This window comes from Anabrus simplex, chromosome 1 (assembly GCF_040414725.1).
Source record: "Anabrus simplex isolate iqAnaSimp1 chromosome 1, ASM4041472v1, whole genome shotgun sequence".
NCBI lineage: Eukaryota > Metazoa > Arthropoda > Insecta > Orthoptera > Tettigoniidae > Anabrus > Anabrus simplex.
The window spans coordinates 914,313,306-914,457,484 of record NC_090265.1 but is presented as its reverse complement, the minus strand read 5'-3'; the positions used below and the strand labels follow the sequence as shown (position 1 = coordinate 914,457,484).

Here is a 144,179-nt window from a genome sequence, read left to right as displayed (position 1 = left end):
AGAAATTCCTTACAATTGTCATCATAGTTGAAGTACACAAGAAGTTCATTTTTATTGTATGTACTGAGCATCTGTTTCTGCCATCTCTCCATTTTATTGCCATTACTGAAAATACTCTTTGAGTACATGCATTCGATGGAGATTTAGTTAAGACAAACGTAAGTACCATCAAAATGTTCTTCAGTTTTTCTAGGCCAATTAAACCACTGATATATATAATGGAGGAGACTACATGCCCGCTAGTACCGCTAGAACACTGCCAGAAGCGCTGTTTTCAACTGTGATGGCTGATCATTGGTCAGGTCAGAATAGAGAATATTTTGACCATAACCGCGCACTTTTTTGATACTATACTATTGTCTAAACCATGATATTTTAAAAAACGGAACATTGGGCGTACGGTTTAAATAGTGCACCGTGCGTGGAACAAAATGAGAAAAAACCGTATTGTTCCGGGTAAAACCGTACATCTGGCAACCCTAACCGTACAGTAACATTTCGTAACAATGATTACAGAATTTGACTCTCTACATAAAAGGATACAGTGTTTAAGAGAGAAAAGCCTCACTTGTTGACTCTTGTACGGATTTTGCAATATGCGCGATAGCCTGTAACGGACCAGATGTAGGCCTATACAAAATATCTGTAAGACGTTGCGAAAGACGACTTTCTTCTTACAACTGGCTTTACGTCGCACCGACACAAATAGGTCTTAAGGAGACGATGGGACAGGAAAGGGCTATGAGCGGGAAGTAAGCGGCTGTGACCTTAATTAAGGTACAGCCCCAGCATTTGCCTGGTGTGAAAATGGGAAACCACGGAAAACCATCTTCAGGCTGCCGACAGTGGGGTTCGAACCCAATGTCTCCCGAATGCAAGCTCACAACTGCGCGCCCCTAACCACACGACCAACTCGCTCAGTAAAACATGACTAAGACATATTTAATTCCTAGCAGCATAGCATATGTTCGAGAAAAAATAGGCGCGGCTGTACCACCCGGTATATTAATTGGCACGACAATATATCATTATATGCACTGCGTTCCCTTTCATATGATATGTGGAGTCCAGTTTTGGCTGTCATTTTTTTTTTTTTTTTTTTTTTTTTTTTTTTTTTTTTTTTTGCTAGTTGCTTTACGTCGCACCGACACAGATAGGTCTTATGGCGACGATGGGACAGGGAAAGGCTGGGAGTGGGAAGGAAGCGGCCGTGGCCTTAATTAAGGTACAGCCCCGGCATTTGCCTGGTGTGAAAATGGGAAACCACGGAAACCATCTTCAGGGCTGCCGACAGCGGGGTTCGAACCTACTATCTCCCGAATACTGGATACTGGCCGCACTTAAGCGACTGCAGCTATCGAGCTCGGTGGCAGTCTTTTCATGGAGTTTTTCCAAGAGTGATAAATTCTTGCCTACTGTTGGAAAAATGCTAAGTCATCTGCGAAGACCAGACCCTACATTTCAATGATGTTTTTGAGTAATTTGCCAATGGTTATTCCTTTTACTATTTTTTCCCCAGGTGTTGATTACTTGTTCAAGTTCAGGACTGAAATGACAGTGGGAATAGTCCGTCTCCTTGTGGGACTCCTGTTTTGAAATAAAAAGGTTCAGAAATAATAATAATAATAATAATAATAATAATAATAATAATAATAATAATAATAATAATAATAATAATAATAATAATGTCCGCCTCTGCGGTGTAGTGGTTAGTGTGATAAGCTGCCATCCCCGGAGGCCCGGGTTCGATTCCAGGCTCTGCAACGAAATTTGAAAAGTGGTATGGGGGCTGGAACGGGGTCCACTCAGCCTCGGGAGGTCAACTGGGTAGAGGTGGCTTCGATTCCCACCTCAGCCACCCTGGAAGTGGTTTTCCGTGGTTTCCAACTTCTCCTCCAGGCAAATGCCGGGATGGTACCTACGTTAAAGGCTAAGGCAGCTTCCTTTCCTCTTCCTTGTCTCCCTTCCAATTTTCCCATCCCCTACCAAGGCCCCTGTTCAGCATAGCAGGTGAGGCCGCCTGGGCGAGGTACTGGTCATCCTCCCCAGTTGTATCCCTCGACACAGAGTCTGAAGCTCCAGGACACTGTCCTTGTGGCGGTAGAGGTGGGATCCCTCGCCGAGTCCGAGGTTAAAGTCAGATAAGCAGATTAAGAAAGAAAGAAAGAAAGAAAGAAAGAATAATAATAATAATATAATAATAATAATATGCTGGCATCCAGTGGTAATTAAAATATTCGTACTTCGTACAAGAAATACAGCAAGCATAGTTGTCAAATTATACTTGCACAAATAACTTTTCTGTCATGGACATGAGATTACGGCTCTAACGTTTTGTATGTTGCCAGTCATGATGATACGAACTTGTCTTTTTCATTAAAATTGGATTGTCACATATGGTCATGTAACATAGTGACTTATGTACAAGGTCATGTCAGAAACATTTAAAATATTACCCCAGGACTTTTATTTTTGAAAACTGAAAGGGATTAATCTTGCCACACTACCTCACTCAAATATAGGCACGGAAATATCTCTATCTTACGATCAATCAAGTTAAATTGGAACAAAATACTCCTGTAGTCGCAGTGACGAGCCTGAAGCAAAGAAATAAATACGAACAATAATATCTTATGCTTCGTTACAGTTTCCATTACATGATACACGATAGGTATACACATTAATATATTTTATACCTCGGCCCTGTTTCACACAAGATCTATACCGAATCAACCAAGATTGGTTTCGGAGCAAGCCCCTAAGAATTTTAGCTTTCTAAGCCAGCGAGGTCAAAGTGTCACCGTGAAGATATACCTCTAATGCAAGCTTGACCGCGGTGGTATTTAAAGCTGCTTAAATATGCCATCTTCGTGTTGGTAGATTTGCTGGTATATACAGGATGGGCAAAATAAAACAGGCCCAACAAATATTTACAATAGAACTGACGCGGGATTGACCCTTGTTAATGAACATCACAGAAGATGCTGGAAACGGCCATCATTGACGTCGATGCAGCGCTGTGCTCGATTTATCAAACTGTGAGACACGTGTAGCAGCTCTGCCTGAGGGACAGCAGCAATAGCGTTTTCAATGTCATGCTGTAGTTCTTCCAGTGTGTGAGGATTATTGGAGTACGCTGACCCATCATTTGCCCCACAAGTAAGAATCACAGGGATAAAGATCAGGCGATTGAGATGGCCAGTTGATTGCACTGCCTCCGCTGCTTATCATCTCCTCACCTCATGTACTCGTGACAAGGTTGCCAATATCCATACAGTCACCTTGTTTGAGTTGATCCCCATATGGATTAAACAGTGTTTGGACATGCCGGACAGAATTAACAGTTTGGTGAAATAAACATGTTACGATGCGCACACCAGACACTGCGCACCATACACCAATCTTGAGATTATGCAACAGCTTTTCGACGTACTGATGGTGAATTTCTGATGCATGATGACGCGTGTTCTGTGAGGTCACATACTTTGACGGGCTGAGTCAAGCCTCGTCTGAAGAAATGAAAAACTGACGATCCAAAAGTCCTGCTTGACTTTACTTCACTCAGAAACCACCAGCAGAACTCAACACGCTAAGATTCGTCTGGACGCTTTAACGCAAGCACAACAGTAAAGTTGTAAGGATACAGATTTAGATCCTTTTTTACAAAGTCGCGACACGACGATCTCTCAATTCCCACTTGCACAGATAAACGGCGCTGAGATTTTGTCGGACTTCGTTCCAGACTTTCCTTCACTCGAGCCATGTTTTCTGGTGTTCAAACTCTTTTCGCATAGCTACGGTTTTTATTCGCTACAGAGCCCTTTTCACGCCATTTTGCCACTCCAGACTTTGCTGGAAATTTTGCCAAAACACTTCCTGTCTTAAACTCTTGCGCAAACAGTTCCGCAAAGGTTGTCCACGAATCGCGCCTCGCATAACACTCGTCAATGAACACGCGGTACATTCTGAGTTGCATTCAACTGGTCACTAAACACGGCTGCACCTCTCACTCACACGTAATGACACTGCGACGTACTCGAGACAGAGCATGCGGGAGATGGGCACGGGCAGAGATTTAACAGCAACAGACTGGTGCATCAAAATCACGGTTTCCAACATTTCCTGTGGACAGTTCTCTTGTTCATTAACATGGGCCAATTCCGCGTCAGTCTTATAAATATTCTCCGGGACAGTTTTATTTTGCCCACGTGGTACAAGAACTCTTGTGGTACAAACTTTCTGGTCAAAATGCGCCTCAGAAAGCCGTAAAACCAGTCGGTGGGACGTGGAACTAAAAACAATTATCCCTAATGCAAAAAAAGGACATAAAACCCATATTACTCGTCGTTAAGTACAAAATGCCCGCCTGGTGGCCATGGTCGTTAAGGCATTGAAGTCTAAAGGGTCTGAACCGTGGTTAGCCGGTTCGAGTCCCGTCGCTCGAAAATATTTTCACCATCAGAATATTGGCTGGCGGGGTGGGGGAGGTGGTGGTACACAATTTCTAATCACTAGATTGCGTGCCAAAGCCTGGATTAAATTCCAAACCTCTCCGCAGTGCCCATATGGATTGAGGGCATATGACGCTATTGACGGGGATTCGTCAATCAGATGTGGACGTTAAGCCTTGAGCAGACCCGTTGGTGCTATTCGACAGCAGAACTATATGCCGGCACCGGGTTTCACCCTCTCCCTTCCTACTATCATATATCACGCCATTCATTTCATCTCTGATGAGGTTGACGTCAGGAAGGGCACCCGGTCACAAACACCCGCCACGACAGATTCATCTCACCTCATACACGACCTGTAGAGAAACAGGACAAGGATTGGACAGACAAACAAACAAACAAACTCGTAAGTACAAACCCTTTAATCGCAGCGACAAATCTGGAACAGAGAAGCAAATACGAACAATTACTGATGCTTCGTTACAAGTTTCGCTGACGTGATCGGTATATATGGATATCATTCACTCCTCAGCCTTGTTCCCGACAAAATCTACACCGAACTAAAGAAGGCAGTTTTAAGAATTTAGTTTTCTTTACAACATCAAAATAGCAGTATCCTCGTATAGTAAATTAACTAAATTTTTATACCATGAATCTTTTTACAGTATAGATCATTACATGTTAAATTCTAGGATCATAATCCTTTACAGGAGTATTAGTTTAATGTACCTGCCATTTTTAAAAGCCAAAGTTAAACCAAATTTAATCTCAAACGTCCGATTGAAAAATCATGAACCTTAGTTAATGCTGTTCATCTGACTAAGTAGTGTCATAATAATAATAATAATAATAATAATAATAATAATAATAATAATAATAATAATAATAATAATAATACCGAGCTCGATAGCTGCAGTCGCTAAATTGCGGCCAGTGTCCAGTATTCGGGAGATAGTAGGTTCGAACCCCACTATCGACAGCCCTGAAAATGGTTTTCCGTGGTTTCCCATTTTCACACCAGGCAAATGCTGGGGCTGTACCTTAATTAAGGCCACGGCCGATCCCTTCCCACTCCTAGCCATTTCCTGTCCCATCGTCGCCATAAGACCTATCTGAGTCGGTGCGACGTAAAGCAACTAGCAATAATAATAATAATAATAATAATAATAATAATAATAATAATAATAATAATAATAATTATTATTATTATTATTATTATTAGAGCGGAGTGGCCGAGCGTGTTAACGGGGGCTACGCCAATGAAACCAATCTCTGCATTCAGGAGGCGAGAGGATTCGAACCCCATCGTCGGCTGTCCTGAGAATAGTTTTTCGTGGTTTTCCATTTTCACTTTCAGGCAAATGCCGGGACAGTTCCTGTCCATAGGCCACAGCCAAATCTTTCCACCTTCTTATCCAATTTTATTCACCATCATTCATGTTATCTTCAATAGCTTTTCAACTGAGGTTGATGTCAGAAAGGGTATCCAGCCAAAAAATACCACATAACTTCATCTCACCTCACTTCCGACCTTGCATTAGGGAACGCGACCACCGAGTAAATATTTAATAATAATAATAATAATAATAATAATAATAATAATAATAATAATAATAATAATAACAATAATAATAATAACAATAATAATAATAATAATAATAATAATAATAATAATAATAATAATAATAATAATAATAATACTTTACGTCCCACAACTATTTTTATCGTTTTTAAGGTACCATGGTGCCAGAACGTTGTCCTGCACGGGTTATTTTACAAGCTAGTAAATCTAACGAAACGAGGCAGGCGTACATCACCATCTTCAAATTCCACCGGAATAAGCTGGGATCAAACCCGCCAACTTGACTTCAGAAGGCTAGTGCTCTACAGTCTGAGCTACTCAGACCTGCAAAATAGAACTAGATTCGCGTAACTCACTCATGAAAATATTACTCATATCCAGGACAAAAAATGAAAATAAAGCAGCGTAATGATCTATTTGATGGCATGGGACAGAACAACATTTCCTACACTGTTCTAGGTTTGCAAGTCAATTAAAATTGAGAGACAAAGTACTACAATTCATTAAAGATATGGACTGTCGTTTTACAGTAAATTTACTGGAAAGTTCCTTCGGAAAGATTCTAAATTCCTCTAGTAGAAACACTTTTTTTTTAACAATTCTGCAACATTTAAAAAACCTTATTCTACAAGTTCTGAAGCTAAAATGTTAAAATGGAAAGCTATTAAAGCCTTTAGTTATCATAAATCCTATTTTAAAAAATGCATATGCCTTGCAACTCGACTAATTTTACTAATAATGTTTTGATCAAATGAGTCTTTCTCTTTTATTTACCTTCTTTTATGTCGCACCGACACGTATACGTCTAATGGCGACGATGGGATAGGAAAGGGCTACGAGTGGGAAGGAAGTGGACGCGTTCTTGATTAAGGTACAGCCCCAGTATTTGCCTAGAGTGAAAATGGGAAAACATGGAAAATCACATTCAGGGCTGCCGACAGTAGGGTTCGAACCCACTATCTCCCGAATACAAGCTCACACATGCGCGACCCTAACCGGACGGCCACTTGCTCGGAATTGAATCTCTCCAAGCTGCTGTAAAGGACAGTATCAGTATTTTTTCGTTTCGTATTTATATTTAGCCATTAATTTGGAATACAATCATAGAATCGACAACTTCACGTAAGTCCAGTTCTTTTGTGAATTTTAGAATTGATCTTTCATTTCCTTCTTCTGGTGCCGTTTCTCCGCGTAAGATTGTCGACCACCATGGACAGATTTCCTGTATTTTGTGTTCACGCATCAGAGTTACCGAATAGTGGATGTCGAACCACTGTCGGAGGTTCCATTTCCAGGATAATCTCCTCTACCCACGTCTGCAGTGACTTTCTATCTTGTCTTCTGTGATCAGTTGTATCAGGCTGTACTAATCATTTCTGAAGATGTGACCAAATTAGGCTGTTTTCCAGCGTCTTGCAAGGGTTAAGACTCCACATGATTTCCCGGTACGACCGAGTACCTCCTCTTTGAATATGTGACCTACGCATGAATTTTTGAATATTCTGTGATACATTCACATTTCAGAGGCCTGCAGAGTCGGTTAACTGACGAAATCTTTAGTGTCCTCCTTTCGATAACGTAAAGCAGCACCGATAACATAAAACACTTCGCGATGAATCAACGAGTTTCGAATCGCAGGTCACGGCTGCAGACAAAATGTTTTAATTCAGAAGCACATTTTTTGCAATGCCGATTCTGGTTTTGACAGATTTTCTCTTTACAGGAAATAAAGCCCCATTCTTAGTAAAGTACGATACTTTCCAATTTCCTTGCAGTTCAATATCATCGAGGCCATCCAGAGGCCCAATAGAATTGATCACTGGGTCTTGCCTATCTGCAGCCCAGTCGCCCACACTGCTGTAACGTAGACATTTTATAATTTATGTAAAACTCTACGAAATTATACATTTATATATATGTATATAACATGCTCCCCGTCATACGTGAACACTTTGCAAGGTGGGGTTAATATGGACCGTAGTTGAGATACGATGGCTATTTTATTTTTTTCTTCATCAGATAACAGAACACCACCCTTACAGTGATGTGCTGACGTCAAGTATTATTAAATTTGGAAGATTCGGTATTTGATTTAGACATCTTAATACACCAAGAAGCGTTCTATATTCTATCAATCACATTTTCATTTTTATTATATTCCAGCACTGATAATAATTACATAATTATCATACCATGTACAACTTACCTCACAGTATGAAGGCTCTTGGGTAGGATGAAACTGCAGGAGTTATTTCCAGCTTGATATTTTCCATTGCACTGTTGCGGTGTTTGAAACATGAACAAAATCATCATAGAAATCCACGATGAAGTATCACCATATTACTAGAAGACGTATGATTCGCATTTAATTCTCGTTATATGTATAAAAATTGCTTTAGTGTTGGGGAAGACTGCACGTCGCCAGCAACTCCCTGCAAGCAATGACATCCACAATTTTAGATAATAATATACATTTCCGATGAGGCAAAATAAAATGTCGTCGTCACTAAATGCTCCATATATCAAAACATCAAACGCTGGTTTATAAAAAATACTTCTTCCCTATTTGCAGCCAATATCAGTACAAAGTGTAACGAAACTCTTAAGGAAAACTTCAGGAATATATCTCTCTCTATATATAGTGCTTAATTCTGTCATTCACAGCGATATTGGGAAAACGAGAAGGTTTCAACAGTTGAAATTGGTACCAGTTACAGATTTGTATGTATTTTTTTTACAAGAAAAATACAATGAACCTCTCACGACCACAACGTTTGTTCGTTTTTTTAAAAGAAAAATTGGTTTTTGTCAGTGAAGTTATTGTCTCATCGCCATGATGACGTAGGCACACAGCTATATCTTATTAGCATGAGTTGGAACTACGTAAAACCTGACTTCTGTTGCCTTCCAACTGGTACCAGATATGGGTGATAAGAATAATGCAATGTTGAACATCATACTGTTTAGTGAAAAATGCTATCATCCAGTAAAATAAATGAATAATTTTTTCCATTCTGGGGTATGAAAACACATTATCTCTATCGATAAGCACGAAAGCAAACAGTCTGGCCGTGACCATGGCTGTTAATGCGTTAAGTTTATGTTCTGACACCGCAGTTATCCGGTTCGAATCCCATTGGTTGAAAAAACTTTTACCATCAGAATGTTAGCTGGAAAGGTAAGGGAGGTGGTGGTGGTGGTATGCAATTTCTAATCAGTAGATTGCGTGCAAGAAGCCTGGATTAAATTCTAAACCTGTACGCAGTGCTCATATGGAGTGAAGGCATATGACGCTGTTGATGGTGATTCGTCCATCGGACGGAGACGTAACTCAGCAGACCCCTTGGTGCTATTCGACAGTAGGTTCTGTACCAGCACTGGGCTTCACCCTCTGTCTTACTAATATCAAACCGGGTGGTCCACCAGCACCTTGCGATCCAGTTTTATGCATCCCTTCACATTTACTACAATTCTGAAAGACATCGGTCCTTCTCTCCCTAAACCGGGGTACTATAACGAGATGTGTGTTTACGGGCTAGAAGACGGTAGGAATCGTGAGCGCCACTATTGATTCATTATGGGTATCTCGAATGAAGCCGTAAAACGAGTGCAGATACGCAGAACAGGTACTTTAAAACAGCAGGTGGACGCACAGACCGGGAGCACGGTACTGTATAGGCTGGGAAGTGTCCACCGTAGGTCAAGTGTCGCAGTAGCTCACATGGCTAGCGCGCAATAGGATGTGTGATAGTTGACAGTGCTCGAGGGTTAGAAGGTTCAAGCCTCATGGAAGTATATTTTAAGCCTGGGATGTGGCAAGGTTGTATACTTAATACCGGTATTTTTCACAGACTGATTTGTTTATTCGGTCCTGAAAAGGGCCGTTGGTATGGAGCTGGATTGATAGAGGCTCGAAAACATATAACAGGCAGTTATCCACGTCGTTTAACGCAGCACCTGCTCGAACTGACGACCTCCGTGGTCGATACAGAGCTGCGCGCGATATTGTAAGGACCGTCTGGCCCGCTGCAACATCTCTGACGAAATGGATCGGCATGCCTCGGTGATGAGCTGTCTAAGGTGACAAGGACTGGCCGGCTCCTGTGCATACACCAGTTGTTTTACATGGCACCACAAAAAATCCAGGGGCGTAAGATCGGGCGATCTGGCGGGCCAGGGAACAGGTCCTCCACTTCCTATCCATATATCGGGATACGTCGCATGGAGATGGTTGCGGACGACCGCCGCGTGCGGTGGAGCTCCGTCATGTTGAAACCATATCTTGCAGCGGTCAAGTAGTGGCACATGTTCCAAAAAACGGTGGAGTTCACCTTGGAGAAACCACAGATAGCGTTGGCTGGTTAGATGGCCCTCAAAGAAATAGGGACCAAAAAACGGTGGAGTTCATCTTGGAGAAACCACAGATAGCGTTGGCTGGTTAGATGGCCCTCAAAGAAATAGGGACCGATGAGGTGATCACTCATGATTCCACACGATACATTCACGCCCCACTGTACCTGAAAAGCTGTCTGTCACATCCAATGGGGATTATCCACACTCCAGTAATGTATATTATGGCAATTAACGGTTCCATTGTTGTGGAATCGTGCTTCGTCCGAAAATAAGAGTCGCTAGAAAAGCAGGATCAGTGTCCACAGGCTGTAGGATCCATTGACAGAACGCCACCCGGACATTGAAATCATAACCATGGAGCTCCTGGTGTAAGTGCAGATGGTACGGGTGACACCGGTGGGTATGCAATATCCGCATAACAGACGCTCGGCTGATGATCGTCTCCTGTGCAATGGCCCGTGCGCTAGTATGAAGGTTAGTTTTAAAGTAAGTGTTCTGCGTATCTGTACTCGTTTTATTGGTTCATTCGAGGTACACATAATGAATTAATAGTGGCGCTCACGATTCCTGCCGTTTTCTAGCCCGTAAACACATATCTCGTTACATTACTCCGGTTTAGGGAGAGGGACCGATGTCTCAGAATTGTAGTAATGTGAAGGGATGCATAAAACTGGATCGCAAGGGCTGGTGGACCACCCAGTATATGTATATTGAGTTGTGAGGTTGGCTGGTCCTCATCAGCTCCACCGTCACCTGCCATGAGCAGCTTAGGCGTTAGTGAAGAAGCTTACTAGGAAAACATAGGTAGTTTCCGGTTGCTTTCCTCAACAAGCTGAAAATTCTATTACGTATCAGTGTGCCAAGGCCCTGAAATGTACACACCAATTAATTCTATGAGCGACACCGTCACATCATTCATCACAGCGACTGGATGGATAAGAAATGACTCGCATTTGCTCGTTGGGGGCTCCGCCCCCCCCCCAAACCCCCACTTGCCTTTCATTGGTTCCACTGTTGATATTCTACATTTTTCACAAGTTTCTAAATACTTCTTCACATCTAATGCATGGTGAGCCATGCTAATATGACATGTTCATAAAAATGATGTTTCCCATATTGCAAAGAGCTTGTATCGGCCTCACCTCAAATGACTTAAAAGTTTCCATGATTGTACCAGAGAGGGCAGCTCCGTCGGTCATGAGCACGGAAGATCATTCTTTCGGCGAGAGAGTAGTTTTATCTCTTTGGAGCGATTCTTTGCATTGTTATGTGTGTGGAATAAAAACATGGACCCCACGCAGATTGGAGTGGCATTTTTATGTCATAAATGGGTTTTCAATAGATTAAACTTGACCCGTACTACCATCCTTCTTGTTACTTTGATTACTGATATTACAGGTATGGTAATCCTTGTATTAATATTATTTCTACGGCGCTGTTATGACATTCTTCGCTATCGTCCATAACTGGTTGATACGCATCCGTCTGCTCTGCTGCATGAATGAGCTGCGTGCTAGTTGTCTTTATTGTGATTGAGTTATGATGTTAGTTAGGTCTCTGATTGATTTTGTTAATGTGCACTACATTGTGGAGCTTTTCGCCATCAATGAATGTATGCCCTGCGTGTCGACGCGGAGATCCATTTGTGCCGTACGGAGTGCGTGAGCTGATGGGTTTATGTGTGACCACTGGGTCTCTATTATCCTACTGCTCATTGCCTGCGCCATGCACGCTATCTCTGACATATGTGAGACCTTTTGTGTGTGACCATGAGAGTTATACTATATGAGATTGTGTTCAACTTATTAACTGGAGCAACTGCTCAGATTGTTTGCCGATACCGGCAATGTCTGAATGTTTAGGTGTGTGCTGGCGAGTGAAAGGAGAGAAAAGATGACGTATTGGTCAGCTCATTTTATATTTTAATCTTGTTTCTGAGCCTCATGTTTGTTGCCGGCACGGTGATATTTATTTTGCCTTGGTTTCTATCGCGGCCTTTTGCTTGCCCACGAGGCCACCATGTTCTTTTCTTATTCAGGCTATGGGCATGCCAGTGGTTCTCTTTGGGTTTGAACTTTATTCCTTTGTTCCAGAGATGTTAATCTGTGCTATGTTGTGATCTCTCGCATCTTATTTTTACCTTCTCTGGACTCCTTTTTTCTCCAAGCCGCGTGGGAGCTTTGATCCGTGTGGTAATTGTTGAGACGATGTAGAAGTTAAATAGACGCGTATATAAAGTTTCTTATTAATCTCGCGGGAAGAATGACCGAGTTGATCCGTGTGGATTGTATTCACATTACCACATTATGTAACGAGATTGCAATTGAGACGGTGAGCCGTCTTATGAATAATTCAAGCTTGGTGGTTGAAAAAGCTGTGCTCACGCATTAGTGTCATGACCACAATTGGATGAGCTCTGCACATGTACGTATCCTTTATTTTTTTAATTGCTGGCTTCGTTTCTTGTTTCCTTTTTTGATTTTATTATATCAATAAACCCTCATTTAAATTTAGTTGGGATTTTATTGCTAGTAGCTTTGGTCTCATTCCTGTTCTACTTTTTGAAATGAGGACCGTTTCCAGTTCAGGGCTGTGTTTGGGCTTTCCTAGTCGCGGTCCACGCCTCGAATCTTCCAACCTGTGTGTTTTATGGTGAGGTAGGTTGTCGGTAAGGCAGGGGGTGCGGCTCAACGGCTACAATCTTAAAAATTGGGAGACCTATCGAAGATGGTGCTATGACATGTTATCGGATCTACTTTGATTATACAACAGTCCTGAAGTTTTAGACCTAGGGATAGACCACCTTTTGGATGTTTACTGTGGAGAAACGGTATATGGTATCGACAAACGGACTGCGCCACCAGACGGCCCTTTTAGTGCTGTGATGATTGGTCCTAAGATATTTTATCTCGGCTATTTCTACCATAAACAGAAGTAAATGTTTCGATCTAGGGCGAATTTAGTACGTTTTTGACAAGTTGAGAAATTATTTTGCCAACGTGGCAGAGGCAGCTACAACCTTGAGACTTAGCAGGCGTATCGAGGATGAAACGATCTACAATTCTGGTTCTTTGACGTTTCGTCGTATCTCCATCGGATGCACCTTAGATTGGTTTAGAAACTTAGATTAGACTGAAATTTGAGTACAGTTTCCACACATTCCTTTCGTTTTCCCATACATACATGTCAGCTAGAATCACACAATTTGGTTCACGTATGGCCAAGGAACGTGCAAGGAACCTGCCGAATGTTATGATTTTATCTGTCTTATAAGTGTGTCAAGCAATAAACTAATGTATGGATTATACAGTATGTCACTTTCCTATTCATACACAACCCATTTCGTTATAAGAAGTTCTATGTGCCTGTATATTCATGGAAATTATTGATTTATAGTTGTGTCGTGAATATAATAAGACGTAAATACTCAATGCACAAATTTTTTGTTAGTGCAAATAATTTGTGTTTACAAAAATAAAAACTGCACACACACCAAAACTTCAAGTCACTTTTGTTATTCATACATTAGTGTACTGTAGATGGCGTCATCCGACAACATTGAACGGGGCATACGTACTGTAAGTAGGTGTGGTGCGAGGAGACGTGTTGTTGGTTGTGTTCGTCTTAGACTTGTGAGAGTGCTGGTAGAAATGGGCAAGGGTAAAGAGCTTGGATATGTGCTGAAACAGACAATAAGGAACATGCATGATCCGGGGTTTTAATTAAAAATATGCTAATCTGATTCAAAATTGCATGCAGAATTCAAAAATGTGATCAGAATGTACAAATAATAACTCCAAACATGATAAAAATCTACGAAAATGTCACGTCACGCAAGTACGCGATCTCATTGGCCTGACGTCATCGTACAGGTTGACTGAATTAGCAGACGAAATAACATATAGTGTGCTGTGAGAAGCAGGATACACTTCGTGTATTTCTACTTTACGTTAGTGTCTAGTATGGTTAAATTCGAGGTCTATACATTGGATACTTATCTGAGTGGTATATTTTAGACTTAAAATGAATCCTGCGCAGACAGTGAGGCAGAAAACTTATAAATGGTGTAGAGTTCCGATGTGCAATAGCACATCGCATACCATACCAAACAAATTGTTTATAAACGTTCCAAAGACGCTAAAAGTAGGGAGAAATGGATTTTGGCGAGCTGGAGAAATGCTGGTGATATATCGGAAAAGTCTACAGTTTATTTTTTTGAAGATTTTAACGTAAGATGAATTTGTTTGAATTTTCAAATCACTTTTCCATGTCAGCTGTTCTAGTGGTAAAACTTTAAATTTTAATGTATGATGCTTTATTTAAATGCTTCAATTACATCTTGGAATATGAAAGTAATAAACAGTGCATTAAATAATGCTGATTGTTAAAGTATTCTCCAAACCTAACCTATGTTTTGGCTGATCCATGTCAAGATAATAAATCAAAGGGGTTATGAACCATTTTGACAGCTCTAATTCTACCAATATATCTTGGCATGGGGCAGTTATGGATGTCTTTATTGAAGAGCTTAATTGGTAAAGAAATTTAGGCTATATCTAAATACTCTATAATGTAACAAAGAATAGGCGTGTACATCATGAAAGGAAACAACGTGAATTTAACAAATGTATAACTCTACACAAAACCAATGCTTGTCTGTTAGGGTCTTATAAGTTAACAATGCTCAATTATAATAATTATCATAATATTAATGAAATAACATAATTGCACACAGGTGAAAATAGTGATGTAGGTGTTTAAAATAGTATCCAACTTAGCCTAAGTTTCAGGTTATGCAAGCCAAGTCAATAAACCGAAGGGTAAAAATACCGCGCGAGTTGGCCGTGCGGTTAGGAGCGCGCAGCTGTGAGCTCGCATCCGGGAGATAGTAGGTTTTGAACCCCACTGCCGGCAGCCCTGAAGATGGTTTTCCGTGGTTTCCCATTTTCACACCAGGCAAATGCTGAGGCTGTACCTAAGGCCACGGCCGCTTTGTTCCCATTCCTAGGCCTTTCCTGTCCCATCGTCGCCATAAGACCTATATGTGACGGTGTGACGTAAAGCAAACAGAAAAAAAAGTAAAAGTCACAGCACCCAAAGACATTCCTGTATTGAGCGACTAAAATGTCCCCAGGACACTTTTCTTTCCTGATATGCTCAGCTTGTTAAAAGCCAAATGTAATTAATGTTACTGGCTTCACGCCCCGCTAACTACTTCTACGATTTTCGGAGACGCTGATGTGCAGGAATTTAGTCCTGCAGGAGTTATTTTACGTGCCAGTAAATCTACCGACACGAGGCTGACGTATTTGAGCACCTTCAACTACCACCGGACTGAACCAGGATCGAACCTGCCAAGTTGGGGTCAGAAGGCCAGCACCTCAACAGTCTGAACCACTCAGCCCGACTTGTGAAAACTAGATGAAGTCATATTTATCTTTATCATGTTCAACTTTTTCCCTCCACAAAGATATTTAATTCTCTTTCATGGGTCCCGGAAGTGGGTAGGCCAGTTGTCCCAACCATAAATATATATATTTTTTGGGAATGATAGTACTATGATCTTTCTTTCTTTCTTTCTTAATCAGTTTATCCTTCAGGGTTGGTTTTCTCTCGGGCTCAGCGAGGGATTTCACCTCTACCACTTCAAGGGCAGTGTCCTGGAACGTGAGACTTTGAGTATGGTGATGAAACTGGTGAGGAGGGCCATTACCTCGCCCAGGCGGCCTCACCTGTTATGCTCAACAGGGGCCTTGTTGGAGGATGGGAGGATCGGAAGGGGTAGACAAGGAAGAGGGAAGGAAACGGCCGTGGCCTTAGGTGCCTGGAGGAGAAGTAGGAAAATACGAAAAACCACTTCGAGGATGGCTGAGGTGGGATTCGAAACCCTTCTACTCAGTTGACCTCCCGAGGCTGAGTAGACCCCGTTCCAGCCCTCGTACTATTTGTTTTCAACTTTCATGGCAGAGCCGGGAATCGAAACCGGGCCTCCGGGAGTGGCACACATTAACCACTACACCACAGAAGCGGACTAGTACTATAATGCTACCTATATGTTTATGTTAGTGCTGAAATCCGATTTCTTACTTTACTAATGCTGAAAGCCCGAAAATGTAATGTTATTCTTTAATAGGGGAATCAGTCTAGAAGGAAATGTTGAAAGTGATGTGATATCTATCCAGGTTCGTTGTTATCCTAATACTATGGGTTACAGTACATTGCACGTATATAAAAGACGCCACTTACAAACTTGCTTGCTATCCGCGAATTTCTGCGGCCACAAAAGTCACTATTTTTCAAGAATGATGACATTTACACATGATAGATTGTCTGATTGTGCTGTTTTGAACCTTTCTTCTGTCATTTTGAAGTTATTCGCGATCATGAATAATAAACAATCGGCTTTTAGCAACGGCTGATGCATAACGGCTGGTAGAGCTCCATGCGGTACTGGATCGTGACGTCACAGCGCGCCGCTTACGTCAGAGGCCGTTTCACTCGCCTTGCGGAAAGGCACTATTAAATATTTTTTTAATGGTAGAAAACAAGGCAACATGCCACAATGTAATACGTTTACGTACTATTTCATTGTTGTACTTTTCAAATAAAAAATATTTTTGAAAATGATGCATGTTCCCAATTGTCAAACTAGCACTTATAGGGTACACCATAAGTAAACCAGGAGTCATGGTCAAGAAAAGTCATGCCACTGTTCAATATGTAGTGAATAAGTTTAAGTACGAAGGGTCGGCGAAGAATGTACCAAGAAAACCTAAACAAAGGAAACTAAGTCTATAAGCACAAAGGCTTATTGTGAGGCAAGTGAAACCCAACCCTCTCATAAGTACTCCAAAGCTGCGGGCAGTGTTGGGAGCTGCTACTGGGAAGAAAATATGTACTCAGACGGTCCTACGAGTTTTACACCGACACGGTTATCATGGCCGTGTACCAAGGAAGAGGCCCTATGTTAGTAAGAAAAACCATGACCATGCTGCAAGACTGCTCTTTGCGAAAGAACACGTAAACAAGAGATATGAGTTTTGGAACTATGTCATCTGGTTCGATGAAACTAAAATGGACCTGTTTGGTTCCGATGGTGCCCGTAAGGTGTGGAGAAAGACCAATACGGACAACGATGTGGCCAATACAATTCCCACAGTGAAACACGGAGGTGGATAGCTTATGATGTGGGGGTGTACGTCGGCACAATGTTTAGAGGATAATCAATTTATTGAAGGCACGATGGTCAAAGTAGTGTACAATAATATTTTGAAGAATAATATTTTGAAGAACAATGTTAAACAAAATGCTGAAAAATTGAGAATGCTACCGACCTATATGTTTGAACTGGAAATCGACTCCAAACATACCACTGCTCTGAACAAGGAGTGGTTAATTTGGAACATTCCAAAATAATTAAAAACACCTCCCCAGTCTGCTGACTTAAAACCTATTGAACATATTTGGGTGTTTTTGGAGTTTAGGGTTCACAGTAGAAAAGTTTCATCCAAGGATGAATTAAAACGAGTGGTGACCCAAGAATGGTACAGTATCAGCCATGAAACGTGCGCGAGGCTAGTAAACTACATGCAGCGTAGGTGTCAAGCTGTCATTAAAGCCAAGGGTTACTCCACAAAGTACTAGGATTTGTTCTATGGTTCATTTCATTCATATGTTAAGTTGAAGAACTGGCATCTGTATGAATAACAATGTGATGTAAGAAAAGGTCATGTTTTGTTGTATTCTCCAATATTTTTTACTATATGTTGTTATAAATATTATTTCTGTATGGTATTGAAAAGAAGTCTACCAGAAATAAATTTCTTAAAAGACAATTACTGTAACATCCATTTGAATGTCCAAAATATACTGCTCTTAGCCTATCACAATATGAAACTGTATGAAAAAGTGACATACTGTATACAAACTTGACTAAAAACCGAAAAATGAAGCTCTATCTTATCGAGCTTAATAGTGCAGACCTTAATTTGAAAATTTATTGTTGCGAAACGGTACGTTGTATCCACGAACAGATTACGCCACCAGACGGCCCTGTTAGTTAAGTGTTTCGATCTTGGGTAAATTTTGTAAGTTTTTCACGAGTTGAAAATTGATTTTGCCAACCTAGCGGACAGGTACAGTCTTGAAACTTAGCGGGCGTATCGAGGATGAAACGATCTACAATTTTAGTTTTTGACGTTTTCTCGTATCTCCACTGGCTACAGCTCAGATTGGTTTGGAAACTTTTATTAGGTTAAAATTTGAGTACAGTTTCAACATATTCCTTTCGTTTATCCATACCTACATAGCAGCTAGAATCATGCAATTTGGTGAACGTATGGTCAATGGACGTGCTAATGAGACTCCCGAATTTCATGATTCAAACCGTCTTATAAGTGTGTCAAGCAGTAAAATATGTGAAAAATATACGAAACTGACCAAAAATCGAACCATGAAGCTCTATCTAAGGCAGAAGGGATCGAGATACCACTAAAAGTCACAGGACCAAAGCTGTACATCTCTTCACGATAGGTGCCGAATGTGTTGTCTGTTTCAAGATACGACTTACCGTTTAGCCAGAAAATACCTCGAATCGATGGTCTGCATAGTCTTGAAAATTGCCTCCACAATTTCGATATTTCTCGTAGGTAAAAAGTTAAACATTGGAACTTTTTGGAATGTCTTTGTCGGTTGCAGGCCAAGAGCTATAATTTTGCCAACTTTCAATTGTCAAGTGCATATGGAAGTTGCGTCAGCCATTTTTGGGGGAGGGAACCCGCGTAGCACGCACTGCAAAATTATTTACCTGATAGAAGGGAATTCGAAGCACACCACGCGGCCACGAAATGTAAGCCTTGAAGTGCATTATCGATAATCAGGCATCTTTGAACATCAGGAAAAAGGAGCATCGTAGAATGTTTCTTTTTGTTCTTCATGTGGTATTCTGGGTGTGTTGTGCCAACAGTCTGCCACGTATATTGCAATAGATCACGTAACGGAGCCATGACAAATAAAAGTATTATTAAGTTAGGTTATGTTTAGAAAACAAATATGTAACCTTGTGCGTTTCAGGGTTTCGCTTGACGCGTACGTTAGTGTGTTTAAAGGTGTCATTTTAACAGAAAGTGCGCTTCACGATACACTCCTCTTATATAAGACTTAACACCCAGTCCCGACCCAGAGGAATTAATAAGACGTGTTTAAAATACTAGGCCCACGCAGGAATCGAATCTGGGGCCCTATTTAAGACACAATAAGAGTATAGTTCCAGTGTATAGGAACCACACCAGGACTACTTGATACGAGAACTGGAAAAGATCGGAATGAAAGCACGATTTGCTCTTGGCGATTTCCGACAAAAGAGAAGTGTTACGAAAATGTTGCAAACTGGGCTGGGAAGACTTGGGAGTAAGGAGATGAGCTGTTCGACTAAACAATATGTCTCGAGCTGACAGTGGAGAGGGTGTGGAATGACATTATTAGACGAATAAGCTTGAGCGGAGCTTTTAAAAGTAGGAAAGATCATAATATGAAGATAAAGTTGGAATTCAAGAGGACAAATTGTGGGTATTCGTTTATAGGACGAGGAGTAAGGGATTTGAATAATTTAATCATGGGAAATGTTCGATGAACTTCCAAGTTCTTTGAAAACATTTAAGAAAAGACTAGGTAAACAACTGGTAAGGAATCTGCCACCTGGACGACAGTCATGGAGATCACTGATGACTGATTGATTGATCTGGACCGAAGGAACGATGAAGAAGAGCAGCTTGATGCTTAAATAATAATAATAATAATAATAATAATAATAATAATAATAATAATAATAATAATAATAATAATAATCGTATGGCCTCAGCTACAGTGTGCAGACATTTCAATTTGACGCCATCTGGCTGTCTGCTCGTCAATTTCGACGTTCCGTTTTACTCTAGGCCCACTAGATGGCAGACAGAGTAAACCGGATCTCTCTTGGGCGTCTATGGCTGAGATTTAATGAATTTTGTCGGGTAAATACCAAATGTATCACCAGAGATCTTCTACATGCCGACATCGTACGACATGGAGTGTCGAATGGACTTTTTTCCGCCCTTCAAAAATTCGACTACCTCTGCCGGGTTTGAACCCGCTATCTTGGGAACCGGAGGCCGACAGTCTACCACGTATCCACCGAGGCAGCTTGATGCTTGATACAAGGGGAAGCACAAGAGAAATAATATACTCACTTGTTAGCTGCGGCCACGAGATCTGCATAGGCCTACATAAATCGCACGGAAGTGTTCTTTGAAATACAGGCTAGCAACCCATCCCACTTTGAGGTAGGGAAATCACAATGCTTTTTTTAAATCATTACTGAAAGCGCTACGCAACGTCTAGTATGTATATGCAAACTTAGCTGCCAATGAAAATTTCTGTCCGCAGGAGAACGATGGAAAATGTACGTTTCGATGGCGTGAAAAGCATCTGCAGCCCCCAAAATGAACTGTAAAGAACGAGAACGATGTGAATGTTATGATCTCTGTGCTGTATGCCTAGATTAAAAACAAGATCCCAGCTTTTGTAACGAACGAACGAACGAACGAACGAACGAACGAACGAACGAACGAACGAATGAATGAATGAATAAAAACATGGTCGAAATCATGCTCAGAATACTTCTTTCGTGGTCTTTCGCTGATGCTGTTGTCCGTGGACGCAACACAACCACCTGAATCGCCACGGACAACAGTATACCTTCAATATGAAACTGATCAACGTTGTCAAGGAATGGTATTAAAAGTCAAGTTTCGATTTTACATCCCATTTACTTCCAACGATATTTTAGCTTTCGGAGACCCGAGTTGCTCGAATCTCGCCCCGCAGGAGTACTTTCACGTGCTAATAAAATCTATCAACACGAGTTTGGCGTATTTGAGCACCTTCAAATACCACCGAACTGAGCCATGATCGAACCTGTCAATTTGCGCTCAGAATGCTAGTGCTTAACCGTCGGAGCCACTCACTCAGGCGGACAAGCATTAAACAACTCAGCTTCGACTCCCAAGTCGTCTCATGGTAAACAAGTCACAATGACAGCCGAAAATGGTCTTGACTTGGACCGAACCAGCAACTTTCGGCATATCTAAGCCTCAAATTACGTAAGGTCGTAAATATACTGTAGACTACCATTATTTATCGTGCTAAATTTAAAGACAAGCAATTTAGAGGATACGTACCCCCTCGCACTAAATCCCGCATATTAGTTTTTTGTTTTGTTTTTGTTATTTGCTTTACGTCGCACCGACCTCGATCGGTCTTATGGCGACGATGGGGTAGGAATGTGAAGGAAGCGACCGTGGCCTTAATTAAGGTACAGCCCCAGCATTTGCCTGGCGTGAAAATGGGAAACCACGGAAAACCATCTTCAGGACTGCCGACAGTGGAGTTCGAACTCACTATATCCCGGATGCGAGCTCACAGCTGCACGCTCCTAACCGCACGGCCAATTCGCCCGGTCCAAATATTAGTCACAGCTAACTTTTGGATACTTATTTTTTTAAAGAGATCCTAGCAACGAAATTATAACATTTGCAACAAGTAAATATTCAACGATTTGTTAAAAATAGTTATTGCAAGGTTGGAAGAAAACATCAAACGTATTAGTATCTTGTAGGTTGCACGATACAACAGCCTTGAGGTAAACAACAAAATTAACTTTCTCCAGGTGTTTGAGAGACAATAGCACGTTGCGATTTATCTGCAGACAATGGCAAGGTGTTTGTCGAGTCATGCTTACACCAGTATCTGACAGTGCTATTTCACACGGCGACAATCAGTAATCTTGATTGACAAGTATCACCAGAACAAATCTGCTGATCAGCTTTCTTTCTTTCTTTCTTTCTTTCCTTCCTTAGAAGGAATTATAAGAAAACTACAATAACTAAGTTGGAATTACCCTAATAAACAGGATATTAAATGTTTGTCATCGTATAACAGATACAATCACGAAGTATTAAGCAAATGAATACAAATACTAGTTCATAAAAGTTATATGGAACATGGAAGATGACTGGAGGAGACATTAAAGGCCGATTCACACTATACGTGACGCGGTCGAGCCGATCTACTGTCGATCCCCCTTTTCTGTTCAGTCTATCCCAGTAGGTCCGCTAGTAAACAGTAGTGCCAAAAATTAAAATGCATTTTTCAATCGAATCATTAATTAAAACTGTCTTGATTTTGGACAAAGAAGAGGAGAACAGGCCCAGTCGGAGGTTTAGAGTGCATCAAATGCTGACAAAGCGAAAGAGAAGGAGAAATTTTCACCTTATTTCGAGAGTTAGTCGACGATGAATCAAAATTCTACCAGTACTTCCGTATGGCGCAATATGATTTCATGCGGTTGTTGGGGTTTATCGAAGCAGATATTCGACACATAATACTTCGTTCCGAGAATGCATCACGCCGGCTGAGGAACTTGTGTGCAATAAATCATACCGTTTCTGATACGCACGCACTCAACCTTTCGTCGTCCATGGTTATCGCAAAAGTGAGGAGCAGCATCCTGTTGATTCTTCGCCCTTGGCCCTTCACGCGTTACCACTAGACCAGGGCCTCTCAGGGTACATGCGCGTGGTGCATGCACTGTGCACGGTGCAAAAGACGACTTGGCTTGGTTGACCAGAGTGCAGACCCCCCACTCCTCGATTTGGAGCAATAGCGCTGTCTCTCTCTTTCCTCACGCCTGTCTCGCTCGCTCCGCCTGTCTCCCTCTCCCCCACTTGCGCCGTAGCGCTCCAAATCCGGGCTGAGTTGAGCCGAGTATAGCCGAGTAGAGCCGAGCATAGCCGAGTAGCCCAGAGACGAAGCGTTGATCCGAGCCATACCGAGCGGCACCGAAGCACAGTGCACGGAGCTCTTGCGCCTCGCTCTGCACGCGTGAGAGTTTGGGCGTTTGGGAGGCCCTGCACTAGACGGTCACTGATGATCCCAGCCGAACCGTTCCGGTCTCAGATCGGATGGAGACCGATGAGATGGTCAGTTGATCTTTCCTTGCACGGCTCGGAACATGAAGTGAGAACAATTCCATTTAATTTTATATAAGCGATTTTTGACCGGGTTTAATGCACCTAGGCGTAATTTTGAGAAAAGTTAGCGGACCTTATCCTCAAATTCAAGCTGGTCTTTCGTATGATTGTTGCGGCTACTTTATGGAATAAAACAATGCGATTATCAGCCTCATCGTAATAATAATAATGTTATTGGATTTTACGTCTTTTACTACTTTAACGATTTTCGAAAGCGCCAAGGTTCCGGAATTTTGTCATGCAGTTCTTTAACGTGCTAGTCAATCTACCGACATCGAGCATCTTCAGATACCACCGGCCTGAACCAGGATCAATGAGCGAGGTTTCGACACAGGAAAGAGAAATATCACGATATGCAGAACCATCGGGGATGTAAAAGAACATCAATTCGCCAAAGGAGGTCTGATGCGAAAAAGAAGAAAGAGAGCAGCATTGCAAAAGAAGAAAGAATGCAATAATCAGCTGGGAACTCATGGTCTCCAACCACATTCATATGAACGCTTGAGAAAACAGTCTAGGCCCATCCAATGTAATAAAACAGTCTAGCAAGCAATATTAGCGAGAATCACGTAAATAAATTGTCACAACTCGAAACTTGCTCTATTTAATAATTATGTGGAACAAATATTAGTTAACTGGCGTTACAGCGTACCACTTCGATATGAAAGCCACTGCAGAACTGTCTCTTAACATGAATAGCAGACTAAAACTCCCTAGAATGTAAGTGGTGATATCACAGCGAGCTAGACTGGCTTTCAGGCGAAAAGAAAAAGAAAAAAATCAACGCAAAAATGAAAACAAAAAACTTAAATTGTGATTTTTTTCACGCAGGCAGAATGAATCTCACAAAAATGGACGTGTGCGGTTCCTGGGCCATCTGTTCGATATGTTATGGGTCTGATTACCTATTACTGAGTGAGCGCGCTTACGTTTGTTGACATCTGTAGCACAGGAGTGGGAGTGGTTTGTAAAGCACGGGATTCAGTCCGTACAAACACTTCAAAACTTCAAAACGATAGTTTGCAAACTGAAAATGCAGAATAATTATCACATCACATACTGATGTTAATACTGCTGATCCTAATGTATTATAATGTATTTGAAGATACAACTTCAAGCATACATCCGGCGTCAATGTCTTCATCCGCCGTATCGGTTGACTCATCAGCCGTGTCTAGTGAACTACCGTCGACAGTCACACTCAAATGTTTAGTTTCCCCACTAATTTGATCCTTGCTTTCGAAACTAACACATGCCACAATCCTGTAGAGTTCCTGCTCAATTAACGCGTCAAAACACTGGTGGAAATTTCTTACCCTACTTCGTTCTACGCTCAACACTTTCATCAAAATCATCGACGTTTACCTGAAGTTAGGATTTGATCTCCGTACTTACATTTTTTCACAATGCCTAGCAATGTACGCGCGTTCTTTTCACTTTCAAATACAGCCTTAACAGTCTTTTCCGCAGCTCTGAATACCTTTCATCTTGCGAAAGAAAGAAAGAAAGAAAGAAAGAAAGAAAGAAAGAAAGAAAGAAAGAAATTCGGTGCACATAAAATTTGGCAATACCATTGCTACGACAACTCACTTGTGTTCCACGAAGACATGACTACAGCTCGCACTGAGGTAACATTATCACTCTGTTCATAGCCACTATTGTCCGCGCGGAACTGAATGGGATTGACGTTTAAAAGAGCGAAATGCTCGGTGTTGCCACGTCATATTATTCAACGAAGGCCTCTTCGCGGCAACGTCAATACCGTACGTTAAATATGTCTAGAATGTAAGCAGATACTCGAAGTAAAATATAAAGATAAGCGTATGTAATGAATAATTAAGATTGGTATTTGCGGCAGGAACAAACATTTATCAATGTAAATAAATATAATTCCCGTACGACAGATGCCAGTTTACAATAATCATACTTGTCTTTTCCTATTTTTGCTCACTCCCGCAGCTGCAGTTCTATCTAAAAATTTACAGAAAATAGAGGACCATTATTATCTTTCTCGTACGTAACAAATAACGTCCTGAGTTTGTCTATTTATAGTAATGTCTTTGCCAAAACGTTTCTTCCCTTAGCTTTTTTAAAAAAATAATTTGCTTTACATCGCACCGACACAGATAGAAGTTATGGCGCCTATGGAACAGGAAAGGGCTAGGGGTGGGAAGGAAGCGACCGTGGCCTTAATTAATGAACGGTCCCAGCACTTATTTGGTGTAAAAATGGGAAACTATGGAAAACCACCTTCAGGGCTGTCGACAGTGGAGTTCGAACCCACTATCTCCCGAATGCAAGCTGACAGCTACGTGACCCAAACCGTACAGCCACTTTCTCGGTCTCTTCCACATTCCTCCATTGGATTAAAATTAGAAGATGTTACGCATATAATGCACACACAAACACTATTAAAAAAAATTAACTTCACCGGGCGAGTTGGCCGTGCGCGTAGAGGCGCGTGGCTGTGAGCTTGCATCCGGGAGATAGTAGGTTCGAATCCCACTATCGGCAGCCCTGAAGATGGTTTTCCGTGGTTTCCCATTTTCACACCAGGCAATTAAGGCCACGGCCGCTTCCTTCCAACTCCTAGGCCTTTCCTATCCCATCGTCGCCATAAGACCTATCTGTGTCGGTGCGACGTAAAGCCCATAGCAAAAAAAAAAAAAAATTAACTTCACAATTATAACTACGCTATTATTGAAATGAAATGGTGTATGGCTTTTAGTGCCGGGAGTGTCCGAGGACATGTTCGGCTCGCCAGGTGCAGGTCTTTTCGTTTTGACACCCGTAGGCGACCTGCGCGTCATGATGATAATGAAATGATGAAGAAGACAACACACACACCCAGGCTCCTTGCCAGAGAAATTAACCAATGATGGTTAAAATTCCCGACCCTGCCGGGAATCGAACCCGGGACCCCTATGACCAAAGGCAGCACGCTAACCATTTAGCCACGGAGCCGGACACGCTATTATTACACACATGTCTATAGAGAAACTGTTTACAAATAACACACAAATACAAACAAAAAGCAACGTTCACTGTTAAGAAACTGATAGCACAGTGAACATTGATGAGGAAAGCGCTCTCTCGCCGGCTTCAGAGCCATGCTGAAGAATCAGCATGAAACACAAACACACCGTGGGTTTCAGCCGTGTCATCATACTGTACTTGCTATGGCGCAATGCTGTGAGCTCGGAGTTCCGTGTTCAAATCCCTCCCCTAGCGAAGGTTTTTCCTTCCATTTGTGCTCTCAAGTCGGTCGCCACGTGCAGATTTAGCAACGCGGGCTCGCAAAGCCCATTTGAATTCGTCCGCAAAGCGATCTGATTAGCTAACTTCAGCAGCTGATAAAGTGACAACGGCGAGAGGTAAGTTATCGAATTATTTTTGTTGAAACAAGACCAACTCCAATTCTCAGACCTTAATGTTACTCTCGATCGTTCCGAGAAACGAGTAGCCGAGCATGTTGGAAATGTGGGTTCATTGTTTTCATATGCAGTCCGTGTAGTTCCATTAAAATTGACAATATTTGTAGGAATATAAGTGTGCGAGTATAATCGTATGAGTCATTTGATAGGCCTACTTAGAATCTGTAATTATACGCAGTAATGTGAGAATGTGTTTGTGTTTGATCGTATTGTGAACCGGGTTAAATTCGAACTACCGCAATACCTCTCATACAACTATTCTAAGTTTGCTAAGGAATGAAACATTAAAGGATAAGTAGGGCCAAATTCATGGACAGCACTTTTACATAAGTGCTCCTTATAAGCCAGATTTCATTTCATATTATCTACTTAAGTGTCCCACTTATTGCTATAAGTGGACCTCCCACACGCACTTAAGTGACTCACTAATGTTGCAGCAAGATGGAGGATAATGATTTTGATGAATATGTTGCATTTCATTCACAGAATGCTTTCCGTGCACACAGTAGAGATGGAAAATCCTGTCGAAATGTTATGTGACCAACAATTTAAAAAAGGTTTCGTTTTAGTAAAGTGAGAGTTATGAATATTCTTGTTCCTTTGATTGAGAGAGTGAACATAACCTCTAGAGGACTCACTATCTCACCATTAATGAAGATATTGTTTTGAGATTTTATGCCACCTCTTAATTTCAGGTTATTATTATTATTATTATTATTATTATTATTATTATTATTATTATCATCATCACCAGTACTTCGCTTAATTGGAAACGTGTTACAAGGTGATAAGTTATCAATGTCTGTCTGTCTGTTAGGTCATCAGCCCAGAGGCTGGTTGGATCCTCAAATAGCACCACCAAAGGTTATGCGGTTATAAGGAAACCGCAAAAACCAATGGCAGCACCAAAATGAGGCGTACTAGACAAGACGAGGAGTGAGGTAGTTTGCCATTGCTTTCCTCACTGGGTCAGAAAAGTGCTATTGCAGCACGACTGACTATGAGCAACACCTTTCATAACACTCAGATGCACTAGTCGTGCTCTGAATGTCATTACTCAGCACCACCCATACCCCAGCAGCTTCCATATTGTCACTGCCATGGATGAGACTGGGACTTCGGTGGAAGCTACACTTTACTCTGACCTGTGCCAAGAGATGGATACAAAAGTACTGTATCCATCAAGAAATGGCAGCAGGCAAAAGTTATCAATATGGAATAGTAAAGAACTATACTGAGTTATAAGAAAAATGAACGTGTTGCACTACCACCGTTTATTTTACGGTTGATTTGTGCTAATTATATCAGGTTAATCAACCAATCATTTGCCGGATTATGTCAGAAGTTTCTGAAATTATGGCATCGCACGTCTTTATTGGGGAAGTAATTAGGCCTGTTACAACAAAACGGCTACGGATACATTCGTCAAATCATTAAAAGCGTTGTAAAGCTAAATATTCTACATTTGGATGAACATTTGTTTAGGTTCGAGCACCTGGATGACTATAAACATATTATATTAAGAAGAAAATTAGACTCTGGGTACTTTCGTAGTTTGCATTGTCCACAATAAGTTTTTCCCACGTCATTCGTATTCTGATGAGAAACTGCGTCGGTCTGCTTGTTCTATATTATGTGCATGTACTTCGACACAAGTTGTTGCAGGTGCCGTCTCAGCTCGCTGTTTTGTTATCCATTCTAATAACCAATAGACAATATTTTAACCTAAAAAATTTCGCGCGCGGTCCCGCGATGTCCTTCGATAAACAAAACGCAATAGATCATCCCACTAATCGGTAGCCAGTACTACATGATCCAGGAAGCATGGGCATAATATAATAAGAGAAAAGCGCACAACGTGCATAAATGGTCTACATATAGCAATTTAGTCGCTACAAAGTTGAGTTAGGGATATACGTCTCTGGTGACACCATAGCACATGATACCGATCGTTTATCGCACTGTTCACAATCATACACACGATACTTCGTCCGGAGTGTGGAAACCCTTTTTCTTGCATATGCGATGGTGGAACCCGTCCACTGCGAATAGCGTCAGCATGTGGCGCAGATCGTAGTCCGCATCTTTCCAGTCTGTAGACGTCATTGCTTCCTTCGAGTAGAATTCCAGCCGTATCTCTTTTTTCTTGTTCAGAAGTTCTTCTAAGAGTTCCTGACATGCCTTTGTGGATGGTAGGGGCATTTTCTGTTCTATGAAGAAAGGTTCTCCGACAAGCTCGTATGTTCCCACATCTCCAGTAAAACTTACTGTATCAATGAGTGTGCTCTTTAAGTGCTGTCTATGAAATGTAAACTCATAAGTGAATACTTATAAGTGATCCCCTATTACTTAAGGGTTCAACTTATGTATAAGTGCTAACTACGAATTCGGCCCGTAGATTAGAAATATACATGGCGACTATTTTGAAGTCCATGACAAAACAGTAGTGCGCATACATCACTTTGAGAATAAGTCTGATGTTAGGGAAGGCATTTTTCTAATTCTAAACGGTGAACCTATTCATATTCCCAGAAAAATAACATTCACTTACATGATGTTTGATATTATGTTTCGTCAGTGTCTATGTACTTCAAAGCGTCCAGTGATTTAGATATAAGTGTATTTTACAAGAATCTGTGCTTGCCTGCGGAGAAGTCTAACTAATTATCGTGATCCAGAAAGAATAACTTAACTGATAAATGTATACTGTTACATAGAAGAGTTGACTTGGAGGGATTAGCTGGTTTTGTGATGCAGAGTTTTTACAATAACAACATCCTCCGATTCCTGCTGCGGTTATCTCTTATCAATCAGACTACATAAAATTGAAACTCGTCCGTGTTGGTTAAAAACATCGATGGTTAGAGTCGATAGATATTTTACATTCATGTTCCTAAGTGGGTGAATACCTATTATATCTTTAGTGTCTGCACGTTTCATTACTAAGTTTACCATCATTATGTGAGGTTCTGCTATGCCATAGCTATGTCAACGTAAGTTTCTAGAGTTTTCTCGAAAGATAAGTTTAGCATCACCGAGGCCGTTAATCGGGCTAGCATCATTATTTCGGGTGTACTTTCCTTTCATTTGATTCTGGACATCAGAAATTGCCCACCACTTTGAAACTAAGGTAACAAGTTTCGTAGTTCTCATGAGAGTGAATAAATTGAGGAACTGTCCGGCTCCATGACTAAATGGTTAGCGTGCTGGCCTTTGGTCACAGAGGTCCCGGGTTCGATTCCCGGCAGGGTCGGGAATTTTAACCATCATTGGTTAATTTCACTGGCACTGGGGCTGGGTGTATGTGTCGTCTTCATCATCATTTCATCCTCATCACGACGCGCAGGTCACCTACGGGTGTCAAATCGAAAGACCTGCACCTGGCGAGCCGAACATGTCCTCGGACACTCCCGGCACTAAAAGCCATACGCCATTTCAATTGAGGAACTTCGCACCTTATTTTACGTTCAAAATGATATTATAAATATAATTTTAATAGTTTTGTAATGTATTTCATTCTATCCATTTAAGTGAAATCTAAGAGAAAACTTTGTTACTTGACTGAGATTAATTCCTAAACAATCAGCTTTTTGTTCTCTTTTACCGTAGGTCTGTCCACCCGTTCTAGTATAATGCATGTGATTCTAGTAGATTATATGCGATGGGTAGTTGTTGGCGAAGCGTTTTCATAAGCGCAACAGTGATTTTCCCTGAGATGTCATTTTTCATGTTACATTACTGCCATTGGTATAATACAGGGTATTTTTTATGGCTTGCTCCGGAACACGCACGGAAGGCGATAGCAGGGTGACTCATTCGCCGACAGATATATTGCTCTGAGTAGTGCTGCGGAGCCAGCTAAAAAAGACTCTGTATGTACGTGATATGTTGTGTTAGTGAATACCAACAGTTCGGCAATTTCGGCGACCATGTTTTTTTAATGTCACGATCTGGGTATTGGAATAGGTCTTAGTTGAAGTTATTAGTATGACCAACCCTGTAACGCTCATATACCTGACTCGCGTTGTTTCCGACCACCTTATATGTGCTTATGTTGGGTAGATCTAGAGAAGGCGTATTACAGAGTAGAATAGAATACTACCATTCCTTATTTCCGGATCATCTGAAACGAGAGAGAGAGAGAGAGAAAATCTTTTATTGTAATCCAAATTGTTCTTTGATACATGCATGCTATCTATATTTTGAGATTATGCGTTTAATCATACAAGTTCATTTTATGACTTATCAACTTATTCACCGGGGGCAGAGATATTATATAGTACCAAGAGAAAAGATGCTGGCCATCTTGATGTATTATGGAAACAAGAGTAGATTATTACAGGCAATGAAAGGCATTTATGTTGAAAATCAGGCCGCAGTGAGAACTGATGGTAGAATGAGTTGTAGGTTCAAACAAAGGCTGTCATCTTTAACCCTTATTGTTCATGGTTTACATAGATTATTTACTGTAAGGTATAACATTATATGGGTGGAGATGGGGGGATTCAGTTGGGTGGAAATGTAGTAAGCAGTTTGACCTATGCCCAACGACTTTAGTTTTAATGACAGACTGTGCAAGGGTACTTACAATCTAATGATGATGATGACGACGACGACGATACTTGTTTAAAGGGACCTAACATCTAGGTCATCGGCCCCTAATGGCACGAAATGAGACGAAATGTAATGACAGTTTAAAAGTCCAAAATCCTCCACAGAATTCAAAACGTTAGGACGAAGAATGAACGGATGGATAAGAATTTAAAGCAATCAGTGGATCCGACCCGCAATGCCCCACATTCCCAGAAACTAGCGTTAAACAATAGCAGAGTTGATCAAGGGACTGCTTCTAAAGCACAATACTGAATCGATAATGCTTGTAGTCTAAAGGGGTCCAAAATCCAGGTCATCGGCCCCTCATAATGGTACTTATCGCTAAGAAAGTAGACCCATGGCATTTGTCCTGTTTCGGTACTAATCAAAAGTAGCGTAGACTCGCGGTATTCTACACACTATGGTACCACTCACAGGTAATGCAATGCGCACATGTAAGACCTATGGTGTTTCTCACATTGCGGCGCCATTAACAGGCAACGCAAACCTATGGTGTTCCGTACATAAGTGTACTAACCACAGGGACTCGTGTATTATCCCGTGGTGTTCCTCACATAGTGGGTACTAATCATAGGCACGGCAGATCCATGGTGTCGCTCATATAGTGATACAAATCACAGGTACTGTAAAACCCAGCCGGAAGCACACACTTTCGCTAGACCTACTGATCACAAACCTATTGTGTACCTAACATAGCGCGCAAGTAAAAGCGACCCATGGTGTTCCCTGCGTGATGGTACTAATTACAAGTAGCCTCATGGTTCTAATTCGATCATCTCTTGGTCTCCCCTTTTAGTAACCTGTTACGACAGGCAAGGGATACCGTGGATGTATTATTCGTCTGCGTCCTCCACCCACAGAGGGGTGTGTGTTTGGTCCACGAGAGCTATTTTATTTCGCTCAAGTCCGCCGGCAAGCCGGTTAGGACCCCCCTATCGGCCATCTGGGACGCGCCACGTGGGATTATCACCTCTCCCGCTGCTACGCCAGCGTAGTAGGTTCGTCCACTTACAATCTAATATCTTGGAGCTAGTATGATAGGAAAATTAGCTTTTCCATACTTGGATTCCGTGAGAAAGAAGCGAGCTCTCAAATGAATTCATCTTTACATCGGCCTATTTTCAGACAGACTTCGCTGTAAGGGATTGACAGCTGGGTAGAGCAACGACGTCTGATTCATAAACTGGAGGTCACAGAGATGAAAGTAGCGAGAAGGACTGCTGGTACCACACAGGTTGAGACAATGGCAGGAGGGCAGTCGCAATGAAGAGATAAACGCTAAGTAGGAAAATATTTGAAGGAAAAAGCTGTGTTTACTACATAAACCAGCTTAGGTGGTTAGATCACGTGAGGCAAATGGGGAGATTAGGTTAGAGTACCTAAGAGAATCCTTAACTCGGCCACGAGGGCAGGAGAAGCAGAGGAAGACATAGGCGACAATGCTCGGATTCACTATAATGATTTAAAGATGAAATTTGCGAGACTGAGAGCAAAGAGCTAGTTGGATATAGAGGGTTGTGGAGGCGCTTTGTTCACTTACAGAGGCTTGCGTATAGAATGTGTAACTGTTCGACCCCTCATCAAGACACTTGGGGAGATGAAAGTTATTATCTTGGGACACAAGAATATCAAATAAACTATTTGTGGCTTGCCCGCAAATTGCCACGCAAATAGAAACAATTAACATTCCATGGTTTCCCATTTCTCTATGTAATGTTTGGGCGCCAGGGTTACAGTTTTAAACAAAACTGTAAACCAAAATTTATATTTACTAGCATAGAGACTTATACTTAAATCACAGGGGTAGGATTTTAAATAATTAACCATTAAGTATCGCTTAAGAAAGAAAGTTAACGCAATATAAAATACAAATGAATTTATTATACAAAAAAATGAGATGAATCGGAAAAGTTCCTTAAAGCGTGGAGGAATTTATAATTTACTTTACTGAATTTACTATTGCTTGCTTTATCTAATTGAAGCTCACCAATTGCAGCTTCCGTTGAAGTCATCTGGTTTCCGTGGTTACTCGTTCTCTTCTTCTCGATGTAGAATTTGCTCCATGGACATCTTTCCTTCCTTCTCTGATGTGGTACGGGCTATCTGGACTAACACTCCCTAATTGCCTAGTCTTTAAATTAGACATTGGCCCTATACTTGTAAAAACTGATCAGCGTTGATCGTATGAGGAGAAAATTCAGAGATATGAATTTTTCCATATTAGTAGAAATCTCAATCCAACTGAGCTATACTATTTATACGGTACAGACTTGTACTAAATTCCATGGACTTGAACTAAACATAGTTCTTCGTCCAGAATATTTACTGAAAATAACACAAGCCGTAAGCTTGTTTCGTCTCACGCAGATCCGATAACATTACCGCACCTAAGTACTGTATCGAAGCGCCAACACATTGTACAAAAATAACTATGTCGCGGAGCGACCACACACTGTTTCAAAAATCAAATAACGCCGTTCAAAGTAGATGTTCACAGTAGAAGTAGTAGTGATGGAGTCTCCGTAAGTATCTCGCTCCGCACTTGATAATATCACCGGGCTCCCCCACTCTTGGTAACAGCTTCATCTCAGATCTCTATATAACGAAACATCTGATTCGTAGATCGCATTATCATCTCCCCTTCTTTTCTTCCTTGCCGAGTCCAGTAGGCGTGGTGATGATGTACTCTGACCAGCTTGCAAGCCTCGCGCGCGGGTCGCTGTTTACTGCCTTCCCCAAACCCATGAGTCACGCAAAATCCCCAGCTTCAAGAATAACCTTCCGTATACACAAATATGAGATGAAATGAAAACAACTATGTCTCAACATATTGACCGTATTTACAACATAATGAATTCCTATCCTACATAATATAATAATTTAAATAATAAACGATGTTATCATATATACAATATGATTCCAAAAGGCCTTGATTACAAATGTTTGACGTTAAATAAATATGTTATTACGAAAAATTGCCGATGGCGGATAAACTTGATATCAAATGATATCGCGTAATATGATTTTATATTAAATTAGTAGGGCTGGAGAAGCCTGGACGGTTACAAATGCTGAAAGGCGTAACAGTCTTCAATGAATATGTATGTACTATTAAAGCGAGTAGGCTCTCATTTGGTTAATAATATTCGATTTATTTTGACTAGGTGGTAACTTATAAAGCAGTAAAATAGTTTTCAGAAAAACATCACAAAAACCAATTAAGAATAGCCAAGACATGTACCGGAAAAGTAATATGTGGAGAAGTGAAGAGAACAGACATTTATACATAATGGGGAAACGTCATTCAGGAAATTGGGAAATACAGCAGAAAAATAACAGCTTAAACACTATCGAAATATTACATGTAAGAATTCACTCCCCTTTCGATAACTGTATTCAACCACATAACTTATATACAAATAGAAACTGCGCTTACTTCTTTCTGAACTAACTAGGTCTCCTGTAATACACACTATAGCAGTGAAGATTATTGTTTCAAGGGGAAGTGCGACGTCATAATTGTCCCTTCTTAACTCTAATCAAAATCCGTCTCCTTGGCTAGATGGTAAGCGTCTTAGCCTTTGGTCCTCGGGGCCCGAGTTCGATTCACGGCGGGTCGAAGGTATTTCCTTAAGCGTTCAGCTTCCCTTGGCTCGGAGAAATGTGTTGTTCCGAATACTTCTGCAACTAATTCACCACACACAACACTATCATCCAACAGACAAGCATATAGTTAAGTATACACAGCGGATGCCGTCCACATTCGTCGGAGGGTCTGTCTCGTAAGGACAACATCAGGTTAGCAACAGACACACAATTATTATTAACTCAAATCAAAAGAAAAAAGGGAAGAGATCCGAACCTTCGATGACTGAAGATATCGGTAAAAGAAAGGGAAAAGGCATGAAAGACATTTGGACGCGACACATACCCTAGGACTCTCAAGTTTAACGCGTTCGTGCTCGGAAGAGACAAGAACTGACCAAGGGAGGTCGGATAAGAAAATATGAAAATGAAGAGAGCGACGTAAGTGGAAGCAATATCAGACTTAATTTGGAGATACGTGATCCTCACAACATGCTTCTAACAATGGGACTGTTTGTGTTGAACCAGAACGACTGCTATGAAACTCTGTAGGCTGAACACTTAAGACACTGGCAAAATCAAGAATATATAATAATGTTAAGGGTTTACGTTCCACTAACAACGCCGAGGTCCTGCAATTTTGCCCCGCAGGGTTCTTTTATGTGCCAGTAAATCTACCCAATGCAAGGTTGACGTATTTGAGCACCTTCAAATACCATCGGACTGAGATGGGCTCGAACCCCGCCAGCTTGGGGTCAGAAAGTCAGCGCTCAACCGTCTGAGACACTGAGCCTGGCGGTAGCAGTCACACGGCCGTAAAATAATCTACTGGGTAACCATCCTGGAGGAAGCTAGTTGGACCCTCAAATAGCACAATCAAAGGTTACGTGGTTATAGGGAAATCGCAAATCCAAGTTTGCCTTGCTTTCCTTACAGGGCCAGCAAGTGCTATTGCAGCTCGACTCATCCTGTAAGTAGCATCCTTCGTAAGACTCCGACGCACAAGTCGTCGTCCGAATGTCATTACTAAGTACCACGCATACCTCAGCAGCTTCCATGCTGTTATAGCCATAAACGAGATTCAAATTTCGGTGGAAGCAGTTCATTCTGCTTTGGCCTGTGCCAAGAGATAGGTGAAAAATGACTGCATTCTTCGAGAAATGGCAACAGGCGCATAATAATGTACTTTCAAAATAGTATTTATTATTATTATTATTATTATTATTATTATTATTATTATTATTATTATTATTATTATTTTGCTGCAGCTTTAAAAAGAACTGGTGTATCGAAGGTGGCTTATCGACTGCAATGAAACTTGGTAGGATGATCAATAACTGAGAGCCTCCGTGGCTCAGGCGGCAGCCTCTCACCACTGGGTTCCGTGGTTCAAATCCCGGTCACTCCATGTGAGATTTGTGCTGGACAAAGCGGAGGCGGGACATGTTTTTTCTCCGGGTACTCCGGTTTTCACTGTCATCTTTCGTTCCAGCAACGCTCTCCAGTACCATTTCATTTCATCCGTCAGTCATTAATCATTGCCCCAGAGGAGTGCGACAGGCCTCGGCAGCCGGCACAATTCCCATCCTCGCCGCAAGATCCCCCTGTGGGTGGGGGCGGTAGAATAACACCCACGGTATCCCCTGCCTGTAGTAAGAGGCGACTAAAGGGGGCCCCAGGGGCTCTGAACTTTGGAGCGTGGGTTGGCGACCACGGGGCCCTCAGCTGAGTCCTGGTATTGCTTCCACTTACTTGTGCCAGGCTCCTCACTTTCATCTATCCTATCCGACCTTCCTTGGTCAACTCTTGTTCTTTTCCGACCCCGACGCTATTAGGTTTGCGAGGGCTAAGGAGTCTCATTTTCACGCCCTTCGTGGTCCTTGCCTTTCTTTGGCCGATACCTTCATTTTTCGAAGTGTCGAACCCCTTCCATTTTTCCCTCTGATTAGTGTTATATAGAGGATGGTTGCCTAGTTGTACTTCCTCTTAAAACAATAATCACCACCACCATCTCGCCGCAAGATGGGGGCTTCATTCATTACATCCCTGACCCGGTCACAGACTGGAAAACAGGTTGTAGGTTTTCATTCAGGATGATCAATAACTGAGACTTCACAACATCACTGCACGCCTGCCGTTGTTAAACAGGCTGTCCACAGCATGAAAAAATGAGTGATTCTGTTCAAGATTCCAGCTCTTTCCTAGAAGACTGTATTTTAATGGAATGCACATTTATATACAGACGACCAAAATTTCATTATAAATAATATTTTAGCTTCCATTATAAAATATGTATAAGTATTGAAACCTTAATATTGTGATGTATTCATTACTGTGCTTGTTGTTAAAACAGGTGTAGAGCGTGAAATTCTGTTCGTGTTGTCAAAATCACATATTCGGTATAAAGTACTTTATGTAACTTTAAAATAGAATTATCGCCATATTTCTAGAAAGTATAAGCAAGACTATTCTACGTCATAATTTGAAAAATGCTCTGAGCTGACCAGCAACATTTTAGCGATTAATAAAAGCACTACCTTTCATTTTACGACAACAAGAATATTAGCATTAAACTTAGGACAAGTTAATTGAGCATTCACTCAATTTTCACTTAAATCTGTCAAGTCAAACCCAACAGTTCTAAAGTAAGTTAAGAATCCTGACGGAACGTCCCTTTTAGTCACTTTTTACAACAAGCGGGGGTATCGTGGACTCTATCCCCACTCAAATACAAATTGTAAAAAATGACGGGATGAGAGGAGACAGTGTTGGAGACAAATACCTCCATTTGGAGTTATTATCTGGAAATAAACCCAAGTTGATGAGGTGGTATTTTTATCCCGATATTGATCTTTGCGAAGACGTTTCTGCGAGACGTCGCGACCAGGGATATGTCCCAATTTCACGAGACACGTGGCGGCACTGTCTGTCGAATACGTAAGCGTTGCGTACACAAGATTGCCGCAGTCTTTACGTAACATCGAAAAGAAAATAGAAAACCTGTCTCTGGCACGCCACGAGTACCCCAATCCATCATATTAACCCTCAAACACACGCGTATGGGGTGGAATCCACCCCAGGTCATTTTATTTCCTAGTGAAATCTACAAATAACTTTTCTGTGCTCTCCCCGCTCTTTTACCTTTCTGGCCGAATCACCGCAGAAAGAGTCATTCTTACATAATCTACCTTAAAATCTCCAATTAATACAGTAATTCATATTTTACAATACAGTGATATGTGGGGTGGAAAGCACCCCCACGCGTGTGTATGCGTCCTAAGATCTAGCGCGTGTGGTTGAGGGTTAATTAAGATAATGTACACTACACATGCCAGATTCTATGAGGTATTTTAAGTTTCCTTACGAGGAAAGCTGAAGTTCTTACAAACATTATCTAGCGATTACTCCACCTCTCTTCTTCAATTTGAAACTCATAGGCTATGCATGATATTGATGATAATAATAATAATAATAATAATAATAATAATAATAATAATAATAATAATAATAATAATAATGAGAAGAAGAAAGATCATCAGGTTACACACAGAAAAATTAAGAGCCAACCAAGAGTCCACCCAGAAACTTGAGCCCTTGGATCCGCAGAATTGGGAACAACTAAAAAAGGCCTTGGTTGAAACAGCTAAAGAAAGTACACAGATAAAAAAAAAATAGGGGAACATGTTTTTGAACGTATGCCATGCTCCACAAACAATACCTCACACACAGGTATATTACCAACTAAACCTTTATTCTTGCCCGTTGAAGTATAAAAAAAAGAACATCGATGGATTCGCGTTCATTTTCAGAACACAAACGGAAATGTCCAAATAGGGACAAAAACAAAGTTATTAACAGTCCTCCAGGGTGGATTTTATCACAGTTGGAGAGCTTCAGTATGGTGTATGTCTTCCAGGAGCATTTATTACAGCTTGGCACCTACGTACCATGCTCAGTATAAGTCGACGGAGGTCCGTTACGGTATCAGGCCCCATTCTTCAATGAGAGTCTGTTCGAGGTCTTGAGAAGAGTCTGTGGTGGAACAGGACGCCCACAAACACTTCTGTCAATCCTATCCCACACATGCTCGATGGGATTAAGGTCGAAACTCTCTGCTGGCCATTCCATCTCTTGAATGTCCAGTTCACGCAAGACAAGTCTGGTAATGCGCGCTACATGAGCCAAAAGGTAGAGCAGGGAGGACAGGTTCGGCTAATAAATGTGTTAGTGAATGAACAAACAAGATGAAGGAAAAGAGACTTAAACTGCTGATTTCCATTATATTTCATAATTATTTAAATGTATCAAAGTGTTGTGCGATGATGAGATTTGAATTTAATGATTGACAATTTTCAAGAAGGACTTGATTTTCCAGTGCAGTGCGATTGATAATGCACGAGTATATTTGTTATTACGTTGCTTATCCAGTTGTCTGATTATAGTTAGTTAATTTTATTTTAATTAAAGTTATTATGCTTCCAACTTCTCATTGTAATTCTCATTTTATGCCTAATTTAAGTGAACTTAGTGTATTGAACAGATGTTTGATCATTATCGGATTAACTATTGATAGGATGTGACCGCTTTCTCTCCGAAGGGCCATGCCCTGAGTGGAGGATCATGTAAACCACTGAATTCTAGCTGAGCACATTATGAAATTTATTAATATCTTCGAACCAGGCGTCCCACACGAACGGTCACAGTATATTTTTTCTGGCATACTACAAGTTGAGTCTCACTGGAATAATGAGCCACTTTACATTGGCTATTATCGTGTCGACATGTCAGTTCGGTTTATTCCGGACAATGCATTACTGTAATGGCGTATTGCCACTTCACTTGATATGAGTTTAATAGTACCATGTGTATGCGAGGGATGGCGGACATCTCGGTGTTCGTCGCCGAAGCTCAAACTTCCTACCACCTGGGAATCTTTTATCTCCTTGACTGTTTTGGTTGTTATTTTGGGGACTGTAAAAAAAATGGCTACTCTGCACATTGGAGCAGCGTTTTCGACTTCTAAGAACGTTTTTAAACGTTTTAAGTGCATCTGTAACTACCTTTCAATTTCCTGTTTGAGTCCTTGTTAGCTCCAGGTATTAGTAAGTTATATTTAATATTGATTTTTTATCTTATTTCCGGTATGCAATGTTTACTCCGTTGTATGAACGGACTGTGTGCGTGTGAGTTTTGGTACTTGGTTGATATGCCTTTTGATTATGAGATGGTCCAGTGTATACTGTGCATTTGTGTCAGCCTTCTCGCTTGCCTTAACCATCAGTTTGTGATTGCCGTTCGTGTCATCGCTAGAATTCTCTTGCCTTGTACGAATCGCGGTCGTGATGGGAATTCTTTGGTGCGTTGTATTGTACGGTCTTGTTATCGTATTCTTCGTGCATGCACCATGCGCACGTTCATGTGCCCATCTGCGTAACTCTTGGGTGACCCTGGGGTCACGATATTTACGAAATTGTATTACTGTTGTATCTGTGTACCCTGTCTAATATTTGCATATCAGTGCCGAAATGTATGGCGGTGTGGATGAGTGCGTAGGTGTGTTGGAGGACATGTGTCATATCGATTGACCGTTTCGATTATTCATTTCTATTTTATCTGTGTTTTGATGCCGGCTCGAGGCTTGTAGTTTCGTGCCCGTGTTGGCCCCTTACTATATTATTCATTTTTATTGCCAACATGTTTAGTTTCTTCGGTCCCTACGTTGTTCGGACAGTTTTGATTTCAGTCATTTATTTTGTTTGATCTTTGCTGCACGAACTCCTTTACCCCTTTTTAACTTCCTGGAGCTCTCGGAACAAATATTACTTTTGCTTGTTCCTTGGTGCGTGGGCGGATAACGACGGGGATGGGATTAATGAAAAAAATAGATGTATGCGGGTGGACGAAATTGTATCTTCTTGAGGGGTAATATATCCGCAGGGAAGTGTGACCTTCGTTTTTTTTTTGCTAGGGGCTTTACGTCGCACCGACACAGATAGGTCTTATGGCGACGATGGGATAGGAAAGGCCTAGGAGTTGGAAGGAAGCGGCCGTGGCCTTAATTAAGGTACATCCCCAGCATTTGCCTGGTGTGAAAATGGGAAACCACGGAAAACCATTTTCAGGGCTGCCGATAGTGGGATTCGAACCTACTATCTCCCGGATGCAAGCTCACAGCCGCGCGCCTCTACGCGCACGGCCAACTCGCCCGGTTGACCTTCGTTGATCTGTTCTGTAAGTACAAAGAAATTGTCCTTAATTATTTGAATAATGTTCTAACCCTCAGCGCAATTCGCTGGAGAATGGTCGTGGGTACTACTGGAAGTAGAAGGTGCGTTGATGTTAATATGTGTGTGTGTCCAACATGTTTGATTTTGGAAACAAGTGCGGATCTAGTGCGTTGAGCGCAGGTGCACCATGCTATCCTTACCTAATTGGTCAAATACTTGTATCATAATGAAAACCTGTACTCTGATTGGTGGAGAACCTGTATCATAATGAAAATCTGAACTCTGACTCTCTCTCCTCGTCCTTTCCTGACCTATCATCGCCACAAAGACCTATCTGTGCCGGTGCGACGTAAAACAACTTGTAAAAAAAGGGGGCAACCAAGCGATGAAGGAACAGAAACCATGAGATTACTCGTGATTAGTGCCATTAGGTGAGGAACACCATGGGTCGACGTTACCTGCGATTAGACACGAGGCTGTCGTACTTGAACACCTTCAAATAGCATCGGACTGAGCCAAGATCGAACCTGCGAAGTTGTGGTCAGAAGGCCAGCACCTTACTCAGCGCGGCACCAATCATCTTACCTGCACGGTTGATCGGTGTAGCTTACCTGGAGTTCCTCATAGATCATAGATGCGTTACTGGAGCTTTAAGAGGATCCGTCGCTTCGACTACGCAGAACCATATGGTGGTTTTTTCACAATGGTGCATCACTTGATGTAAGCCGCTTACTTCGTGATCATTTGGATCAGACTTTCGTCAATGGTGGAGGGGACGACGTGGACCCATCAGTTGGCCCGCCAGATCTCCAGACCTTAACCCGATGGATATTTATATCTGGGGATACATGCAAAGCACAGTATATCGAACTGAAGTAATAACTTCGAATGACCTCCGAGAACGTATTTTTCAAGCAGCAGAGAATATTTGGAACAGCCCTGGTGCCTTGGCTCGAATGCGTCCCGACTGGATTCGGAGAAGTGAAGCCTGCATAGAAGCCCAGGGTGGTCACTTTGAAAAACTGCTACGAGTTACGCCATTTCTGCTGCGTATTGACTTGGGAGTACAGTACAGAATCGATGTAGTATTTTGAGTCTCGATAGTTCGATATTCCTATAAATTCGAGCAGAAAAATTGAAGTACTGGTAACAAAAATACGGTAATAAATCGAGAGTTTCAGTGCGCGAGTGCCTTGTACGTGACGAAAGCTGAAGACAACACACAGAAGATGTGCTTGTTAAAATGCTACACATTGACCTTGAACGCAGTTCGGCAGTTTCTCAATCCTACCCTTCACGTGGTTTGGGTTCAGTACGTGTATTCGAGCAGTTAATATATAGTATTATTTATTCACTATTAGTTAAAACAGATGACACTTTATGCTCGACGATGCCGAAGTATAAATATTATATGCCAGAAAACTGAATCTTAATGAGGCTCATTATAGTTCAAGTTTCTGTATGATACAGGTTCTCCACCAAAATTGAAACTTTAAGCGATGTCTAGTTAAACATCGACTGAACATTGTTTATGCAATGGAAAATCGTGCTCGATTTAGACGCTGTTGAGGTAGACGATGTCTAAGGCTTAAAACTAGTCATCGTTTCTGCAATCGGCCCAATGGGTCTGTGTTACCTGTGAATGGTGCCACTATGTGTGACATACCATGGGTCTACATAGATACCACCATGCGAGGGACACCAGTAGTCTATGTTACCTGTGTTTAGTACCACCATGCGAGGAACTTTGGAGCGTGGGTTGGCGAACACGGGGCCCTTAGCTGAGTCCTGGCATTGCTTCCACTTACTTGTGCCAGGCTCCTCACTTTTATCTATCCTATCCGACCTCCATTGGTCAACTCTTGTTCTTTTCCGACCCCGACGCTATTAGGTTTGCGAGGGCTAGGGAGTCTTTCATTTTCACGCCCTTCGTGGCCCTTGTCTTTCTTTGACCGATAACTTCATTTTTCGCAGTGTCGGATCCCTTCCAATTTTCCCTCTGATTAGTGTTATATAGAGGATGGTTGCCTAGTTGTACTTCCTCTTGAAACAATAATCACCACCACCACCACCACCACCTGAAAATGGGAAACCGAGGAAAACCATTTCAGGATGGCCAGCATGGGATTAGAATCCACAACCTCCCCAAGTCCAACGCACACAAATAATAATCCACAATGATCAGGCTACATCACAGCACTGTGCGACTCGTTGGCTAAATGGTCAGCGTACTGGCTTTCGGTTCAGAGGGTTCCGGGTTCGATCCCGGTAACAAAAATACGGTAATAAATCGAGAGTTTCAGTGCGCGAGTGCCTTGTACGTGACGAATGGTTAATTCCAATGTCTCGGAGGCTGGGTGTTTGTGCTGTCTCCAACATCTCTGCAACTCACACACCACACATAACACTACCCTCCACCACAATAGCACACTGTTACCTACGCATGGCAGATGCCGCCCACCCTCATCGGAGGGTATGCATTACAAGGGCTGCAACCGGCTAGAGATAACCACACGAAATTATATCACAGCACTTATTCATTTCCTATGATGAGTACGTAGAATTAGTATGCCACGTACTCCGTAAAAGTTAAATGAACACTGTTAAGCATTACTGAAGACTTCGACACCGAGATTAACTTTCGATCTCAAACGGCCATACTTACGGAGTAATCCCTTAGCGAGCGTTTTGTATGTTGTATTTGTGGCTGAGTCGATTAAGGGTCGGTAATAATAATAATAATAATAATAATAATAATAATAATAATAATAATTGTTACGGAGATTTCCGTGGTAGGTAGAGGTGAAAGAAGGTGCGGGTGTGAATAGGTCTCCAACTACGGAATTAAAGTTAAATGTAAAATTTAACAAGGTTATATTTTCTTTCCAAAATTCAGAAATAACAAGAATGGCAGGTACGGAGTAGCAAGACAACAAGGTACAATTACAGTATTTACAGGATTTGGGCTTCGAGCCCTGAAAACACAATTCTTGAGCAACTAGCCCAACTTTACGATATACAAATTTCAACAATGGGGCAGAAGACCCCAATCAAACCCTGGAGCACTTGCTCCAAATTACACCGTAAAGCCTCCTCGAGGCATACAAGACTCAGTTTCCGGAAAAGAGCCACTCGCTCTCAAATTTAAGCCTCTCCCAGGCCACACCAAACTCCACCTTCAAGCTGTCCTCAACGGACATAAACACAGGGGTAAAATACCCAATCTACTGAGGCCTATTAAGTGAGAAAAGGTTAATTATATGGCCTCTAAAATACCAACTTGAAAGGAGGCTCTCCGCACTCCTAATACACTTTATTTAAAACCTACTTGGCACTAGGCCGTTAATGCAAGGGCTAATCCCATACTACAGAGGTGACTTCAGAAAAGAACAATTTACATTATATTAACGAAGAATAGGTTGAGAAAAATAAGTTCACCTCAAAACAATATGATTGGGAGCTCGAGAGGGTTAAGCACTCTCTATCCCGATATGCAGTTTAAAAGATGAAATAGATACAAGTTTCTTTACATTTTAAGGAAGGTTACATAATGGAAAAAGCTTCGGACCCGCCCCGAGAGTTAAACTGCTGAGCTAGCAAAGAAAGAAGTTATTAATTGGCCATTACCTTGTTGTTGACCGCTGCCGAAGAAAGAGGCGCTTCCCGCCCCCTGCTATGTACTTTACACACTGAAAGATGGAACAGAAGTGGCGCAGAGACCCTAAAATCAGCAGTTTATATACTCTCGCGGAAGGTTCTAGGCGTTAGGGGAATGAGAACACCCGCCCACAATCACTTTATTGGAGAATAAAGAGAGACCCCTACACAAGATGAAGAAGAAACACATTATTGGTGGAAAATTAATTTCAGAAATTCGGGATTGGCTAGATTTAAAACAAGGGGAAAGAAAGGGGTAATATTGCCAACTTAACCAATGATTGAAAGAAATTTAACAAAGAACAAACTTTTGAAATAAAATTTTCTCCAAAGAACAGTTCTTTTTCTTCGCACTAGGGTGCACTATTGTAGTTCTTCAGTAGTGTCCTCTAGAAGAGAAAGTTCACACTTCTTACTTCAAGCAAAACAAAAACACATCAAAAATGACACAGTTCTAAAACTCCAAAATGTACAGGTAGTGACATCTTCTGAGAAAGTAGAAAATTAATACCGTCAATAAAGTTCAGACTTCCTCCAGCAGAGGAGTTTCAACTGGCGCACCTTTTGAATTAGCGGCGTGGAGGTGTACCGCCCGGTACAATAATAATAATAATAATAATAATAATAATAATAATAATAATAATAATAATAATAATAATAATAATAATAATAATAATAATAATAATAATAATCGTATGGCCTCAGCTACCGTTTGCAGACATTTCGATTTGACGCCATCTGGCTGTCTGCTCGTCAATTTCGACGTTCCGGTTTACTCTGTCTGCCATCTAGCGGACCTAGAGTAAACCGGATCTCTCTTGGGCGTCTATGGCTGAGATTTAATTAATTTTGTCGGGTAAATACCAAATGTATCACCAGAGTTCTTTTACATGCCGACATCGTACGACATGGAGTGTCGAATGGACTTTTTTCCGCCCTTCAAAAATCCGACTACCTCTGCCGGGTTTGAACCCGCTATCTTGGGATCCGGAGGCCGACAGTCTACCACGGATCGGTGACACAAGGTGTCTGAATGCCGGTAATGTAGTGGTTCGATTCCAAACTTCTGCATGTTATTCTTATTTCTAACCGACAGATCTTGCCCCCTTTTTTTGTTTGTTGCTAGTTTGCTCTACGTCGCACCGACACAGATAGGTCTTATGGCGATGATGGGAGAATAAACGCCTAGGAATAGGAAGGAAGCGGCCGTGGTCTTCATTAAGGTGCAGCCCCATCATTTGCCTGGTGTGAAAATGGGAAACCACGGGAAACCATCTTCAAGGCTGCAGGCAGTGGGGTTCGAATCCACTATATCCCGGATGCAAGCTCACAGCTGCGCGCCCCTAACCGCTCGGCCAACTCGCCCGGTTTGCCCCATTTTAATGGACACAATGTTTACGCACACGTACCAGGTCACATCACAGCACGTATTCATTCTCGCACCATGTATTCCAGTGACGAGTACGTTGATAGCTTGCTCTTTATGGGGAAACAAGACAGAACGAAGTCCAGTCTCAACGTCTCTATCACGAGCGTTTTCCTGACTTTAGACTACCGACTACCAATACGTTCCGAAACCTCGAACGGAGATTGCGGTCAACTGGGACACATGAAAGGATACTTTGCGTTAGAGATGCTCCTATAACGCCTGGTCCAAATGAAGAGGCTGTTTTGTACACTGTCCAGAACAACTCTCATATTAGAACACGGACGCTTGCACAACAGACAAACATCAGCCGGTCATCTTTTATGCGTATACTACTTACCAATAAATTTCACCCATACCACCTGCAGTTACACCAGCAGCACCACGAACGTGATTTCGATGCTAGAGTAACATTTTGACAAAGTGTATTACGCAGAGTGACCAATAATGCAGCCTTTTTTGTCACGAGTCCTGTTTTCAGACGAATCATGATTTCACAATAATAGCGTCGTGAATATGAAATATGCACTACTGGAGCGCGGAGAATCCCCATTGGATAAGATAGAGCCCATTTCAAGTGTAGTTGGAAGTAAATGTCTGGTGTGGGATCTTGGGTGACTATCTCATCGGAGCATGTCTCAAAGGACATCTAATGGGAGCACGTTACCTTCATCTTCTTCAAAATTGACTCTCACAGTTGCTGGAGAACGTGGCGTTGCGCTAGCGATTACGAATGTGATTTCAACAGGACGGGTCCCCACCTCACGGATCAGTGCTTCATATAAATAAATGGATAGGAAGGGGAGGACCCGTTCGCTGGCCCGCCACCCGATCTAACGCTACTTGACTTCTTCCTGTGGGGTCACGTAAAGCAGGTAGTGCATGCACAGGAGCCTGAAAATCCTGGTCACCTTCGGAAATTGATCACCGAGGCATGCCAAGCTGTTGCAACGTGCAAGAATGTCTTTACGTCATGCTGAAATCTGCATAAACAAATGTGGTAAAAATTTCGAACACTTGTTACACTGAATATGCAGGTTACCCTACTTCCTACCTACAGACCATGTCGAAGTCAACATGGTCACGTAACATCGTATAAATAGTTAATTTCAGGGCCAAATAAAAATTCACTTTTTGGAACAGATTGATATACGGCCATATTACAGTCACTGTAAACGGCGTTGACAGACAAAGAAAAAAAAAAGTACCAGCCTTGGGCTCCGAACTACTACTAGACAGCTTGGTTCATACAACAGCACCGGTGCCTGATTTAACCACCTTCGCTACCGCGAGCCGTAGTGCATAGCTAGCACGTTGTATTTCTTATAGACACTTCCTGTCCAAACGTAAGATAGTGTTATTCGCAGCTGCGATCGTTTGACTCGTTCATTATAGTTGAGTAATAGAAATAACACTGCCATTTATGATTTCTACCATATTCGCGAGCATTATATAAACGGTATAGTTGTACTACAGCCATAAAGAAGCAGATACTGATGTTTTTCGGATGACTGTGATATACGCGTTAGTTGGGTTACCTACCTCCGAAAAAAAGAAGGGGTTGGTGAACCAACCGGTATATATTGATATACATCAATCCCAGCTGCTTTTCTAGCTTTCAACATTTGTATATTTTTGTAAATATCTGTATTATCATAGATAAATTTCAGTAATTCGCCACTATTAGTCGCCCCGTCTACCTGGACATTATCTTTATATCCAACTACGTTTACATACTGCTGACTGAATGATTCTGCCTTCTGTAAGTCCTCACACATACATTCCCCTTGTTCATTAATGATTCCCGCAATGTCCTTCCTGGATCATATAAGTATCTATACACATCCTTCCATTGCTGCCTAAAATTCACATGGTTATCAATTATGTTTGCCATCATGACATCCTTAGCTGACTTTTTTCGCTAAATCCAATTTCCTAGTAAGCTCATTCAATCTCTCCTTACTCCCACAACCATTAAGGCCTCGGCCGCTTCCTTCCCGCTCCTACCCCCTTCCTATCCCACCGTCGCCATTTAGACCTATGTGTGTCGGTACGACGTAAAGCACCTTGAAAACCTTTAAAAGTTGTAAGGAATGGTAAGGACCCATTATATTACAGTAGGGGAATATAGAGAATAAGAAGGAGGTGTACATTAGAAATAATTAAGGTGCATCCCCAGTATTTGCCTGGTGCGAAAATGGGAAACCACGGAAAAACATCTTCAGGGCTGCCGACAGTGAGGTTTGAACGAACTATCTCCCGAATAGATACCCGTTTTCACACTCCTCAAACATTGCCTTAAACCCATCCCATAGGCCGTTACATTTTTATTTACCACTTTCCGTTTATCATAATAGCTTTTATTTAAAAAATTCCCACGACCTCTCTTATCGATCACATGGTACTGTCTAACAATCCTACTTTTAAGACATCCATTTCTTTGGCATTTATTTATTAATTTTAACTACGGTAAAGACAGACTCATGATCATTTATATCATCTATTGCTTCAGTTTCTCTATAGAGGTCATCTGGTTTTATCAGCACCACGTCTAGAATATTTTTCCCTCTAGCTCAGGGTTTCCCAAACTTCATGTGTCTGAGGCACCTTAAGCATATCGTATGCATTTCCAAGGACCCCTAGTCACAGAACATAATACTTAACGCAGTAAACAGAAGACATAATTTTGTAATGCTACCATGGTTCATTTTATTCGTATAACGCAGGCCTAATATTTACTTCTTTTTACAAACTTTACAGTTTAATTTAGCTTCATCTACATGAACATAATTATATAACAAGGTAAGGTAGGTAAGGGTTATTCTGCCCGAAGGCAGGTCCGAACCTCCGCAGAGGTGTTCCTGAGCCGGAGTTTACGTGCGGTAGGGTGGACAGTTCCTTTCCGCTCCTCCATTCCCTTACCCCCCACCAACAGCGTGCGGCAACCCATCCAACTCCTGACCACGCCCAATGTTGCTTAACTTCGGAGATCTCACGGGATCCGGTGTTTCAACACGGCTACGGCCGTTGGCATATAACAATGTAACACTTTAATAATTACAACAGTCTGGATCTGGAAACCTACTTGAGAAATTTCATTTGGTATAGTTATTGGTTCAATGGGACGGACAGTGCTGTTTTCCAGAGACCAAGCGTTTTAGGTCTGGTTCAAGCGTAATCACTGGAAGCCGAAGATCAGCTACAGTAGCTCTGTTGCTGTACTTTGTTTTCATTTGTGTGGAAGGTACACTCACACAGGAATGTTGTCGTGAAAGGCATTAAACGCAGAATTGCCTTTCTAGAAAATGCAGGGTATAAGGGACGTGCCTGGATCCAGAAATGATCAGAGACGCGGGGTTCAATGGTCTTCAAAGAAGAATTGCAAGATACTTCGGCTAGTTGATTTTCTTCAGTAGTTGGCAGTAAATGTTCAGTTTCGAAGAAGGGATTTCTGGTCCACGCGATTTTCTCAACTAGAGGTGGAAAATATTGTCTGAGTGTAGACAGTAGCAAATCCATGTGCTTCACCTTTACAACACTTACACCACACTTTCTGGTAGTATTTCTTCATTTGCAGACAGGAAATCATGGAGTGTTGGGAAAGAATCAAATTCGTTTTTGCTGATTCGTCGTGCCTCTATACTCATTTTCTTTACTATTCCATCTATTTTGTTTTGAACTATGAGTTTTCACTTGTTCCAACACTATATCTCGCATATTTGCTGCCATTTCTTCTATTCTTCGCTTGACAAATACAGTACTTTTCACCCAAGTACAATATTTGCAATAAGTTTTGCTGCAGGTAGAACTAGTTTATCTCCAATGGTATGTGGTTGGCCATGTTTTTCAGTTAATAGGGAAATTTGATATGATGCTAAAATTTTCCTTGCCTCCGGAATACTGTCTGTGAATACTTCTTTCGTTTCATGAAGTTCAGAGAGTTTACTGCGAATATAGTCGACTGACTTGTCAGCTGCACTGCCATACATGTTTTGGAGATGTTTGAGTTTCTATGGTTTCATACACTGATAAAATGTCACCACACAACACACACAGGGGCTTCTCAACATACGTAACATTCAACACGGTAAATCCCAGTTCCAGGTACTTATCGTCATATTTACGACGTTTGCGCAGTAAGTCAACTTTTTTTCGGCTGGAGGTTGAGGTTTCTGGAAAAATCGCTGGTCAAATTAAATGCATACTAGTAGACTCGTGCTGCTCCGGAGCATTCCTTATAAATAGGTCAGATGACGCGTCTTAACATGCCTGTCACATCTTAACATGCCTGTCACAATCATATTTTTGCTCACCCTTTTCGATAGTTTTATGAACATTTAACACCGGTAATGCAGTTTATAACACTTCTTTCCATATAATATTAGCTGCGCTTCAACCATTCGCCCGCATCCGGGTCTTAACATTTTCAAACGATGTTACTCGAGATAGTGCAATATACAATTGGCCGTGGCTGAATATTGGTCTCGGTTAAGTAGACTACCCACTTTTTCAAGCGTTTGTCTGTGCGCTTTATTAATGGTCATACAGATGGCTAGTCGACTGTTTTGTCTTAGCAGCATGTACGTTATTAGGAACGTTCTGTCATCTGTTGCGTATATTCAGAACCGGAGGAAGGTCAGAATCAAAGAGTATCTAGCAGAGAGTAGTATTCTTCCATAATTAGAGGAAATTTACATTCTCTGGCTTGACAGATAGTAATCAAACATGGCTACATGCAATCAAATTACTAAGGACGAAAATCACATATATCCGAATATTAAAGAAAGTGTTAGTCACTTAGCAACCTGCGGGTTAGGGTAAGCCTTCACCTGCAATTATTGGAACGATCATTTAAGGATTTGATTTTATGATTACTCTAAGTTGGTTGAACTTAGATACCTATCAATATCTCAAAATTCACCGGCAGGTAATTCTGGAGAGAATAAAACAAAAACGAAGCAAATTGGTCCAGTGGAACGGACAGGCGGATTTGCCAAAACTGTTTTAGTAAACTCTTTCAACCATATTATCGTCTGCGAGTACTATTATACTTAAATTTTATTACTTTTCGCTTCTGGATTCCTGCAGTTTGAGACGACAAAATGTCAAATTCTAATAATGCCCTACGCCCCCAAAAAACTTGACAGACTATTAACTGTTGTTAATAAAGGTGTTCTTTTTCTATAATTTGTTTTTCGTCACACCGACACAGATAGGTCTTATGGCGACGATGGGATAGGAGAGGCCTAGGAGTGGGAAGGAAGCGGCCGTGGCCTTAATTAAGGTACAGTCCCAGCATTTGCCTGGTGTGAAAATTGGAAACCATGGATAACCATCATCAGGGATGCCGACAGTAAGATTCGAACCCACTATCTCCCGGATGCAAGCTCACAGCTGCGTGCCCCTAACCGCTCGGCTAACTCGCCCGGTACTTGAGGTGTGCTCTCTCTTCTGTTGCAACTCATCTCCGCTAGATGAGATTATATTATATTACTATTGCAATTACAAAAACTAACCCGTCAACGACTGGTACATAACAACTATTCTATGAATTAAATTAACAAAAAACCCAATTAATATGTCAATAAGTAAACTCTTGTCCACTTCCCGAGGTGATGCAGCTCTTTTCAGGCATACCCGCAATGGAGGCGAGCTGCATGTATCATTTTAACCACATACCAGCCCTCCTGTTATTTTAAAATTTCTGGCTGTACCGGGAATCGAACCCGGACCCTCGAGGACAGCACCTAATGGTGCTAACCGTTACGCTACGGAAGCGGATTTGAAACAGTCAGTAACGTTAACGTGATTATGAATATAGTAAGAAGACATTAACATGACTACCAAAATACTTTTGCATGACTATTTCTTCTTCTCTTCCCTGGTCTCTCTCCAAATTTATTAGGGTCGACACCTGATGTGGATTTGGCCCAGTTTTACGGCCGGATGCCTGACGCCAACCCTATGTGGAGGAGTGTATTTACTATTAATAATGTTATTGGTTTTACATCCCACTAACTACTTTTACGGTTTCCGGAGACGCCGAGGTGTCGGGATTTAGTCCAGCGGGAGTTTTTTACGTGCCAGCAAATCTACGGACACGAGATTGACCTATTTGAGCACCTTCAAATACCTGTGGACCGAACCTGCCAAGCTGGGGTCAGAAAGTCAGCGGCTCAACACCGTCTGAGCCACTCAGCCCGGCAGGATGTATTCACAGTGGCGTGTTTCTGTGGTGACTAATGGTGTAATGTACTGTATGTAGATGAAAAGAAGTGTATTAAGACGAACACCCACTCCCTGACTCAAGAGAAATTAACCATACGCAGTTAAAATCTTAGGACGGGCCGGGAATTGAACTCGGAGCCCTGTGAACCTAAGGCCAGTACATTTATTCTGCCAAGAAGCCGGACAATTTTTTTTTTTTTTTTTTTTTTTTTTTGCTAGTTGCTTTACGTCGCACTGACACAGATAGGTCTTATGGCGACGATGGGACAGGGAAGGGCTAGGAGTGGGAAGGAAGCGGCCGTGACCTTAATTAAGGTACAGCCCCAGCATTTGCCTGGTGTGAAAATGGGAAACCACGGAAAACCATTTTCAGGGCTGCCGACAGTGGGGTTCGAACCTACAATCTCCCGAATACTGGACACTGGCCGCACTTAAGCGACTGCAGCTATCGAGCTCGGTAAGCCGGACAATAATTCCACAATAATAATAAATAATAATAATAATAATCATAATCTCTGGAAGAAAGGACATAATTAAGCGGAAGCATGCAATTACCGCCTATCTCACGGCCAACTTGAAATACGGCCGTGCACGTTGACATATTTCCGATTTTAAATGACAGACAAATGCAAATTAAAATAGTGGGTCCGAAGTAGGCTATCCTTTTCCCGTTGTATTGTAATTATCACCAGCAGTAGTAATCTTAAAGAATAAGATAATGTGGAGGACGGCATCTATTTATTCATTAATCCAGTCGTGTTTTGAAGTTGGATTAATTTTTGGTGAATGAAATTAGAGCTAGCTTTAAGGGCAAATGTTTCGTCACGGTCAGCTAATTTAACATCTAGAATGAAATGAAACTATCATCCAAATTAACAATGGAATTTAATTTAGTTCATATGATTATCAGAGAGAACTCAAGAGCCAAACACGTGAGGCCGGACAAGGAAGATAAATAAAATGAGCATGGCACAAGTAAGGGAGGAGGACAGATACAGATAGCCGAAACTGTCACACACGTCTCAAGAATAAGCTTCCAACAGGATCTAAGCGCCTAACGTGATCTCGATCGTTATTACATACAAAGCGTACAGTTGAGGCAATAATGATATAAACGAAACTGTGATTGCAAGCAGAGGATTTTCATTATTACTCCGACTCTGTCCTCCCAATTTAAGATGGGTTCAACCGGATAGTTGACGTAAATGACGATAAAGATCACTCTTGAACTGCTCAACAGTACACTGTAATTCGTTAAAGGTGAACTTTGTAGTTAATGCCGGAGAATGACGCACTAATCGCTTGCTGTCATAGGAAGCGAAATGCGTCATCCGCAGGGCATTTTTATACGCCCTGCTTCAGAGAGTGGCAGCTTAAATTCATTTTTGGTCATTCGGTCGTTAATCGATGGCAATTTCCGCGGAAGTACAGGAACTCGTGTAAGGTTTTCGGTATTAAACGAATATTCCGGTTCACGACACCTACCAGTAGCCCACAACGAGGCAGGTTTCCAGAGACTAGTCATGAATAACTTAAAGCACACTACTCGTAACTACTCCAGTAACCTTTTTATAACGGTAAACAAGTATAAAATAACATATAGATTTCAAGACTCAAACCTCAAGGAAACAGATATTATGGCTTATGAGTCCTGCTTAATGATGGAGTTTTACAATACTGCCGCAGATCAAAAGGACAGATCATTGTTCAAACAGGGATGGAAAGAAAAACTAGCCTTACTGTGAGTGGAAGAAAAAGTAGTGAGGATTTATGCTTCGCACAAACGAAACGGCTGACATGTAAACACCAATCGAACAATGGGAATTAATATTAATATTGTTTTTACGTTCCACTAACTACCATTAAGATTTTAAGAGATGTCGAGGAGGCGGAATTTCGTCCCGCAGGAGTTCTTTTACAAGCCAATAAATCTACCGACATGAGACTGGCGTGAAAAAATAGGGATTATCATGGAGTTAATTACTGTTGGCTAGGGCGACGAGACACTCCTTTTAAAGACAGTGTTATATTCTTTCAGGGCTCAATATATCCTACCCATAATATACGTTTTCTAATCTTTTTGGTTCCTCTAATTCATCGGAAAGAATGAAGATGTGCACCTGCCCACTTCACGCTCGCTTCACTGGCTACTAATGTAGAATGTCAGAAATCTTGAATATATTATGATCGTAAGGAAAAACAATCAAATGTTGTCGACACTCGGACAATTGGTAATGAAAGTAAAATTCAAGTCAACAAAACCTGCGAAGAGGTTCTGAAAGATTGTATAAATTTACAGTTTACTGAACAAGTAAAAAGAATCGCACACATCCGAATAATGTAAATTACAGCCATTTGCATGCATAGTTCGGCGAAAAGCTATTTTTTTTTTTCGCTATTGGCTTTACGTCGCACCGACACAGATAGGTCTTATGGCGACGATGGGATAGGAAAGGCCTAGAAGTTGGAAGGAAGCGGCCGTGGCCTTAATTAAGGCCAGCATTTGCCTGGTGTGAAAATGGTAAATCACGGAAAACCATCTTCAGGGCTGCCAACAGTGGGATTCGAACCCACTATATCCCGAATGCAAGCTCACGGTTGCGCGCCCCTAACTGCACGATTAACTCGTTCGGTTTATGTTTGTTTACACTATACAGAAATCAAGGGCTATGCTACCAAGCTGCTAATACGGGAAATCTGGGAATGATATCACAAATTTTATGCTAAGTGTAATGAATAGAGACGAGAATTACAGGCACTAAAAACAGTTAAAATAGGCAGGTATATAGGCTCTTAAATTAGCCAAAATAGGCATGTAAATAGGCACTAACGTGTACAATAGGCAAAAATAGGCATGAAAAAATACTTATAAATCAATAGCACGCTCAATCACTATAAAAGGATTTTACAACAAGCAACGTTTCAATGTTTTCCGGTAACAATCTTGTTCTCCAGTCGGGCAGAATGTTTTGTACTGAGAGAAATCTCTCAACATCACAGGAAGTGATTGGATAAAACTACAATGAAGCCACTTCATCTGGTTTTAGTTCAACTGCTTCATCTACCTCACCTCATAGTACTCTGGCTACTTTTACCGTCGTTTTCCATCCTGGATTCTGCTGCAGAACTCTCTTGGAACTTTTTGCTGACAGCGGCTACCTTTCCAGAGGTTCGGTCAAAATTTCTCCTAACTTCTTCCACAACCCTAAATGACTCCACCGGGGAAAAGCCACTCGTTTCTACTCGGTGATTGCTCCGGGCAGCTTGTTGAAGTTTGAAGATGCTCCAGTTTATGCAGGGGGGATATTAGCTCCCATCATTGCAGTGTACAGGTCTATAGAAAATTGTTGTTGGTCGCTGTTCACAGTGGACTGGTAGAAAAGCTGCGATGACAACGCTTCCTATACTCGTGTCAAATGCATCGCAGTATTTTTGTGTTAATCTATATGGTATTTTTTCACATTTGATCTGAAAAATAATACAATTTACTTAAATTACAATGTTCTTATATTCCTACAGCTGGGCTAGTTGGCAATAATGCTTAGTATAAACATAATAATGGCGTATGGCCTCCGGAGAGCCCTGCTGTAGGTCTTTTTCTCGTAGACGGCGTATTAGGCGACCTGCATGTCTGTGAAGATGAGGGCCTTACCTAGGAAGATTTATAATGCGGAAAACGCCACATACACCCACCCCCTGAGCCATTGGAATTAACCAATTAAGGTTAAAATCCCCTACCCGACCGGGATCCTGTGAACTGAAGGCCAGTACGCTGACCATTCAGCCAACGAGTCGGACAGTATAAACATGCATTCGTTTCATTCAAAAAAGAGAAACACTATTAGAGGTGATGTTTCTAGAAGTACGCATTCGTAATTTACATGGAAATATGTCCTAAAAAATGTTCAGTTATAATCTGGCAGTTTCCTGTAGAGTTCGCCGGGTGAAAAAATCATGAAAATGACGCGAAACGATACCTGAGTAGCGTAGATGAGAGAACCTTCCTATATGCTTGCCAGAAACTCACCAAGATGCCTCTAGCAGTATTCTTACATACATACATACATACATACATACATACATACATACATACATACATACATACATACATACATTATCATTATAGACTGTTATGCCTTTCAGCGTTCAGTCTGCAAGCCTCTGAGAATTTACTAAACTTCGCCACAATCCTCGATTTGCAACTAGTGTTGTGGCCTCATTTAGTTCTATACCTCTTATCTTTAAATCGTTAGAAACCGAGTCTAACCATCGTCGTCTTGGTCTCCCTCTACTTCTCTTACCCTCCATAACAGAGTCCATTATTCTCCTAGGTAAACCTATCCTCCTCCATTCGTCTCACATGACCCCACCACCGAAGCCGGTTTATGCGTACAGCTTCATCCATCGAGTTCATTCCTAAATTAGCCTTTATCTCCTCATTCCGAGCACCCTCCTGCCATTGTTCCCACCTATTTGTACCAGCAATCATTCTTGCTACTTTCATGTCTGTTACTTCTAACTTATGAATAAGATATCCTGAGTCCACCCAGCTTTCGCTCCCGTAAAGCAAAGTTGGTCTAAAAACAGACCGATGTAAAGATAGTTTCGTCTGGGAGCTGACTTCCTTCTTACAGAATACTGCTGATCGCAACTGCGAGCTCACTGCATTAGCTTTACTACACCTTGATTCAATCTCACTTACTATATTACCATCCTGGGAGAACACACAACCTAAATACTTGAAATTATCGACCTGTTCTAGCTTTGTATCACCAATCTGACATTCAATTCTGTTGAATTTCTTACCTACTGACATCAATTTAGACTTCGAGAGGCTAATTTTCATACCATACTCATTGCACCTATTTTCAAGTTCTAAGATACTAGACGGCAGGCTTTCGGCACAGTCTGCCATTAAGACCAAGTCGTCAGCATAGGCCAAACTGCTTACTACATTTCCACCTAGCTGAATCCCTCCCTGCCATTTTATACCTTTCAGCAGATGATCCATGTAAACTATGAACAGCAAAGGTGAAAGATTACAGCCTTGTCTAACTCCTGTAAGTACCCTGAACCAAGAACTCATTTTACCATCAATTCTCACTGAAGCCCAATTGTCAACATAAATGCCTTTGATTGATTTTAATAATCTACCTTTAATTCCATAGTCCCCCAGTATGGCGAACATCTTTTCCCTCGGTACCCTGTCATATGCTTTCTCTAGATCTACGAAACATAAACACAACTGCCTATTCCTCTCGTAGCATTTTTCAATTACCTGGCGCATACTGAAAGTCTGATCCTGACAGCCTCTCTGTGGTCTGAAACCACACTGGTTTTCATCCAACTTCCTCTCAACGACTGATCGCACCCTCCCTTCCAAGATGCCAGTGAATACTTTGCCTGGTATACTAATCAATGAGATACCTCGATAGTTGTTGCAATCCTTCCTGTTTCCTTGCTTGTAGATAGGTGCAATTACTGCTTTTGTCCAATCTGAAGGTACCTTACCAACACTCCACGCTAATTTTACTAGTCTATGAAGCCATTTCATCCCTGCCTTCCCACTATACTTCACCATTTCAGGTCTAATTTCATCTATTCCTGCTGCCTTATGACAATGGAGTTTATTTACTATCCTTTCCACTTCCTCAAGCATAATATCACCAACATCATTTTCCTCCTCCCCATGAGCTTGGCTGTTTGCAACACCACCATGATGATTTCCTTTTACATTGAGAAGATTGAGAAAATATTCCCTCCACCTCTCCAGTGATACTCTGGGGTCTATTATGAGTTCACCTGAATTACTCAAAACACTGTTCATTTCCTTTTTCCCACCCTTCCTAAGATTTTTTATTACTGTCCAGAAAGGTTTCCCTGCTGCTTGACCTAGCCTTTCCAGGTTATTACCAAAATCTTCCCATGACTTCTTTTTGGATTCAACAACTATTTGTTTCGCTCTGTTTCTTTCATCTACGTACCAATCCCTGTCTGCCTCGGCCCTTGTTTGGAGGCATTTCTGATAAGCCTTCTTTTTACGTTTACAGGCTGCTCTCACTTCATCATTCCACCAAGATGTTCGCCTTTTCCCATCTTTACACACAGTTGTTCCTAGGCATTCCCTTGCTGTTTCTACTACAGCATCCCTGTATGCCACCCATTCACTTTCTATATCCTGAACCTGCTTACTGTCTACTGTTCGAAACTTCTCACTAATCATATCCATGTACTTCTGTCTAATTTCCTCGTCCTGGAGATTTTCTACCCTTATTCGTTTGCAGACAGATTTCACTTTCTCTACCCTAGGCCTAGAGATACTTAGTTCACTACAGATCAGATAGTGGTCTGTATCATCGAAAAATCCCCGAAAAACTCTTACATTCCTAACAGATTTCCTGAATTCAAAGTCTGTTAAGATATAGTCTATTATGGATCTGGTACCCCTAGCCTCTCATGTGTAGCGGTGAATAGCCTTAAGCTTGAAGAATGTATTCGTAACAGCTAAACCCATACTAGCACAGAAGTCCAGCAAACGCTTCCCATTCCCATTAGCTTCCATATCTTCCCCACATTTACCAATCACCCTTTCGTATCCTTCAGTTCTATTCCCAACTCTCGCATTGAAATCGCCCATTAGCACTATTCTATCCTTGCTGTTGACCCTGACCACGATGTCACTCAATGCTTCATAAAACTTGTCAACTTCATCCTCATCTGCACCCTCACATGGTGAATACACGGACACAATTCTTGTCTTAATTCCTCCCACTGACAAATCTACCCACATCATTCGCTCATTTACGTGCCTAACAGAAACTATGTTGCGTGCAATGGTATTCCTGATAAAGAGCCCTACCCCAGACTCTGCCCTTCCCTTTCTAACACCCGTCAAGTACACCCTATAATCTCCTATCTCTTCCTCATTATCTCCCCTTACCCGAATATCACTTACTCCTAGCACATCCAGATGCATCCTCTTTGCTGACTCAGCCAGTTCTACTTTCTTTCTTCCATAAGCCCCATTAATATTGATAGCTCCCGATCGAATTCCATTTCGTTCGCCACTTATATAGAAGAATTAAAACGGAGGCACTATAAATCTCAGATTTTTTACCATTTTATATGTTGCTATTCGTCGGCTTTGTTCAGGCGGATCAGGTGTCATGAAGACTATTTTCTGTTGCCTGCAATAGATACTGTATCATGTGTGCCCACAAGGCTGTCACCCTCGTTAAAAATTAGAAAACCGCGTGATTTGAAATTGTCGTGGCATGCGCCCATAAACTTATTTTGTCACCCCCAGATTATCTTTGCTCGCCCCCCACCCCCCAAGCACAACGGGTACCAACTAACCGGACCTCACTAATCCAGACCAACGGTCTTTCCACTGGCCTGGTCTTGTAAAGATAGTCTTTGTAGTCTTGTTAAACACGCTGTGACATCGTTCAAGCCATGCCATCTTGCATGTATAGCCTCTGTGACATCGTCCTAGCTGCACCACATTCGATCTTCAACCTACTGTATGTTTCGCGAAGGCATAGCGGAAGCGTAATAGAGTTCACTAGAGCCTACACATAGCGCTGGTGAAAGTTACTCAAGTTTTTTTTTAAATTACAATTCAATTGTAGTCCGCTTCTGTGGTGTAGTAGTTAGCGTGATTATCCGCCACCAACGTAGGCCGGGGTTCGATTCCCGGCTCTGCCACGAAATTTGAAAAGTGGCACGAGGGCTCGAACGGGGTCCACTAAGCCTTGGGAAGTCGACTGAATAGAGGTGGGTTCGATTCCCACATCACCGGGCGAGTTGGCCGTGCGGTTACGGGCACGTAGCTGTGAGCTTGCATCCGGGAGATAGTGGGTTCGAATCCCACTGTCGGCAGCCCTGAAGATGGTTTTCCGTGGTTTCCCATTTTCACACCAGGCAAATGCTGGGGCTGTACCTTAATTAAGGCCACGGCCGCTTCCTTCCAAATACTCGACCTTTCCTTTCCCATCGTCGCCATAAGACCTATCTGTGTCGGTGCCACGTAAAGCCGCTAGCAAAAAAAAATTCCCACCTCATCCATCCTCGAAGTGGTTTTCTGTGGTTTCCCACTTCTCCTCAGGAAATTGCCGGGATGGTACCTAACTTAAAGACGCGGCCACTTCCTTCCCTCTTCTTTACCTGTCCCTTCCAATCTTCCCATGCCTTCACAAGGCTCCTGTTCAGCATAAAAGGTGAGGCTGTCTGGGACAGGTACTAGTCCTCCTCCCCGGTTGTATTCCCAGACTCAAAGTCTCACGCTCCAGGACACTGCTCTTGACACGGTAGAGGTGGGATCCTTCGCTGAGTCCGAGAGAAAAACCTACCCTGGAGGGTAAACAGATTAAGAAAGAAAGAAAAGAAAGAAAATGTTTCAGTTGTAAATCACTATTTTCGCGGGAATTGGATCAGAGTTCAAGTTACCGATTTTTAATTTTCATCCACTCTGTGACTAGAGAGCATCGGCGTTCCAACTCCTTGTTCAGTAATAAAATGATTATTTACATTTTAGCAATATAAATTATTGAAAGTTCGCGACTAATACAGCATTGCGACAAAATAACTTTACACAATACGTAAATTATAGGCCTATAAATGCTATAATGAAATGCGATCGTTGTTCAGTCACAAAAAAAGATAAAAGGAACAAACGAACTTACCAAGCTTGGCAGAAGACTACCTTTCCATCCGTAGTGAAACTGGGATCCCCTGTGATCCACCGCTTCAGCCAGTAGGACTTCGACGATTTTTCTTTGCAATTACATTTTTTACGTCATGCCGATACAGATATGTCTTATGGGGACGATGGGATGGGAAAGGCCTAGGAGTGGGAAGGAAGCGACTGTGGCCTTAATTAAGGTACAGCCCCAGCATTTGCCTGGTTTGAAAATGGGAACCCACGGAAAACCGTCTTCAAGGCTGCCGACAGTGGGGCACGAACCCACTATCTCCCGGATGCAAGCTCACAGCTACGCGCCCCTAAGCGCACATCCAACTTGCCCGATGATTTTTCTTCGGGCATCGCCACAGACATCCTTCTTCTTCACAATAAATCACAACACGTTCTGAAGATAAAGCGTACGTGTACAATAGTTCACATTGAGAAGGAGGTATAAGGGTTCGACGTTGATTGGTTAGAAGGTTGGAGGGATTGAAGGCTTCGAGGTCAAATTGTTCCTTGTTTCTCCTGACGGAAATTTCCCAAGAACTATTTCTGGTTACTTCCAAGAATTCCCATTTTTGATCGTGGGGTAAACAGATCTTGAGAAATGAGAAGATAATACTGTCGAGTACATCAGTTACAATATAATGCACTGGAAGAAAATCGGCTTCTTTAAAATAGATTAAAAAGGCATCAAATAGGTAATTATACTCCAAATAGGCACAAACCCCTGAAATAGGCATTTATAGGCACAATAAAACCGACTAAATCTAGCTTAAGGGAACCTAAAACGGATTTATATCTCAAAAGCCTACGTTTCTGAACACAGGAATAAAATAGGCAAATAGGCAAATTCCCGTCTCTAGTAATGAATGCCTCTTTCCCCAGTAGTCAGACGATGAGTATCACACGAATAAGCTCAAAGTATCCTGAACACGCCCGAAAGAAATGAAACTACATCGATGTTATCATCTCTAATGGTGTTAATATCGTGTATTTCTCCAAGATCAAGAGGTCAGTCTTTGACTTATCTTACTATCGTACTTCATACCGAGGCCTCGGAGCCAGAGACTGGGAGGTGAAATATGCAACCACTGACAAACTTGATACACGAATCTTTGTACTTGAGTACAGACCCTACTGAAACATTGGCCTAGAAATCGATATTATTACGGAACTAGAAGATACTCAAAGACGTCATTATTTTCACTTACGGCCATTGCAGAGACGTTTAAATCACGCCTTTGGATTCGAAAGTTTTCGGTGTTAAAATACAATTAAGCATATATTTAAGTAAAAATGATGGAGAATGCATAAGGCCAGAAAGAGCAAAAGAAGTAAACGCGCTCACTTAGGTATTGAGGAACGATAACACGAGACACCTAACTACAGTAATATTAATAATTCTGAATCAGAATTGAATGTTAATGCTCAGCCATCTTTCAGTATGGGTACATTACTCAATAGTATCTTTTTCTACAATTCAATGAGATCTTCTTTCTTAATCCGTTTACCCTCCAGGGTTGGTTTTTCCCTCGGACTCAGCGAGGGATCCCACCTCCACCGCCTCAAGGGCAGTGTCCTGGAGAGTGAAACACTGGGTCGGGCGATTAAACTGGAGAGGAGGACCAGTACCTCGCCCAGGTTCGGCCACGTCTACTGTGCTGAACAGGGCCTTTGTGGGGGAATAGGGAAATTGGAAGGGATAGACAAGGAAGAGGGAAGGAAGCGACTGTGGCTTTAAGTTAGTGGAGTATGTAAATCCAAGGATAACCTAAAAAAATGGGGTTATCTGAAAGATCAGTCAGACTTCTGCGATTGTGGGGAGCAACAAACTACCCAACACCTGTATGACTGTCAGTCCTGCCCTGTTCGTTGTACACTTCAAGACTTGATTCAAGCCACTGAAGAGGGAATTTCTGTTGCCCATTTCTGGGCAGACATTGTGTGAAACATGTTTTGTGACAAAATGTATTCTGTTTTATTTGTATATAATACCTTATTTATATTTTTAAGTTTCTCAACACTCTGACACGAAATAAATAATCCCGACATTTGCCTGGAGGAAAGCCACTTCGAGGATGGCTGATATGGGAATCGAACCTCCTCTACTCACATGACCTCCCTAGGCTGAGTGGACCCCGTTACAACCCTCGTATCACTTTTCAAATTTCGTGGCAGAGCCGGGAATCGAAACCGGGCCTACAGGAGTGACAGCTACTCACACTAACCACTACACCACAGAGGCGGACTTTCAATGAGATCTCTGCGCAAAAGTTCTAATCTGACTGCCTTGAAATGTTGTACACACGTGCACTCATATAGCATTCAGACTTTGTAGCATTCATTTAAATGCGTTTTATTAAAATATGAAAAACCCTTTTTATGTTTTACGACATTAATAACAAGTTAAAGTACAAGGACTGCATTGAAACCATTCCTTTATAAATTATCTAACCTACACATTTTTTTCAAAATAATAAACAAAAATTGTTGCACTTGAGGCATTTTGAAAATGGACCAATTTAGTTTAAAATACCACAATTTTGGAACTATTTGGTCTATTTAGGCAAAATATTCAAGTTTTCTTAATGAGAGCCGTATTAATCAGCTCCTAAAATTTCATGTAAATCATACTAAAATACATGAAAATATAAATTTCAGTACGGTTTCCCCTTAATGCATTACTAATGACTTATTTGACTATGCAAAAGAAGACTTACGTTGTTAGAGAAGTCAAATACCTTTAACTATGCAAAAGCAGATGTAATAGATGAAGATTACCAGCACTATTACAGGTATATGCACTGGGAATTGGGGCATGAAGTATGATACGATTAATATTCAGGTACATGAAAGGGAATTTAGGAGTGAAGACGAATACCAAACCTACACCAGCTACACAGGAGAAGTTTAAGATAGGAGAGCGTGATTCTTATCACACTGCGGTGTGCGAAGACAATGTTAGTAATTTGTTTTTCCCGTCTCAGTAACTACTTTTACGATTTTCGGTGACGGCGAGGAGCCGGAATTTAGTAAAGCGGGAGTTTTTCAATCAATCAATCAATCAATCAATCAATCAATCAATCAATCAATCAATCAATCAATCAACCAATCAATCAATCAATCAATCACTACTGATCTGTATTTAGGGCAGTCGCCGAGGTGGCAGAATCCCTATCTGTTATTTTCCTAGCCTTTTCTTAAATGATTTAAAAGAAATGGGAATTTATTGAACATCTCCCTTGGTAAGTTATTCCAATCCCTAACTCACCTTCCTATAAACGAATGAAAATGAAAACCTACAACCTGTTTTCCAGTCATTGCCCGGGTCAGGGATGTAATGGAGCAGATATAGGCTAGTAGTACGATGGAGTCACCACTCCCAAAGTGATTTATTAATGACAAATGCTATGAAATGAGAATGGAGAGTGTTGCTGGAATGAAAAATGACAGGGAAAACGGAGTACCCGGAGAAAAACCTGTCCCGCCTCCGCTTTGTCCAGCACAAATCTCACATGGAGTGACCAGGATTTGAACCACGGTATCCAGCGGTGAGAGGCCGATACGCTGCCGTCTGAGCCACGGAGGCTCTCCTATAAACGAATATTTGCCCCAATTTGTCCTCTTGAATTCCAACTTTATCTTCATATTGTGATCTTTCCTACTTTTAAAGACACCAACCAAACTTGTTCATCTACTAATGTCATTCCACGCCATCTCTCCAACGACAGCTCGGAACATACCACTTAGTCGAGCAGCTCGTCCTCTTTCTCCCAAGTCTTCCCAGCCCAAACTCTGCAACATTTTTGTAACGCTACTCTTTTGTCGGAAATCACCCAGAACAAATTGAGCTGCTTTTCTTTGGATCTTTTCCAGTTCTTGAACCAAGTAATCCTGGTGAGGGTCCCATACACTGGAACCATACTCTATTTGAGGGTCTTACCAGAGACTTGTATACCCTCCCCTTTACATCCTTACCACAACCCCTAAAAACCCTCATAACCATGTGCAGAGATCTGTACCCTTTATTACAATCCTATTTATGTGAATATCCCAATGAAGATATTTCCTTATATTAAGATCTAGGTACTTAAAATGATCCCCAAAGGTAACTTTCAACCCAACACAGTAATTAAAACTGAGATGACTTTTCCTATTTGTGAAACTCACAACCTGGTTTTTAACCCCGTTTATCATCATACCATTGCCTGCTGTCTATCTCACAACTTTACTGAGGTTATTTTGCAGTTGTTCACAATCTTGTAACTTATTTATTACTCTATACAGAATAACATCATCCGCAAAAAGCCTCATCTCTGATTCCACTTCTTTACTCATATCATATATACTAGCTAATGTACCCGTGCTTCGTTACGGGATTGGATTCTCAGAGAGACTGACCTTGTGGTTTTCCTAACTGAAGTCATCATAGGTCATTAAAAAAACGTCGGTAGGGAAGTAGCGATTAAAAGCAATGATATCATATAAAATACTCGATCAAATTGAAAAACCGCACATTTTCTCACTTTTAACGAACAGGACTACGCTGGCGATCTAACAGTCCAAAGTTCCAGAGCTGGAATGATCAAAGCCGCAGATAGCCGTGATCCGTGAACACCCTTCGTCTTTTTTTCGGCAGGGAGGGAGTCGAATAGTGGAGACTCCCGCGGCATAAACTATGCCCTTCTACTAATCTGTTTCCTAGGAGTATCCGATGAGTCGGAAAATCTTAATTCACTACACTGGCGACGGAAAAATCTATCTGACTTGGAGGCACATTTTTCCTCCAAGCCGGAGGAGAAACCCACTATTCACTGTTAATAATGAAGAATTTAATAAAAGTAAAGAGGAAGAAGCTTTAATTAAGAAACAGCTATTTTCAGGGTCGAATTTTGAGTTATTTAGTGAATTGTGGTGCTATAATTTGGAATAGGTCTAAATGGTTATTCTATACTACTACTACTACTACTAAGTGAGCCTCTGCCTTAAGTATGCACACTGCTCATTCAAAACAGCGTGTCAGATTAGGGATCGCATAGCTGGAATACTGTGATGAACCTGTGTGCTACGTACCAGCTGTATCAGAAAATGTATGAACCAGAGGAATCCATGCTAAAGAAGAAAGTTTTCTAACTCCCCAGCTATTTCCCGCTAATATTCAGTCAGGCTGTTATACTCGGTGCGCAGCAGTAATCCCATCTATCGGAGTTGAGAGGCAGAATAAGAGACAAAGAACATCACATCAAACAATGGTCAATGTAATGTTACTGTTGATCAATGCTATGCGCTTTTGATATTGTAGGTCTTCACATTTAGTTTTCTTCCGAATCTGAAATACCACTCTTACCATAGTCGGTACGGTAAAACTAATTAAAACATAAATGATCGGAAATTGTATTCCCTATAAGTTTTGTTATGTAATATTTTTCTATAACACCAATAACGTAGGCCTACGTATTTAAAAATTACATTTTAGGCGCCTTTCCCTAAACTACAATTTCATCCAGGGTGAATAAATTTGTTTATAGTTTAGACTGTTGTTTCTCATTCCCCGACTCTATATACCGATTTTCATTCAATTCTGTTAACCCATTTTCTCGTGGCTCGGCGTTGATATGGACTTAGGAACAAAATTACAATTTCATGAATATCTGTGTTATCACAGTCGGTACGGTAAAAATATATAAGACATAAATGGTCGGAAATGTAATTCTGTATAATTTCGGTTATGTAGTGTTTATCGATACGACCACTAATAATTTAAATATATTAAAATATAATTTAAAATTTTAGGCCTTCCCCTAAACTACCATTTCACTCAGTGTGAATAGAATGATTCATAGCCTAGATTATAATGGCTCATTCTCTGACTAAGCATGCCAATTTTCACTGAGATAGGACCACTCATAACGCAAATATATAAGAATAGCATTTATAGCCTTCCCCTAAACTACCATTTCACTCAGCGTGAATAAAATTGTTTATAGCATAGATTGTAGCGACTTATCCCTCGGCTTTGAATACAAATTTTCATTAAGATAGGACCACTAATAACAAATATTTGAAAATTAAATTTTAGGCCTTCCCCTAAACTACCATTTCTATCAGCGTGAATAAAATTATTTATGGCCTAGATTGTAGCGACTTATTCCCCGACTTCGCATACCGATTTTCATTAAATTCTCTTTAGCCGTTTTCTAGTGATGCGTGTACAGACAGACAGACAGACAGACAGACAGACAGACATACAGACAGACAGACATTACGGAAAAGTAAAAAGTACATTTCCTTGTTACTGTGGACATGACCGATACAGAAATACCATCCTTTTCAAATTCTAAGCAATGCACAGACAAAATATATATAGATATAAGAAAACATAAAGGTCCAATAATACTGCCTTGAGGAATTCCTCTGCTAATTATTACAGGGTCAGAAAAAGCTTCGCCTACTCTAATTTTCTGAGATCTATTTTTTACGTGCCCGTAAATCTACCGACACGAGGCTGACGTATTTGAGCACCTTCAAATACCACTGGACTGAGCCAGAATCGAAAAAGCCAAGTTGGGGTTAGAAGGTCAGCGCTACAACCGTCTGAGCCACACAGCCCGGCGAAGACAATGTAAAGCTGATTCGATGCTGGGTAGCTGCCATCTAGGCGACTTAACTTCGGCGTGCATTTACTCACGATTTTCCAACTCCTTACAGGAAAAATGGCACCAGTATCTTATGCCATGTGCTGGAGCATCTGTCCTAATCCACGATACCATAGAATATCACATACTACCCAAAATAGTAATTATTATCAGAATCCACACACTACTTTAAATTTTAATTTCGTGTAGCTTTGCCGGCCCCGTGGTGTAGGGGTAGCGTGCCTGCCTCTTACCCGGAGGCCCCGGGTTCGATTCCCGGCCAGGTCAGGGATTTTTACCTGGACCTGAGGGCGGGTTCGATGTGGTGGTGGTGATTATTGTTTTAAGAGGAAGTACAACTAGGCAACCATCCTCTATACTGGTTCGAGGTCCACTCAGCCTACGTGATTAGAATTGAGGAGCTATCTGACGGTGAGATAGCGGCCCCGGTCTAAAAACCCAAGAATAACGGCCGAGAGGATTCGTCGTGCTGACGACACGGCACCTCGTAATCTGCAGGCCTTCGGGCTGAGCAGCGGTCGCTTGGTAGGCCAAGGCCCTTCTAGGGCTGTAGTGCCATGGGGTTTGGTTTGGTTTGGTAGCTATTATTAGCCTGGGTGCAGCCCTTGTAAGGCAGACCCTCCGACGAGGGTAAGCGGCATCTGCCGTTAATGTGGTGGAGGATAGTGTTTTGTGTGGTGCATGGATTGACATGTTGGGGACAGCACAAACACCCAGTCCCCGAGACAAGAACATTTACCTTCTAAGATTTTCCTTGTCCTGGGCGGGAATCTTCGTAACTGCAGCCCGAAGGACGAAGGCCATGAAGCTCACCACTCAGCCGGACTACACATGACATTCTAAGCAGATGTACTGGGTATAGGCCGAGTGACATCGTCGCTGGCTTTCCACCAAGACGACCCCCGGTTTGACTCGTGGTCGATGCATGTGAGATTTTTGAAATGACAAATCACGTCCCTGTGAATCGGATTCTTTGGTTATGATCACGTTAACAACGGTCACATAAGACTACAAGCTTGCCTTTAATTTTTACACACATTCAGCTCAAATAACTGAAGATCAGATATGCACATAGCATCCAACAATAAATTAGTCAACACAATTGATTTCCTCGTCAGTATTTCAACGATGGTTAACTGCCTGGTGTATAAAAGTTAGCGTGTTAAGTTACCCGGAAACTCGTCAGTTCGATTTCCTGCTAGTTCAAGAATTTTAATCCCAGGCTGACGACTGGAACGAGGTTCACTCAGTCTCGTGAGTCCAAATGAGTAGCTGCTAGAGAGAAGAGGCAACGGACCCGGTCAGAAATGCTAATAAATGGGACTGAGGAAGCCGTCATGCAGACCAAGGGACATTCCATTTTTGTAGGACATCTGGTTGGGCAGCAATAGTTTAGGTATGCAAGGCCCTTAATGGATTGGCTATACGTGCCACAGTCTTTTTTTTAATTTCCCCACTGTTGTGTCAGTCAACTGATGTTAGATGTTAAGAATGAAAAGTCACCATGTCTTAACAATTGACAACTACTGAAAACTTTTTTTCTTACAATTTGCTTTACGTCGCACCGACACAGATAGGTCTTATGGCGACCTTGGGATAGGAAAGGTCCAGGAGTGGGAAGGAAGCGGCCGTGGGCCTCGGTGTAAAAATGGGAAACCACAGAAAACCATATTCAGGGCTGCCGACAGTGGGGCTCGAATCCACTATCTCCCGGATGCAAGCTCACAGCTGTGCGCCCCTAACCGCACGACCAACTCGCCGAAAACTAAAACCATATAGGAACTTCCATGAATTCCTTCACGGCACTTCCGAAACGATTTATTCAATGAAGAAATGTATTAAAAAAGAGTTATTGAGAAAAGCATAAATCAAATCTATGTGTGTGTCCAAACCTTGTCCCATTTCTCTATGGGATCGGGTATGACGTGAGATGAATCTTCCGTAGCGAGTTTTTACGACCGGGTGTGCTTCCTGACGCCAAACTCAGAAGATATAGATGAAATGAATGACATGTAATAAGGGAGAGGGTGAAACCCAGTGTATGCACGCTATCTATTCCTGTCGAATAGCATCAACGGGTCTACTCAAGGCTCAATGTTCTCATCCGACAGACAAATCACCATCAACACTCCCCTCTCCCATCTTCAACTTCTCCTGTGTAGCTGGCGTAGGTTTGGTATTCGTCTTCGCTCCTAAGTTCGCTTTTATGCACCTGACTATTACTCACATCATGCTTTAAGTCCGATTCCCAGTGTATTTACCTGGGATAGTGCTGGTAAACTTCATCTGTTAAATCTGTCCTCACTCCACATGAACATTGCAGAGAGGTTTGGAACTGAAGCCAGGCTTTTGATACGCAGTCTAGAGATTATAAATTGTTTTATCACCTTTTCTACCCTGCAGGCCAATATTCTGATAATTAAAATTGTTTCGATCAACGGGGCTAACTGCGGTGTCAGATCACAGATCATATAGACTTGACGTTTTAGCGATCATGGTCACCAGGCGGGAAAAAAGTATTCATAATGTTTGAAGAGTGTAGGTTTGTGTGTTAAAATGTACTTACACACTGACTGAACAAATGTCATGGGATAGCGGAACACTGATGCGCAGGTGTGTTGTCTGCGCACCACACGCCCCCTGTGCCAGCGGCAATTGTATAGGAGACCTTGTGAGCAGTGGCTGAGCATGTGACAGGTGTAACATAGAACGTCGTCGTGAGCTGACACCGTTCGAACGGGGTATGGTGGTCGGTACCCGACGGATGGGAAGTGCGATTTCGGAAATGGTGCGGGAATTCGGCTTCACACGATCAACCGGATCCAGCGTGTATCGTGAATGGTTGAATGCGGGTGTCACCGTCCAACACAGACGAACGACCGACCGTCCAGCCACCCTCGATGACCGTGACCGATTTATTCAATGAAGAAATGTATAAAAAAAGAGTTAATGAGAATTGTCAATAGTGACAGACGGGCAACCGTGCAACAAATCACGGCTCAATTCAACACAGGCCGTGCTAGACACGTCTCCCAGTGGACAATCCGTAGGAACATGGGTTCTATGGGGTATGGGAGCCGGCGCCGCACACGGGTGTCACTGTTAACTCAACGTCATCGAGCAAAACGACGCGCATTTGTCACCAGTCACCAGGGATGGGCAATGGAACAATGGCGTAACGTGATATGGTCGGACGAATCACGATTTCAACTGCACCATGCCGATGGGAGGCACCGCGTATGGCGCAGAACACATGAAGCGATGGCTCCCGCCTGCTTAGAAGGTGTGGTCCAGGGCGCTGATGTCATGGTCTGGGATGCATTTTCCTGGTATGGAATGGGTCCCCTAGTTGTTCAGGAAGAGACTTTGAATGGTGCGGGGCATCTTGAGCTGCTCGGAGACCATCTCCACCCATTTTTGGCCTTTCAGCGCCCAGACGGTTCTGCGGTGTTTCAAGATGATAACGCGCCGCCACATCGCTCCCACGTCGCTCGGGAATGGTTCCAGGAACATGCACCGGAGGTCCAACGACTGTCATGGTCACCCAGGAGCCCCGATATGAACCCTATCGAGCATATGTCGGATGTCCTGGAACGCAGGCTCCGTGCCATGGATCCTGCACCCACGAACAGACCAGCATTGGCGGCCGCTCTGCAAACGATTTGGTGTCCGCTGCGTCCAGAGGATTACCAGGGACTTGTCGACTCACTTCCACGGCGTCTCACTGCAGTTCGCAAGGCCAGAGGAGGCCCCACACGCTATTAGGTGACTATCCCATGACATTTGCCAAGTCAGTGTACATCTAACTATATAGGCCTACAATATCTTAAGCTTATATTGTACCTTTAAAAAAATTATCACTTTGGATACAATGATTACACACAGAATACAATTTCTTAGTTAAGGAAATAGGTTTCTGTTTGCTTTTGCATGTTATAATGCATACTCTTTCTAGTATACTAGGTAGTTAAATTAATTTTTCTAATGACTCAAGCATTATGGCTGAGATGTTGTCTGTAGATTGTTTGCGTTAATACTAACAATACCTAGTATACATTTCCTGTACTTGATGATGGAAGCAATAAACTATCTAATCACACATCACCTTCCTGATGTAATTATCGTTTGCCGTATCATCATCGACCCGAAACACCCTTGCATGTAACCTTTCGTAGACTGTAAACAATACCAAGAGGTGTTTATGTATTTTTGATGCCCTTGTATTGTATCTATCTACATATCATCCTCACCCCCCATCTAACTATCCGAACTTCCAACAAGCTGAGAGAGCGAATAAGTAGACAACTGCCGTGTGGCGGTCCTCTTTCCGGCCTTCACGGAGAGGCGTTTTACGTAGGCTGAGGATAGGTCATGGAAGATCTACACATTCTTTTCCCTCTGAAGAGGGAAGATCCGCCAGTGTGTTCTTGTGGCCCACATCATCACAGTGTGCGCCGGTCTCTCTGGCCTAAAGCTGCGTTTACACTAGCGAAACTCCCTCCCGAAAGTCGCTCGGGCGAAACTTACTCGCTTCGAGTAACAGAGCGCAATTCAAAGCGAAAAATAGCGCGAGTGTGGCGAGCCGCCTCCGACAAGTCTGAAAGCTTCAGTTCTGGTTTTGCAGCCAACATGGAAACTTGTTTTGTCCCTCCAGCCGCTGCAGCTGTGTATTACCTTTATGAGTTAATTTGTTTATAATCGTCTTTTTCATTGTTAGACACCTACATGGGACCGTACTACAATGTTTCATCACCATACAGTAGATTAGTGTCATAAAAGTGTCATGAAGTTAAAATAAATTTCAGTTTTTGCAAGAAATTGAAGTGTTGCGTTTTTCGTGTCGGTCAGTGTGTGTTCTTCACAATGGCCCAATAATGCTTCAAAATAGGTACGGGTAGGTTCAAAAACGTCATGAAATGACACAATTTTGCAGTATAAACCAATAGTAATTGATTACCAGATCCAGTGACTCTGCTCTTATTTTCTTTCGATCTTTCGCTTCGATATGATCCCAGTAGCGCTTTCATCTTCCCTTTCACTGTAGAAATAGGAAAGTTTAGTTGAAAACTAATTTCCTTCCACGCATCTTCCCTTTTATTGTGATTGAAATTTTTTTTGTTTTTCGGATTCCACATAAAATCTCGATTTTTGTAGAGCTCGATGAGCTGCAAGCACTGTTCTTGATTCATCCCTCGCGCTGCTATGGGGACCACGTTTACAGTGAAATTCGATGAGCGAAACCGTTTGATGCGCGGACAAACACCGACGAGCTCCGGCTCCCAGCTAGGGTCCTCACTCCGCAATTGCTCAGAGGTAGGTGAGCGTCTACACTAGGCTCAATTCCCTCGCAGGAGACACTCCGAATTCATACTAGCCGATGACGGGATTTCTGCTGACCTCGTCATTCGCTTTATATGTGTGAGTGGATTAATCAAGGGGTTCTAAATTTCAAGTTTTCAGTGTCCTTTTCAGCGTAACAAAATTAGTTTCCAAATTTCTCCGTTTAATAAATAGTTATAAATTTATTTTCATTATTGTTTTCACTCAGAGAGGATGGTTACCTAGTTGTACTTCCTCTTAAAACGACAATCACCACTACCATCATACAATTAATTCTACTCCACGGAATCCAGGTTCAAGTCGTAGTACGGTAAGTAGTTGTTTACTCCAGATTTTATCACATCCCAGGAAAAAAAAAGAAAACTAATATTGTACCTGGTTTTAGTTTTCGAGTACATATACCAGGGTCGGCCAACTGGCTGGCGTGTGATGTAAGAGAGACCGTGTGACGTCGGAGAGCCCATGTGACGTAAGAGCGCAGAAGATGGGGAGCCGCTGTCGTAGAGTGACACGAAGAGACAGCCTCGCTTTGTAGTAAACACGTGAAGTGCCATACATGCTGGTGGCTACGGTTTTTATAAACACTTTTCACAAAAAGCCACACAAATCCTTCTTGTTTACAAATTGATCTCTTAGTTCTCTATCACACTGTAAATCTAATAACTCTAATTGTAGGTCTAGATCAACGTTATCTGCAACAACTGAAAATGGCGTGGTTAAAAGTTGAATATAAGTTTCCAGATACTCCAAATTGTTAAATCTAGGATCAAATTCCGAATAAAGGTTTTTTATGATTTTGACATACCTATCAATATCCCCAGCCATATGGTGTGAGTGGTACAGTACAGTACAGTACAGTACATAAGTATGGACGAACCGGGCACATCACGGTGCGAGAAGCTATCTACGCCTCCAATTTTTTATCTTTATGGGAAGATCTATGTTTATTTGTTGAAAATGATAGGACTGCTAGAGCTAAATGTTTAGTTTGTAGAAAAGTGCTACAGTATGTAAAAATATATAATTTTCAACGCCACTACAGTTTGTATCACGCTGCAGATTATGATCAGTATCAAGGCGAGGAAAGGGTACGTGTAATTACAGAACTAAAAGGTAAATTAAATAACTATGTCGAGCATTCGATGTGTAAGTCAGCAGTTCGACTGAGTTATAAAATTTCATTTTTAATTGCAGTCCACCTCCGTAGCGCAACGATTTAGTGTTATTAGCTGCCGTCCTCGGGGGCCCGGGTTCGATTCCCGGTACTGCCAGAAATTTAGAATTACAGGAGGACTGGTATGTGGTTGAAATGGTACATGCAGCTCAACTCCAATGGGGGTGTGCCTGAAAAGAGCTGCACCACCTCGCGATGAGGACACGAGTTTTTTTAAATATTTAATTGCAAAGAAACTTAAACCGTTCAGTGGTGGTGAATTAGTAAAGGAATGTTTAATTCAAGCAGGTGAGGAGTTTTCACTAAATATAATTCAAGAGTTAGAAGCTACCAGCTTGTCCGCGCACACAGTGTCGACAAAAATTCAAGACCTATCTGATGATGTCCACGTACAATTATTAGAACTGACAAAAAGCTTCCGGGCATACTCCTTAGCAATTGACGAGGGCACAGATATTTCTGACACGGCCCAGCTAGCCGTTTTCATACGAGGGGTTGACAAAAACTTTACAATTTGGGAGGAAACACTGGATTTAGTGCCTATGAAGTATACCACGAAATGCATCGGCATTTTCAACTGCATTGTAAGTGTTGTTGAAAATGCTTCATTTCCATAGAAAAAACTTGTTTCAATAGCAACAGATGGTGCACCTTCTATGGTAGGGCGCAATTCTGGAGTAGTTGGGCTCATAATATTTTTTTTTTTTAAAAAGGTTTCTCCGACTGCGTAAGTTTGCAGCGAGAATGTAGAGTATTTTCGGTTCACCGTATGTCTGTGAACGAATCTTTTCTATTTTAAATCAACAAAACCAAAACAGAGAAGCCAGTTGTCAGGTCAAGATTTGAAGCGTGCTCTTAAACTTAGTATTTCCTCAAAAATTAACTACAAATATTGCAAAACTGGTCAACGAAACAAGACTACAAAAATCAAGGAAACCCACGAATGGTAACTGAGTATCGATATCATGAGGTAAAACGTATGTTTTGAGTTTACAGATTGCTCTCTGCACTATTTTTGTTGTAAAACTGTGCTTTTTGTTACTATTAGCACCATTTTTACAGTGGGTGATATTGTAAAACACCGCAATTTTGTGTTCAATATAAGTCCCGAAGATTCATCGGAAGAATCAAGTTTAGTTTGTATATGTAGAAATAAAGCTGATTTATAGCTTTTATGCTTCTTCATAACAAAGTTACGTTAATAAATTATGTGGAGAGAAATATGTACTACACATAACCGCATTGTACTACCTGCAGCCCTTGGGCCTCCCCCTAGGAATGACGTTGTGTTTCCCCTCGCCCCTCTAGCCTTCACTTCTCAGTTACAGTACCAAGTACTTCGTTTCGCTGCCCGTGCAGAGTGTGTGACGTGTTACCTGACATCACACGTACACGCAGTTGGCTGACCCTGACCTATACCATTCATGCCTAATTCAAACCTGAGCTTTGGCAGGCTAGTCAGTGTCCTCAGCTAGACCAAGGGCCAGTGATCTGGCAACCTGAGCCGGAATTCACTCCTGGGAGGGTGGTCCGTGGTCAGTTCCTTTCTGCTGCTCATAATTCTGTACCTATGCCCTGTGATATCTTATCATAACACAGCGTTGTCAAAGATGATTTGCCGTGGGGCCAAGTTATACTTTTAGGCTGCCTGGGGCACATTCGTTCGGCACCACTGCAGGTTAAACATGAGCACGCACAAGAAACTAATTGCTTACAATGTTCTTAACATCAGTGCTTTAGCCCCTATAATAAACAGCCCCTACAAACTCTTTAAATGCGGTACACATAACAGCACCTTCTGTTAATATGTTCTTGCGACTTATCTATATATATAAAATAAGAGTTTTTTCTGTACATTGCTCAGAATTTGAAAAGAATGGTATTTCTGTATCGATCATGTCCACCACAGTAACAAGAAAATGCATTTTCTACTATTCCGTAATTTCTGCCTGTGTGCATGTATGTACACGGATCACGAGAAAACGGCTGAAGATAATTTAATGAAAATCGGTATGTAAAGTCGGGTGATGAACCACTACAATCTAGGCTATACATTATTTTATTCACGCCGAGCGAAATGGTAGTTTAGGGGAAGGCCTGAAATTTAATTCTCAAATATTTATGTTATTAGTGGTCGTGTCTTAATGAAAATCGGTATGCAAAGTCGGCGTAATAAGTCGATATAATCTAAGCCATAAATAATTGTATTCACGCTAAGTGAAATGGCAGTTTACTGAGAAAAATTGGTAGTTTAGGGGAAGGCCTAAAGTTTAATTCTCAAATATTTATTATATTAGTGGTCGTATCTTCACGAAAATGGGTACGCATAGTCGGGGAATAAGTCGCTATAATCTAGGCCATTAATAATTTTATTCACACTGAGTGAATTGGTAGTTTAAGGGAAGGCCTGAAATTTAATTCTCAAAAAAGTTATTTATGTTATCAATGGTCGTATCGATAAATACCACATAACTAGCATAACTTTAGCTATGTCGTAAGTTAGTAGTAGTTATGTAAGATTTTATTATTAAATTTCCGAGCACTTATGTCTTATACATTGTTACTGTACCGCATACAATCACAGAAATATTCATGAATTTGGATTTTTGTTACTAAGTCCATATCAGCGCCGAGTCACGAGAAAATGGGTAAGCAGAATTTAGTGAAAATCGGTATGTAAAGTGTGAGAATAAGGAACTACAGTCTACGATATAAATACTTTTGTAAGACGCCCTAATATCACAGAGTCGAAAGAAAACTAATGTGAAGGCCTGCAATATAGAAAGCTCATAAACTTTATCAACAATAACATTACATTGGCCATTGTTTGTTGTGATGTGCTTTTTGTCTTCTGTTTCCATTTATCCCCGATAGATAGGATTACTGCAGAGTACCGAGGTTTTTAAATTTGCTTTACGTCGCACCGACACAGGTAGGTCTTATGGCGACGATGGGATAGGAAAGGAATAGGGGTGTGAAGGAAGCGGCCTTGGCTTTAATTAAAGTACAGCCTGGTGTGAAAATGGGAAACCACGGAATACCATCTTCAGGGATGCCGGCAGTGGGGTTCGAATCCACTATCTCCCGGATGCAAGCTCACAGCTGCGCGCCCCTAACCACATGGACAACTCGCCTGGTCGTACCGAGTGTAACAGCCTGCCTGTATATTGGCGGGAAGTAGCTGGGGAGTCAGATAACTTTCTTCTTTGGCATGCCATTCCTCTGTTTCATACATTTTCTGATATTACTGGTACGTAACACACTGGTTCATCATAGCATTCGAGCTATTCAATCCCTACTCGGAGGCACAGATTGGAATGAGTAGTGTGCATATTTAACGGAATAATGACAGAGGAGTGTTCACGGCAGTCTGCGACGTGGTTATTCCAGTTCTGGAACTTTGGACTGTTAGATCGGCACCGTAGTACTGTTCGTTGAAAGTGAGAAAGTGTGCAGTTTTTCATTTGATGGAGTATTTTTGATAACATTGCTTTCAATCGCTACATTCCTACTGACGTTTTTGTATTGACCTATGCTGAATTCAGTTAGGAAAACCACCAAGTCAGTCTTTCTGAGAACCCCGTAGCGAAGCACGGGTACATCAGCTAGTTTCTAATAAACCCACTACCTTTTCTCCTTACTTTAAAATTAAATTTCACATGCCTACTGTCACTTTTAAGCATGGGCACCATAGAACACACCAGCACATCAAAGGTTTTAGGACAAGAAAGGATGTGAAGAGGCTAGGTTTGGGATGGTAGCGACCGTGGACTTACTTAAGGTACAGCCCCGGCATTTTCCTGGTGTGAAAATGGGAAACCACGGATTCGAACCCGCCATCTCCCCAATGCAAGCTCTCAGCTACGCGACCCTAACCGCACGGTCAACTCGCTCGGTTCTCCTGTTGATAATTCTTTTAGAATATACATACTAAATCTACAGATTTATATTGGTGATGTGAAATGACAGGTGATTTTTCAACATTGTCCCTAACATTCAGATGCAGAAATAAATTCGAAAAATGGATCTCATACTAATCAACCACAACTGCCCTGCATTTCGGGCTGTCGTCCAGGTGGCAGATTACCTGTCAGTCGTTTCTCTAGTCTTTTCTCAAATAATTTCAAATAAGTTGGAAACTTATCGAACATCTCCCTTGGTAAATGCATGACATTAGACATACGGTATGCAGCCGTTCGCATAAATAATATACTGATATTCATATTACTAAACCTTCTTTTATCGAGGACATGTTTCTTATTACAGTTGATTGCAAAACAAATAATAATAATAACAACTGGCAATAAAGAATTGACACAATTTAACACAGTGATTACCAATGGCTACGACGAAAACACGTACTTCTGATCAATCAGTACAAATCCCCCCCCGTACGAAGTCCAGAACGAATAACTGACTCATGATGACAGGCAGATTATCATCATCAACTGACGACGAGCGACAAGGCCAATAAATTCAGGTCACTGATCGAAAACATTCAAGCATGGCACGTAAGTCAATCATGAGAAGTTCATCAATGAATGACACATCTTCATGTCTAATTACACGATAATTGTGAAAGAAACATACAACTTGATCTCGTATTGCAATCAGTTTTTCGGCAAATACTATTAGAAAATCCAGTAAATATGAGACAGAATTTCACTACCAGTAAATGATCACAGTAAAATGTACATATGATTTTGATAAATACTTACTTCACACAGCGGTATTGAAATGTTTCTTGTGAATAGTAAACACACACTTTATCTTCTATTTGTTTGTAATTACTGCACATTTTCACTTACTTCCAGTAACCAGCTGACAGAGGACTGGCGTGCTTGCCATTCTTAATAAACTTCCGCATTTATATTATAATGGATGAACGTAGCCTGTGAACATGGCAACATCGTCAAGCTGTAGAGAGGAGGGCCCTCTGTAAGTGGACTCCAGAAATTGTACCATTCAAGTCGATTACATCACGTTTCTGTTGTGTTTCTGGTCGATCGCTGGAAAGTAGTCAAGGATGCCAATATTGAAAAATTGTAATCGTTAAGTTATCATTTAATATCATTATTTTGTATTTTTCTTACGTGGGACCATAATGATGATTGCTGATTTTAAAATATTCTAATGTACATATATCCTACTTTTATCATTAATAATATGAAATATAATAATACTTTGAAATGTTCTTTACGCTTGTTAATATTGGCTATGCTGACGAATGAAGTTCGTGAAAATTCGATCTGCGGTCGGCAGAGTTTTCATGTTTTCAAGCTGAACCAAGTATCCAAGTTGAACATCCGGCAAACTGTTTCCTTCCTAAACTTGACTCATGGCAGGAGTATTTAGGAGAAAACTGTGGGGCTATTGTTTGCTCACATTCAAAGCTCCTTCTCAGACTCCAAGCAATTTACTCACAGGATGTTTCTGTCGATTTGCTTCCATAAAGGCTGCCGTTCTGCATGATCTTAAACAGCCTTTGAAAATTGAAGAGGTAAAAGCTGCAAAGAAACTCCAGAAAGATGAGGTTTGTAGAGTGATTATATAGCTACTGTAGTTGCTATAACATAGCCATTAGCTATACTATTCGGAGGTAACCTATAAATCCTGTTTCGTTTGGGGTATCGTCTCTATTTCTTCTCCCAAATAGAACTATTGTACATTCTGTCAGTAAGGAGTATTATTATTAGCGTATGATGTTTAGCCTACATGACAGAAGTTACAAAAGGAATATTAAAAGTAAATTAACACTACCGTGTTATTTTTTAATACACATATGCCTGTATTGGCGAGGCCAAGTGTTTTCAGTACACGGTGTCTTTTGTATAGGCTAGAACAAATTTGTTATTTTCATTGACCTGCCACAGTCTCGTCCTTGGCTTTGACAATGCGAATGGTGATTGGGGTATGAGTGATGTTAGTAATGTTGTTCCTTATGTAGCCAGTCCCTGTTATAAATGGTGTAGAAATGTTGCTCAGAGAGTCTGTTGATGCATGAGTTTCAGTGGGTTTGGCAGACTGTATGTAGTAGTAACTTCTATCTCAGTGAGGAGAACAACAGGAAACTATAATACCTCGCTTGTCATTTCCCTCGTATGCCTCTTCATTGACACCTAGGTCATTTATGTAAGCTGATGAGGATCCAACCAGCGTTTGGGCTGAGTACTCTCTACATACATACATACATACATACATACATACATACATACATACATAGCCTACATACTATGACATCCTTTTGGATACTCATTTTCACGCCGTTCATGCTCCATTATCTGCTGTATGTCTTGGCTGTGCCATAACTTTCATACAAAATTTTCATACAATTATCTTCAAATTATCTTCTCTTTCTACTTTCCATCTATCAACTCAGTATAATTTTGACTTCATTATAGTATAAATCTTGATGAACTTTAATCATCTTTAAGTCAACTTTCACTACTCATATTGCCTGGCACAACATTATAGTTTGTTTGATTCTTTATGATGTGCTCATGACAAGATAATCAGGTGGTTTCTCCTTGCCTTCGTGATTCTGTCCCGTGGAACCACTGACGACTGATCTGGACTTAACTGTTACCCAGCCCTCCATATTTATGTCCCCTGGAGCAAGCAAGGTTGCTACTTACACCAGCTTTACTGTATCAAAGTAGTCTTCTCTGCCATCACTGCTGGTGTGGACTTCACCCATATCCCTAAAGAGAATTTTTTTGAATTTAAGTGGCATTTCCTCCACGAAGGGTCCACAATCCTTCCACTGAAGAGACTCCTGCGTTCAAGACTTGGTCTCCCCAGCGTGTCGGGATAGTTTCCGCTGCCTGACGCTTGGTCATGAGTAGCTGGCTGTATGGTCTACTTCATTCCCATAGGATTACTCCTGGCCAGACATACAAACAATAGCCTATCTACCCAAATACAAAATGAAAGTTATAAAGTCATTAACAAAGGAGGTTTTGAACCTTCACTGCTTCGAGAGCCCTGGGATATCTGCTGTGTATTATTCCACACATTTACTTACAGTGTGCAGATTTCCATATTTTAATTCTAAATTCACTAGGAGTCCGAAGTTTTCACTTTGAGAAATGACTTGTGTGTTGTTAAGTGTTACAGCACTATTTTAAGCTTTTATTGAATGCTCTAAATGCAGTAATTACATGGTATTAGCTGGCACGTCTGCTATATAGGCCTACCATTTACACACCATAGTTTGTACCATAATTTGAAAGATGCTTTTCTATCAATTGAGATGAGACAACACTGCCCAAATGGGAACAAATTAATACACACACCCTAATGAAGTCCAGTCTCGTACACCTCACTCTGAAAATAATCCAGTGATAAGTTTCCTAACCCCTTATGCAATAAAGAAACCAACTGTGAAAAGTTAAATGTACCCTAATGCTCTCAGTTGCTAGAAATTCCAACAAACTAAGTATGTCTGTAGCAATAAATGAGCATTACACAGGGGTACCTGCTGGAGTGATGCGAGCTGTGCGTGCTGGTGAGAGCAACATCAAGTTTATCATTGTCCATCTTCTGAAAGTCTTCAACCAGTATATCCTCTGCTTCACTGAAGGTGGCATTGTGGTCAGTGAGATTTATATCATCAGCATAGATGAATTTCCGGGATGTGGTTTCGGGCAGATCATTGGTACGCTGGTTAGAAAGCGTTGGGGATAAAACTGAACCTTTCAGTTGTCTGTTGTTTAGTTAATGGAACCTGCTCCTGATATTTTTGGTGAAGACCTGGAATAGCCTGTTGGTAGCGTGTTTTCAATTACAGTAAAGGATTTTTGATAAGTTTAAGCAGAAGCCCTTCTCTCCAGGCAGTATCATAGCCCGCTGAAAGGTCTGAGAAGACAGAAATTTTGTAATTTTTTCTCAAAGCCAGTCTTGCGGTAAGAAGTTAAGGTAAGGATTTGATCGGAACAGTCTTGCTTCGGATTGATTTCAGCTTGTTCTACTGGGATGAGAAGCTCAACATCAGGAGCTATCCTGTTTTTTTGTAAGCCTTTCTAGCTATTTGAGGTAGGCTTGGATCCTTTCCTAGCTTCAATAATGCTATGGTTTTGGTCTTCTTGTCTCAGACATCCTGACTTGAATATATTACTGAAGGAGGCAGCAATTGTTTGGTTGCTGGACTATAGTTCTTGAGAAGTTCTGGATACATCCCATTAAATCCTACTGCTTTATCACTGTGTAGAGAATCCAGCTCATTTTGTACTTCTTCCAGGGAGAATGGTTGTGGATAATAGGGGTGTGGCCGAATGTCCCTTTCTAACTTCCTAACTTCTGATCATATCAGCCTGGTGAACCTTTTGTGTTTAACTCTCCTGGATATGGGAACAAGAAACTATGGTTTCTACATTGATACAGGCATATTTTCTCTGAGATGTTGATGTAGAATCCAGCTTTTAGATGAGAGACCATGCTTTCCTGCCTGAGTGGGTGAAATTGATTTTCAACAGTCTAGATCCAAGCATTTCAACAGTTCTAGTGCCTTTTCATGGCTGCTATCTTGTTCAAACCTGCTACAGTGAGATGTTTCCTCACTCCATCCCAGTACATAATCTTTGTAAAGCATTCTTGAGGGTGCTTCTTTTGGCAGCAGACTTCATTAAACCAACAAACCAATCTCTCAGAAGTTCATTGCACCCACCTTATATTAGCATCTGTGTACTTGGAGTACCCTACATATCCCAATCAGCTCTCTGAAAATTCCAGCTAGGCTTAGGTGTTGATCTTATTTCGGGAATCTAGATACCAATGTTGTAAATTATAGGTCTGTGCTGGGCTAATTACGAGGGACATTAGTCAGTACCTGTACTTGTATTCGGATTGGAGGAGCTGAAGTCATTAGGCTGTGTGACACAAAACAGATCGGGAGAGTAATTTCGATTTCACTGAGCTGAGTGAAATGTCCCTTGGTCTCTAGCATCAAACACCAAAGCATAGTTATGTTCATCCATTTAATTAACCTGTCACCATTCTCATTGCTTTTTATCATGTCCCAATGAGGTCTAGTGGCTGCTCTCAGGATTACAGTGCTTTTTAGGCTTTCATGGCCAGAACTGATGCTGTTGTCTGTGGTGCTTCAAGTTGCTGTGCCATGTCGTATCGCTAAAAGGGCAAGAAGAAGCGTGCATTACCCTAGAGGGCAACACTTTCATTGAGCAGTCGACTGCTGAGTATAAATACTTCTGCCTTTCTCTTCGCTAACAATTAGTCTTGACAAAGCCTACTGAAGGGGTTGGGAGGGAGTGACAGGTAAAAATAATTGAAAACTATCAATATTAGTGTCAAATCCATACTTTTTGGGGTCTCTGAGGTGGATTGTGACATTCCGCATGCCGTTTAAATCCATTTTCAGTCTCCATCAGTAAGCGGGTCATGAGGGGTGACAAAGAAAATGTCTAGAATGACTGGGATCAGTACTAGTTGTTAGAATTTAAGGTATTGAAATAATTTTGAACTTTCAACAAGTTTTGGGCTTTTCTAGTCTGACTGGTGACAGACCCATACAATGAAAAGCAAATTATAAAAGAAATAGTCATAAATTATCAATCAGCATCACAATACAGAAATCAGTAACAGGTAACACAAATCCTAAAAGTTCAAAGTACCCGGGCAGTGGATGGAGCAATTTTAAATTTAAGACATGTTCCTTGGCCTATTTATAACGAATACTGTGGAGCAGCTCAGGTCCACTAGTATCTTTATAAAAATAATGCGCTAACTCTTTAGTCCTTGGAATTTAAGGTATTTAAATAATTTTGAACTTTCAACAATCGTCATTCATCTTATGACTGTGAACTTTCTGCTGATTTTACTTAAAGTTAAGCATAGCCTATGCAAAGTTCTGTAAGTGCAGTGAATCTGATTGAAAAATCAGGAATTCTAAAACTATATTCCATTCACTGCAGTTAAATCACAATGTAAATTTGAAACTTATACTATATTATTTTGATGATATTACATCCACAAATTAATTTATAGTTTGTTCAAAATTTCACCTATAATTTAAATTATATCGTTGGTCAGGTGAATCAGATCACTGATTTATTTTGCATGTAAGAACGGAATGTATGTACCAGTGAGTGAATTAAATTACTATGTTGAGTGTAAAATTTTTTTTAAGTGTTTAAAAAATGTATAAAATTGTGTTACAGTCTTAATTTGTAAAAAACAGTCCAGTACTCCTACACAATTCAAACAGTAGTGATAGACAAAATATTTGAATTATCCAAACAAATTTAATTTACATGAGTTCCAAGTGTTAAAGAAATATACAGTCAATATTAAGGATGATTTACTCAATAACATAATTATTTATGGCGTTTAAATATATATATTTACCATGCTTTCTACCTGAATATTACAGTGCGTGTAAAAAGTATTCGTATGACTCTGCCTATTTTAGAAAAAAAAGAAGTTTTCATACGTTTAGGTAGGTTTATGGATTGAAAAAAATCAGTCATTTAGTATTCAAATACCTTTATTCATTCCATAAATAATATAAAAACAAAACATTGTCACAAACTTGTAAAAAGGTAAGAAGCAAATAATATCTCTTTTGGGACCGACAAAAAGTATTCCTATGACTCCTGTCTTCTGTACATTTCTCCATCAGTCCGTTGAAATCGATATTTTGTGGGATTGCCCTTGGCGGTTATGACAGCTTGGATGCGATTGGGCATTGATTTTACTAAATTAGTACAGTGGGAAGGGGGTATTTTCTCCCATTACCCCTTGAGAGCATTTTATAAATCTGTTTGAAATGCATCTACGTAGACCTCATTTTTGTTGCAAGATAGTGCCATAAATGCTCAATTGGTTTTAGGTCAGGGGGCTGGGGAGGGGTTTCCAAGCATTTGGGAGTGTTGTACAACAGCCAGAGCTGGGTATTTTGGATCATTGTCCTGTTGAAAAAGATAATCACTTCCCAGTCCCATTTTATAAACACTGGCAGGTAAGTTTTGCTTCAAAATATTGATGTACATTCGCTGGTCTATCTTGCCTTCAATGAAATGAAGATTCCACTCCTTTAGCACTCATACACACCCCCATACCATCACTGAACCGCCCTAATGTTTCACAGTAGGAATCAGGTTCCGCTGTTGTAGCTCGGTGTTTGGTTGCCGCCACAATTGGAGGTTCCCGTCTAGCCCGAAAATGTTGTACTTGTTCTCATCAGTCCTGACAGTCCTGTTGAAGACCTGCAGACCTGTGTTTCAGTGCTCCGTGGCAAAGCATAGCTGTTTAAGACGATTAACCTTGTTCACATAGAACTTCTTACGTCGGCGACGCCTGTGGAAGTCCATTTGACGAAGGGTGTTACGCACTGTTGACTCGCTCACACTAGCACCTCGCTGTCCCAGCTCAGCAGCAATTTTTGGAGCACTGGATCACAGATTTTTCTTCACTTCTCGGACAGTGAACTGCTTGTCTGCCTGGATCAGGGCCCAGGGATGGCCAGTTCTAGGCTTATTGTATCTTTTTGTCTCGGAAAAGCAGTCGATGATTGACTGCACAGTTGATTTAGGCTTCCCAACTGCTTCTGCGGTCCTTTCGAGTGACCATGTCTTGTTGTGAAGCCGGATGATAACTTTTTGTTTGCTGGGAGTAGTTTCCAGACTCTTTCGCCCCATTCTGATAACGTCTGAATGCACTCAAACGGTGTCCTGTGAACATCTGAGTCGAAATGAGTGAATAGGATACGTCCGAGCCACAGTAGCGTGCAAAACATCATTAGCAGGGATTGGAGGGCTGATTTTACTAGCGAAAATGAGGGTCGTGTGAATATTTTCTGCAAGTCCAAAACAAAAATGTTTTTTTTTTTACAAGTTAATGACAATGTTTTGTTTTATGGAACAAATAAAGGTATTTGAATACTGCATGAATCATTTTTTCTTTCAATCCAATAACCTAGCTAAACGTATGAAAAATTCATTGTTTTCTAAAATATGCAGGGTTGTATGAATACTTTTTACACTCGCTGTATGTAATCATGATGTAGAGGAGCATGAGGCAAATGAAAATGAAGTAGCAGACAAGAGGAGGAAAAAGAGTACAGAATCAAAAGTAAGTGATTTCACCATCATGACATTTCCTATCATAAGACGGTTTATATATTTTATGTGCAGCATTGAAGATGGTACATATGAAATGACTGAGGAATGAAGTTGTTGATAATAATGTTTACTTGTCTTTCTGGAAAATGAACATGCACCTGAGGCAGAAAAAGCACAAGATATTTGAAAGATTTTTTGCAGGATATTGATAATCAAGGTGGTCTCGAAACGTTCCTATAAACTTGCATAATCGGCTTCACCCTGCAAATTGTAGTATTATAATTAATTATATATGGATAGTGTCAGATTGGTGGCAACTATGGACTTGCAAATAAATAGTAGTATTTAAGATATTTGTAGCCTCCGTGGCGCAGGTGGCAGCGTGCTGGCCTCTCAGCGCTGGGTTCCGTGGTTCAAATCCCGGTTACTCCATGCAAGATTTGTGCTGGACAAAGTGGAGGCGGAACAGGTTTTTCTCTGGGTACTCCGGTTTTCCCTGTCATATTTAATTCCAGGAACACTCTCCGATATCATTTCACTTTATCAAATTATCAAATTATTATAATTAATGAACCACCTTTCCAATACACAAAATCCTTATATTTAGGATGAAACTATTTAATCACAAATTGGACATGTTTCACTCAACTTTGTGAGCATCATCAGCAATAGTTAACATAAATCATTGGTGGGTTTTTTAAGAATAAACATGATGAGAAACGCTAAAATCGCACATGATGGTTGAAAAACGAGTTCACTGGTGATAAAATGTCGTCTAGATCGGCGTAATTTAGCCTTTATGGGACTCCTTGCGTTGTAATTTCTGCCATTATTTTATGCAGTAATATGTTGAAATTGTTCTTCTAACGAAAAAATGCTGATCTATTATATCACTGGTGATAAAATGTCGTCCCTTGGTTATTTACTTAGGTTTGACCGTCAAACCTAAGTAAATAAGCAAGGGACCAGTTCACACACGGGATACATTCGATCAATTTCATATAATAGATCAGCATTTTTTCCGTCAGAAGAACAATTTCAACATATTACTGCATAAAATAATGGCAGAAATTACAACGCAAGGAGTCCCATAAAGGCTAAATTACGCCGATCTAGACGACATTTTATCACCAGTGAACTCGTTTTTCAACCATCATGTGCGATTTTAGCGTTTCTCATCATGTTTATTCTTAAAAAACAGCAACATAGTCTATAATAAGAACTCACCCTGATTTGAAAAACTTATTTTATCATAAACAGTCTTAATATAATCGAGCGTAGATATGTTGGACAACGATTTTTAAGAACATCTAATTACCATATACTATTTTTAACAATTAAGCCATCCATTTCATTTTACATTTTAAACAATCTGAATGATAAAATTTTTTTGTTTTAATAGACATAAATAATCTTATTGATTATTTTTAAAGTGTTAAATTTATATAATTTTATCAATGTATATTAGACATTCTTTTGTGATATACACCAGGATCAGGGCCCTGACCCACCAATGATTTATGTTAACTATTGCTGATGATGCTCACAAAGTTGAGTGAAACATGTCCAATTTGTGATTAAATAGTTTCATCCTAAATATAAGGATTTTGTGTATTGGAAAGGTGGTTCATTAATTATAATAATTTGATACTTTGAACTCCAATACGGTTGGAAAATGAGATTTATAACTTGTAATAAATCATTTCACTTCGTCTGTCATTCATTAATCATTACCCTAGAGGAGTGCGACAGGCTTTGGCAGCCGGCACAATTCCTATCCTCACCGCTAGGTGGGGGCCTGGCTAATAATAAGGGAAGAAGCGTTTATATTACATCTTGGGTTGCATCCAAAGGCACAACATGGCTTACCAGAGAAGGAATTTATTAGCAGAAGCAAAGGATGTGTGGCAACTCATCTTGTGTGCCTATTTCAGAGTTGCCAAGTACTACGGATTTTCCATAGTTTCTATGATTTTCTCTCATATACAGCAGCAATACAGAAGTGGTACTGATTATCACGGATTTCATGAAATCATAATGCTCTTCATAAATTCTCCATTTCTCCAGCGAACATGAAAAAATGTCATACTTTGGAGACGTGGTGTTAGAAATCAGTTCATGAAAAATGATGAAATAGTGGCATTTGCTCCTTGAACAACGGGCGTAACATCTTTTAAATTCCTAGCATATATGCTAGGTTTCTGTTTATCTGTGATTTAGTGATAAGTTGCCTGCGCTGAGTATAACTTTTGTTGCATGTTTTTGCTGCAAATTTATGTTTAGTCCAAGCATTTATTTTGGTAAAGTTAAGAACAACATGAACTAAAGTAATAGGAAGTTGTGTAATTGTAAGAACAATGAAGACCCATGTGATTGTGGAAAAAGACAATCTTTAGCGAATCACTATTACCGAAAGCAGTACACAGAAAAGTTTTCTTGCCTAGGACATTCTAAATTTCACCGAAACACTTGTTCTATGGAACGTGCAAATGTGCTTTTTCAATTAAACATGGAGAACCCGATGACTGTCCATGCTATGAAAAAAAGAAAACCATTAAGAGCATGGATGCATCGAAGGGCAACGAAAGATACTGTTGTGTTCTTTACCACAAAAAGTGACAGTAATAGTGTGTGTATTTTCACACTTTTTTCTTTGGTTTAACATAACCTTCTCTTATCTGCAGAAGACCATGCCACTACAGACAACCACCTTTGCAGGTTGGCACCTCTGGTATTTCAGTGTGTTGGATTGGTAAACATATTGCGTTTTATTTGCTTAAGAAGAACATGTATGTTCAATATGTTTAATAAAAGCATTCTGGCTTTGTAAATAAAATATCATTAAACAAAACTATGTTACATGTTGTAATTTTCATAAAAAGACAGTTCTTTGAATACATTTCTTGTGAACATTGTTGTTAAAATTTTTGTTTAGATTTCTCCCAGCAGATAGCAATGCACTTCAGGTTTATGCTGCTAGCTATCTCTACTGATTGCTAACGTGTGCAGTTTCAAATTTGTCCTGTGAATTATACAATATTTTGCTTATGCCTATGCTGGTGTGCCAAAGGGTTTAAATCTAGGGCAGAAAATTAATTTTGGAAAAGCCATTCGTAGTACACGTGTAGGGCACAAGATCAACCTGTGTTTCAAATTTCAGCTTTCTAGGTATTTTGTATCTGGAGATTTTGTGATTAGTCTGTGATATTTTGCTTTTTATTTATATTTATTTCATATGAGTTGTGCATAGTCTAGTGCCAGAGTACAGTTCATTATTGTATTTAGAGAACCTTACAAAGCTATTGAGTCTGACAGTGTAGCTGCGAAAACAGATTAAAAATAATTCCAGTGGTGCAATAATTCTGGATATCATTTACTTCTTGATAATTCTTTTTAAAATGCTGCTGTCTGCTCTATTTTCATGTAATATAATTATAAATGATGATAAAATAACTATAATCAGAGAGTATATTAATGGGATATAAATTATTTTTAAATGAAAACAGTGTTGGGAAATATTTCAACTACGTAATTCAACATAAAAGAATAATTCTAATGGATTTGTATTACTGTTAATGTGTATTAATGTTAAGGAACTTTGTTATTAAAGTACAAGGTGAATATTTTAAGCAAGGATAGTTTTTCTATAAAATTCGAACCAATAAATATATTGAATACCGTAATTTATTTTTTGTTAGATTCTTCATTGTTTTAGCCACTTTTCTACATAGTATCAGGCTTTATTTAAGCATTTGTCATGGAATATGGTAAGTTTTGTAGACCCTCCTCAAAGAAGTCAGCTCTCTGTGAGGGAAGCCATTCCTGAATCGTCATTTTGTTGTCAGTATGGCAGCACTTGCTAGCAAGGAAGTTCTTCAAATGCAGGAATATGTGTCAGTCACTAGGTGCAAAGTGAAGTGTACAGAGAGGAGGGATGATCCAATTTGTACCAGCCAAACAATTCATTCAGAATTTGCGTTTAAACGGGGGGGGGAGTCTCCATTGTCATGAAGCAACAAAACTTGGCAGACAGCTGCAAAACACAGCATCTGGCCCAAAACATAGTTGCCATAATCTTGTGAGCTGTGATTTTCACTTTCATCAATGGTAATATATGCTGCCTCTGTGGATCCGTGGTAGAGTGTCGGCCTCCGGATCCCAAGATAGCGGGTTTAAACCCGGCAGAGGGAGTCGGATTTTTGAAGGGCGGAAAAAAGTCCATTCGACACTCCATGTCGTACGATGTCGGCATGTAAAAGATCTCTGGTGATACATTTGGTATTTACCCGACAAAATTAATTAAATCTCAGCCATAGACGCCCAAGAGAGATCCGGTTTACTCTATGTCCGCTAGATGGCAGACAGAGTAAACCGGAACATTGAAATTGACGAGCAGACAGCCAGATGGCGTCAAATCGAAATGTCTGCAAAGGGTAGCTGAGGCCATACCATTATTATTATTATTATTCTTATTATTATTATTATTATTATTATTATTATTATTATTATTATTATTATTATTATTAATTACTGTCTCATTGCATGGATTCAGGAGTCACTTTGCACACCTATGTCTCATCCCCATGGTGAGGGGTTCCAATAATTCATAAATTTCTTTATAGAATCAGGTCAAAAATGTTAAGTACAGCCATGGCTCTTGATTTTGTTTTTCTTACAAAACATTTTTGGAACTCATTGATAGCACAACATCCCAAAGTCCATCTTTCCTGAAACAACTTTTTGGAGAATTGACGTTGAAACTTGTGGTGAACTCGGTGACTGTATGGAAAATGTAAACTGCATTATTTTCAGAAATTTTGTCATCTACTATCTGCACGGCATCGTCAGTAATTACCGGCTGGTTGTAGCGAGGGTCATCATGAATATTCTCTCAACCTGTCTCGGATAATCTGACCCACTTATGAATTTTGTCATCACTCATCACTTGTAGCATTGGGGCCACATACTTCATTTATCTGGCATAAATCTATGTCGATGTCTCATTTCTTGCTATCAAGAACCAAATATTTGAGCTTATTTCCCACATGACAGGGTGTTCAAACCTTAAACATTTGTCACACAATTCATAGTGCACACTGCTTATGTAGTTACAAATGGTATCAGTTTGTGTGCTAGGGATATGCCTATGAAGTCAGTGTGAATGTATAAAATTACACTCTGGCTGTCTGTAGATATTGGTGAATAATCCATGCCTTAAGAAAATCTTAAAATATTTTCTGGATAGTAGTTTTATTACAACAGTTATATTGCAAGGCATGCAAACACACTACAGATATTCAATTTCACCAGTAAACTGCTAAAATTAATTTATTGTATTACATTTAAAAACTTTGTAGAAGTTAACAGTAATGTTGTGCTTCTGTTTACATTTCTGGTATTAATGTAAACTGATTCTTGGTGGTGCTATACATCACCTGGTAGTAGCTATAACATTTAAGCTAATTACTCATATTCCAGAATTTCTATTTTTAATCAAGTTGTCCTCATTGCAGTCTGAATTTCAAGAATATTTTGCAAAATGTGTATACAGTATTTTTACAAAAAATAGATCTCCCACTCCAATGTAGATTGCTTTTTCTTTTTAATGTGGGTTGTGGCTGTCCAGCTATCCCCATCTCTCATACATATACCCTGAACCTTTGTTAATCCATCTTAATCCTTCCAGGATGGGCTCAGCATCCTTGCATCAGTTTGCTGAATCTTGCTTGAAGGCATCATACGTTCAGAAAAACGGATGATGAGTCTAACCAGCAACAGATCTTGAGTAATCCTGTCTCCTATCAACAACAGATGCCACTATGCATGACAGTATGCTTCATGCACAGTATTTTTCTGAAGAAGACGTGCTACTCTGAAGAAGAGAAAATGTGGACACTTTGAATTAAGAGTGAAATGGTAGAATATCAAGACTTTTTTAAACTTTTAAAATTGTGGACTTATAGCTGTGTCCCTTCACACGATACATTTTTAATAATGCTGAACAAAAATGTATTAGGTGATATTCATAATTATTAATATGAAGGTCCTGGGGTGTTGCTAGCTGTGTCTATAACAGTTTTCCTACTCATCTGTTGGAAAAACATTGTTCTTTGCTTCCCAAAACAGCCATCATTCTACACCTTACATTGTAGGAGTGATACAAAATTGCTGTTTGGGGAATATGGATTTTCACCTGAATATAGTCATCCTTTGTGTAGATTTTTCTTGGGATTTTACCCACTGCAGTAGAATACTAGCTTAATGCATTTCCAGTCCCAGATACTATATTGCTTTTCTAGAAAAGAGAAAAAATTCTATTTAAATGTGACAAGGTAACCTATTGCACACATTTCTTAACAATGACAAAGCAAAGTTGATATCACACAACTCCCTCTGCAATAATTTTCAAACTAAATTAATACTTTTCAGTACAAGGTTATCCAAATTGATTGAGTTGCTTTATGAGTGACAGTGCCTCTCCTGTCTTTTAACGATTTCGGGCTATTCAGGCGCTTCATAACGGAAGAGAAGTTATTTCTAATGGCCAAGAATTAGGGAAAAGGTGACCATTTTGTCATGTATAGTTTCTTTAAAGTAACACATTTATTCTCAGCTATAATAATTTTGTGTGGCTATTTCTAGCCAAGTGCAGCCCTTGTGAGGCAGATCCTCCGATGAGGGTGGGCGGCATCTGCCATGTGTAGGTAACTGCGTGTTATTGTAGTGGAGGATAGTGTTATGTGTGGTGTGCGAGTTGCAGGGATGTTGGGGACATCACAAACACCCAGCCCCCGAGCCATTGGAATTAACCAATGAAGGTTAAAATCCCCGACCCGGCTGGGAATCGAACCCGGGACCCTCTGAACCGCAGGCCAGTACGCTGACCATTTGGCCAACGAGTCGGACATTCTCAACTAATGTTCTGTTTAACTGTTGCCAACGGGGCAAGCTCTCACTGAAGAAAACATACCACATGCTGAATAACATCATAGAATTGTTGCATTTCGGAAATATAAAAAACAAAGTTATTTAGCTCCAGATTAAGATTATGGGCTGCACAGTGAATAAAATCTGCATTTGGTACTAGTTCCTTCATCCTTCTTTGAAGTCATACTTTCCAGTCATGTTGACTGTTCCATTGAAACCTTGCCCTCTAGAATTGTTGATGTTGTTGCCCATTTTACGTAGAATATCTAAAATCATGCACGCATAGCTTTTGCTTCTCTTAATGGTCACTTCCATAAATCCAACAAACGATTCCTTTATTCTGAGTCTGTTTTCATCATTGTTCTCAATGTGGCAACCTATCTGATCACTGCACTGATCTCTTTTGGAAGTGTATTGTGTGGTATCTAAGATTATAGATACAATACAATGGTGCCTCTCTGATTTCAGCTATTAATCACTTAAGAATTCCTTCTGAGGTATTTGTTGGCTAAACGGTAAGTCGTATCACAAAACGGATGGCACAATCTGGGTTCAATTTGCAGTGATCTACAACTTTGGTCCTATGACTTTTTGTGTATCGCTCTCCAAACTTATTCAGCTGCTAAGGGTTGTGATATACATGTACAATTAGGGTTTTGGATGTAACCCATTTTTTCTGGGTTCTTGAGTACACGCATTCTGTGTATCGGAGAATAAACATTGCTCAAAAATGTGAATTTGAATGAAAATGCATATTTACTGAACATTTAAGTGCAAGTGACTACGTTTTGAATTTGCGCAGAGATGGTTATAAACATTTATTAACGGAACAGAGCGCAGTCGAGGGGTATCATATAGACTTCTTAGTCAGGCAGCAAGTATTTGATTCCCACTAAGTCCAAGGAATTTTCCTAGCATAAAAATACACATTTTCTTGAACATTCTGGAATCATCTCGACTTTGCTACAAGAAAGACACTTCGAATTGAATGGTATATAAAAGATCAGACTACAAGACAAACTGTTAGTATAGCTGAAAAGGAGAATTGAGTACAAAAATAGCAATGAAGAGGCAGCAACAAAAAGTTGGGTATGGGAGTATGCAGAATGTACAGATGAGTCTACTGCCATGCGATGAAGGAATAGTGAACAGTTTCAGTGCCTCTGGTGTTTCTACTGGATAGCTGGGGAAGGTACACAGGTTTTTTTTTTTTTTTTTTAACTTTGCTTTGTATAGACACAATATATCACAATTTATATATTGAGTATGGGTCGTTACGGAAAACGGTTTACAACTGGGTGGAAGGTTGGAAAACAGGACGCACATCAGTGGACAAGGGAACCAGTTCTGGAAGGAATGTGACAGTGTCAACATCAGCCAATATTGCCCGGGTCGAACAGGCCATCTAAGGAAACAATTGCGTCACATTTACCTTACGAAAATGGAGGCAGCCACAGGAATTAGCCGAAACACCCTGCAGCGGATCGTGCATGGCCACTTACAGTTGGGGAATGTGTCACCCCCGTGGGTGCCTAGACTCCTGTCTGCAGATGAAACGCAGAGGTGTGTGGACATGTGCAGAGAACTTTTGCAATGTCATGATCAAGATCCTGCCGACTTCATGGCTAGGCTTGTGACTGGTGATGAAACATGGCTCCATTACCATGAGCCACAAACGAAACAACAATCGATGCAATGGGTGCTGCCACACCCAGTATACTGTTCCGACTTGGCACCAAGTGATTATCACCTGTTTGGGAACATGAAGAAACCTATAATTACATAAATTCCTATTCTTCAGTTATTAGCACATATTTACATATTTTTAAATCAACATGCTAGATCATTTTATTGCATTTCTGTTTTGTGTTACTTAAATGGGGAAGAACCTGTGATCTATCTAATCGTAATACTGTATAAACATTCACTGCCCTAATTGCATAGTATATGTTGTACTACTTCTGCATATCAGCATGCAGCTGTATGTTTCTTATCTTATCGATTGCACTCACCGTAGAAGCCGGGGAGTTCCTTGTCCATAGCCATATTGCACCATGTGTTTGACCTTCCTCCCAACTGTGTGAGACCAAATGAGTATCACTCGCATGTAGTTCATTTCTGGTGCTGTGAAATGCAAGGCAGTACTACAACGCCTAAAGTAAAAGCAATAAGATGTTATTGTCTGCAACAATAATGTTCAAGAGTTTAAGGATAATTTTAGTTCAGATGGATCCATCCTGTTCTGCCAATCATGTGGGAAAGCACTAGAGGCTGAACAGCGATCTAAAGTCACACAACCTAGGAGGGCAAGAAACACATCACTGCAGTTTTGCGCCTGATGAAGCAACAACCTCTAATGATGCAGGAGGATACATTTCCAGTTTATTGTGAAGATTTATGTAGGGCATTTGTGTCGGCCGACATACCTATTTCTAAGGTAAATAATCCAGTGTTAAGGAAGTTACTCTCCAAATCAACATTGAGAAAAATGTATCTTCCATAGTGTTACCAACAAACTCTACAACAAATTTGTTTGGTGTGTAAAAATGAGAACATCTGGGTTATGTTAGACAAACCTTCAGACTCTACTGGCAGAAAAGGTGGGAATGTCATTCTTAGGGTATAAAAAACAGTGATTTAGAAAAAAAATGTTGTACTAACAATCCAAGAAATGAATACTACAAACAATGTGACTGTTGGAAGATAATTTAATGAAGCAAATTTTGTGACCAGGTGGTGTGAAGTTTGACAATGTTTTATTGTTATCGATATGCTGCAGCACAAATTAAACATTTCAGGTTACTCATCATTTTAATTTCCCCTTGTCCAGCTCCTGCCAGGTCGGGGTGTTGATGGCACTTCTCCACCATTGCCTCTCCTTCCACCACCCCGCTTCACTAATTGTATTCCAGTCCAGTCCATTCTTCTTTTTGTTTCTTTTTGTACTCTTCGTGACACAGTCCATCCATCTTGCTCTAGGCCCCTCTCTTTCCTTCTATCTTAGCCTCTAACACTTATTTTGGTATCCTTACCTCCTCCATCCTCATAACAGGTCCAAATAATCTCAATTTACTCTTTAAGCATCAGGTTACTAAAAAATTGGAAATGCATTTAGGCTATTTGAAGGATGATTCAGTATCTATCTTGCTTAATCCTGTGTATGTGTATTGTGCAATGAACAGTGTGATACATATCACGTAATGAAGTGCAAGAAGATAACAGTCTCTCTGAATCAATTTTGCTCTGAACAAAGTGCTCCTTGCGTGAATTGTAATTTACTTAATTCTGCCTCATAAGGATGTGCATCATCATGTAAGATGAGGACAACCTTAGAAAGTTTCCTAAGTCTCTTGGAATTGGTAGCATATCACAATCATCTTAGAGATTTCTTATACTCTATGACTGTAATGGTTCTCCCTTTCTCAAGAAATTTACTTGCCTACATTATGCTCTCATTAAGAGATGACTACTCCCTCCCCATGCCTTTGCTGGCAAGACCTAGTGATCACGGTTCACTATGTCTTCTGGTATGGGCTAGAACAAATTTGTTACTTTCATCGACCTGTCTGTCTCATCCTTTACTTTGACTATATGGAAGTGACTGATGTATAAGTGATGCTAGTAATGCCATTCCTTATGCAGCCAGTTCCTGTTATGCATGGTGTGAAAAGGTTGCTCATAGTCGGTTAGTGCATGCATTTTAGTAGGCTTGGCAGTCTCATATGTGATAGCCTGTTGGTGGTTAATAAATCTATCTAAAAGCAAATTCTGGCGTGATTAGGAAAGCAACGGGGAAACTACCTTGCTCCTCATTTCTCAAGTATGCCTCTTAACTTATTCCTAGGCCATCAATGACAGCTGACCACTCAACATACAACTCTCTCCCCCATCATGGCACAACTTTGATACTAGTACTAGGCCTATGTGTTTCATGGTAGAGTTAGTAATATTATTTGAAATGAATATAACATTTTTGCATCTTTCAAATGCGTGACTCAGAAGTAAGAGCGTGGTTTAAATTGACTATTCTTTATATACATGTACAATTGAATGTTTTCAGTACATCTGAATATAGTTTCTTTTAGGTACGAGTGAAGGTGCGATGCTGTGGCCTGAATACATCAGATTACTTGGTTGCTAATGGAGAGTATGATTTCAAACCAAGTTTTCCCTACGTACCAGGGTATGAAGTAAGTGGCAAGATTACAGAGGTGGGATCCACTGCTGCTAGTGAAGGCTTTGCTGTTGGCGATCGAGTTGTTGTCCTTAACAAGTTAACATTCGGTGGCCTAGCAGAGGAATGTATCGCCAAAACCATGGTAAGCCGCTGGTTATACGTAATTATCCATTTCTATCATTGGCCTACACTGTTAACATACTTCGTAAAGTTTCATCCTTTGAATTTTTCCTTGTTAATAAATTAAAGTACTCCTCCCCCTCCTTTGCGCTACAGATCCATTGACTTTCAACCTACTGATCAGCAAATGAGCAATGCTGTCCATAAACACAAGTGCATCAGGATATTCACACAAATTTAAGTGAAAATTGTTCCTGCTCTCTCAAGTGGTTGTGAAGGACCACTCTCGACTGTCAAGAGTTCTTCTGATGACGCAGAGCACAGTTCTCTGCAAAACGTAAAGAATTTCACCTTATTTTCTTGACACGGCATTAGCCCAAAAGCCTTATACAGTTCATATCAATAAGTACGGGCTGTGAAAGCATCAGTGGCAACTAATGTCCTTGTATTTAAGACTGGCAAATGATGAACTCTTGAAAAAATGTGCAAGGATCTAAATGAGAACTTACACTCTATAATTTGGCAAAAGTGCCCTAAACAAACCTTTGTTTCCAAATTCAGAGTTGATATGGCAGTTGTGAATGCTGTAGGGGAATTCAATATGGGTGCATTTGCCTGCAATAAACTCAGGATGGTAACTGAAGAAAGAGAACTGCGTGGCACTTCGTACAGGGTATGTGTGGAGGATGACAGAACAAGGAAAAGTGCCACCAAGGATAAAGTGGAGAGAAAACTGCAAGAAAGAAGAGTAGAATGCTAAAACCTATTGCTGAGGAGAGGAAAAGGGCCAAGGAAAGAGAAATGTATGGTGCTGGGAAGTTTTCATGCACCTACTGTAAGATAAAATAGTATTTTTTTTACAAAATTAGCTTTTTCTCAAAACTTTATTTTTCAGTATTCAAAATGCTCTAAGTGCAATATTTTTTGCCTGATTGCATGCCTATATTACCTTATGAATAAAAGTTGGTATCCATTAAAAAAAATATCTCACAGAGATATCTTCAGTCAAATATGAAAATTTTGAGAATTTCAAAGAAAAATGCAAACAGGTGAGAGAAAAAGTACTTGAATAACATTACTGTGATTTTTCAAATAATAATACCAACGATTATTAATATACCCCTAAGAACTATCACAAGAGAGTTTCAAATGACAACTCAAAAAATGGCATGCAAGGGATGTTTTAAAATTATGCAAACTAATTCTCTAAAATGCAATAAATCAGAAACCATTGTACCAAATTGTTCCAGATTTTAGAATAATCTAACTTTGGCATCATAATTGAATTCACAAAAGTTGGTGAATATCGGATGAAAATTACAAAACTTACCCAACTCAGTGGGCTCTCCCCATAATATGGTTATATATCAGGATAACCTTCAAATGAACTTTCTTGTTCTTTGCTAAGCAAAATTTTGCATTTAATAACCTGAGTGTACTTAATTTGTTATATTCCAAATATATATCATAACCTTTGAATCATATAATCTGTAACAGAACACTAGTCCTATCCATTCTTAATTGATCACAGCTCGATTATGAGAATACTATGCTTATTTATCCATGTGGTGTAACATCCTTCTTATGTACATTCAGCAGTTTAAATCCTTTCAACAGCTCAACGACTATCCATGAAAACATTAGTCATTTCATTCATATATTATGAATATTATTATGTGAATACACATGTGTGATGTTTATAGTAACTCCTAGCATAATAAGCTTTATTTCAAACATATGGTTTCTATTTGATGGACTTGGCTTCATATACACTCATTTATGTTTAGATAAGTAGTCGTAATACTCCTTCAATCCTTCGATGAGATTTCTTTCTACTGCATTACTATCTGTACTCGACCCTGTCTTAAGCTACTCATACTCTGTGTTAATTCCAATTGTACTCTGCCTTCCTAATATCTATACTCTTCAACAACTATTCATTTTCTTCATTATAATACATAGCTTACTCATTTCAACTCTGATCCTTCCTTAACATATCTATTCCTTCTCAAATACCTCAATCTCTTCTTATATACGGGTTTCCATCTTAATATTAGGATGCTTTATTAATTCACAACATCTACTTCTCAATAGAAAGAGACCTGAACGACGGACTGACTAAAGTGATCCTATGTGGTCATAAAAGAAGAAGAAGAAGAAGAAGAAGAAGAAGAAGAAACATTACCTAACTCATACCATCATTGCAGGATTGCCATTGCATTGTTCTTTGCTTTATACACATTGAAAGTTACTCCAATTTTGTATGTCGATTCTCATTGAGATTAAGTGCGGTAGAGCTTGACTTTTAGGTTAAATTACACTGGTTATAACAATATTACAAGTACATCTCTATGGTTATATATTCTAAACATTATTATTCACCAATTCAATGAAGAATTTGGGATCAAGAAACTCATCTTTTCATTCTGTGGTCCAGGATGATCTAGCCACAATCCATCCTACGGCTGCTGCATTCGGTCGATCTGGAACCAAAGTCAGCTGGCTCTGTGTTCAGATCAGGTGGGCTGGCTCCAGCGTAACGAAAACATCTCTAAGAATGTCCGCTGCCCATCTAGTATGACATTTTCTTCTTTCTTGAGATCATGGTAAAAGAATACATATGTGAGTTGGGTCGATTCATGATGATACTCTTAAAATACTGACAAATATGAATGCTTGTCTGCCTTCAATATCAATCGAAACTGCTCTCTAATATACTATATTGGCTATGATATTGCTTCTGAGTTCATTTATATTTTATTTATTTATTTACATAGTTTACACCCACATTGGAGCACTTAAATCAAACCCAAATACATTTACGTTAACAAAGAATTAACTGAAGATTTAGCTTGCATCATCATCTTCCTTTCCCAAAACCTCTTCATTCTGGCTGACCTGGCTGCCCTTTCTTCATCAGATATGACATATTGTTTGTGTTGTACAGTTTTTAATGACAATCTTATTTGTTTGTTCTTGAGAATCCTTTTTTCTACTCTATTTTCAATTTGCTTCATTGTAATATTCAGCTTTTCTAAATCATTCTGAACTTCTTAAAACCAATTATTTTTTGTTTTACTATTTTAAAATAAGATTTGATTTAATATTCTGCCCATTTCGTTGTGCTGTTATTTCTTATTTTTCTTTCTATCTTGACTGTATCTTCTAAATATGCTCGGCAATCTTGCTACTATGCTGGCCAATGCTGATTTCGGCTAATGTATGATAACGTAGTTAGCTTATTTGATTTCTCTCTTCTTGTTTAGTGAGAGTATAACTTCTTTCTAACAGATATACTTCTTTCTCCTCTATTTTCTTCCTTTCTTGATTGAAGGTTACTTATTTTTACGTATTATCTGCGAGTAACGCGATTGACGAATGTGTCATCGATTGGTTTTTTTTTTTTAAACAATCTGATTCCGATTTTTTTTTTTTTTTCACTGCCATAGCGATTATGCTCTTTCGGCCCTATAGACCTCTGAACCATGCTATGTATTCATTCGCTATGTTTAATTTCATTTTGCGTAACTTTTATTCACTCTGACTTGGCAAAAACTTACATTACGGAAAGTGCAATGGTAGAATGTTCACTTAGCTTCTCTTTTTCTCTTTTCCACAGTGCATGACTACATTTTTCTTTTTACTAATTCCATTCCAAACTCCTTCAGATTTTCATTCCAAATGTCCAGTCTCCTTTGTACTTCATTTTCTCCCTTTCTCCAAATCACCACATCATTTGCAAATACCAAAGCATTCACTTCGTCACTACTGATACTCTGTTTTACAAGTTTTATAATTTCATCCATCAATATAATAAACAATAATGGTGACAATGCACTTCCTTGCTTGAGACCTTTTTTTTGTATAAAATATTTCAGTCACCACTCCCCACTTGTACACTGCTTTTACTCTTGTGATATAACATTAATGATTTTGGTACATTCCTTTTCTGTAGACATTCCCATACATGTTTTCTCTTAACTGTATTATAAGCTTTTTACAAATCCAAAAATACGAAGATGATTTCCTTGTTCATTTCCAGGTGTTTTTCCATTATCATTTGCACTGTAAATATAAAGTCTGTTGTTGATCTATTTGGTGTAAAGCCATATTGTTCTTCCTCTGTGTTTCTATTATATCCCTCAGTCTTTTGTCTATGACTTTCTCCATTATTTTTAGCCCATGTGATAATAGGGATATACCTCTATAATTTTCACATTTATTCCTATTTCCTTGTTTTGAACAATGGTACAATGCTCTCTTGTTGCCAATCTTCAGGTATCCTTTCATCCTTTCATATGGCATTGAGGGCTCGGTATAGCCACTGTAGTCCACTGCTTCCTGCTGCCTTAATCATATCAGCATTGAATTAGTCTTTTCCACTTGCTTTACCTTTGGTCATTGCTTTCACTGCCCCTTCAAGTTCCAACCATATTATCAGGTTCTCTTCTTTTTCTCCATTTTTTTCTTTCTTTCTTTCTTATCTCTTTCTTCCTCCGAGCAGTCATCCTCATTATAAAGTTTTTCAAAATGTTTCGCCATCACCTTCTGAAGATCCTTTTCGTCATGTGCTATAGATCCATCTTCTCTCTCTAATACCTTGATTTTTTTTCTTGATTTATTCTTTTCAATTTTATTACTCGGTATAATAGTTTCTGAATTCCTCGACTATCTTGCTCAATTTTGTTGGTAAACTCTATCCAACATTTCTCCTTTTCTTCCTTGATACTCCTCTTTACTTGTAGTGTCAATCTTTTATATTCCACATGTAACCTTTCTATCTTATTTTCATCACTCTGATACTTTTTTTGCTTTTCCTTATCCATTTCTTTCTTCACCTTGTTCCTTTCTTTTATTCATTTTTTTATTTTGTCTGTCCACCACCGTATCTCCTTTCCCTTAAGCTTTGCTTTTGATTTCCTGCATACCTCAATTGCTGCTTCCACGAATATCTGTCTTAAATTGTCCCACTCTTCTTTTCCACTTCTTATTTCAGTGTTCGGCAACTTCGTTCTTATACAATCTTGGAATGCCATTATTTTATCCTCCCCATGCTTGACTAATTAACCATTGACATGATTTGGCAGAGGTTGAGAGTTGTTTCCATATAGAAAAAAACATGGGAGAAGTGTTTGAGTTGGTACGGTCATATCTTGAGAGTAGCAACTAGTACAGTCACTTTCAATTCCTACACCATCATGGTAAATGCCTCCCTGCAGAAGTCCAAGACAATGGTGGCAGGACACACTATGAAGATCATTTAGCTAGAATTGGACAGTGCCTGTGATATGCATATAATGATACTCATTGATCCCAGAAGTAGGCCCTATACTTGCAGAAAAAGATGTATCAAAGAAAAAGGAGGAAGAAGACACAATTTGAAGGCTGTTTGCAATTGAACATTGAGCACATGGCTCTTCTTCCTTTGTTTCGATGTTGTGTTGCATAATTTTTATTTTCCCTTTTAAGAATCTACCCAGTCTGATGTACTTTCTTATCGAGTGATTAAACAAACATAGGTCTGTTAAATTGAATTATTTCTGTATGACAATGAAGAATTATAGATTTGTTATAAAGTCTCTTGTATATTTTTCAGCAATTGAATTTTACTAGTCTTTGTACTTAATTTAGAGTCATGTCTCGAAACATAACCACAGTGAACCTTGATTTTAGGATCTTAAAATTTGTTTTGATCTGATCTGAATTGAATGGCATTTCTAAAAACTGTCATAACAGCCTATTGTAGAACTTACTTGAATTCTTATTTTTGTGTATTTCATAATGAATTTCCAAAATTTAACCAATAATAATAATAATGCATGGAACAAATGATGTATTAATCATAGGAATTTCAAAGACTTCAAGGAACAATGGAAACACACAGCAAAAATTCTTCAGAATACGATAAGAAAGTACGAGAAAGAACGGCTGCACAACATAGATTTCAAGAGAAACAGCACAAGAGATTTCTATAGAAGGTTTACAAACAAAATCAAAAATTTTTCCCTGGTAATCTGTGTTTTAAAAGTGAGCAAGAGAAACTCATTATTAGTGACAAGAAGAATTGCGAGTATCTGGCCAACTATTTCCAGAATCTTCTGAACTGTGAACCTCCTGAAGATAGATTGCTGTGTGGAGAGCCTCAATTCAAGTTGAAGGATTCTTCATTACCACCAAATAAGGAAGAATTTAGGGACATCATTAAGCAACTAAAAAACAACAAAGCTCCTGGGAAAGATTCAATCACTGCAGTTATTCAAATTTGCAGGCGAAAATATACTGGAAAAACTAGAGGAATTATTCATTTTTATTTGGGAAAAAGAAGAAAAACAAAGCATTTGGAAGAACGCACTCATTCATCCCTTACACAAAAAAGGGAACCAAACTAATGTCAACAACTACACAGGTATCTCCCTTCTTCCTATATCATACAAAATCTTATCCATAGCATTGCAGCGGAGGCTTGAAACACATCTAGATAAACAAATTGATGAATACCAGGCCGGGTTCAAGAAAGTGTGTTCATGTGCTGAGCAGATTTATATTCTAAAATCACTTATAAAAATAAGATCTTGTCACCATAAGACTTATCTGTGTCGGTGCGACCTAAAGCAACTAGCAAAAAAAATAAGATCAATGGGAAATCAGAAGACGACAATCATAACCTTCGTTGATTTCAAAAAGGCATATGATTCCATAGATCGTGGAGTGCTCATGAATGTTCTGCAGGAGTTTACAGTGGGTGAGAAATCTCTAGCCATAATTCGACACCTTTTCTCAAGTCAAATTTATGGGCGAACTCTCAAATCTGTTTGAGATGAAAACGGGTTTGAGGCAAGGAGATGGCCTTTCTCCACTGCTCTTTAATTGCATTTTAGAAAAAGTTAATGGAGGTTGAGAATGACTGAAAATGGAATGAAGAATGGGGTATAACAGGTTGTGGAAAAAATGGGATGATGTTGGACTGCCTTGCCTTCGCAGATATCGCTCTTATTACAGACAACCGTCAAACAGCCAAGAAACAAGTTGAAGAACTACAAAATATTGCAGTCAAAACAGGGTGAAGAATCTCCTTCAAAAAACAGCATTTATGGATTCTATTAAAAAAGAAGGCAACACAGACAGACTTGTTATACTGCGTGGGATATTCAGCGTGTGAAAAAATTTAAATACCTGTGAGAAATACTCACCCCCAATGGAGATGAAAAGGTGGGATTAAAGGAGAGGGTGAGAAAGATGGAGTTGGCATTCAGACTGTTATGACACCTATAAGTAAAAGTCCATCTCAATTCAGACAAAGTTAAAACATTTCTGCACAGTGGTTAGAACGGAGTGCCTTTATGGAGCAGAAACCTTGATGAGGATGGCTGTTCCAGCCCTTGAAAAAAGAGAAAGAAGATTCTTACGAAAAATCTTAGTCCCAAGACAGTTGACGAGAGACCCAAACACATTCCAGTTAAGATTGAATTTGTAGCTCTACAAGACAGTAGAATGAATCATGACTGTGACGAGGAAAAGGAGAGTGATATTTTATGGGCGTACAAAAGAATGAACCCTGAGAGATTGACCAACAGGATACTTCTGCGGGACCGGGCGAGTTGGCCGTGCGCGTAGAGGCGCGCGGCTGTGAGCTTGCATCCGGGAGATAGTAGGTTCGAATCCCACTATCGGCAGCCCTGAAAATGGTTTTCCGTGGTTTCCCATTTTCACACCAGGCAAATGCTGGGGCTATACCTTAATTAAGGCCACGGCCGCTTCCTTCCAACTCCTTGTCCTTTCCTATCCCATCGTCGCCATAAGACCTATCTGTGTCGGTGCGACATAAAGCCTCTAGCAAAAAAAAAAAAAAAAAAACTGCAGGAAAAGTAGAAAAAACAACCGGGATGGCTTACACAGGTGCACAATGACTTGGCAGAAATAGGTATCAAGGAGGAAGATATAAAAGAAAGGACATCATTTAGGAAGAAGGTTGCATGGATGAGGGATGCGTCTGAAGAGCAACATGCGATGCGACGCAACACTCGGTAGAAGAGCGAGCAAGAAGGACTCAAGAATCTTTGGCAAGAGTGTAAAGGGATGGGTATCAGTCTGCGTGACAGAAGGAAGATTGTGTAAACATGGCCCACAGGTGGCCGTATCGATAAATAATGATAATAATAATAATAATAATAATGGCATGTGGCCTCCGAAAAGGCTTCGGTGCAGGTCTGTCGAGTTGACGCCGTATAGACGACCTGCACATCTTTGAGGTTGGGGCCCTACCTGTGGTGAATTCTAATGATGATGGTACACGTACGCAGCCCCCGAGCCATTGGAATTAACCATTGAGGGTTAAAATTCCTGACCCAGCCGGATATCAAGCCTGGAATCCCCTGGACCAAAGGCCAGCACACTAACCATTCAGCCACGGAGCTGGACACTGTAATGAGGTACAGTAAGAACTTACGATGCTTTCATCACTATGTTAAGTTTAGGACAGACAGTTCGGAATAAATGTTGGGAAACAACTTGCAATTGATGAAAGTTTTATGAACCCATTTACAATGCTCTTGGGAGATTCTGTGTACTCCCTTAGGAGCATTTGTCAAAGCAGCTATTTCTAAGGAAGTGGAAGGATGGGTGTGTTCATTTCCAAAATAATTAAGTAATCGTACTACTCCGCTGGTACGAGTATGATCCTCTGTTTGAAACTGTGAAGCTCAATCTTAAGTGATGGACAACAGCTCCAGTCCAATGATATGATAAATGGGGTTTCACTAATAGGAAAAGTCCTCAATTTTTATTACTGCATGGATGGGTGAAAGTTCCTTATGGGGATCACTGTAAGTACCTAGGTGTTAATATAAGGAAAGATCGTCATTGGGTAATCACATAAATGGATTTGTAAATAAAGGGTACAGATTTCTACATGTGGTTGAGGGTATTTAGGGGTTGTAGTAAGGATGTAAAGCAGAGGGCATATGTCTATGGTAAGATCCCAACTAGAGTATGGTGCCAGTATATGGGACCCTCACCAGGATTACGATTCAAGAACTGGAGAAAATCCAAAGAAAAGCAGCTTGATTTGTTCTGGGTGATTTCAGACAAAAGAGTATTGTTATGAAAATGTTGCAGATTTTTGGGCTGTGAAAACTTGAAGACAGGAGATGAGTTGCTTGATTAAGTGCTATGTTCCGAGCTGTCATTGGAGAGATGGTGTGGAATGACATTAGTAGATGAATAAATGTGTGAGTTGTTTATAAAAGTAGGAAAGATCACAGTATGAAGATAAAGTTGGAATTCAAGAGGACAAATTGGGGCAAATATTTGTTCATAGGAAGGGGAGTTAGGGATTGGAATAATTTACCAAGGGAGATGTTTAATAAATTTCCAAATTCTTTGCCACCTGAGCAACTGCTCTAAATATAAGATCCGTGGTGGTTGATTGATTGCAGTGCTGAAGTTTGCAGCCAGTGTTAGTAACACAATCAGTTAGTCGTAGGCCTTTCGTTCCCTAGATATTGAGTTTGATCCCGGCTGCGGTCATTAGAATTTAGAGGCATTAAAATTTAAAACCTCCTGGTACGTTTTAAGGACTACTATGGGAAAAAGTTTCACCACCCCAACCTCTGTTAAAACTGTTAGCAATTAGAATTGATGTTAAGCTGCTGCTTCTTCTACTTCTTCTAAGCGATGATGATGATGATGATGATGATGATGATGATGCAACAAGTACAAACATTTTTGCTAATATTTTGAGTTTTCAGTAACTTAGTCTCATTACAAAATGGTATTCAAATATTTTCCCTTTGGTGATCCTTGAATAGGACTAGTCATTCTGTCTGTAATCTTTTAACTATTTGTGAGCTCATGCCAAACCTGGGTAAGATTTTTTAGTTTAAGAAAGTATGTTGCTGGTTATTTGTAATCTGCTCATATGAACATAAGTTTTTTGGTGAAACTTTTTTGGTAATGAATATTCTTTCTAGAATGTCTGGCAGTTACCTTCTTCAGTTACATACAAGCAGAGTGCTTCCTTGGCCGATCCTTATGCAACTTCCCTGTTAGGTCTTTCTCGACGTGCTCAGGTTACAGAGAAAGATACCTTGCTGATAAATGCGGGAGCTGGTGGTCTTGGTCTTGCAGCTGTGGACATAGCAGCTAATCTTTACAAGGCTAAGGTAAGTGTTGAGATTATGGAAACTGTTTATGAAACTTGTAGGTTTTCACAAGTAAAGAAGTTGGAAATTCCACTGGCTACATGTGAATTGTTTGAACTAATTATCATGTCACAGATGCATTTATGTAAGTAAATTAGTCTTGTTGTCAGAAAGTAGACCAAATCACAAAAATAGGGTTGTTTACAAAATGAAACTTAGGAAATCTGAAAAGGTTAATTCTATCTTGACTAATAATATGGAATGGGCTATTATGAATCTTAATTTTTGTGTTGTATTGATTCAGAATACTTCATTTTCTCACCAGTATGAGTCATTGTGCCTTATTACAGACCTAATCATATTTCTTCCTGTTGTCTCCATCCATCCATAATAGGTATTTTATATTGACTTGTCTGAATCTATTACAGAAACTGTTATAGTTTTATTTTGAGTCCACCTTGACAATACACCTTATAATGATAGAAAATTAATAATTTAACATACATGTTTTTGGAAAATCATCCATTCTCTTCATCAGTGATGCCATTTCAAGGAATACAACATATAACACTATCTTTTGTTTTTTCTTACAATCTAAAGAAGTATTGTATCAGAAGTATCAGTGAATAAAGAAACTAATGGAATATTATGAAAATGATAATTACATAAAATTGAATATTTTGTTGAATTGAATGAGAATTCCTAGATAAATTTTTAAGATCTTCAAGTTTTTCTTTTTTCTTTTTCTTCTTTTTCTTTAAATGATCAAATGCTAGTTTGTACAATTGGTTCTCTTCTGTACTTCTTTCATTTAAACGTGATTCGTGGTCATTTTTTTGTGCAAGACAAATTTCTAAACTTTACAAAGCATTAATTAATTTTGCCTTTTTGGTGGCCAAATGTATAAACTCCATGTCATTAGAAATGTCTGTAAATTCAATTCTTTTCAACCATATGCTCTCCCATTGCTGAATATCTTTTATGTTTGACTGCATTAACATGTTCTTTGTACCTTATAGCCAAACTTCTTCTAGATTGTCCTATGTATCGTTGTCTGCATGTTCGGCATGTCAATTTGTAAATTGAGCATTTAAAGAAAAAGAAGAAAAAACAAGAAAAACTTGAAGATCCTAAACATTTATTTAGGTATTCTCATTCAATTCAACAAAATATTAAATTCTATGTAATGATCATTTTCATAATATTTCATTAGTTTCTTTATTAATTGTTATGGTGAAATTAGGATACAATACTTCTTTAAATTGTAAGAAAAAACAAAAGATATTATGTTTTATTCCTTGAACTGACATCACTGATGAAGGGAATGGATGATTTTCCCAAAACATGTATTTTAAATTAATAATTTTCTATTATTATAAGGTGTATTTACAAGGTGGACTCAAAATAAAACTATAATAGTTTCTTCAATAGATATTCATGTTCTCCATTATGCCAGCAAATTATCCGAAGACATCTCGCACTGAACTGTTCTAGCTCTCAATCTGTGAATAATGAAATGTTAAATTATTTTATCTGCATTAATTGTATTTGTCATGTGTGTGTTTCATGTTACTGTACTGGTAACCATCTTATCCTACTTGAATATGTTGTCTGAATTTGGCATTTGATTATTTGGTGAGATTGTGTATTAGAGCAGTGTTTCTCAACTGCTAGGCTGCGGTCTGATATTGGGCCCTGGCAATTGTACCACACCATGAGATATTCCCTTAGAGTTTATCATTCTACTCTTGTAAGCATTTTTCATGATTATAATACCAGGCGAGTTGGCCATGCGGTTAGGGGCACGCAGCTGTGAGCTTGCTACTGGGAAATGGGTTTGAGCCCCACTGTTGGCAGCCCTGAAGATGGTTTTCCGTGGTTTCCCATTTTCATACCAGGCTGGGGCTGTACCTTAAGGCCACGACAGCTTCCTTCCCACTTTTAGGCCTCTCCTATCCCATTGTTGCCACAAAACCTATCTGTGTTGGTGCGACATAAGGCCAATTCTAAAAAAATTTTTTTTAAATATTCACGGATTACTATTTTTATAGTGGAGATCTTACATAAAAAAACTTGAAGTTCTAAAATCTAACTTCATAGCATCCGTGGAGTAAATGTCAGTCGAGCAGTTATCTTTGAATGATCGGGAATTTTCAGACATAGAAATCTTTCAACCTTGGGGAGGGGTAATGCTGCTGTTCATGACCGGTCATAGAAATTGTCTCCAAGCCAATTGCAACAATGCATGGTGAATCCTCAGTTCTCAAAACTCAGTGAAATAATGTGTGTGTTGCAGACGTCGGCAATCAATTAGCTGGAAAGTACATTCATTTTCATAAAAACCAGAACACCTTGAAAGACTAGAGATAGGAAGTTAATATTCACAGGACATGTGCGTTAGTATGTTCTGATGAAATTATTAGCATTTGAACCATATCGGCCCTCGGGTTCAAGGTCCACATCAATATCTTGGCGCACCACCACCGATTTGTAAAATGTGTCTGCGGCTCATGTTGTCGCTATGAACTGAAGGTAGTGGATCAGTGTGACTTGAGCAAACATGCAGGATGCCTCACAGACGTATGTGAAAACCATACCATCAAATGAGTGAGTTTGAAAGAGGGCGCATTATTGGCATGAGAGAACGTGATGCATCCATCTGGAATGTTTCAGATGGGTCTGATCAGACCACCCCCTCGAGAAGATCGACACCTCATCCGAATGGCGTTGCAGGACAGATCTGCATCCTCCTTGGCTCTGGTGGAACAGTGGAACAATGTACACATTGTACACTATCAGGAGTGACCGTCCACTGCCATTTATTATGGTCTGGGTTACCGACGCATCGTCCACTTCTCCACCTACCTTTGACTAATGTGCATAAACATGCTAGACAGCAATGGTATATGGAATGAGGTCACTGGGGACAGGAAAGGCAGCCATTAGTGTTTTCAGTCGATTTCAGATTCTGTTTGTTTGAAAATGATGGCTGCATTTTGGTTCGCTGCAGACAGGGGGAGTGGCATCACATTGACTGCATTCGCACAAGTCATACTGCGCTAACTTAAGGCTTTATAATGTGGGATGCTATTGGGTACAACCACAAATCACAGTTGGTGCGTGTCCAGGGTACTGTGACCAGTTTGACCTACATGAATGACACCCTGCAACCCGTACCCCTACCTTTTCTGCATGACACCCCAGATGCCATATTTCAGCAGGTCAATGCAAGACCACATGTTGCTGCACGAACAAGAACGGAAATATATTTACAAGTGAATTTGTTGGGACCAAGCCCTCGTCTTACAGAAGAAAAAATTTTGAGGCCGTGGTCTCTCAAACCATTGTATTAAAGAAATCAGTAACTGGAACACTGTAGCACTCTACCAATAATTAACTGGCCCAGCTGTTTAGTGGTAGCAAGCCTGCCTCTTTCCAAAGGCCCCGGGTTCGATTCCTAGCCAGGTCAGGGATTTTTACCTAGATTTGAGGGCTGGGTCAAGGTCCACTTGGTCTACATGAGAGCAACTGAGGAGCTATCTGATAAGATAAAGTCCTCAGTGTAGAAAGCTGAGAATAGTGGTTGAGAGGATTTGTCATGCTTACCAGGCATCACCTCATCTGTAGGCCTTTGGGTCAAGCAGCTGTCACTTGGCAGGCTAAGATACATTGTATACAATAAATTTCATAAATGATTCCGTATTGACATCAACTATACAAATTAATAGATGCATTAGTCCACCTTTTCAATACAGTACACAGAAGAAGTCCACTTTAGCGGTTATGGCCTATAGCGAGAACTCCGTTTGAACGATAATATTTTTCTGCCCTTTGAAAATTCCTATATTAAACTGTGTGCTACCCTTCGGTTATTGCGAGAACCCGATCACTGATGCATCCATTACTATGACCGATTAAACGCGCGTTATATTTCTGTTATCGGTATTTATGCACTCCAGCGATTATATTGAATGTGATCGATCATTTTCGAGATAGTTTCCTTGCCGTGTGCACTAGCGAGCTCTCTCTTCTACAGTCGAACTCGGAAGGCGATGGGGGAGTTGATTAGTAATATTCGACTGGTGTTCTGTAAACACAATTTGAAATTAAAGAAAACATGTTTCCATAATAAATGCATAAATAACATGGCCCGTAGCAGTGGTTAACTCTTTAGAAATAAATGAAGTAAACGATTGCTTATTTTTAATGCTATATAAGAATGCTAAGTAAGAATGTGATGCACCTTAAAATACGGTGCAGAGTGGATGACTGATTTCAGAGGTTAGTTCATTCAGTAAAATCCTGTTAGGATGTTTCTGCAAAGGACAAAGAAAGAGTGTATGAAGCAAGAAAATGTACTGTTGAATAAATGAATAAAAACTGTATGTGTGTGTTTGTTTGTTTGTTTGTTTGTTTGTTTGTTTGTTTGTTTGTTTGTTTGTTTGTTTGTTTGTTGGGTATTCAGCCTGAAGGTTGGTTTGATCCTCTACAGCTCCTCCAACAGCTGTCGTAGATAGCCTGGGTGTCGCTGAAGAGGCATGAGGAGTGAAGTAGTTTCCCGTTGCTTTCTTCACTGAGTCAGAAGGTGCTATTGCATATCAGTCTGCCAAGCCTGTCAAAGCCAAGGATGAGACTGAAACAGGTCAATGAAAGTAACAAATTTATTCTAGCCCATACCAGAAGACATAGTGCACTGTAAACACTACATCTCACCAGCAAAGGCGAGAATAAAAACTATCCAACAGTTATATGTAAACACTTGATATGTTCTTTTTCTCGACATGCATGCATTTTACGTTCTGTATGTATGGGTACAGTGCAAGATACAGGCTATCTACCATTTCTAAAATGAGATGAGAGTATTAAAAGGCGTGAAAGACGAGAAAACAAATACGAAAACCTTTTCCACTGGGATTTTTTTTTCTAGTTGCCTTACGTCGCACCGACACATATACGTCTTATGACGACGATGGGACAGGAAAGGGCTAGGAGTGGGAAGGAAGCGGCCATGGCCTTAATTAAGGTACAGCCGCAGCATTTGTCTGGTGTGAAAATGGGAAACCACGGAAAACCATCTTCAGGGCTGCCGACAGTGGGGTTCGAACCTACTATCTTCCGAATACTGGATACTGGCCGCACTTAAGCGACTGCAGCTATCGAGCTCGGTCCACTGGGAGTTATTAAATAACAGCAGTGTATTAAAAGGTGTGTAAAACACCAGGCAACAAATATAAAAACATTTGCACTGGGGCCCGTAAAAGTATCTGTGCATTATTGCAGATCACACGTTCTTTCTAAAACAATTGGCAGTTGAAACCTTACATTTCGGTCCAGTGGGTTAAGAAATTCAGCATGTTTTCTGGTCACACTCTTTGGCCATGAGTTATCTGGAGGTTAAAATCAGTCATTCGTGAGCGAATGACTTTGACCACCATCTTCAATGAGGCAACACTTTGATCGATTCGAGTTAGAACTCGACGGTGCTAGTTTCAACACACGCGGCACCGTTGAAAGATGTGGATGCCTGCTCACTTTCTGGATTTTAATTTTGTCTTCATTAGTCAGCGATTTCGTGACTTCACATGATTATTTTACCTAATCTGTACGTAGGCCATCACGCAACAAATAATCGCTACCCTTATGCAGGTGATCTTCGGCCTGCTATGCTTGCTCCTTCTCCTCCGCTTCCACCTTATCAGGTCATCGATATACAGTATATTGTAAATAGAGTTGGGGAAAGGCAGCAGCCTCGTCTTACTCTTCTTCCAATTTCAAACCATTCTGTCATACCGTTTCCTAACTGCATATTTACAGTCGGGCTTGTTATGTGGAAGAAATGATCAAATAATTCTGTCATATTTAAGAACACCACCAACTGACTGCATGTGTCTTTCCAGTGCCCATTGAACATCAGTTCTCTCCATCTACTTAAAGAACAAGGTAAAACCTGGGATTTTCAAAATGTACAGGAATACTAAACCTGCTCTCAGTACCAGGTACTGCTTGGTGAAGAAACCATATTCCTTCAAAGAACACTATCTAGAGTAGAAATAGGAATGCAAGAGTATGGGGTGAAAATAAACAAAGAAAATTAAGGTGATAGGAGTATCTGACAAAGATTATATGAAGGTAAAAGCAACAGAAAATAAATTTGTACAGGTTGGGGAGCATGCTAACTGACAACTGGATGAGTGAGAAATAAATAAAAATAAGAATAGCTTTGGCAAAACAAGCTTCCAAGAAAAGAAAGTACTTGTTACAGCAAAATGGGGTTGGAGTTTAGAAAACAATTGGCAAAATGCTTGGTTTGGAGTGTTACCTGTACGGCTGGAAGAAGAAAGAGACAAAATTGAAGCATTCGAGATGTGGATTTGGAGGAGAATATAAAATATAAAATGGGTGGATGAAGTGAAGAACCGGACTACTGAAAAAACCAAGGAACAAAGAACTTTCCTACACCTGATTAAAAAGAGGAAAGCGCAGAACTGAATGGGATATACAGTGCGAGGAAAAGGACTTGTAACAACAGTTCTCGAAGATATGGTGTTAAAGGAAAAGAAACTAGGAAGGAGAAGAATAACAATGCCAAACAAAGTGGAGGAAACAGTTGGCCTGGGACAGGATCACATGGAGACAGCTATGGTGTCAGGAACCTGGCAATAGGCAGAACTGATGATAATGATGTGATGATATTATTCTTATTGGTAACTGTCGTCCATAATTTCATTCTACCATGTCTTTCAAATTTACTTCTAATTACTCCGTAGTATTATAAAAAAAATATCTGGACTCCTTTCACTTGTCATCCCAAATTAAATGTCACTTTGTTTAATTTATTCCTACTGACTTGTCAATAATTTGAATATAAGACTGTTAAAACTGTTCAAAATATCTGTGGAAACAATCATTATTTATAGTTCCAGAATTCTATTCTTATTATGGGCATGCTTTTTCCTTGAAATAACTGACAAGGTCTTTTCTTTTGAATTCAAGCAAAATGTTGAATCGCTGGTATAGCAAAGAGTATATTGTCTTAATAATTATTCAATACATTTTAGAGCCAAGCTTCTCTGCACAAATTTCACAAGCGCGCTCTGATGTCAGGCGTTTAGTTCCATGTAATGGTCTCGCTACTGATCAGAAATAAATTACAGAAGAAGTCCGTTATAGCGAGAATTCATAACAGCGAAAAATTTACTCGCTATAACGGATTGTCGTTATATCCGATTTTTGTATAAAAGTCGGAAAACCCTTCATGCACATTAAAATTGGTATGAAACGGCAATCATTTTGTTCAAAACTTGTGTTTCCACAGATGATATCCACACTACGGCTTACTTGTTTGTTATTTTTCGTAATCCGATACTACGCGAGAGTGTATGTTTTAATTTCATTCTGAAAAAAATATAGTACCGTATTTCTCCGAATCCAAGATGAACCCCACTTTTCCCTTCAAAAAATTTAAATCGGGCTCAAAAAGAAGTTTGTAAAATCATATGAATGCCTTGTACATTAGGCCTACGCATTTTAGACTATTTTTAGACGCTGGACATTGACTTTCGTAACTGTATTTTTTTTTTTTTTTTTTTTTGTGGCTGCACAATTACTCTTTATTTTCGCGGGTTTAAGGACCATTAACTTAACATTGGCATCATAATACCGAAATGAACTCGTTGAAAATTTTCCGGCAACACCTATTCCATGCGTCTCTACAACGATCCATCAGGAAATTATTCTTGCTGTCTATAAAACTGTTACTTTTACGCAGCGTTAGATATAACAGGCTACCGCTACACACACGTCTCGCTTGTTGGGTTCGGTCAAATTCAGCGGCTAGCGATGTATAGGCCTAATCGCGAATGTTGAAAGTCGACGAACGAGTTTATTGCGTCACGGTATGGCCCTTGCGTTTTTCGTGCACATACCTCACAATTTCATCTTCGACTTCTTTAAAGCGTCCTTGTTGCGGACCACTGAATGCATTTTTTGTACAGTACGCATTTTTTTAGCTCTTTGTCTTCACGCTAACGCCAAATACTGGCTTTAGTTAGGCCTATGCCGTATTTTCTTGCGGCTCCACAATTATTTTACATTTTCGAGTGTTTAATAAACATTAACTTAAAATTGGCATCATAATATCGACTAGAACCCGTTGTAAATTTGCCGGCAATACCTTTTCCGCGTATCTTTAAAATACAACTCTCCGTCACGAAAATATTCCTGCTGTCTATAAACCTTAATTTTGCTAAGCGTCAAGTACAATAGACGCGTTATGACTCTGCCACTGAGTAGCCATGGCTTTTCTAAGAATTCGAAGGATCGCATGGTTTGATGCCATTCTGCAGATTTGAGAAACACACAGGCACTGCACAACCGGTTGTCGCGTCTAGCGATGTGTAGTAAAGAGGCGGTCGTTTGTCAACGAGTTCTGTGCGCGTGTGAAAAAAAGCAGCGTGGTCATCGCGGAAGTTGCCAGTGATATCAATTAACTTACTGTTAGGTCGCGAATGCAACAACCCTTGAGTTCTCGCATGAGATTCTGAGAAAAAAAAAGTCTTGGATTCGGAAAAATACGGTATCATTCCAGAAATTTCTGTGGCAAACACCTCAGCTTTCTTCTTCAAACAGCGTCACCTAACCTAACCGTATACGTAGCATATCATGAAAACATATTTGAAACGCATGTAGAGAAATAACCTCCACGCGAAAAAATTACATGTAAATAGCCGTAACTAGACGCGAGAAGATATGAAATATCCTCTGAAATCAGTGATGTACTCTGCCATATCTTGAGGTGTATCACATTCTTACTTAATTTCCGTATCTTACCTTAAAATGAAGATATAGTTTACTTCAGTCTTTATTTTTAACGAGTTAACAACTGCTATTGGCCACGTTATTTACGCATTTATTACGAAAAAGTGTTATCCTCTTTCATTTCGAATTTTCTTTAGAGAACAGCAGTCGATGGGTGTTACTAATCAACTCCAACATCGCCTTTGAATGTCAACGAGAGAGATTGCAAATGCACAAAGTGAGAAATCTATACCGTACCAAAGATGATCGATCGCATTTTGTTGCAAACGTTTCAGTTTTCTTATTCAGACAGCGTCTCGTATCCTAACTTAACCGTACTATATGTATGGTGAAAACACACTTCAAGCGCCAGTAGAGAAACTGTAACTTTCTCGCTATAAATTTTCATAATAGCCTTTCCGTAATTTAACCAGACGCGACAAAATATAAACTAACCTCTGAAAATCAATTAAGCACTCTGCCATATCTAGAGGTTTATCCCATTCTTAACTGCAGTATTTAGCCTCAAAATTAAGCGGTAGTTTAGTCAGCCTTAATTTTTAACGAGTTAACAACTGTTATCGGACACGTTATTTACGCATTTATTACGAAAATATGTTCTCTTTCATTTTGAATTTTCTTTACAGAACAGCTGTCGGCGGGTATTACTAATCGACTCCGACATCGCCTTCGAATGTAGACGAGATAAATCGCTAGTGCACATAGAGAGGTAACGATGCCGAAGGTATGCAATATCATCGCTGGTGTGTATAAATATTGGTAACGGAAAAAATCGCGCGCGCTTAATCGCTCGTAATAACGGATCCGCCAGTGATAGGGTTCTCGCTGTAACCGCAGAACGATACACAGTTTAATATAGGAATTTTGAACGGACAGAAAAAAGTCGTCGCTGTAACGGAGTTCTCGTTATATGCCGTACTCGCTATAGCGGACTTCTACTGTATATATCACCACATCTTGTCTCCTGCTGGCTAACGTTCTTATCGTGAAAACTTTTTCCAACCAATGGGTCTTTAACCAGTTGACCGCATTGTCATACCGTATAGACTGGACACCTCAACGGACATGGCCACCAGCCTATCAGCTGGAGAGCTTGCTGCAGAGACAGTTGAAAAAAGTATAATTTTTCAACAGAATGCTTATTATCCTGTTCTTGCGTTCGTGATATTAGGTTGGTATCACAACGTATTTGAGATGGTAGTTATCTCGTTAGGGGAGGCTGCAGCTCTGGGGTCACCGATTTTGTTCATACTTTGGGAAGTTGATCTAAGTTAAGGGATATGTGTCTGAGGTTTGTGCTGTTGGTCCTGACTTAATGAGAAAATGGGCCTTTAAATTTAACAGCGTGCACGTATGTTGGCAGTTTGCTGGTCGGCGTCCCTGACTTCCTTTTGAAAAGTGCCAGCCCCTTATTTTTAAGTTTACTTTTCTTCTCCCTCTTTTTCTTTAATAGATAAAAAAACAAAAAAAACCACTGATATTCTTTGAGTACTAATTTTTATTACAAAATGTGTGGTGTAATATTCCACTAATTAGAAACAAAAGTGTTTTAATTGTAATAAATGTCTAATTCATAATGTATTTGGTTGAAGATCTTATACATAGGTACACAATATCATATAATTTAACCCACAGTATTTATTGTACAACACATGAAAGTGATTTATGACATTACCAAGAAGAGAGATGGTACAATTAACACTGTAAATAAAACTTTCTTAAATCAGTTCGTAGCACAACTGTTTTTTTTTGTTTTTTTGTACATTTTTTACTGATTTTTGTTGTTGTGAAACATTTTGTAAACAGTTTTACTCTCTGTCTGTCTGTCTGTCTCTCTCTCTCTCTCTCTCTCTCTCTCTCTCTCTCTCTCTCTCTCTCATTGTAACTGCAGCAGTGGTTATAAAATAACAAAAGGCCAAGATTTGTCAAGCCATGAGTGACAAGATAGGAAGATAAGTTTATGATGTGGCTTATAGGCCTAATTAATATAAGCATTTTGTAGTCTACATGAACAAAGGCAAAAGCAGATAAAAGAAGGGAGATGAAAAGAAAAAGTAAAAATATAAGTTAGGTGCTGGCACATCTCAAACCCAAGATGCCTGCATGGAAGTTGGGGACTGTAACTGCTAAACCAGCAATGTTACAGATTATCATGTGCATATTGCCAGCATTATGCAGGCTCTTAAATTTAAAGGGCCATTTTCTTGTTAAATAATGACCAATGGTACAAACCCTTGGACTTGTGTTTATTTTTTTGTAGATAACCTCCCATAGCTTGTATGAAATTAGTGACCCCATAGCTTTCGCCTCCTTCTCAGTATGAAATAAATATTAAATGCTAGTGACAGTCTTGACGTGATTTGCATATCTCGCAGCGGTTCATAATTAGGTGATATAGATGTTGATTCCCATAGGGAATCTGAAATATTTGTCCTGAATGAGCAAATTTATAATACCAATATAAATGGTCCTTTATTGGACATTATAAATTTTCCAGCTAGCTCATTCTTGGTTGCCAGCGTTTCGCCCTCGTGTGCTAGGGTGGGCTCATCAGTTGGTACCTAGCACACCTACCAATACGCTGGCTAGTGCATACCGTGGAGGCCACTGCGTAGGCTAACTGGAGCCACCGGCAGTGCCAATGCACTAAGAGACTTTGTCTCATCACTAAAAATTGATGCCTGCTTGGCCATCAGATGATATAGATGTTGATTCCCATAGGGATTCCCATACCTCCACGGTATGCACTAGCCAGCGTATTGGTAGGTGTGCTAGGTACCAACTGATGAGCCCACCCTAGCACACGAGGGCGAAACGCTGGCAACCAAGAATGAGCTAGCTGGAAAATTTATAATGTCCAATAACGGACCATTTATATTGGTATCATAATTAGGTAGCAACTTTCTTCTTCTACTAAGCCTATTATTTCAATTTTGTATTTTTCATTCCTCATGAAGTCTCTTTCTTGATGAATATTAAATGTTCTCTCAAATATTGATTTACAACAGAACTGATATTCAAATTCTTGCGGCCATTATCTTCTCAGGTTATTGCTGTTTGTGAAACAGAAGATAAGGCTGCTCTGTTGAGGGAGAGGGGAGCTTGGGCAGCTTTGACATATGACCCGAAGGATATTCAACGGAAAGTGAATGAAGTGACGGAAGGGAAGGGAGTACGGATTGTATTTGATGCTCTTGGTGGCCCATTCTTCCACACTGCCCTTCAGTGGTGAGTTAATTTCTTCTGTTTATCATTATAAGAAAATTGATGTGGAAGCTTGTATTTAAGTAACATGACCTCTAATTTTCTGTTTCAGTGTGGCACATGAGGGGATGGTTATTGTGGCAGGTTTTGCAATCCGCAGAGTAAAGGAGTTCGAACCAATGGAACTGCTTCCTAAAGCTTGTAGCCTTTTAGGGGTGTCATTACGCAATTATCTTATCAATGATCCTGATGTGTATAGGTGAGAGCTCAATTTGAAGACATTGTTATAAGGGTGTAACTAATTCAATCTTATTTAACACTAGAACTGGCAATGTTCTGTGTGGTGGCAACCATATTTGGCAGCCTTCGCTTGTCTAAATAAAATACAAAATATCTGCAAGATATAAATCTATGCAGTTTTATATATCCACGTAAAGCTAATAGACTGAAGATTGTTATGGTGGCACGAAATTGCATAAATGTTTTGACTAGAAAAATATACTGTCTGTTCAAAAAGCGTATTCCTAAATTCAAAATAATTTTTTTCGATCATATGTACACAAAACTGGAAAATATCACAAACTAACTGAGATATACAGATTGTCAATAATGTATCTGTAATGCTCTGGCAAAGGTTTCATCACTTTGAGAGGTATATTCTTGAAAATATTTAGGAAATTGTATTGGTATGCAATCATTTGGAGGCGCGACCTTAGACCATGTTATAATAGGTCTTTATGTGATGTTCATGATCACTTTCATTTTTCAATATTTGTTGTGAAGAAATAGCAGATAAACATTCCAAATCTAACTCTGAATCTGTTGGTTCATCTTCAATAACCTCGGTCAGATCCATCACTTTCATCTTCCAACAAATTTTGCACCACTTCATTACTAATTTTCTGTAATGAAGTGAAGATGCCATATTTAGACACACACTGTACTAAAATTGTATATAATCAATCAAATAACAATATAGAGTGAAACCTCGTTAGCACGTTCCTCATGATACTGTATTTTTCCCCCTTAGCATGTCATAAATTCAAAATCCTGATTCTCATCATATTAAATCTATATAAAGAATACCTCGCTTATCATGTCATGAATTTTCGCTATTACTGCTATTACTATTACCTGAAAATGATGCTGTATTTTTCATCCCTTCTGAAAGAAACGTGATTTCCAACTCTGGTAGGAGCCATTACCACAGTTATGTGATTATAGGAAAAGGCCTTGCTGTACTTCAAAGGATAACTTGCACTTTCGGGGAGCAAGCCGTTAGCCTCAGGAATGTTAAGTTTTGCTTGCCGGTTAGCAACGAGATTGCTGAATAGCAGAGTGAGCCTTTTTGTGCTGGTATTTTGCATTCCATTCAGAAGGTAAAAATGTATTTTGTGTTGAGTAGTACAGTGAAATGTAGCGAATATTTGTTGCATGATAAGGTAGCCTATATCTGGATTAGGAACATAATTATGTGAAATTGACTAGCATGGTGCATATTTGTCTTGTGATATGGACACAGAAAATATCCTTCGATGTTAGGCCCCTTAAAACAAGCATCATCATCATCAAAATCGTTAATAATGAAGACAGATTTAAAATCTGTCAAAGTGGACTGGCATAAGCGTGCAGAGGTCGCGAATGTTGAAACTTGCACTTTTGAGTTTCGACTTGATCGCTCAAGTTGGTCGAAGTTTTGTTTGATTCAAAATGGTGGCCAAAGTCATTCCTTGCAGTTGCACAAGGTCAAGTGTAACCTCTAATTCGTCGTCAAAGAGTGTGATCAAAAAATGCTTAATAACTCAGTGCTCCAAAATAAAAGGCTCCTACTAATATTTGTTTCAGAAAGAGCGTGATCTCAATAATACTTCGATATTTTTGTTGGCCCCTGTGCACATGTTTTCATATTTGTCGTCTGGTGTTTTCACACCTTTCAGTGTAGTGGTGTTTTATAATCCCCAGCAGAAAAGGTTTTCATATTTGTTCTCTCTTGTTTTTTACACCTTTTAATACTTTCCTCTCATCTTTAGAAATGATAGATAGGCCTATAGTTTTCACTGTACCCACGGATACATGACGTAAAATGCCCTCATTTTGGAAAAAGTCGTGTCTAGTGCTTCCATATCCCTGTTGGATAGTTTTTATTCGTATATTTATTGGTATGTTTTCTCACTTAACACATTCTTTTTCCTTGTCCCCTGCAGAAACATCTTAGGTAACTTGCACTGAACGGAAAACTTCAAAATAAAGTGAAATAGAATAGCAAATCAGAGCCCGTGAAGGTTTGTTTACAAACACTGCAGCAGTGGCGCTCAAACAGATGGTTGGAAAACTGCACTAGTTTATTTCTGTGAAATTATGCCCAAAGAGGTTATAAATATGAATGAAACTGAACTCTCATGGCTGCTGTGAACATAAAGAATGACAAGAAGTAGACTGCATGACATCTGTTTAAGAAATGAGAAAATTACAAACAGAAATACAAACGTGTCCAATATTCAACAGTGCCACTACAGCAGAGACCAAAGTATCGAATATTCGACAGTTGCCAGTTCTAAGGTTAATTCATAAGTTTTTCTATGGAGACAGTGAGTGAAGGTAAATTGTTCGTTACTGTATCAAACCTGTGCATGTTCCTCTTCTACCAATAGGCCTAGTATTTTAGTTTGTTGTGTATGGTTGTATCCAATTGAGCAAGCCTAAGCTGTTCTACTGCTGGGTTAAAACAGTAGAGGATGTTTCTCTCACAATCATTTCTATGTTGTGCGCTGCAGAGTCATCTCACTGTGTTCACACACCCGATTCCCCAGGATAGGATATCTAATGTTGTTTGTACAGAAGTTCTGGAATAGCTGACACCCATCAAGAGTCTGAAAACTGATGATCATAGCAATCATTTTAGGAATATTACTTCAAGATAGCAGGAAGAAATATGAATGTGATATATTTCAGTGTTTTGGCCTTTCATATTGCTAAAATGTGTGCATAACCTGAATTTGGATTTGAAGGTGTGTATTCTATCCAACATACCTACCAATAAAAACAAAGATGCCTTCTCTATCCAGCATACCTACCTACAAACATGAAAATTTGAAAAATCAAGACGGTAAACCAATATATGGTTCCAAAGGCCCATCTTATGGTCTAATGGTCCCATGTTAATGAGAAGAGACTAACAGTACACATACATAATGATTTTCTTGTCAATATGAGCAGCAGCTAGTATATTGATACAATTAAACTGCAAACTAGGGCTAAATATAGATATATATTGTTTCTATTCTTTTTCCTGGTGCCTTATCTGTTGTATATATCGGTGATAATCATGGCTTTTGATACAGCCACCTGAAGAGCTCCTCAGACACCATTTGAGACAAATAGGTGGATCTAGTTACTCTCTCAACAGTGGACCATTAGCCTTGAGAATACCAAGTGACACTTCATTCTTGCTGATGACCTTGTATTACCGTATTTATTCGTGTATTAGACCCCCTCGCGTATTAGACCTCCCCTGGTTTTTCGAGACAAAAATAAAAAAAATAAATCTTGCCTATAAGACCCCCAACGATGACGATTCCGCTTCGAAGCGGGTACAAGTCTTATTGCAGCTCTGATGACATCGCACAAATTTGTAAATAGTTTCGTCCGTACGACCTACGCAATGAAAATCGCGTTGAATCCATGCAGTACATCTGTGTTTCGTAGTTAAGAAATATCCGCCTCGTAGCGTAGGTCTGCTGCAGCTCTGACGACGTCGCACAAATAGATGAATAGGCCTAGCTTCGTATCCAACCTGCACATTGCAAGCATGCATCAGTCGTGCTTTATGTCTGTGTTTTGTAGTTAATATCTGCCAGCGTAATGGCTAGCACAATTAGTTGCTGTTTTCGGGGTTCTGACTTCGATTCCCGGTACCGTACTGCCAGAGATTTACGAATGACAGGAAGGCTGATATGCGGTAAAAGCGGTACCTGTAACTCCCCTCCACTGGGCGTGTGTCTAAAAAGAGCTGTATCACTTCGGGATGGGGAAACGAGTTTACTTTAGTTCAGAAATATTCGCGGTTGTTGCTATTTATACAGCAGGTGAGATCATTAACAACATGGTCGTTTAATATCTCGTAACTCGGGCCATTATAGGTATATATTTGGAGAAAAGTAAGTTTAAAATGTGATAAAAGCTATCCAACGTACTCGCCAACGTACCTAACAAATAATAATAATGCACCCGCTCTTGCAACGGTCAGTGCAAGATTATCCCGGTAGCTCATTAATTCTTCTCAGGGTATCCTTTTTCCGCCCATAAAATCTGAGATTTTATATGTAATTATTTAACGTGGTTTCGGAAGAGAAATTAGCCGCTGGGGTACTCGTGATGGGAGTATCAATATCCACAAGAATGACGACCGATATCTAGAAATCATCTCGCATTTCGTTTGTAAGAACTTGTCGATTGCTTACATCTAGAAAACTTAACAACTAACTTAACTCTAAACGTTACCAGAACAGAAATCATAACTCAGTCACATACTAAAGAAAATATATAAGATTATTTATTGACAAAAAATTAATGTTCGAGATATAGTGAAATCTGGGTAGTATTAATTCCGTGTTATCTCATCATTTGAAAATAAGTTAGAGTCAGCGCTGGCTCATTTAAGATAAAATAGTGGAACCTTAAAAAAAATGCTAACATTCTCTCATTTATAAGTTCAAATTCCAATAAATACATATGTGAACCTTCGTAGCCATGTTCCGAAAGTATTACATTTTTTTTTTTTTTTTTTTTTAATATTTGCGATCATTGAGCATTCAAGGAATCAAATAAAATTTTCATATTGTAAATACTGCTCTGTTAATTATTAAAGTTATCCTCTCAACATATGAGACATGTTTCCCAAGTATACACTTTCGCGTGTATTAAATTGTGGCAGTGTTCACCGTCCTTCCATTCTTAAGTTAAAGTCTTTCATAGGTTTGAACTCCGAGTGTTAGGTAATATCTTTCTAGTGTGAACAAGTAACGACTTACGAGCTAAAGCAATACCACCCTCGTGCCTACGATATCTGGCTCCTAACTAACCATTGTAATATTCTTCATTTTTATATACTGAGTTAAAATCATATTTATCTGAGTAGAAATAAAAAAATATCTAAGTAACTCTTCGAATAGTTTCCAATCTACACACTCATCTATTAGTGGCTCAATGTACTCTTATAATCTGCACTGTCTCAATATTTCATTTATATACGTGCTACTGAACGTGTATGGATAGTATAGAATGCAAGTATTTCATATCAACCTGTAAGATCACCGCTCCACGAAATACTAGATATATAATCAATCATGAGTCTATTGTATCATATATAAGAACACTTTCTCTTACGCAGTACCTGTTATTCACCCAAGTCAAACACAATATCACTGTCACGATACACAATTCTACATAATTCATGTTTACCTTACCTTGAAATGGTCATCTGCGCGGAATTCTCTTCTTGACGTATATTTCAACATGGCATAGAAACTCACCTAATATTACTAATAAATCATTAACACGTCAAATTGCAATTCTTACACTTCCCGTAGAACATAATTAAATCTCTTCACTTAAACCATTCATCAATATATAATCACATTTCAATACACTACCGTCGATACTTTATCATCCTCTCGGCTTCCATTTAGCCGCATGCATATAGCCATAACTCCGAAACCATATGCCAATTATTCAAGAATTGCTTAGCAAAATACGCAGTCAATAACCTCTATTTTTAATAACAGTAGTATGAATTCATATGCCCTCTTTCTCTGACGAAAGGAATACTTAATTTGTCAATGATCATCGTATTGCGCAGGTAATTCGTGACGTAAACTATACTCAGGTAAAACGAGATTAATCGAACCTTTACTTGTAACTTAGACTCATTGATTCTAGCTCTACTCAAATAACATACCTTTCTCTTATCGGATATTATTTCCACTGTCGATGTGCTAGTGCAGTATCTAGTATATGTCATATTGTCATTCTAATTCATCACTTCCATCTAATTTTAAAATCTTAAGTATTTCACACATTACTTATATTACACACGCGTTCTTAATTACTTCATAAATCACCAAACTCTCAGCACATGCCAAAATAGATTGAGGGTGCAGATTGCAAGAAACTACTCTACTATAGAAAAGTATGGACTTAGCTCGTCAGTTGCTACATCTGGTCTGGTGGTTGCTCCGTCCTTCACTTGCTGCTAGACCCTCAGATTGGAACTGGATCTCTGTCTGAACTGGACATTCGCGGTCATCTGCTGGTTACATAGCTCGTCAGACCACTTCGTATCATCCGGTCTTTCGGCTGGCCGATGCTCATCCAACGTCATCGTCTCCACTGGTTGGTCTGTCCAATAATCTCCGCCTGGTCATCTGATTCGACAGTACATATCCCCAGTTCGGTCCATCTTGATGAATTAGCAGACAGTCATCATCACGTATCTGTTGACAATGAAAAGAATTCCCTGTGCGCAGTAATTAGTCATGATATTCTGCATTTTCTGTTATTTAAAATAATCGTTAAAGTTTTTCTTTCTGTAAAAAGTTTTCTCCGTAAATAATAATTATTTTTTACTGCTACGGTAGTTATATTCTTCTCGTGTGTAGTTATTAAATATTTCACAATGGTGAATTCCGATTCTTTCGATCGTTACGTTGCTACTTGATATTCCGAATCCGTCGTATATCACCAAAATTTATATATTTATATTTTTTTCTCGGCTCATCTACTGGCATACAACGATGAATACTTTAATTATATGCTGTCGCGAATATATATAATTAATATTCTTCTTCAGTAGGCAAATCTATTCTTGGAATATGTAGATCTGCTCGCATCTGCGTCTTGTCTAGATGAAAGTAATTTTTTAGAGTCTCGTTAAACAATTCACCCGCTGCTATATTTTTTTTTAAAACAATTCAAATGAGCCTCTACTGTTCTCCAGTGTCTTCGAAACCTATCCTTTCCGTGACGTACATAGCCTCCTATACGTTGCATTGATACGAAGTTCATTGCCTTAGTAGATCGCATGGGCCATACCTTCCTACGCCGCCATTTTGTTGTTGGTCTGCGAGATGCGAACGGGCACAATAATAATAATAATAATAATAATAATAATAATAATAATAATAATAATAATGATGATAATAATAATTTTATGTCCTGACGTATTTTAAACGATTTTCGGAGACGCCAAACAAAACATACTGGGGTATGCGTCAATAAAAAGAGACAACGAACGTACAAAATTAAACGTATGTATGTTGGGTATTCAGCCCGAAGGCTGGTTTGATCCTCTGCAGCTCCGCCAGCAGCTGTCATGAGTAGCCTAGGCGTCACTGAAGAGGCGTACTAGGGAAATGAGGAGTGAGGTAGTTTCTCGTTGCTTTCTTCACCGAGCCAGCCGCTGCTATTACATATCAGTCTGCCAAGCCCACTGAAATGCATGCACCAGCCGATCCTATGAGCGATATCTTCACACCATTCATAACAGGGACTGGCGGCATAAGGAATGGTATTACTAGCATTGCTCATACCTGTCACTTTCATATTGTCAAAGCCAAGGATGAGACTGAGACAGGTCAATGAAAGTAACAAATTTGATATAGCCCATACCGGAAGACATAGCGCACAATTAAACATTATGATAATAAAACTCATTACCGCCACACCTGTAGATGGCGCGACGTAAAGCCCCTAGCAAAAAAAAAAAAAAAACAAAACACCTGTAGATGTCCATAAATGCAGTATATTTTCCTGTTAATTATTTTTATTTTTTCAGTCGAACTTTTGGCACTATCAGGGCGATAATATACCTAATCTTAACAATGTGGTCTGTCTTATCTCATGGACAGCTGTTTACGCAAATCCTGATATGATAAATGTAGAGAACAAGCATGAAATATACTAAAAAATAAGGGTCTGTGTTTCAACAGCCGCAGTTATCAAAAGGATGTTTCCAGTTACTATGTATTACATTCGGAAGTACAACTCATAACTCATAACATAGTTATCAGCTGATGGTTTGGCATGCCTTCTACAGTACGGCTTTATTCGGAAGGAATGGCTTCTGCTACATACACTAACTGGGAATATCAGAGACCATCTGGGAATAGATTTACACTGTTTAGACTCTATAGTCGGGAACGAAATTATTTTTAAGAGGTTCAAAAAGACGGGGCCTCGTATGCTCTTGATTGCAGTGCATGGCTCAAAGAGAATGAAGCATGGCTGACGCGACTGACGAGAGATAGCAGTGAAGATGATGTCGCTTAGAATGCCAACACGCCGGCAGCAAGGCAGGGAAGTTGGCAGCGCAAGGCGATAATTCAAATTAAAGCAGTGATCAGGTTTACTGTGTGGTAGGCCTACTGCTGAACTGACAGAGACACATGACTGGCCATTAAGTTCTTTTGTATCAATATTTAATTATATAACACGATACCCTTATCCCTTTCTTCTACGGGATCGAGTATGAAGTGAGACGAATCTTCGTAGAGAGTTTTTACGACCGTATGCCCTTCCTGACGTCAACCTCACCAGAGGAATTAATGAGATGTAACGAGTGACGTGATATGAGTAACTAAAACTGACTTTTATATGTAGGTACCGTAGGCCTTAAAGTCCTGTTCACCATTTTTTGTCCTTTTACGTTTAGAAACACTGCCTTCTGACGAAAATAGCCAGTATAACTTAAAAACATTCTAAGTTTGTTAAATAATAGTATAGAATGTTTACAAGTACAATTTATAGCTCTTTATAACGTAGAAGTCATGTGTTCGCTGCACAAAATTTTGAGGTTATCGCTAGAGTTCGTGGTTTATAGCATTTAAAAATCAGAGATTTAGCATTTTGATTTTCAAATTTAGCGTTTTGTAGCATCTAAACTTCTCAAATTTAGCGTTTTGTAGCAAATTGGTTAAAAATAGACATAATTTGCTAAACTGCACACACAACAGTTGGGAGTAAAATCACACTGCTTAATCACACATTGCTCGTCATGCAGTTTTGAATTCACTATGGAAAATAAGACAAACATCAACATAAGACTGCAAGAAGTATTAACGAACACACAGGAATATGCTTATTTTCAAATTTACAAACAGAATTTCAAAGTGAAAAATACTATTCTGAACGTATTTATTTAGCACAGTACAACACACCTACAAGGCAGAGGAATTTCAATGATGATTTAAGTACAACATGCCAATTGTTTAAAAGGTGTCCTTCATTTGAGACCGCCTATCAGTTACAATTATGTTTTACTTGCTAAGAAAACTCTACATCGACACTGTTCGTAGAAGCCCAAATGCACAGAGGTGTTGCCAAGGCAAAGGAAGGCCTGCAAAATATTTTTTTCTTCTTCAAGTTTTTGATTGCAGAGTCGGCACATCAATATAGGCCATCAGTATCCTTGCATAAAAATGTCCCGATTTGTGACTTTCGGCATGCTGTTTGATCGTCACTTCGCTTCTACCCATGGCTAACAGACAATAAAATAAATCGCTACCGTACTTTTAAACAGAACTACTACGCAACACCAATGTCAAGAATAACGGACTAAGATCAAGGGTCAACACACAAAGAGAATGAACGTGGTGCTTGAAAGTGTATTTGCTGTTTGATTGACTGGTCTTTGCAGTGCTCTTTAGCCAGTGAAAGAAATTCCACACATTGAATGATATAACCCTTTGGCCTGCCATTACTTATGAAAGGAAATATTCCCTTACAAACTATTTATTTTTTCGTCACTTTAACATAAATTTGATTAATCACATAGGCTACATAAGAATACACAAAGCAAAGTGAGCTTTTAGCTCGTCTATAGTAACGGGAAACCAATGTTTTTTTTCGTAAGTATTACTGGTTTCAAGGTAAGCAGATAAATTGGCAAGAAATGTAGAGGCATAGGCATTGGTTTCCTTAGTAATGTGATTCCAGAACTGTGGGGTTAGAAATTCATTCACTACGTCCATTTCTTTTGGATTATTACCCAACCTCCTCCTCACTATAGAGTGAATTTCAAAAACTGGTTTACATGTTACAGAAAGAGGCTTATTGTCACCAAGATCATAATTCCAAGTATCATTTTACTAGACTTCTCAACGGGCGAGTTGGCCGTGCGGTTAGGAGCGCGCAGCTGTGAGTTCGCATCCGGGAGATAGTGGGTTCGAACCCCACTGTCGGCAGCCCTGAAGATGATTTTCCATGGTTTCCCATTTTCACACCACGCAAGTGCAGGGACTGTACCGTAATTAAGGCCACGGCCGCTTCCTTCCCATTCCTAGGCCTTTCCTGTCCCATCGTCGCTGTAAAATCTATCTTGTCGGTGCGACGTAAAAAAAAAAAAAAAAAAAAGGAAAACTAGAGTTCTCACTCGCTCTTGTTGCATTCTGGTTTTGTCACGTAGTTTCAATTGGCACTATCATCTCGGAACTGAAATCGGAATCACTTTCGTTACTGTCATTTGAAGAAGAAGAAGAAGTATTTTCACTCTCCAGAGAATCTTTTCCACTTTCAACATCACTATTTTCAACCAGTTACGAATAAACTCATCCATGCCGCGCTTGGATGCCGCCATGATTGTTTACAACGAGCGGCAAAATGAGGTGCTTTTAATTTTCCGTATTTCAGCTCAGAGTTACTATTTACACAAAGAAAATAGCTTCAGGTATCATCTGACATCAATCGGTTAAGCTGCAACCAGCTAACTGCAATACTGAACTTATAGATGTTCCGTGCACCAAGACGGAAGTGTCCGTCAAAGCATGTTACCGCTTTACGATCGCAATGGGCGCCGTAATAATTATTTCTCCTGAAATAAATAACAACATTTATATCTTATTTTTAAGGAAAAATGCATCGTTTTTACAAATATATATGTTTATTTCGTATAAAACTGACAGTTTCGCACCTATTTCGCATAAATTGTATAATTTCGCATTTTGAACCAATTTCGCATTTTATCGCGAATTCGAAACCGCTAAAAACCACCCGTACGGGTCATATAAGATGAAGGCACATACACTGACAAAGTATCGGCATATTTCGCATTTATCGCAAATGCTAAAAATCACAAACTCTAGTTATCGCATATTGGACCCCCCTTTATTATTTTTTGCTGTAAAAGTGGGGAAAGAAGGGGTCTAATACGAGAGTAAATACAGTAAGTCTTTTACATTAATATCAAGGCTTCATTGGAAGCTGGCATGGCACAACTTATCTAAGAGATTTTGCGGTACCTCATCACTGTCAGTAATGAGAACAGTGTTGTCTGTAGACCCTGTATTGTTGTCACCACTCATCTTTATTCTGTCATAGAAATTGTGAAGCGCTTCTCTAAAGATCTTCTTAGAGTATAGGTTAAACAGCAGTGGTGACAACACATGCCCCTGTCACATGCATTTACTAATTGTGACTGGCTCCATGAGCTTGTTCTCAATGTGCACAGTCTCTTCTTGCCCCTGGTAGTGTTTTGGATTATACAGGTGTGTTTTCCATCTACCCCTGTGCTCTTATGCACTTTGATCATTTTGTAGTGAAGACACCTATCAAAGGCCTTGGAGTAGTCCAAGAAACAGGCATACATATCGCAGTTGATGTTCCTGCCCACATTTTCCTCACATCTCTGTTAAATTTGACCGTGAATAAGTTTGAGAAATACTTTCAAGGTGTGATTCATATTACTGATTGTTCTAAAGTTGCTGCATCTTTTGGCATTCACTTTCTTTGGCAAGGTAATCAATCTCAGCCAGTCTTCAGGGAAGATGCCTGCATCATACACTTTCTTGTACAGCTTTGTTATTAATGTTTTGGCATTCTGCCTCCATGACCTTCAAAATTTCCTCAGGGATGCCCTCTAGTCCTGCAGCTTTTACGCTTTGAGCAAGTTTGGTAGCCCAACTGACTTGCAGATGGTTATTTCAGGATCTTCAATGGCACCTAGTTCTGGCTGCTCTGGATGATTTTCATCCTTGAAAAGCTTGTGGATATGTGTCTCCTAAATTTTTTAAAGTTTTGTGCTCCACTTCTAGGATGAGGTTTCCATGTTTGTCTACAGTATTTACGGTCATACACTGTCTCGTCATGCCAGTCAGCAAGCTTTGTCTTCAGCTTCATTTTCCTCCACCGGGCTGAGTGGCTCAGGCGGTTGACGCGCTGGCCTTCTGACCCCAATTTGGCAGGTTCGATCCTGGCTCAGCCCGGTGGTATTTGAAGGTGCTCGGATACGTCAGCCTCATGTCGGTTGATTTACTGGCACGTAAAAGAACTCCTGCTGGACCAAATTACAGCACTTTGGCATCTCCGAAAACCGCAAAAGTAGTTAGTAGGACATAAAGCAAATATTATTATTATTATTATTATTATTATTATTATTATTATTATTATCATCATCATCATTTTCCTCCTTTGTTCCATGAGTCAGGGTATCTCTTCTGTCATTCAGGGGTTCAGTTTTACTGAATAATGGTTCCCTTCTACTGTTTATCACTAACTTTTGTAAGTACTTTGCTGAAAGCATTCCTTAACTCCTCAGGCTGCATATCATCTGATTTTATTGCCACTACCATACTAGTTATTGCTTCTCTTACTTGACTCTGAACCTCATTGTACCTGAGTTTTGTCAAGTCACGGTGTCCAAAGTGTCTGCTTTTTTCTTTCTATAGCCTTGTTCTAAGTCAACATGGTACCGGATTGTGGTCCAAATTCATGTCTACGTCTGGATATATCTTTGCCAATAAAATACATTTCTGGAAATGTGCATTGATAAGAATAAAATCAGTTTTGTTTCTCAACATATTATAAGCACAGTCAGCTGGAGCTTTTCATGTATGTAGCCTTTGGGTGGTAACTTGAAGTATTTGTGATGATTAACTTCACATGTCTGCAAAATTGCACTTAAACAATCCAGTTTTGGGATTCTGCAACCAGACCAAAGGGACTCGCTATATTATCTTATTTGCTTTGGCCTACTTTTTCATTGAGATCGTCCATTATGAGCATTACCTCATTGCTTTTTATGTTATTTGAAAACTACTATGATTTAGGACTAAAGGTTCTTCACTGTGTTATTATTTTTGTTGTTAGTCAGTGCATAAACTTGGATGATAATAATGGGGAAGGGTTTTATGCGCACCTTGATGAATTTGACAGGTTATACAGCAGATGACGGACAGCAGCATTCATTTGTGGACAATGAATCCCACACTGTTATGATGATTTCTTTCATAATTTCCAGAGTAGTAAACCTTCCAGGCATTCACCTCTCATTTTCTGCTGCCTTTCCACCACATCTCACTGATGACCAAAACATAAACTTCCAATTGCCTCATTTTATGAATCATATTGTGGATCTTTCCCGATTTATACATACTCCTGACATTCCAGGTGTATATTTTCAAGGTTGGCCGGGAGATTCTTAGCATCCTCTGACCATTTAAGGTCTGTCCAGGACTGAGGGCTGTGGTTAGTGGTTTTCCGGCCATGAATAATGTTGTAGGGATGTAGTTACATAGCAGTCTCCTGTTGCCTTCTGAGTAACAGAACCCTGACCGTACTGCTTGATGCAAGTTCTGCCCAGTGCTGTCCAGTCTCCGACCCTTGGGAATGTATTCTTGTCTTCGACCCAGAGCTGATACTAATTGGGTTGCTGCCCTCAACCATACTGGTTACAGTGGCACTTTTCCAATTGCAAGACCATCACCCACCCTTAGAGGCTCATCCACATGAAGACGTTGGCCCCCAGAGATAAAGAGTTATATATCTCTGCCTGATGCTTGGTCAATGGATGATGGAGTGGCGTGTGGTTAGCACGACAACATCTTCAGCGTATTGCTGGACTTTCTTGGTTGAGTTTACTACCTCTCATATTTCACAGCTCCTTATTTGGTCTCATGAGGCTGAGTTAAACCCATTCCAGCCCTTAGTCCAGAATTAAAATCACTGGACTGGGTGGAAATTAAACCTGGGGCCTCTGGGAAGAGGCATGCATCCTACTCCTATACCAATGTGCTGATATCCATTTTGTTACTTTCCCTATTTGTTATAAATAAATGACAAATTACGGAAAAAGTAAACAGGGAATTTAATTTCGTCGCAAGTTGTACCTTTGAAATGTGAACATCATACCGAGAACCAAGATAGAAATTTCAGCTGTAGTTAAACATTCTTCCTAAACAACCCACAAAATGTAATTTGATACAACAAAGATTTTAGCATTCATGTCCCAGAATCTGGAAAGAAAACTCTGAGAGGCCATAGAAATAAGAAATATCCAAACGATACGAATTAAGGAGGAGGCTACAAAATCCATAATTCTAGGATGCCTGTTATACACAAAATACCAGTGCTCAGGTCTGGCCTTGAAAACACAGGACCTCCAAGTTACAGAACAGTAAAAGAAATTGCTCATTTGAATGTTAAACGAGGGATATGTTCCAGAAGTTTTAAGGATGTTGTTGGGTCTCATAGAAGCCTGAGGGTGGAGAGTTACGACAAGGCAAGGTGACGACTACCTTCATAGTTAATTTTAGCTACCTGAAGAGAGTAAAAATGAAATGGCGTATGCCTTTTAGTGCCGGGAGTGTCCTAGGGCATATTCGGCTCGCCAGGTGCAGATCTTTTGATTTGACGTCCGCAGGCGACCTGCGTGTCGTAATGAGGATGAAATGATGATGAAGACGACACATACACCCAGGCCCCGTGCCAGCGAAATTAACCAATGATGATGAAAATTCCTGACCCTGCTGGGAATCCTGTGACCAAAGGCCAGCATGCTAACCATTTAGCCATGGAGCCAGACCTTGAAGAGAGTGATAACCTTGGAATGAGTAGTTGTACATCAGTTGCCTTAATAAAAAAAATACTGCAATAAATTCAAAACTTCGGCAAACTGTACATAAGGTACACAAAACACGGTCCAACCCAGAAGAAGAATTTAAATACTTAATTTAACAGACTATAGAAGAAGTAGTAGGTAGGGATCCTCATCAGAGGCAGCACTACCCAGGGAGTGGTTCCCCTATGTATGCGAGTCCCAGAGCACACTGACTCGGTGTCTAACATCTGGCAAGGGTTCTAGCTCAGGGTTATGAGTGAAGACTTAAACGGCATCTACAATGGAGAAGATGGACTTCGGTACGGTGTGGAGAAAGCGGAAGGGGCAGCCTTGGACTTAGGTAAAAATGAGTACAATCTAAATATGCCAATGGCTTTTGGGAAATTGGTCTCTTTCGGAGGGCTGATGGTCCCTTGGTGGAGGTAATACCATAAAAGTCCAACTAGCAGTGTCTGCACTCCATGTTAAGGGGGGGGGCTACAAAAGGCATCTGTTTCCCTATGTTAGGGGTGGCTTGAAAGAATCCTGGCAGTAGGTATAAAATGCATTTGGGTGTGGAGAGCCCATCGTACTGATAGCCTATAAAATGATTGAGGGAGTCAAGCCCTCGGAAATGGTTAGGACGTCTCCCAAAAGTGACACACTATTCCTGGTGTTCTTGTCCTGGGGGAGCTGTGAAAAGTGAGCAACCAACAATGAAAATTGCAACCATAAATGTCTTGACCCATGACGGTGAGACAGAACTAATAGAATACATGTAAAAGGAGGATATTGCATTGTTGGGATTGAGTGAAACCAAGTGGAAAGGAAAGGGACAGTAGAGATTGAGGAAGGGGTTTAGGTTGTTTTGAAGTGTTGGTGCAAACTGTAATAATGGAGTAGGTTTTATTGTGAGAGAAGACCTAGTACAATACTTAGAGAAGGTCTACCAGGTAAATGACAGAATCATGAAAATCAGACTTGGCTTGGAGAGTGGAGTGCTAGTTTTTATCCAAGTATATGCACCTGAGAGGTAATGCCGAAGGAAGTCTAGTGGAGTTCTCATTTACAAAAATAAAACGCCAGAGAGCTGCTGCTAGATTTTTCTGAGAGGAATGGGTTAATAAAAGGCTATACAATAGAACCTCGGTAATTCAAAATCGGTTCATTCAAAATATCGCCTAATTCGAAGTAGCTCTTTTTCCCGGAATCATGAGGTACAGTTTTGAATGTTATTTAAATTCGAAAAAAACGGATAATGCATCATTCGAAGAACAATGTCCCATTATTGAAATTGAGACTTTTAATTCAAAACAGCCCTTACATTTTGGAAAAATCGGTATTTTACAGAGTATTTAAATTCAAAATTTCTCCGCGTCACAAAAGAAAGTCTTCCGGAACGTGCAGGGGTAACTTTCCCCACTTTCACTCACTTCGGTGTGTCTACAGTGTGCTTCATATCTGCTAAGTTCGAGTGAAATCTTAATTCTTTTGTATTCGGCGTTTTAAGGAATGCCACAATATCACGTAGCAGGCAGTGTGCGGGGGAAACAGAATCCGCCAACACTGGCAATGCCAACAGTTGGCGAGAAGGCGTGGCTCATATCATAAATTCGTACGCACCGAACAATATTGTCAATGCCGATGAAACTGCATTTTTAAAATTTACAAAATAAATGATGAGCCTAAATGAACTTACGGTTTTGAAGCAGAGAAGGGCCAGCTGGGAAATCGGTGCAATGCACATGGAAGCAGGAGACTTCCTTCCCTCGTCATAGGAAAGTTCGAAAAGTCACGATGTTTTAAGGACACTTTCTGTGCAAAGTACAAGGCATCTAAAAATGCAAACAGTATAGTTGGGAGCCAGCATAGTTTATCTTCTACTTTGAATCGAGTTTTTTCCACTTCGTTGCGTAAGGTTATGTTTGCTATTGTTTTATCCAAGTACATTATTTGAGTAATGTAAATGCACCTTGTTGGATACATTTCGGAAATAGGGTTTTCCCTGGTATTTGAAAGGTTTAAACTGAGAATCAAGGTAATTGCGTGCATTAATGGGTCTTAGAATACTTTGTGACGCAGCAAGGGTTGGAATTTCTGAATTACGAGAGAAGTGCCAGATAGTCACTGTACTGTTGTAATGCACACGGAAGCAAGAGACTTTCTCCCCTCTTTATAGGAAAATCTGATAAGCCACAATGTTTAAAGGGCATCGGATACTTTCTGTGCAAGAACAAGGCATCTAAAATGCATACAGTACAGTTATCCAATGAATAAAGCAGACAGGGGAGCAATTATAGATTTCTACTTGTCTTTGAATTGCCTTTTCTTTTTTCATTGTCAGTGAGTTATCCAGATGCATTATTTGAATACTGTAAATGCATCTTGTTGGATACATTTTGGAAATTGTTTTTTCCATGGCATTTGAAAGGTTTAAACTGTGAATCAAGGTTAATTGTATGCAGTAATGGGATTTTGTGAAGCTGCAAGAGTTGGCATTTCTGAATTACGAGTTGGTGGTAAATTCGAAATCACGTAATTCGAAGGCAGATTTTTGCGTTCCAGCTACTTTACTGTACATGGCTCAGAAAGAAGAATAGCCAAAAAAATCTTCATAAGGATGGAGATCAAGGAGCACAAAAACAAACTGATTTCAGTTGAGAGAGCAAAATTCAGACAATTAGAAGATGTGACAGATATGCACAAAAGGGAGCACAAGGTATGTTCCAAGAAGAATTGAAAGAAACAAATTCCTAAAAGAGAGGTTACCCCCTGTGGGTGGGGGATGCAGACGGATACACCCACGGTATCCCCTGTCTGTTGTAAGAGGCGACCAAGGGATGATCAAGTTAGAACCATGAAACTTGTGAATACTACCACCACGTGGGGGAACACCATGGGTCGCTTTAACTTGTGCATAGTACCACTATGTTAGATACCAAATAGGTTTGTGATTAGAAGCAATAGAGTGCATTGCCGGCTTCTACAGTACCTGTGATTCGTACCCCTATATGAGCAACACCTTGCCTATGCTTAGTGCCCACTATGTGAGGAACACCACGGGATAGTGCAGGGGTCTGTGGTTAGTCCATTATATGAGGAACACCATAGGTTTGCGTTGGCTGTAAATAGTGCCGCAGTGTACAAAACACCATAGGTCTGTGTTACATGTGTGAATTTCATTATCTGCGAGTAGTACCATAATGTTTGGAACACTGCGAGTCTACGCTACTTTTGATTAGTACCGCAACATGACAAATAGCATGGTTCTATTTTCCTAGTGACGAGTACCATTATGAGGGGCTGATGACCCGGATTTTGGACCCGTTTCGACTACAAGCATCATCGATTCAGTATTGTGCTTTAGACTCGGTCCCTTGGTCAGTAATACTATTATTTAATGCTAGTTTCTGGGAATGTGGGGCATTGCGGGTCGGATCCACTGATTGTTTTAACTTCATATCCATCCATTCATTCTTCGTCCTCACGTTTTTGAATTTGGTCAGTGGAGGATTATGGTTTTTAAAATTGTCATAACATTTCGTCTCATTTCGTACCATTAGGGGCCGATGACCTAGATGTTAGGCGTCTTTAAACAACAAGCATCATCATCATCAAAAGAGTTTGGCAGTGTTGAAGAGGAATGGGCCAGGTTCAACCAAAGAATGGTGAAATGTGCAGAAGATACATGTGGTATTGTATCAGAGGAAAAGAAGGAAAAGGAGACACCCTGGTGAAATAACAAAGTAAAGGATCCAGTGAAAGAAAAACAGAAAGCATGGAGGAACTGGATAGGAGGCAGAACTATGAAGAGTAGGCAAAAGTATCACGAAGCAAAGAAAGCATGTCAGAAGATTGTACAGGAAGAGAAACAGAAGTGCTTGTGTGATTTACGCAACATCATTTTCAAGCGTGTTTGTTTGATGCTTTATTTCGTGAGTGTATTGTCCGTCGCCTGGGAAAACTTCACAGAAACCTTGCGAGAGGATGTTAAAGGAAGTAAGAAAGTGTTGTATGGCTTGGTTGAAAGCAAAGTAAACAGGAGAGTGGATACAAAATTTGTAAGGACCGATACAGGACAAATTTTGACGCAGAGAGGATATCCTCCAACAATGGGAGTATTATTTTGCTAAATTACTTAATATCAAATTCAAAGAACAGAAGGAACATGAATCTGGGGATTCGGGATGGAAATCGCCATACAAGTAAGAGAGGCTAGCGCGTGCTAGCAACTCAGACGAAATAATGAATTTGTTATTGTGTGGTTTGCACACTGTTAACATCGTTTCTGTGTGTAGTTTCGTTGGAGTTGTAGGCCACGTGTTTTTTCTCGTGGTTCTGTGCTTTTCTACCTTGTCAATCGTATATTAATAATGTATGAGACACATTGATCTATTTTGTATGTGGTAGTTTTTCATATTTCTGTACTTTTTTATTCATTTTTACTTCATAATTTTAATGAGTTGCATGTATTTCAGGGAGTTTTGTCGGTTTCAGTTTCTGTTATTTTCACTTCATGTTATGGCAAAAAAAACATATAAACGTTATCGCCAAGTGTTTAGAGTTACCTATAAAATTAAATTTCCGTTCATTTTACAGTCTAATAAATGGAACTGTTATGCATTTTGTTGCGTGTGTCGGTTATAAATATTATTTGTATGTATGCATCATAAATGAGAATGATTAGGTACATTTTTTGTAACCATTTTTATGTTTTCTTAGTTTAGGATTTTTAATTTAATGGTCAGTTTGCATTTATAACTCTGGATATGTATGCCTTCTATCCTGTCCTTTTTTTCACCTAGACTGTGGTGCAATATATGTGATGACATCCAAGAATTAAAAAATCTTCCTATTTTTGATTTCTAAAAGTTGGCAGGTATGTAATATGGGGAGAAGATGAAATAGAAGTACAAGAACATTTTACTCTATGGAGTAGGGAGATAAAAGAATAGGGAATGAAAATAAGTGTGGAGAAGAGTAGGACAGTAGTGATGACGAGAGATAATAGAGAAGGAAGAGGGGAATATTGAAGTAAATAGAAGACCATTAGAAGTTGTGAAAAGCTTCAAATGTATGGGGAGTATACTTGCGGAAGGTGGGAAAATAACAAAGAAATTGGAAAGAGAATCCAACAAGCCGGTGTGTTTTACCATTGTGCGAGAGGTATAGTGTATTACACACCAGTTTTGACATATGTCATGGGCACATGGACAATGACATAACATGATGAATGCAGAATCCAGGTAGTCAAAAGGAATAAAATCAGAAACATAGAAATCAGAGAGAGAATTGGATTTTTTAAACTGCAAGACAAGATAGAGACCAGTAAGCTGGAATGTTATGGATACATGATAAGTAGGGAAGAAGATAGTTCCAAAACGAGTATTTATGGAAAGAATAATAGGAGGAGGACAATGGGGAAGATACAGTGAAGGAGAGTTAGAAAACAGAGGAGTAAAAGAAGAGATATTGGAGGAAGGAAGGGAGTCATGGAGATAAAAAACTGTGGAGGTCCTTGTTTCACAACCCAGCCCAGAAGACTGGAAAGAGGAGGAGGAGCTTCACATCTAAGATTTTATATCCCACTTTGAAACATCTTGTCTGGTGATGTTTGAGGGTTGAAGGTTATGTTCAATCTGATCATAATCTGATGCGTTGTCTGCAAATTATGCCTGTATTTTTAAAAATAAACTTAGCTCACTTGATTTTTAGTTTATAACTTACTTTTTTTTTTTTTTTTGCCAGTTACCACATACAGCCTAGAAATTTGCATCCCCAACCCGTAGACATAATTATGTTCTTAAGGACTATGATCCAAAGAATAAGGAGAAAGAGGTGCCTGACTGGATGCAACAAGACTTGGGTGGAACAGATTGAAAACAAAAGATCCTAGATATGCAGAAATGGAGAGCACTCGTTCATAGCACCCTGACAGCTGGATAATGGTGACGATGAGTTGAAAGAATGTCAACACTATCCAACGAACAGGTGCATGAAATAAAAATATCTGTTGCAAGGCAGATTAACATACAGTGAAACCTTGTTAGTGCATTCCTCATTAACACGTTTTTCCCACTTAGCACATCGTAAATTGGAAGTCTATTTTCTCATCGTATTAAATGTATGTAAAAATACCTCGCTTATTGAGTCACGAATTTTTGCTATTACCGCTTAGTAAGATCACATTTTGTCTAGCCCTGAAAATGTTATTTGTCATCCCTTGTGAAAGAAATGTGATTTCCAACTTGGGTAAGAATCTTCGCCACAGTTGCGTGATTATGGGAAAAGGCTTTGAATACCTGAACTTCGCAGGATAAATTACACCTTCGAGTAGCATGCTGTTAGTCTCAAGAATATTCAGTTTCGCTTGCTGGTTAGCAACAAGTTTACTAAATAACACAGTGAGCCTATTTGTACTTGTCTGTTGCATTCCATTCAGAAGTTAGAAATTTATTTTGTTGAGTGGTACAGTGAAGCTTTGTCGCGATATACAGTAGACTATATCTGGATTAGGAACATAATCATGTGAAATTGACTAATGTGGTGCATATGATGCAAAAAATGTCTTAAAATTCCTTACTAATGAAGACAAAATTAAAATCTGTCAGAAAGTGGACTGACGTCTGCATCTTAAAGCATGCAGAGGTCGCAGATGTTGAACTCACACCTTCGAGTTTCGACTTGATCACTCAGTTGGTCAAAGTTTTTTAAAATGGCGGCCAAAGTCGTTCCCCCTGATTCCTCCTGGTCGCACATGTCAAGTGTAACCTGCAGTTCATTGTCTAAGAGTGTGACCAGAAAACAATGTTTAATAACCCACTGCTCAGAAATAAAAAGCTTCTACTAACATTCGTTTTAGAAAGAGTGTGATATTTTTATATTTGATATTTTTATTGGCCCCCGTGCATATGTTTTCATATTTTTTTGTTTGATGTTTTTCCACACCTTTCAGTACACTTATTATTTTGTAAGCCCCAGCTCAAAAGGTTTTCATATTTGTTCTCTCAAGTTTTTCACACCTTTTAATGCTTTCCTCTCATCTTTAGAAATGGTAGATATAGTTAAACTGTACCCGCAGATACACGATGCAAAATGTCTTCATGTCGAAAAAAATCGTATCTAGTGTTTTCATATCCTTGTTGGATAGTTTTTATTCGTATGTTCAGTAGTACGTTTTCTTGCTTAACAAGTTTTTTGTTGTGCTCTACAGAAACGTCTTAACGAGGTTTTACTGTATTTATTGCTGCATGATTCACCAAGGAGCTAAAGTCATAATCATACAAAACCTTAAAAGTTGGAGGTTTTTAATTACTAAATATTGACTTCTAAGGTATGGTAATTTGTTTACTCTGGAGGGTTCAAAATGTAAGAACTGTCAGCTGCATGGGGCTCGCAGCATGCTATGGCGCTTTTGTCACCAGCAATGAATGTGTTAAAAGAAAATTAACTCATGATATGAAATGTAAATTGTATTTATAAAATTGTTACTTGTGCTTATCGATGAGGAAATCTCAAACTGTTGTGTACTTTGACATAAAATACTTGGTTCTTATTTGTACATTTTAAATAAGGCACTTAAATTTATATCACAGTTACAGAACTGAAAGTACTTTGTAATGAAAGGTAAATTGGCTGAAATCACAATCTTCATTCTAATATCTATAAATATTTTAATTAATTCTAAAGGCTTTATTATATCTTAAAATATCTGACATTGACATTGTTTTATTTTCCAGGCAAGCTGTACAAGATGCTTTGGATATGTGTGAGCAGGAATTAATTTCCCCATACATCTCTAAAGAATTTGATCTCGAGCATGTGAACGAGGCATTCCAGCATATTAAGGATGTAGTTTCAGTAGGGAAGATAGTGGTGAATATCAGTGAAGGCTAACGAAAACTCGTGGACATTGTTTGGGCTAGATTGAAGAGCTATACTGATGAGAGGGAGAGACCTGTTATATGTAAGCATCGGGTGGTTTCAGAATTTATATTATATATTCTTGATTTCAGAATTTAGTTACATTCATTTATTTATTATACTTGAGTCTCATTAACATGCCATTCGCCTATACTGATACTTAGTGTAGAATTTTGTACATATATGCAAAATAAATATACATATATTTGTTTAATATCTTCCATCTATAAATAAAGCTTGAGAATGGTCATTTTATCCTAATAATGCATCGGAAGCATATTGGATACCCTCCTAACCAGCCTGCGTGGGACCGAACCCTTTGTCGGATAACCAAATGGCTGGGTAAAATGACAATAATAAAATAAAGGGCTTATTCAGAAGTTTTAAGTATCATATTTTTCCGAATCCAAAACAGCTTTTTTCCCAGAATCTGGTGTAAAAAATCAAACGTCGTTTTGCATTCGCAACCCATCAGTAATGAACACCACTGGCAGCTACCACGATAACCATGCTGCTTCTGTTCACCGCCCGCTCGCGCGCACACAAAACTCGTTGACAATCAACGTCTGCCTCTTTATTATACATTGCTAGCTGCGGCAACAGGTTATACAGTGCATCTGTGTAACGTCACTGGATCTCGGGGAAATAGTGAAGGGAGAATGACATTCTATTAGAACACGTATTGCCGGCAAATTTTCAATCAGAAAAATATGGCATAGGCCTAGCTAAATCCAGTCACTCATTAGCTGAATGATCAGCATTGAGGCCTTTGGTTCAGAGGGTCCCGGGTTCGATTCCCGGTCTGGTCGGGGATTTTAATCGCCTCTGATTAATTCTTCTGGCCCCGGGACTGGGTGTTTGTGTTTGTCCCAACACTTTCCTCTTCACATTCTGACAACGCACTACACTACCAACCACCACAGAAACACGCAATAGTGATTACATCCCTCCATATTAGGGTTGGTGTCAGGAAGGACATCTGGCCGTAAAACAGAATCAATTCCACATGTGCAACACAGTTCACAACCGTGACCCCACATGTGGGGAAAAGCGCTAGAAAAAGGAGGCGGCCTAGCTAAAGCCATTATTCGGTGTTAGCGTGAAGACAAAGATAGCTTAAAAATGTGTTAAAAAAATAATTGAGTCGAAGATAAAACTGTGAGGAAAATGCAAGGGCGGAATGGCCATACCCTGGCGCAATAAACACATGCGTTGACCTTCAACATCCGCGTTGTTGTTATACGTATACATTGCTAGCTGCTGAAGTCGGCCAAACCCGACAAGCGAGACATTCATGTAGCGACAGCCAGTTGTACCTGGCGCTGAGTAAGAGTAAGTTTTGTAGACAGGAGGAATATTTTCCTGATGAATCGTCGTACGTGTGGAACAGATATTACCGGCAAATTTTCAACAGGATCTCTTTGATATTATGATGCCAATTTTAAA

The 144,179-nt window shown here is 39.9% G+C and overlaps 1 protein-coding gene across 4 annotated transcripts; it reads left to right on the top strand.

The window, feature by feature from the left end:
• Positions 1 to 78,904: 78,904 nt before the first annotated feature.
• Positions 78,905 to 142,949, top strand: LOC136857743 (quinone oxidoreductase-like protein 2 homolog). Of its 4 annotated transcripts, XM_067136636.2 has the most exons (8): positions 78,905 to 78,994; positions 79,298 to 79,421; positions 92,247 to 92,476; positions 97,573 to 97,806; positions 107,753 to 107,944; positions 119,787 to 119,968; positions 120,057 to 120,203; positions 142,550 to 142,949. In XM_067136636.2, exons 3-8 carry the CDS (start codon positions 92,474 to 92,476, stop codon positions 142,704 to 142,706), a joined length of 915 nt encoding a protein of 304 aa, XP_066992737.2. In that variant the 5' UTR covers positions 78,905 to 78,994; positions 79,298 to 79,421; positions 92,247 to 92,473; the 3' UTR covers positions 142,707 to 142,949. The 4 variants fall into 4 exon arrangements, with proteins under 4 accessions (XP_066992737.2, XP_066992738.2, XP_066992735.2 ...); XM_067136637.2 differs by lacking the exon at positions 79,298 to 79,421 and having other exon boundaries at positions 78,951 to 78,994; XM_067136635.2 differs by lacking the exons at positions 78,905 to 78,994; positions 79,298 to 79,421 and adding an exon at positions 79,892 to 80,016.
• Positions 142,950 to 144,179: the final 1,230 nt, after the last annotated feature.

What these genes read in the sequence shown, in the direction of transcription:
- LOC136857743 (XM_067136634.2), top strand. Translation starts at nt 79,822, where the DNA reads ATGGCAGGAGTATTTAGGAGAAAACTGTGGGGCTATTGTTTGCTCACA. An exon ending in AGAAACTCCAGAAAGATGAG is followed by an intron (nt 80,017 to 97,572) that starts GTTTGTAGAGTG and finishes AGTTTCTTTTAG; the next exon opens with GTACGAGTGAAGGTGCGATG. An exon ending in AATGTATCGCCAAAACCATG is followed by an intron (nt 97,807 to 107,752) that starts GTAAGCCGCTGG and finishes TATTCTTTCTAG; the next exon opens with AATGTCTGGCAGTTACCTTC.